General features: G+C 33.6%; 12 protein-coding genes and 1 long non-coding RNA gene across 17 annotated transcripts; 5 read left to right on the plus strand and 8 right to left on the minus strand.

The window, feature by feature from the left end:
• Positions 1 to 37,087: 37,087 nt before the first annotated feature.
• On the plus strand, positions 37,088 to 40,131 carry LOC107913044 (persulfide dioxygenase ETHE1 homolog, mitochondrial). The gene is made up of 6 exons (XM_016841480.2): positions 37,088 to 37,488; positions 38,173 to 38,307; positions 39,050 to 39,109; positions 39,189 to 39,242; positions 39,652 to 39,676; positions 39,798 to 40,131. The coding sequence occupies exons 2-6, from the start codon at positions 38,197 to 38,199 to the stop codon at positions 39,887 to 39,889; spliced, it is 342 nt and encodes a 113-aa protein (XP_016696969.1). The 5' UTR covers positions 37,088 to 37,488; positions 38,173 to 38,196; the 3' UTR covers positions 39,890 to 40,131.
• A 1,062-nt stretch (positions 40,132 to 41,193) lies between these two features.
• Positions 41,194 to 46,372, plus strand: LOC107913045 (uncharacterized). 2 transcript variants are annotated; one of them, XM_016841482.2, is made up of 7 exons: positions 41,194 to 41,799; positions 42,895 to 43,037; positions 43,218 to 43,489; positions 43,689 to 43,843; positions 44,494 to 44,756; positions 45,508 to 45,570; positions 45,720 to 46,372. In XM_016841482.2, the coding sequence occupies exons 1-7, from the start codon at positions 41,505 to 41,507 to the stop codon at positions 45,930 to 45,932; spliced, it is 1,404 nt and encodes a 467-aa protein (XP_016696971.1). In that variant the 5' UTR covers positions 41,194 to 41,504; the 3' UTR covers positions 45,933 to 46,372. The 2 variants fall into 2 exon arrangements, with proteins under 2 accessions (XP_016696971.1, XP_016696970.1); XM_016841481.2 differs by having other exon boundaries at positions 45,724 to 46,372.
• Positions 46,373 to 58,642: 12,270 nt separating this feature from the next.
• On the minus strand, positions 58,643 to 59,351 carry LOC107913046 (late embryogenesis abundant protein D-11-like). Its single transcript, XM_016841483.2, has 2 exons — positions 59,063 to 59,351; positions 58,643 to 58,973 (listed from the first exon to the last, which is right to left on the minus strand). Exons 1-2 carry the CDS (start codon positions 59,261 to 59,263, stop codon positions 58,767 to 58,769), a joined length of 408 nt encoding a protein of 135 aa, XP_016696972.2. The 5' UTR covers positions 59,264 to 59,351; the 3' UTR covers positions 58,643 to 58,766.
• A 2,712-nt stretch (positions 59,352 to 62,063) lies between these two features.
• LOC107913047 (uncharacterized) lies at positions 62,064 to 68,055 on the minus strand. The gene is made up of 2 exons (XR_001688397.2): positions 64,260 to 68,055; positions 62,064 to 63,346 (listed from the first exon to the last, which is right to left on the minus strand). It is a non-coding gene; the product is annotated as an uncharacterized lncRNA (long non-coding RNA).
• Positions 68,056 to 79,517: 11,462 nt separating this feature from the next.
• LOC107913048 (AAA-ATPase At1g43910) lies at positions 79,518 to 81,402 on the plus strand. Its single transcript, XM_016841484.2, has 2 exons — positions 79,518 to 80,679; positions 80,769 to 81,402. Exons 1-2 carry the CDS (start codon positions 79,675 to 79,677, stop codon positions 81,237 to 81,239), a joined length of 1,476 nt encoding a protein of 491 aa, XP_016696973.1. The 5' UTR covers positions 79,518 to 79,674; the 3' UTR covers positions 81,240 to 81,402.
• Positions 81,403 to 87,529: 6,127 nt separating this feature from the next.
• On the plus strand, positions 87,530 to 88,846 carry LOC107911065 (AAA-ATPase At1g43910). Its single transcript, XM_041106488.1, has one exon. The coding sequence runs from the start codon at positions 87,683 to 87,685 to the stop codon at positions 88,712 to 88,714; it is 1,032 nt and encodes a 343-aa protein (XP_040962422.1). The 5' UTR covers positions 87,530 to 87,682; the 3' UTR covers positions 88,715 to 88,846.
• A 1,937-nt stretch (positions 88,847 to 90,783) lies between these two features.
• LOC107913049 (uncharacterized protein At2g29880-like) lies at positions 90,784 to 95,483 on the minus strand. Of its 2 annotated transcripts, XM_041106489.1 has the most exons (6): positions 95,134 to 95,483; positions 93,797 to 93,859; positions 93,222 to 93,562; positions 91,665 to 93,136; positions 91,348 to 91,579; positions 90,784 to 91,238 (listed from the first exon to the last, which is right to left on the minus strand). In XM_041106489.1, the coding sequence occupies exons 4-6, from the start codon at positions 92,205 to 92,207 to the stop codon at positions 91,072 to 91,074; spliced, it is 942 nt and encodes a 313-aa protein (XP_040962423.1). In that variant the 5' UTR covers positions 92,208 to 93,136; positions 93,222 to 93,562; positions 93,797 to 93,859; positions 95,134 to 95,483; the 3' UTR covers positions 90,784 to 91,071. The 2 variants fall into 2 exon arrangements, with proteins under 2 accessions (XP_040962423.1, XP_016696975.1); XM_016841486.2 differs by lacking the exon at positions 90,784 to 91,238 and having other exon boundaries at positions 91,458 to 91,579; positions 95,134 to 95,479.
• Positions 95,484 to 107,932: 12,449 nt separating this feature from the next.
• Positions 107,933 to 109,921, plus strand: LOC107913051 (AAA-ATPase At1g43910). Its single transcript, XM_016841490.2, has 2 exons — positions 107,933 to 109,311; positions 109,397 to 109,921. The coding sequence occupies exons 1-2, from the start codon at positions 108,535 to 108,537 to the stop codon at positions 109,811 to 109,813; spliced, it is 1,194 nt and encodes a 397-aa protein (XP_016696979.2). The 5' UTR covers positions 107,933 to 108,534; the 3' UTR covers positions 109,814 to 109,921.
• Positions 109,922 to 109,954: 33 nt separating this feature from the next.
• Positions 109,955 to 113,130, minus strand: LOC107913050 (uncharacterized). Its single transcript, XM_016841489.2, has 5 exons — positions 112,683 to 113,130; positions 112,255 to 112,336; positions 111,350 to 112,126; positions 110,923 to 111,183; positions 109,955 to 110,333 (listed from the first exon to the last, which is right to left on the minus strand). Exons 1-5 carry the CDS (start codon positions 113,086 to 113,088, stop codon positions 110,174 to 110,176), a joined length of 1,686 nt encoding a protein of 561 aa, XP_016696978.1. The 5' UTR covers positions 113,089 to 113,130; the 3' UTR covers positions 109,955 to 110,173.
• A 2,360-nt stretch (positions 113,131 to 115,490) lies between these two features.
• LOC107913052 (bZIP transcription factor 11) lies at positions 115,491 to 116,588 on the minus strand. The gene has a single exon (XM_016841491.2). It carries the CDS (start codon positions 116,023 to 116,025, stop codon positions 115,522 to 115,524), a length of 504 nt encoding a protein of 167 aa, XP_016696980.1. The 5' UTR covers positions 116,026 to 116,588; the 3' UTR covers positions 115,491 to 115,521.
• Positions 116,589 to 119,508: 2,920 nt separating this feature from the next.
• Positions 119,509 to 123,668, minus strand: LOC107913054 (phosphatidylinositol/phosphatidylcholine transfer protein SFH12). Of its 2 annotated transcripts, none has more exons than XM_016841493.2 (15): positions 123,511 to 123,668; positions 123,309 to 123,419; positions 122,984 to 123,209; positions 122,753 to 122,852; positions 122,376 to 122,642; positions 122,166 to 122,243; positions 121,980 to 122,081; positions 121,850 to 121,899; positions 121,650 to 121,749; positions 121,460 to 121,555; positions 121,234 to 121,311; positions 120,880 to 120,976; positions 120,254 to 120,675; positions 120,093 to 120,173; positions 119,509 to 120,008 (listed from the first exon to the last, which is right to left on the minus strand). In XM_016841493.2, exons 2-15 carry the CDS (start codon positions 123,325 to 123,327, stop codon positions 119,970 to 119,972), a joined length of 1,755 nt encoding a protein of 584 aa, XP_016696982.1. In that variant the 5' UTR covers positions 123,328 to 123,419; positions 123,511 to 123,668; the 3' UTR covers positions 119,509 to 119,969. The 2 variants fall into 2 exon arrangements, with proteins under 2 accessions (XP_016696982.1, XP_016696985.1); XM_016841496.2 differs by having other exon boundaries at positions 119,764 to 119,985.
• Positions 123,669 to 124,301: 633 nt separating this feature from the next.
• LOC107913056 (thioredoxin domain-containing protein PLP3B) lies at positions 124,302 to 126,354 on the minus strand. Of its 2 annotated transcripts, none has more exons than XM_016841499.2 (8): positions 126,245 to 126,354; positions 126,069 to 126,162; positions 125,673 to 125,747; positions 125,525 to 125,572; positions 125,275 to 125,417; positions 125,084 to 125,156; positions 124,737 to 124,834; positions 124,302 to 124,664 (listed from the first exon to the last, which is right to left on the minus strand). In XM_016841499.2, the coding sequence occupies exons 2-7, from the start codon at positions 126,150 to 126,152 to the stop codon at positions 124,814 to 124,816; spliced, it is 444 nt and encodes a 147-aa protein (XP_016696988.1). In that variant the 5' UTR covers positions 126,153 to 126,162; positions 126,245 to 126,354; the 3' UTR covers positions 124,302 to 124,664; positions 124,737 to 124,813. The 2 variants fall into 2 exon arrangements, with proteins under 2 accessions (XP_016696988.1, XP_016696989.1); XM_016841500.2 differs by having other exon boundaries at positions 124,737 to 124,829; positions 126,245 to 126,332.
• A 1,829-nt stretch (positions 126,355 to 128,183) lies between these two features.
• LOC107913055 (AAA-ATPase At2g18193) lies at positions 128,184 to 130,000 on the minus strand. The gene is given in 3 exon segments (XM_016841497.2): positions 128,184 to 128,840; positions 128,943 to 129,347; positions 129,350 to 130,000. Coding segments are annotated over 3 exon segments (1,494 nt in total). The 5' UTR covers positions 129,935 to 130,000; the 3' UTR covers positions 128,184 to 128,336.
• Positions 130,001 to 144,179: the final 14,179 nt, after the last annotated feature.

Genomic DNA, 144,179 nt, shown 5'->3' on the forward strand with positions numbered 1-144,179 from the left:
ATCTCGTTAAACCATAAGAAAATAAGTCATTTTCGTATGGCTATTAATTATATATACAGTACATCAAAGTACGACTTCCAAAACATTATCTAGCCTATACATGCCATAAGTTAAAATTTAAACATTTCAATACCGAGACAATAGATAGAGTGATGATCTTTGCTGACGATCCCCGAGCCTGCAGCTTTGTTTTTATCTATAAAACAAATGGACGTAAACTAACAAAGTAAGCTTTTATCGCTTAATAAATCTTTAGCATATCTATAATACATATAAAAGAATCATATAATTCCTTAAGTAAATTTATTGAGATCACAAATACCAAATATAATTACTATTCAAACATTGCTATCTTAAGTCATTTTGTTGATATTTAAAAGAATGTATATTTAATTAATACATATAAACGAACATATGTATATTCATTATATGCATATAACCAAGTTATAAACATACTCACTAACTGCATATACTGATTGCTAGTGTACTTATCGGTTGCACTTCATCGAATGCATTTATATATATAATTATTCAAATACATATGCTAAAAGCATTTATTTATACTTATCAATTACATGCGCCAAATGCACATATATACTTATAATCCACATATGTCGAATGCATACATATATATATCCAACAATTTCATAACAACCAATATACGTACTTACTCACTAAACACAAAGACCCGAACATTTATATGCTCATCAAGTACATAGAAAAAAATGTTCATATATTTATCCATTACATGTAACCAAAATCATATATATACCCAATGCATATAATCACTTAATTTAAACAGATTCACCAGCACTTAGCCTGTTAGGCTTAAAGCCTGATTCAGATCACCGACACTTAGCCTACTAGGCTTATAACCTGATTTAGATCACCGGCACTTAGCTTGCTAGGCTTATAGCCTGATTCAGATCACCGACACTTAGCCTGCTAGGCTTATAGCCTGATTCAGATCACCGGCACTTAGCCTGCTAGGCTTATAACCTGGTTCAGATCATCGGCACTTAGCCTGCTAGGTTTTAAAACCTGATTCAGGACACCGGCTTTTAGCCTGCTAGACTTATAGTCCGAAATGTTCCACCGGCATCAAGCCTGCTAGACATAAAGTCTGAATTATCTCACTGGCAATAAACCTTCTAGACACTAAGCCTGAAATTTCATTTCACATAAGTTGTAACTCATATTCAAACTATATATGTATATAAAATCCATACATAAAAATTCAACCCAAAATTTATAACCTATATTCTTGAAACACATGGATATATATAAAGTTCAATCACCAAATCCAACATTAATATCTCAATGATTCAACCGAACACATTTATATATAACTTCATACTTTAGATACTACTACTAATATCATACTATTTAACTTATAACATACTATGTACATTTAACATTCGAATCTTACATATACCTATATAATTTCATACCCCATTTCAATACAAAAACTTATACATGTACATATATACACATTCGAATCTAACATATATACATATATAATTTTATACTTACATTTGAAACAAGTACTTATACTTGTATACACATACATTTTCGAATTTAACATATACATATATAGTTTCATACTTATACTCAATATAAGCAATTATACATATATATACATGCTTATTTGATCCAAACATATACAAATATATTATACATATATATATGTAACATCCATACTTTTAATAAAATACAAGAATTTATACTCATATATACATACCTATTAGAACCTCTTGTAAACATATATAACATTCAACATTAACTAAATTCAAAACTTATTCATGTATATACACATATATCCGAACTTTATATATATAAATATAACATACATACTTTTAACTAAATTCAAGAATTTATTCATGTATATACATATATATATCCGAATTTTATATATATAAATATCCGAACTTTATATATATAAATATAACATACATACTTTTAACTAAATTCAAGAATTTATTCATGTATATACATATATATCCGAATTTTATATATATAAATATAACATGCATACTTTTAACTAAATTCAAGAATTTATTCATGTATATACATATATATCCGAACTTTATATATATATATATATAACATACATACTTTTAACTAAATTCAAGAACTTATACATGTATATACATATATATAACATACATACATACTTTTAACTAAATTCAAGAACTTATACATGTATATACATATACATATATAACATACATACATACTTTTAACTAAATTCAAGAACTTATACATGTATGTACATATATTATCCACTATTAGTTCTATATTATTGAACTTTAAACAAACTTTAGCTAACATACATGTAATTTGCATCATTAATATCACCTACCAAAGTAAATTCTTGTATTCGGCTACCAATAATAAAATTTAAAGTTTCATTCAATTTGAATATATTAAGTTTCAGCTTATCATATGTAAAATAAATATAATAAGCATATATTTAATTTAGATAACGTTTAATTTCTAATTGACTTACCTCGGATATCGACGGACACGTTCGACTATTCGACTACTTTCGTTTTTCCCCAATCCAATTTCGTTTTCTTCGTTTCTTGATCTAAACATATTCAAATTTAGCCTTTTTATTCATCAAATCATTAAATTAAATCCAAAAAAACATAAATGGGAAAATTACCATTTTTCCCCTAACATTTTACACTTTTTGCAATTTAGTCCTTTTTTCACAAAACACAAAATACACAAAATTTAATCACACCATACTAGGGCCGAATATTCCTAGTGTTCATACAAGTCCAAACATTTCATTTATTTCACATTTTAGTCTCTGAAAAATTTATTTTCACAATTTAGCTCTAATTACTCAATTTCACCAAAAATTCAAACACAAAACATGTTAATCTTTCACATATCTTTCATTTTTCATCATCAACTATCACAAAGCTCAAGCATTCATCAATGGCACATTTCAAAATCATCAAAAATTCACAAAATTAAGACGTGAGTTTTGAAGTATTTAAAGCAACGATATCAAAAACGTAAAAATTATCAAAAACAGAACAAAAACTAACCTTGAATTAAGCTTCAAAAGATGGCCAAACCTAGCTTAGGTTTCTTTCTTTTTCTTTTCTCTAGTTTCGGTCAAAATAAGATGAAAATGTGGCTTTTAATTTGTTTGTCTTTTAATATATTAACTTTATAATATAATATATTATTATAACCTTTATACATAATATAAAAACTATAAATTATAAGCTTAATGCCGTCCACTATCTTGATTAATGGTCTAATTTCCTATTAAGGACTTCACATTATAAAGACATTAGCAAGTTAGTACTTTACACATTAATGAGTCAATTTCACATTTTACACGATTAAGTCCTTTTATTAAATTAAGCACACAAACAATAAAATTAATTCACGAAACTTTCACACATGTAAATTAACACATAATAAACATATAAAATAATATTAAAATATTTTTCAGACTTGAATTCATGGTCCCGAAACCACTATGTCTGATTAGGGTCGAAATCGGGCTGTGACTGTTGGCACCATTTTTTTATTGAAAACGGGGTCAACTTGGGTTTTGAAAAAAGAAACAGGAGTCGCCACCAATCCTTTTTAATGAGGTGTGATCGGATCACCTTAAAAAGTGGTTGTTTTTAATAAACAATTTGATTTTATTAAAACAATGGTTGTGGTCAACGAAATTCAGAAAACGGGTTCGGGAGTCGGTTACGCACGAGGAAGGATTAGCACCCTCGTAACGCCCAAAAATTGGCACCTAGTTGATTAGCAAATGTCTTGATGTCGAAAATTGAGAACTTTGAAGAATTTTAAAAATACGATCCTTGTATTAAAACGTTGAAAATTTTCAGGAAAAGGGGCATATTTTACGTTATTTGAGAAAGAAAATCATATCAGTAAGTTAGGACACAATGTCTCGAATTCCCTATACGTGAATGAATGCCAAAATTTTACTTATTTAAAAGATATTTTATTATCTCGGGTTTAGGAAAGGGATCATGCCAGTAAGTTAGGACACGATCTTTTCTTAATTCCCGAGATCGTTTAAAAACTTGAATTTAAAAAGATTCGTGTATTTAGATTTATTGTGAAGATCGAAACCCAGTAAGTTAGGGTACGATTTCTTGAATCTAAACACGAAATGCCATTTTTTTAAAAACAAATTTTGTTATATCGAGTGAAATAAAAACATGAAGTCGTAGTAAAAATGTGAAAGCAAATTACATTGTTATGCATGGCAAAACCATGATGAATACAAAAGTATACAAATAATTCGGGCAATAATACTAAAATAAAATAAAGAAAAAGAACAAATCGATAACATGTGAAATAATAAACTGTAAAATATAAATAAAACGCGCAAATCCGTATAAATATTATATAAATATATATATAAATGTACATGTGAGATATAAAAAAAAAGCAAAATTAGATAAATATATATACAGATATAAAAGAAACCATATAAAAAATATATAAATATCTATACATATATTCGTGAGAAAAAAAGAAAAAAAGATATATAGATATACATAAAAAGGTATTTATATAATATATTAAATAAGTCTTTAAAAAAGAGGAAATAATAATAATAATAATAATAATAATAATAATAATAATAATAATAATAATAATAATAATAATAATAATAATAATAATAATAATAATATAAATGTATGTATATTTAAACTATCATATAATAATATGATAAGTAACAATAATATAAGTAACAATAATAATAGTAATAATAAATAATAAATAATAAATAATAAAAGATGATAATACTTTAAAATAATGAAGAAAATAATAAAAATGCTAAATAGGGGACTAAATCGAAGTAAAAGCTAAAATACGGGGCGAAATCGAAATAAAAAAGGGACTAAATTGTATCGTGCGTCGAAAGAGAGGGACCAAAATGATAAATACCCCAAAGTGCTAAAACGCTGCGCTGCAATGGACCGAATTGAGAGAAAAATAAAACTTTGTGGCCAAATTAAAAATAAAAGAAAATAGCGAAAAGGGCCGAATTGCAACACGCTTCAAAGTTGGAAGGACTGCGCGTGCAAATATCCCATTTAAAGAAAACACGTGGATCCTCCCCTGGGTCGGGTCACCGCGCGGGTCGAAGGGGCCTAAAACGGTGCCGTTTTGTAACCTTTATTTCAAACAACTTTTTTTCTAAAAACTCATTCTTTCATTGTTTTAAAAAAAATTCAGAGAAAAAAAAGAAACCTTCAGCCCTTCTTTTCCCTTGGCCGAACGGGCCACCATTGAATCTGCCACATGCGGTGGTCGGAGGCTCCAAACGGTCTATTTTTAACCCCATTTCAGGGACCGACTGAAGATCGGGTTTCAGAGCCGTAGGGTCGAGGAGTAAATCCCCAAACGTCGCCTTCATGGTTCGATTTCGGTAGCCTGAAAATGAACTCCGGCGACGTCGCAAGCGAAACGGTTCAGGTACTCCGTTCTTTTTCTTTCCCTTTTAAACTGTTTCTTCGTTTGTAGACGTAGAGAAAAAAAGAAAAAAATAAAAAACAAATCTGAAACGGGAGAACGTAAATCACCTTTCAATATTTCTCTTGTTTTTATTTCTTTTTGTTTGCTAATCTGTTTCTTTGATTACAAAATAGGAAGTCCAGCGCTTCAAAATACATTTTCCTTGGCTTTTATAGCCGAATGCTACTGTTTCTATTTCCCTCCTTTCTTTGTTTTGTTTCTTCTTTGCAGGTGACGGCGCAAGTGGGGGGTGGCCGACGTGACCGTGGCGGTGGCGACGTGACGTTGGGCAGCGTCAGAATGCCAAAGGTTAAAAGGCTAGAGGGAGGCGGCGGCACTAGGGTTTCAGAAAAGCTGAAACCCTAGTTTGACCCTTAGCATTTTGGCTTGGGGTCTTGGTTTGGGCTGAAGGGTATTGGGCCATTCGGGTTTAGGCTCCGGGTTAGGCTAGTTGGGTTTGTTATGGGTTCTGGGTTTTGGGCTAGACTAGGTTTTGTTGGGCCTCGGGTTTAGGTTTTGTTTTGGTTAGTTGGGTCTTTTAATTTTGGTAATGGGTCCGGGCAAAAATTTGGGCTGTACAGCTGCCCCTCTTTGCTTTATTGTCGTGTAACGGGAATGAAGCATAGACTAAGAAAGACCAAATTTGCCCAGTCTCGTCGATTCTTGACTTGCTCTGGTGCTCCTCTTCTTCAAGTAGCTTCACTCCACTCCACTGTGCCTTGTAACTTTGATCCACTCTACTGCCATATCAGGGAGATCTGACTTGTAGCTTCAATCTTCTTCGCAGCAATTTCAGTGGGACGAGATTTGTGGTTTTAGTCTGCTCCACATCTTTGATCTGTAATCTTCAATCTATTCCACTGCTGCCTAGGGAGATAGAATTGCTGGCTTCAATGTACTCCACTGTAATCACAGGGAGGTAAAACCTGATACGATCTACTCTACTGTAACTTCAGAGAGATAAGATCCTTTATTTTAATCCGCTCCACTGTAATCTCAGGGAGATAGGATTACTAGCTTCAATCTGCTCCGCTGTAATCTTAGGGAGATAAGACCTGATACGATCTACTCTACTGTAACTTCAGAGAGATAAGATCTTTTATTTTAACCCGCTCCATTGTAATTTCAGGGAGATAGGATTACTATCTTCAATCTGCTCCACTGTAATCTCAGGGAGATAAGATCTAAAATTCTTCGGCCTATTCCCTGGGGAACACGACCTGTATAATGAACCTAATTATGCCTAATGATTAGGATGACATGATCAAAATGAATCAAATGATTCTAACTAGACATGTGTGAATGGTGTTTGCATGAATGCAGAATTTTATTTTTCGTGAATGATCTCGCTTAGGTTATCGTTACTCGGAGTTTATTAAGGCTTTGTGACTGATGTGTTACAGCACCTTCTTGCTTGACTGGCTTTTCTAAAAAAACATTTAGCCAGGTTGCCCCCTACTGTAAACCTCCAAGTTTAATCCATTGGGGCGTAAAATTTGTACCATCATCCTCCCACTGTAATCCAAGAAATATGTGGCTTTTTCTCAATCCTTTCCTATCACAATTCAAGGATACATGATCTAAATCATTCTAGTTCCTTACACCATTCTCAGGGTGTCGTACCAAAGACTCATGCGTAAATAAATGCTCTCTTTTCCGAGGTAACCTCTTCCTATTGCCTGATGATCATTGCTTGCTCATTTATTGAAACCTTATCGTTAATATGACATCTTTGTCATTTTGTTCAATCAACGCATTTGACAACAAAATCCAAAGAAAAAGTCCAAATTTAAACTTTTCCTTCTCAAATTTCCAACCTTTAGACCTGGTGTGTTCTAAACAATAGTCCTGTTTCAGGCTCCTATATTATTAAAACTTTTCAGAGTAATATGCAAAACTTCTTTTGTGAAAGTTTTATTAGTCCATTAATCATTACTCCAATGCAACACGTTTGCAAAAAGATCACAACAATGAATATGAACAAAGCTAGTTCTGAACATAACTCAAAAGAAATAAAATATCAAAGATAGCGGATGAAGAAAAACAAAGAAGTTGATTGAGAATGTATCTTAACAAGAAGAAAAGGTATTTTCAAGGATAATACATTCAATAATAGGAACTAGGTGCCCCAGTTATCGCAACTTGAATTTCTTTGTACAAACTTCATGAAGGCCTTTCTGAGTTTCATAAGTGTTTTAGGAGATCTGAAGTACTTTGTCAATGCTCCAAGATGTCGCATACCCTTTTTTGTTGGTCCAAGTAAAACAAGATCATCATATGCCCCGATCAAAATTTGGTCCACTGAAATCATCTCATGCCCCAATTTGATCAATACTTGAGCCGCCCTTTTTCGGGTTTTCGACTCAAGCCCCCTTTGGTCTCAAGGTGCCCTCTACGGGTCTTCATCCTGGTCTCTCCAAAAACTCCCCTTTTTTTTAAGGGAGTAAAGCGCCCTTTGCGGATTTTCACTTGGGTCTCCCTTCTTTTCAAGTGAACTATTTCTTGACGGAATCGGCGTTAACGGGATTTGGCAAACTTTTACCATCCATCTCACTTAGGATCAAAGCTCCACCGGAAAAGACCTCCTTTATAATATAAGGACCTTCCCAATTTGGCATCCATTTTCCTCTAAAGTCTTTTTTCATAGGGAGAATCTTTTTTAGCACCAAGTCTCCTTCGCGAAATTCTCTGGGGCGAACTTTTTTATTATAGGCTCGCATTATTCGTGTCTGGTACATTTGCCCTTGGCAAATGGCTCTTAACCTTTTTTCCTCTATTAGGTTCAACTGATCATACTGAGATTGGCCCCATTCAGCTTCGTCCAACTGTAGTTCAGATAACACCCTTAGAGAAGGGATCTCAACTTCAATGGGTAATACTGCCTCCATTCCATAAACTAGAGAAAAAGGTGTTGCCCTTGTAGAAGTCCTAACAGATGTTCGATATGCAAGGAAAGAAAACGATAACTTCTCATGCCAATCTTTGTAAGTTTTAGTCATTTTCCCCATAATTCTTTTAATGTTCTTATTGGCCGGCTCAACTGCACCATTCATTTTTGGACGATACGGTGATAAGTTATGATGTTTGATTTTAAATTGGCTGCAAACCTCAGCTATTGTGCTATTGTTCAAATTCAACGCATTGTCGGATATGATTTTCTCAGGCATTCCATATCGACAAATGATCTCTTTTTTTAAGAATTTGCTGACTGCTGATTTCGTGACATTTGCGTATGAAGCAGCTTCCACCCACTTGGTAAAGTAATCAATAGCCACGAAGATGAAGCGATGCCCATTAGAGGCTTTTGGTGATATTGGCCTAATAACATCCATACCCCACATGGAAAGCGACCAAGGAGAGGTCATGACGTGAAGAGGTGAAGGAGGCGCGTATATTTTGTCTCCGTAAATTTGGCATTTGTGGCACTTCTTGGCATAATCGATGCAATCTCCTTCCATGGTGGACCAATAGTACCCGAATCTCATGATCTGTCTGGCCATCGTGAAACCATTGGCGTGCATCCCACAGATACCCTCATGGACTTCCTCCAAAATTTTCTTGGCTTCCATGGCATCCACACATCTTAACAGTACTTGATCCTTCCTTCTTTTGTATAACACTTCCCCATCTAAGACATATTCAATGGCCATTCTTCTCAGAGTTCTTTTGTCATTCTCTGTCTCTTGATTATGGTACTCCTGATTCTTCACATACTGTAGGATATTCTGATACCAAGGACAATCATCTTTTCCCTCCCCCTCAATATTGTAGCAATGAGCTGGGGTCTCATAGATACTCATCTGAATAGGCTTCATTGCCTCAAGTCTGTTCACCTGAATCATCGAAGCTAGGGTAGCCAATGCATCAGCGATCTGGTTTTCCTCTCGTGGGAGATAATAGAAGGTGATATCGTCAAACTCATCAGCCAATTCGAGGACCAGTTTTCTATAACTGATTAACTTAGGGTCTCTAGTATCCCATTCCCCTTTGAGTTGGTATATCACCAATGCAGAATCCCCATATACTTTTAGCACTTTGATGTTTCGTTCAATGGCTGCACGAATACCCATAATACATGCTTCATATTCTGCCATATTATTTGTGCAATCGAAGTCCAACTTGCTAGCAACAGGATAATGATCTCCACTTGGGGATACCAAGACTGCCCCGATTCCATTACCCGTAGCATTTGAAGCTCCATCAAAATTTAACCTCCATATATGATCCATTTGAGGATTTTCTTCAATGTTTGCCACATACTTCAGGTCCTCATTTGGAAAATCGAAGTCCAAATACTCATAATCCTCCAAAGCTCTACTAGCTAAGAAGTCAGCTATCGCACTTCCCTTTACTTACATATACTATGTCAAACTCAGAGAGCAGAATCTGCTATCTAGCCATTCTCCCATTTAAAGCAGTTGATTCCATCATATACTTTAAAGGATCCAGTTTTGAAATCAGCCAAGTCGTATGATACAACATTTACTACCTTAGTCTTTGGGTTGCCCAGATTAAAGCATAACACAATTTCTCAATTGATACATATTTCATTTCACAATCAGTGAATTTCTTGCTGAGATAGTATATTCCTCTTTCTTTCTTTCCTGATTCATCATGTTGGTCCAATACGCATCCCATGGAATTCTCGAACACCGTTAGATACAGTATCAACGGCCTATCTGGACTGGGAGGTGATAGTACTAGAGTAGCCAAATATTGCTTTATCTTGTCAAAAGCCCTCTGACATTCATTGTCCCATTCACTCGGATTATGCTTCTTCAGAAGACGAAATACTGGATCACATTTCTCTGTCAGTTGTGAGATGAACCGAGCAATGTAATTCAATCTCCCAAGGAAACCTCGAACTTCCTTCTGAGTGCGCGGGGGAGGTAAATCTCGTATTGCTTTTACTTTGTCTGGGTCAACTTCAATCCCCTCTCTGCTAACTATGAAGCCTAATAACTTCCTTGATCTAGCTCCAAACGTGTATTTTGTCGGGTTAAGCTTGAGCTGAAATTTCCTCAATCTCAAAAATAACTTTTTCAAGACTTGAACATGCTCCTCTTCAGTTCTAGACTTTGCAATCATATCATCAACATAGACTTCGATCTCTTTATAAATCATGTCGTGAAACAAAGTCACCATAGCTCTTTGATACGTTGCTCCCGCATTCTTCAATCCAAAGGGCATTACTTTATAACAAAATGTTCCCCATAAGGTAATGAATGTGGTTTTCCCCATATCTTCGGGATGCATCTTTATTTGATTGTATCCAGAAAAGCCATCCATGAAAGAAAATAATGAGTAGCCTGCCGTATTATCTACCAAAGTATCGATGTGAGGCAATGGAAAATTGTCCTTTGGACTAGCCTTGTTATAGTCTCTGTAATCCACGCACATTCGTACCTTTCCATCCTTTCTGGGAACAGGGACGATGTTTGCTACCCAATTTGAATATTTGATTTCTCGTAAGAATCTAGCGTTGAACTGCCTTTTGACTTCTTCTTTTATCTTCAACGCAATATCAGGTCTCATTCTCCTGAGTTTCTGCTGAACGAGTTTACAATCTTCTTTTATGGGAAGACGATGTACCACAATACTAGTACTTAGCCCGGGCATATCTTGGTATGACCACGCAAAAACATCTTTGAACTCTTGGAGCAATTTAATGAGGTCTTGTTTTGTCTTTGCGGTGATTTCAGTTTCAATTTTCACCTCTTTTCCTTCCTCTAGGCTCACGATTTCCAAAGATTCCTTATAAGGTAGGATCTGCTTATCCTCTTGTTCCACCATCCTTAACAAGTCCGGGGATACACCACAGTCTTCGTCATTTTCAAAGTCACAAGATCCTTCCAAACACATTTCATGCTCAAAAATAGACTTCGTATTTGAAGCAGCATCACTCATGTCATTGATATCTGAGGACCTATGATGGAATGCATCAAAGAATATACAAAAAATATATAAATTTATAAATTTGTAAAATAAGGTTACAAATGAAAGAATTATTTGAAAGACAATTAATCAAATGGAAAATATTTACTTGCATGGAAAGAAAAAAGAATGATTGCTCAAAATGAATGTAAATGTGTATTTCATTAGAATAATGATGTTTAGGCTCAAGCCTCTTTCACAAAAGATTTCATATCGTTTCTAGGCAAAAAAATCAACAGGAATGTTCTGGGCATTACTCTGAATAAGCCCTAAAGACTACAGGGATTTCTTTCGCAGTCCAATTGTTTAGCTCACTCCCAGGTTCGTAAGGGCAGATCTCCAACAAGGCCCTTTCCTCCGTTGTTTCTATAGCGTTGATATGAACATTATCCCACATTTCTTCAATACCCTTGGTACTGGACATTCCACGCTCAGGATGAATAAATACACCCTACACAAAAGATATAGATAAGTGGGGAAAGGTCAAAGGTTCCCACTTAACTTCATATTCGTTCAAACGTGCCATTCTTTTCTCTTGTCTTTTCTCTGATTCTTTCTTCTTCTGCTTCATGTCTGACTTGTATCCTAAGCCAAAACTATCAAACTTTTCCTTCAACATCGGTACTTCAATCTTTCCTTGAAGATATTTTCCCAATCCTTTCCCTGGTGAAGCTCCTCTTCCTATCATCAATCGCAACCCCATTTCCGTGGTCTTGGATATTTTCAGTACCAAAATTTTGCTTCCTTCAGCAATAAACATCGCATTCACAAATTCTAATGACCAAAAAGAACATTCCAGTGCCTCATCGCTAATTTCCACATAAGGTGCATCACTAGTTACCGTTGCGATAATATCTTCCTCCGCATTTATTGTTACCAACCGACCCTCTGATACTAACTTCACCTTCTGATGTAATGATGAAGGTATTGCCCCGGCTGAGTGTATCCATGGTATTCCCAATAAACAGTTGTAGGAAGGCTTAATATCCATTACCAAGAAGTCCACCTCATAAGTAATTGGGCCAATCCTTAACGGTACCTCAATTCTTCTCATAACTCTCTTTTTCGTTCCATCAAATGCCCTCACTATGCTCTGGCAGGCTTTCATGTGCGAACTGTCCACCGGTAACCGACTAAGAGTGGATAAAGACAATACATTCAATGTAGATCTATTATCAACCAAGAACCCCGAGAGTGTGTACCCTTTGCATCGGGCAGTAACGTGCAGGGCTTTAGTAGAACCCCTTCCTTCAGATGGTATTTCGTCATCATTGAAGAAAATAAAATTGTCAGCACTTATATTGTTGACCAACCGATCCAACTTGTTTACCGAAACATCATCTGCCACATATGTTTCATTTAGTACTTTCAAAAGTGCATTCCGATATCCTTCTGAGCTTAAGAGCAAAGATAATATAGAAATACGGGCTGGCTGTTTGTGCAGTTGTTCTACAATTCTGTATTCGCTGTGTTTCAAAAACTTCAAAAATTCTTTTGCCTCCTCTTCTTTTATTGGTTCATTAACCAATGACTCAACTTCCACTACCTTCCCATTCCTCTGTTCTTCCTTCCAATTCTCTTCTCTTGACGATTCTGCTTGAGCGTTATATCATTTCCCATTGCACGTGTAAGAACCTATTTCCTGATTTCTCTCTGCTTCCTTTCCCAAGATTGTCACATTGCACCCATAATTCCACTGCACCATTTTGTCATCCTTGTATGGGAAATTTGATGGTTTCTGGATTACAATTTTTGGTGTTATCTGAACCCTAGACTCATTACTCCGAGGGCATGAAATGATGACCACAGGATGATTTGTTTCCGGAGTCTTCATCACCAGCTCTGATGCGCAAATATTTCTCTTACCCTCCATTTCTTCATAAAACTTTATCTCTTTGTTATCCATCATATGTTGGACCAGAGCTTTGAATCTCTCACATTCTTGAATCTCATGTCCTACTTCATGATGGAATTTACAATAGTTTTCAGCCTCATGCCTTTCTTTAGAATCTGAAATAACTAGTCCTCTCTTCGCCATTTCTCTCCAAACCCATTTTAATGGAGTTTATACTTTAGCAATATCGTTCTTGACTTCTTCTCCCGTACTTTCGCTCACTATGTTCACCCCCTTATCAGCGTGATTAGGTAACGAATTTTCTGCGTTAGGTGAGTCGTCAAGTTTGACAACACCCAATTTGATAAGTCCTTCCACTACATTCTTGAAAGCAGTACAATTTTCTATTGAGTGTCCTGAAATTCCCGCGTGATAATCACATTGCGCGTTCTTGTCATACCATTTTGGGTACGGGGGTTGTAGAGGACTCAAGTATGAGGAGCAACAACATGTGCATTGAATAAAGTCTGATACAACTCCTTGTATGACATCGGGATTGGTGTGAACTGGGGTTTTTCAGTAGTTTGCCTAACTCCTAACTCTTGTCTTGATGATCCCTGTTGATTAGCAACCACTTTCTTTGGTTGATTCACAGTAATTGACCTACCATAGGCATTCACATTATTCACTTCATTTTCTCTTTTCTTCGGGGTTGCCCTTCTATTATTCTCCCCTCCATCTATTCTTCCACTTTTAATGGCATGCTCAATCATTTCCCCATTCATGATTATATCCGAAAAATTCTTTGAAGCACTTCCGAACATGTGAGTAATGAATGGTACCTTCAATGTATTAATAAAAAGCGGTGGTTGCACCTGAACTGCCACCTCTCTCCACCTCTACGCATACTGTCTGAAACTTTCATTCGATTTCTTCTCCAAATTCTGCAGAGTTATCCTGTTAGACATCATTTCTGAGACATGATTGTACTGTCTCATGAATGCCTGCCCCAAATGTAATAGCCCGATTTTAGGCCTAGTCGGAACAGTGGTTTCGGGACCACAAATCCGACGAGAAAAAAAATGTAATGGCCTGAATTTTCAGAGGTGTCGGAACGGTGATTTGAGATCACTAAATTCGACAAATGGGTAGAAAATATTATTAATTTAGTAAGTATAAGTTAAATGTGAAGTTAGGAAAATTTTTGAAATAGTGAATAGTGCACTAGAAATAAATATTAAAATAATTAAAATCGAAATGAGGTATCAAGACCTCAGGGATTTTAAACCGAGCCATAAATATTTTTATAAATATTTATGGAGTGTTAAAAAGTTAGTATTAAAGTTTCGTTAAGAAATTTTAAAGTTCCGATAATTAATTGAACAAAAAGGACTAAATTGTAACAAATGCAAAATTTTGGGAATTGATTAAATAGCTTAAATGATAAAAGGAAGATTGCTTAAAAGGCAAATAGACCCAAGGTCTATTTGGGCTGGACGGCAAAGGCATGAAATCAGCAAGAAAGTAAGAAGAATTAAGGGTAAAATCGGAATATTGCAAAATTTGCTTAATAAAGTTAGGACCAAAGTGGAATTATCTAGATTTCTCTTCATTTTTCTGAATTCTCATCAGCTAAAACACCATGGAAGGGCTTATTCAAGCTGTTTCTTCATATTTTTATTACAAGTAAGTTCAATTCTTGACTATTTCTTGAAATTTTTGTATTTTTGTGACTTTTACAACTAGGCCCACTTGTTGAATTCAATAGTTTTTGATTCTATGAAAGAAGTTTAAAGTTGATATGAATATGTGCTGGAATTATATGATGATTTATCATGAAATTAGAGCTTTAAATTGTTCATATGCTGATTTTATTGAAAGAATTGAATAGAAAGTGAATGTTTGGGACCTAATAGTAAAAGAGTTTGAAGATGGAGTTATATGTGGAAATTCTGAATTTCAATAGTTGTGTAACAACTTATAATTTCTAGGTAAATTATTAATTGAGAAAAATAGATTAATTTAGGGGTTAATTGAGAAAGGACCGAATTGTATAAACTATGAAATTTGGGGCAAAATGGAAATAAACATTTTGCACTAAAGCAGTTTTGGACAGCAGCAGTAGTGTAACTTTGAAAAATCACCAAAAATTATATATATTTAATTAGAGGATGAATAAAATATGAAACTAAAGCTTATTAAGTCTAGTTTCTTATAAAAGAAACGATGTGAGCAATGGAGTTGTAAATCATGAGATATAATAGATTTTGTGAGACAAGGTTAGAATGAATTCGGGTTCCCCTGTTCTGACTTTGCAAAATCATTAAAAATTTTAAAAAAAATGATTATGAGTTATAATTTATATGGTTATAATCCTTAATGAGTCTATTTTTATAAGAAACAAACAAAAACATCATCCGAATTCTGTACAATGAGATAATTAATTTTTAGTGAAGAGTGGTCGGAACTGTCAGACAGCGAAACAGGGGAAAATTTAAAGAATAAACTGTACTATTTGGCTGAACCAAAAATTCTAAAACTTTTATGGTATGAAGATATGTGAATCTAGTTTCATGGAAAATTAACGTATCTTAATTTTGAGCTCTGTAGCTCCGGATAAAAATAATTTAGTGACTCTGACTCAGATAAACAGTTTTGAATATACATGTGAGTGAATAGTGAAATTATAGCTAATGTTGTTTAAGTGTGTTATACACATTAAGGATGTGGAATGGAGAGGAGGAGGAGGAAAATTGGGAAATATATGAATGATTTATGTATAATTGGTCATATGCTTGATTTTAATTGATAAACGATGAAATAGAAATGATGCTTATATTTGTGCATTATTGGTCATGATTTAAGCTCATGTGTGAAAATAAAAGTTTCATAGTATGTGTGTATGGTATATTCGGTATATGATTTGGCATGAAATAATGTCATGAATGGTTTATGAATTAACACATGTTGGTAAGCCTGATACATGAATAAATGTTGTGCTCATCCATACTTATAATGCTTATGATATACGTGTATTTGGCTAACATATTTGGTGTATATGCTTAGACTTTGGCCAAGTAGTGGCTAGATTATGCCACGTTAAATTTATAAGTTATGCATTGAAATGGTTTATCGTGTGGTTAGTTCCAAAAAGAGTCATGTTTAAATACACTAGCTTGCAACTATGATTGAATGATATGCTTATATCTTGTGTGATGTGCATAGAAACAAGTGTGGAAAGATAATGAAATAATAAGTTCATATGGCTGAAATTTAATGATTAAATGTTAATTTCATGAATTATACAATGTATGATGAAATGTATTCATTTTTGAAATGAGAATACAATAAAAATGTGAAAAAAATCGAATAAATGATCAAATTAAGCGGAACGCCGGATTTGAGTACTTCTGATCAAGAGATAAAGTGATAAGTGGTAGCTTTAGCTACACTTATCTGATCAAGTGAAAAAGTGATAAGTGCTACACTTATCTGATCAAGAGACAAAGTGATAAGTGGTAGCTTTAACTACACTTATCTGATCAAGAGACAAAGTGATAAGTGGTAGCTTTAGCTACACTTATCTGATCAAGTGACAAAGTGATAAGTGGTAGCTTTAGCTACACTTATCTGATCAAGTGAAAAAGTGATAAGTGCTATACTTATCTGATCAAGTGAAAAAGTGATAAGTGCTACACTTATCTGATCAAGAGACAAATTGATAAGTGGTAGCTTTAGCTACACTTATCTGATCAAGTGAAAAAGTGATAAGTATTATACTTATCTAATCAAGTGAAAAAGTGATAAGTGATATACTTATCTGATCAAGTGACAAAGTGATAAGTGTTAGCCTTAGCTACACTTATCTGATCAAGTGAGAAAGTGATAAGTGGTAGCCTTAGCTACACTTATCTGATCAAGTGACAAAGTGATAAGTGGTAGCCTAGCTACACTTATCTGATCAGGGACAAGTGATAAGTGATCATACGTAAGACCATAGTTATACTATGGCAAAGTGAAAGTGAAGTACTCAATTTTCCGGTAACCGTTCCCTAATTTGATTAAGGATGGTAAGTGACAAATGGACCCAAAAGAATTAAAGTAAATGGATAAGTGGTAGTGTATTTATATCAGGACGATGTTGTTATTCAAGCTAAAGTGATATTTTCATTGCAAAATTGAGAATTTCATAAATGTGTTATTGAATGGTATAATCAATAAACATTGAGTTAAATGGTAAATACGTATTAGTGTTGAACTTGATGTCATTGAATTGTACGTGAATTAAATGGAAATTGCTAGTGATATGATCTAAATCGTGAGCATGAGAAATTACGAATTGAAGGAAATAGAAATGAAGCATTGAATTGCATGAGTATGTATCGGGTCTCGTAAACCCTAATTATTATGATTATAACATTTTGAGGATATATTATGAAAAGTTATAGGAGCATGTTAATTATTTTGAAAGTTTTAATCTAGATGAAATTTTATAACTCGGTTAAATACGTTTACAAGTGCATGTCTTTTGGTAATGTCTCGTACCCTATTCCTGTATTGAATACGGGTAAGGGGTGTTACATATGTTTACAAGTGCATGTGTTTTGGTAATGCCTCGTACCCTATTCCAGTATTGAATACGGGTAAGGGGTGTTACACCAAATCTCTCCAAGTAGCAATTTTGGTTCGGCTTAGCTGATTGTACCATTTTGACGCCGCTCCTGTAAGACTATCTTGAAAGCAGTGTATTAATAATTGATCATTATTAATATACCCCGTCATTCTCCTACAGAACATAGTGATATGGGCTTCTGGGCAACTGGTCCCATTATATTTCTCGAATTCCGACATCTTAAATTTGTAAAGAAGCACCAAGTCCGGGACCAAGCTCAGATCTTTTGCATCTATTCCATGATAGCTGTCAATGCTTTCTATCGCCCTAAACTTCTCTTCAATCCATTTCCATTTCTCCTCAAATTGCTTTGGAAACTCTTCCTTCACCTTGTCCTTCTCAGCTACTTCATCGAAATCCGGGACAGCAATATTAATCAGATTATGACCAGGATTAGAGCCTGATCTGACCTGAAGGTTCTTTGGCATTGAAACATCACCTTGAAAATGCTGAGGCCTAATAGAAATAGAAGGTCTCCGTGGATGTGGTTCAGTCTGAACTTGCGCATGCGGAGGCGTAAAACCTAAAGGAAAAAGTGGTTCATCATTGTTTTCTTCATCATCACAAATCAGAGGACCTTTCCCTTTATCTACTCATTTGGTTATTAATTGTGTCAACTTAGTCATTAGGTCATCTTGAGACTCCTGCATCTTTTGTACCATGTCATGCTGAATCTTTTCCATATGTTCTTTCATTTGCACCTGCAACTGGTCTTGCATTTCCTTTTGAAGTCGCTCTAGCTTTTCCAACCTTTGGTCCATAATTTTTGACTTAGCACAGGTGCCGTAACAGTGTCGGTTTTCCTGGTTAACCGAAATAATTTTATTCAATTAGGGTTCATTAATGGTCATTAATGCATATGATGCGATGCAATGCATGAAATGAATGCAAAAAAAAGGCACTGATTCTAATTCAACTTCATTAGAAAAATTTACTAGAGAAGAAGTTTCTTTACATAAAATAGATTACATATACGACTTTACCCTTATACTCAAAGCCTTAACCTTTCTAAGAAGCCAAGCTAATTCTCGGCCCCGGTCTGTTTTTGACTCATACTTCAAACTTAACAGATCAGCCTGAACCGCTAGGGTTTGCAGATGATCAGCTACTTCGTGTACTTGAGCCACTGCCTCGCCCATAATATAATCTCTTTCTCTAATATGATCTTGAGACCGATGGAATTGCCCTTGCCACTGCTCATTACTTTTTTCTAGAAGCTCTATTCGGAGTTCTCTATTTTACAATGTATCCTCAAGCTCTCCTACTTGTCCCTTTAATTCTTCAATTTTGTCCAAGCTTGCCTTTAATTCAACCATAGAATTACGACTACGGTGCTGGTGAAGAAACCTTTCTAGTTCAGTTACTCGGACCTTCACCTCCGTCTTCTCTTTTTGGCAGACTAGTAGACTCTTTTCCAAAGTAACTTCTCGAGCTCGAATATCCTGAAATTTCTTTTCCCATTGATTGGCTTTCGTCTTTTCCTTCTGAATTTCCTGTCGCCATTGTTCTTATGTTTTACCTAAGCCAGCCGTTCTTATTGACCTACGAAACTTCTTGTAATCCGTCTTCAGGCTGTCTAAATCTTCTTCTGCCTTGTTCTTTCCTTTTCTCAATTTGTCGGCCTCTAATCTTTGAATGTCCACATGCAGTCCTAATTGCATTTTTTCTTCTTCTAGTTGCTCTATTTTCTTTCCTAACTCCGAACTCCTCTTTTCAAATTCTTGTTTGATAATTTCTATCTCGGAGGGCAATACTTGTAGGTGTTCCTCTAAAGATCGAGCAATTTTTGGATTTGATGCCGGGATATTATCGTTGACCCTTTGATCACGCCATTGACTGTACTCGGGGGTTATTACCGGACCCACAGCTAAGATCTTCATTCGATGAGTTTGGTTCCATGCATTAGACATCTCTCGAACTTTTTTCTTGTAATTGTCCTCCCTGTAGGAAAATTTGCATTGGGCCAGTCCCTGCGTTGCTGGTATGAATTGTCGTGATCTAAACTATTTTGATACGAGTAGAGGAGCATATTTGACAGCTCCTCATATTCTGAGCAAAGGAACCCAGTCAAAATTTCCGCACCGGTATAAAATCTCATCAGGAATCAACCAAGGAGCCCTCCATTCAACATCTTCATCTTGAAGATTTTGGAGTATCGCCATCCATTTTTCTTCTGAGACGTCATCCCGCCTTGGCGTAGCTACCAATTCTTCTAGAGGGGAATAGATATCAGAGAATATCCGATAAGAGACTTTTTCCACTTTCCAGAAATGGCTATGAAACCATGCCAATAAGAGCTGCGCGCATCCTATAAACCTTCCCTCACCTGCTCTCCGACACGCATTCAAGGATCTGAAAGTTTCATCCAGTATTGCCGAGACGGGAGTAACCCCTTTACCAAGCCGATCAAATAAATCAGAAATGGCCTCATCTATGTGTCCTAATGCTTTGGGGAAGACCACTAGTCCGTAGATACCTAAAGCGAAGACATCGACCCTTTTTTCTTTACATCAGGATGTACTAGCACCAAATCTCGCAAGCTTTTCCAAGGAACGCATTTACTGTCGCCTTTCTGCTGGATTCGGGCAGCAACCCACTGCTCGCTCATCCCAGTGATGTTCATTAATTTCTTTAACAACGGAGGGGCACCAGCAGCTCTAGAATAAGCCTTGTCAACTTGAGTCTTTGGGCACCAAAGCAAGGTCGTATACTCCTCCACAGTAGGCGTCAAGTCCACTTTTCCAAAAAGTGGAACAACTGTAGGTAGGATGAAGACCACTAGTCCGTAGATACCTAAAGCGAAGACATCGACCCTTTTTCTTTACATCAGGATGTACTAGCACCAAATCTCGCAAGCTTTTCCAAGGAACGCATTTACTGTCGCCTTTCTGCTGGATTCGGGCAGCAACCCACTGCTCGCTCATCCCAGTGATGTTCATTAATTTCTTTAACAACGGAGGGGCACCAGCAGCTCTAGAATAAGCCTTGTCAACTTGAGTCTTTGGGCACCGAAGCAAGGTCGTATACTCCTCCACAGTAGGCGTCAAGTCCACTTTTCCAAAAAGTGAAACAACTGTAGGTAGGATGAAAACCACTAGTCCGTAGATACCTTAAGCGAAGACATCGACCCTTTTTCTTTACATCAGGATGTACTAGACCAAATCTCGCAAGCTTTTCCAAGGAACGCATTTACTGTCGCCTTTCTGTTGGATTCGGGCAGCAACCCACTGCTTGCTCATCCCAGTGATGTTCATTAATTTCTTTAACAACGGAGGGGCACCAGCAGCTCTAGAATAAGCCTTGTCAACTTGAGTCTTTGGGCACCGAAGCAAGGTCGTATACTCCTCCACAGTAGGCGTCAAGTCCACTTTTCCAAAAAGTGAAACAACTGTAGGTAGGATTCCAAAATTGAGCAAGGGCACGAAATAAATACTTGTCCACTTTGATAATGAACAGATAAGCCAGGTCACCGTAGTTACAATAGAACAACTGCTTGGTCTCGTTACCCTATTGATCCCAAATTTCTTTCATTTCTCGAAGATCATTCTAGATTACACTGATACGGGTGAAATCCCACAATTCTGACATGTGCCCCTCGGTAAGATTATCGCCTTTCTCTCGTTGTGTCGTCTCAGCCCATATTCACACAGCCGCATTATATTCTACTTTATCAAAAAACCCCTTTTCCATGATAAGCTTTCTATCTTGATACTGAACGTGAATCCACACCTCTTTTAAAATGAAAATGTCATGCGATCACAAACAAACAAATTATTATTAAACACATAACAAGATCTAAAGTAAATGACAATAAATAAAGCATCCATTTGGGTAAGCACTAAGGTTTGGCATAGTTCCATCTAGGTGGGTTCCTATGGCTCACTATATGTGGTTTGGTTCTAAAGTAAAGGTACCTGAACCAGCAGATTCCTCGATCCTCACCCATTATAGGCTCATATTGACCGAGTTCAGTACAAGGGAATACATTTCCCTATGGCCATACGGAGATGAAAATCTCACGAAGACATAGGTACGGATGTATTCCGAAAGCGATTCACTATCCCATGCGGAGGTGAAAACCTCACGAAGGCGTAGCTTCTCACTCCTACTTAAGAGGGTGTGACCAACAGTCATGCAATGCAATGCACAGAAATAAATCCGAACTTAAACACAGCGATTATGAATCACAATGATGAAGATCATAATAAAGATGAATAAAAATGCAACGAAAGGATCGTATATTTAAACTAAGTTTTTGATTTTTGACAAAAAGACAAAAAGTAATCAACTCGTGGCTTAACTCTCGTGTTTGTCCCCAGCGGAGTCGTCAAGCTGTTGACACCATTTTTTGATTGAAAACGGGGTCAACTTGAGTTTTGAAAAAAGAAACGGGAGTCGCCACCAATCCTTTTTAATGAGGTGTGATCGGATCACCTTAAAAAGTGGTTGTTTTTAATAAACAATTTAATTTTATTAAAACAATGGTTGTGGTCCACGAAATTCAGAAAACGGGTTCGGGAGTCGGTTATGCATGACGAAGGATTAGCACCCTCGTAACGCCCAAAAATTGGCACCTAGTTGATTAGCAAATGTCTTGATGTCGAAAATTGAGAACTTTGAAGAATTTTAAAAATACGATCCTTGTATTAAAACGTTGAAAATTTTCAGGAAAAGTGGCATATTTTACGTTATTCGAGAAAGAGAATCATATCCAGTAAGTTAGGACACAATGTCTCGAATTCCCAATACGCGAATGAATGCCAAAATTTTACTTATTTAAAAGATATTTTATTATCTCGGGTTTAGGAAAGGGATCATGCCCAGTAAGTTAGGACACGATCTTTTCTTAATTCCCGAGATCGTTTAAAAATTTGAATTTGAAAAGATTCGTGTATTTAGATTTATTGTGAAGATCGAAACCAGTAAGTTAGGGTACGATCTTCTCGAATCTAAACACGAAATGCCATTTTTTTAAAAACAAATTTTGTTATATCGAGTGAAATAAAAACACGAAGTCGTAGTAAAAATGTGAAAGCAAATTACATTGTTATGCATGGCAAAACCATGATGAATACAAAAGTATAAAAATAATACGGGTAATAATACTAAAATAAAATAAAGAAAAAGAACAAATCGATAACATGCGAAATAATAAACCGTAACATATAAATAAAATGAGCAAATACGTATAAATATTATATAAAAAATATAAAAAATATATATAAAAATGTACATGTGAGATATAAAAAAAGCAATATAAGATAAATATATATATAGATATAAAAGAAACTATATAAAATATATATAAATATGTATACATATATTCGTGATAAAAAAAGAAAAAAAGTTATATAGATATACATAAAAAGGTATTTATATATATTAAATAAGCCTTTAAAAAAGAGGAAATAATAATAATAATATAAATGTATGTATATTTAAACTATCATATAATAATATGATAAGTAACAATAATATAAGTAACAATAATAATAATAGTAATAATAAATAATAAATAATAAAAGATGATAATACTTTAAAATAATGAAGAAAATAATAAAAATGCTAAATAGGGGACTAAATCAAAGTAAAAGCTAAAATATGGGGTGAAATCGAAATAAAAAAAATAAAAGGGACTAAATTATATCACGCACCGAAAGGGAGGGACCAAAATGATAAATACCCCAAAGTCAGTGACAATATTACTGGCATGTCTACTAAGTCTCATAATGAATATAAAGAAGTGATGTGGATGACATGTACTTAGGGCATCAAGGATTTTAAATATGCTTATTCCATATGTCAAATAGTACTTGAAACTTGAATTATGGCGTAGTGGTTAAAGGCTTAAGAAATTAGTTAAAGTTCAAGAATGTGCAAAATTGTAAATAGTTTTAGTACTGCCTGAGTGATGGCTTGAGCTGCCTGAACAGCTCTTTGGCTACAAAAAAACTAATAACACTAATACCGTCTAAGCAGGAGTTGTTGCCTCCTAGGTGTCAACTTAGAACACTTTTACTTTTTTTGTTTTTTTGCTTAATTTCTATAAAACCCTTAAGGATTTGAGTAATCTTTAACAAATTAAATAACTTTCCTACAATTTACAAATTACTTAGTTCTTTTGTTTTAATTGGCACTATAAGATTTTTTATTTTTGTTTTGAAAGCATAAAAATCATTTTTGAATAGAATTTAAATATGTTTCCATAATTTTATTAAAATGTTTTATCACTTTATTTTCTTAAATAAAGTATTGGTTTTGCTGAAAAAATGTCTCATTAGCGTCTCATGTTCATACCGGCCATCAAGACAAGCTAGGGGCGTTACAAGGCCAAATTAAAGAAACGTACATCTCTAAAGCCTAAGCTTTCCTTTTGCGCGTTGAATCTAATGCCAACATAGTATACCCTTTGTCCTCCCTCCTACCTGCCTACCCAAACTTGTGCAGTGCCAACATAATTGCATTAATAACATATTAAGGAAACAAATATACACCCATACCTTAAAGTGGGAAGTGATTAAAGTATAAACTTGAAAAAAACTTCCTTCCTCTATATGCCAATAATCTTTTTGACCAATTCTAAATATGATAATATAGTTTATCAACTAGTGTCCTGAAAGCAATTATTTTATTTCCCCCCACGACTAATGGCAACCCAAATAATTGTTGAATCATCAACCACCCAAACTCCTAGAATAGCAACCATGGGGTCTTTCAGATTAATCGATTTAGCAAAACTAAGGCAATTGTTTTCAAAAACTATAACAAATCCCTGGCCCTTACCACTTTTGTTTCTTTATTTAATGAAAAGAAGACTATCATCAATGAAGAAAATATGATTGACTCTAAGGTCACCCCGATTGAATCAAATACCCTTTATAGTCTTTTTAAATTGCGTGTAAGCTAAAAAAACCAATAAACCCTCTATACATATGGAAAATAAATAAGGTGAGAGTAGGTCACCCTATCTTAATACCTTCTTAAGCTTGAAAAAAAATCAAAATACCATTGTAAAGGATTTAGTAAGAAATCGAAGTAACACAACTCATTACTTGTGCATCCCATCTATCATCAAAGCCCAATAACCCTGTCATAGACTTTGCTCATGTATAAATTTAAAGCAAAACTACTGTTTAAACCATTCCTATGGCTCTTTATTTAATGCATAAGTTCATGTGCTACTATGGCATTATCATTTATCATTCTAATAGGGACAAAAACACTTTGGTTAGACTAATACAATAATACCACCTTAACTTGTTAGCTAAAACCTTAGACACAATTTTATAAACCACATTGTACAAGTTAATTGGCCTAAATTGTATCATAGTCTTTGGTTATAAATTTTTGGAATTAGTACAATTATGATTTGGTTAACAAACGCAATATAAACCCGATCATTCAACAAACCAAGACACAATGTCACTAAACCAAAGGTAACAATACCCCAAAAGCATTTATAGAAAATACCAAACATACTATCAGTCCCTGATGCCTTATAAGGGTTCATCTGATTAAAATTTGTTGTAACCTCTTTAATCATGAACTCTACACCTAGAACATTGTTCATGGTTTTCGTAACACATGATTGAATGGCCTTTATAATCTTGTTATCGGCTCCATTACTTTTTGAAATAAAGAGATCCACAAAATAACTCATTATAATATCACTAATCCCTTTTTCATTCTCAATTAGTCACCTATTTGAATTCTCTAGCCCCCTATCTAGTTGTATTTGCATTGTTTATTTGCTTGTGCATAGAAAATTGAGTATGCATTTTTCCCTCTTATAATCACATTACCTTCACAGATGTCGCTACTATTTTTCTTGTAACACCCTAAACCCAGCTTGGATGTTATGGCTGAATCTGGTGATGTCACAAGGAAGTACGTTTGAAAACTGTATCATTGCTAAAATTATTTTCCGTTTAGAACTTATCATTATCTTTCATTAATTCTCGAATCGTGATTCATTTCTAAAATGCTATACTTTGTGGAAGCTTTTTTTAAAAATAATTTGCGTGTACATTGTATCTTGATAAAACATCCATCTCTTTTGAAAACCTGAATTTTACCTACTTCTAGCAGATATAAACAAAAAATAGTATAAAATCTAAATTTTAGGTAAAAATATAGAGAGGCCATTATTATAGAAAAATACCCCAAAATAAAACTTAAAATCATAAATAAGTATCGAATAGCAAAAAAGAGTCGTATGGCCATCGCTGAGTCCTCCGTCGCACCGATCCGCCAAAGTCTAGGGATTACCTATACAGATTAAACAGAAGGGGCGAGTTTATGTAAACTTAGTGTGTAATCCCCATGCAAACAAACAAACAATAACAGATAATCTCAATTTGGGCCTAAGCCCTTTTCAGTATCAATATCAGTAAGCATTAGGGCCTTAGTGTAATGACCCAAATTCAAGGTTATCGGAATAGTGGTTTCGTAACCACAAATCCAATTTAAAGAGAAATTTATTTTAATATTTTTTGCATGAATATTGATATGATAGGAAAATCGTATGAAAATATAGATAGAAGAATTTTACCGATTTAGTGGTTAGTTAGAAAAAGAAATTATTGAAGAAATTGGGTAAAAACAAGGTATCGAGACCTCGATCTCATAAAATTGAGTCAAAAATATTTTTATAAATATTTATGAAGTGTTAGTAATATGGTATTAAAATTTTGTTAGAAAATTTTAATGTTTGGATAGTCAATTAAGTGAAAAGGACTAAATTGAAAAAGGTGTAAAAGTTACTAGAAGGATTAAATAGCTCAATTGTTAAATGAAGAGGGACATAAATTGAAAATAAGCCCAAAAGAAGATATTTTGGGCGGCATACGCTGAGAAAAATCAGGAGAGTTGAAGAATTAAGGGTAAAATTGGAATATTACAAAATTTACTTTAAAAATTAGGACTAAAGTGGAATATGTAGAATTCTCTTTATTTTTCTGCATTCTCATCAGCCAAAAAAAACGTCCTAAGGGTTTCTTCAAGCTGGTTTTTCATAATTTTTGCACCAAGTGAGTTAATCCTTGTCTTTTTCTTGTGATTTTTGTGTTCCTAAGACTTTTACAACTAGGTCCTATTACTAAATTCATTAGTTCTTGATTTTATGAATGAATTTGAAAGTTTCTATGAATATGTGCTAGAAGTTTATGATGAAATAGGGTGAAATTTAAGTTTTAATTTGTTTATGAGATGATTTTATTAGGTAATTTCAATAGAAATTGATTCGTAGGACTTAATTGTGAAAAAGTTTGGAATTAAAGTCTAGTGCTAAAATTATGATTTCCAAAGCTTATAAAGTAGTTTAAAGTGATGGGATAAAGTGTTAATTGAGAAAAATCAGCTCAATTGAGAGGTTAATTGAGCAGGGATGAAATTATCATTTATTGAAAGTTTAGGGAAAAATGGTAATTAACATCATATACTAAAACAATTTTGGACAGCAGCAGTACTCTAACTTTGAAAAATCACCAAAAATTTTATAGATCGAATTATAGGATGAATAAAATATGAAATTAAAGCTTATTAAGTATAGTTTCTTATAAAATAAACAGTGTAAGCAATGGAATTGTAAATCATGAGATATAATAGATTTTGTTAGACAATGTTAGAATGAATTCGGGTTCCCCTATTCTGACTTTAGAAAATCATTAAAATTTGTAAAAAAATGATTATGAGTTATAATTTATATGGTTAGAATCCTTAATGAGTCTATTTTTATAAGAAACAAACAAAAACATCATCCAAATTCTGTACAATGAGATAATTAATTTTTAGTGAAGAGGGGTCGGAACTATCAAACAATGAAACAGGGGAAACTTTAAAGAATAAACTGTACTTGTTGGCTAAACCAAAAATTCTGAAAATTTTATGATAAGAAGATATATGAGCCTAGTTTTAGGGAAACTTAATGGATCTTAATTTGGAGTCCCGTAGCTCAATATATAAATAATTTAGTGACTGTGACTCAGTGAGACAGCTTTGAATGTACTATAAATAAGAATGGAATTGTAGAGAATGTTACATATGAACATGAAATGCATTAGATTAATGATTAAATTTATTTATTTAGATCCGAAAAATTCAAATACGAAGCAAGATCGAGGAAAAGAAAAAGTTCGGGATTAGTAGATTTTTGGTTACGAACAAGTGTCAAGGTAAGTTCATGTAACTTGAATTATATTCTTAAATGCCTGAAATGTTTGTTATTGGTGTGAATATGATTTAGATGTTTATTGTATAATAATTGATGAATTATTGATATTCTTGATGAAAAGAGAAAATAAATCACAGTTGAATGAAAGGAAAGTTCGATGGATCTCTGAAAAGGAATTGACGGTAAAAAGGATCTAGCCCGGACGGGTGATCCTATCCTGATATAGCCCTCCCGAAGAATATGTGAAAAATGGATTTAGCCCGGACGGGTAATCCGAATTTGGGTCTGAATTTAGCCTAGACTGGTAATTCAGATCCAAGCTCATTAGAGTAATTATCGTTGTAGGGGATTTAGCCTGGACTGGTAATCCCGACAATACTCTATGAGTTTATATTACAGGGGATTTAGCCTGGACTGGTAATCCCGCTGTAAGGATGAGGTTCGCGGGAGTGTGCTCTCTGAAATGGAAATGTGCGCACATGAATATGAATTGACGGACCCGGATTTGTACACTTAGGTGTACCCCTGAAAATCCATCGAAATTCCAAGTAGTTCAACGAGATAAATATGGAAAAATAACAAGGAAATGGAAATCATGGAATTTTTGAGCTCATCAATCATGGTATAAATTATTGATACATGGAAATTATTGGACTAATTTGAATGTTGAGTTTGTGCATGACAGTGGAATAATGCATTGAATGGATGTATGAATGTTTATTGCATTGTATTGAAAATATTAGGTAAGCATAATTCTTGTTACATGAGCTTACTAAGCACAAAGTGCTTACCTCGTGTTCCTTTTTCCCTGTTTTGTAGTGTTAAGAGCTCAGAGGTCGGATTTGGTCGGAGACGCATCACACTATCAACCTCAAGATCTCGGTATATAAAGAAACTTTATTTTGGAAATCAATGGCATGTATAAGCTAGTAAAGTAGATGTTAATGTGAAATGAATGTATAGTTAGCCATTGGTATGGCTAACAAATTTTAGTTTTGGTATGTGATGAGATTATTTTATGAATATGATAAATCTATCTTGAAAATATATTGAAATGGATTATTGGTTGTGCCGGATTGGTCTCGGTTTAAAATTTTCAAGGAAGATTAGAGATTTATAAAGGGGTTATATTGAATTTAAAAATATATATATTTATTCGATAAAATCTGGTAATGCCTCATACTTTATTTCGGCGACGAATACGGGTAGGGGGTATTACACTTAGCCCATCACAGTACAGTAACAATGATAGTTATGTAGTTATAAAATCCTACCCAACCAGCCTCTACACTCCATCTTCATCCAACCCTACACTCTATGTGGGGATATAATCAACCTACTCATCCCTACACTCCAAATAGTACCGAATGAGGCACTAGATAGTAGTTGCAGCTGTACTGCCAGTGAGTTAGGCTTGAAGCCTTTTAGTACACTTCCTCCAATCAATATCAGTCCCCAACCTAATGCAATGCATCATACAAACATGTCAAGGTATCATGTATAAACAGTATAGTGTATATAGCATGCTCAACATACAGATATACATTTCTATCTCATATAGGCATATAAGAGTCTTTCAATCATTTCAGTCAATTGGGGGTCTAGGTAAACTTACCGACCCTTCAGTAGGTTCACAGTCGACTTGGGTGACCCATGCAACTTTAGCAGTCAAACAGTGAAAATAGGTCACGGCCCATGTTGCATGCCCATGTGGGTTCACACGCCCGTGTGGCCCACACGGACCAAAATGGCCTTGGCCGTGTAGATCTCACGGCCTGGCCCAATATTCCCACACGCCCGTGTGGTTCACCCGTGTGGGGCCCACGTGCCCATGTGGCCCACACGACCTAATTCGGCCCGGCCCATGAATCGTACATGGCTAGCCTTGTTGATCACACGCTCATGTTCGATCATACGACCTACCACACGAGCGGCTGCACGCCCGTGTGGCGTCGGTAATCACATTCTTTGGCATTTCACCGATTTTTGTTTTCAAAGTTATGGTTACACACCTGATACAATTTCACTGCTAACTCCACCACGAGTACTCTAGAACCTAATATCAATAAACCAAAACCCGATTAATTGATACTAATAGACCTTAAACAAAATTACCACGAGTTATTCAACAAATAGCCGTCAGAAACCATACCCTCAAACAAGCACAGGAATTTCACACGCCTAGAACGTCGATGGACGATCAACAACCCCTTGATTAGTTCCTAGCACCAAACGCAAAACCCCTCTTTAACCATTTAACCAGAAAACGTTTAAAATAATAAGGTCAAAACTTACCAACTTATCGATAACACACGAACGATATAGGAGAGACAGAACTACGGAGTTGGTATTCAACACAGAAGCAAAAAGAAGAAGACGGAAGGCAAAACAAAAGAAATCGACAGAGAATGGAGTAGGAAGAGATAGATTTCGACACGATAAGAAGAGGAAAAATGAATGGAAAGTTGGCAGCAACAGAGGAGAAATGGTAGAGCAAAAAGAAAAGAGGAAAAAAACTATGCCAAATGACCGAAATTAGGAGAAAGAGAGGTAAGAGTCGAAATTATCTGTCCACCAAATCGGGATAACTCCACAATCCCATATTTTCCTTCTAAAGTCACTCCAACACTTCAATCCCATATTTTCCTCCTAAAATCACTCTAACACTCCCCCACCACGCCACTACTACTCAGAAACCTAGTCAAAACAACATCTTGCCGAAACAAAGAGCAAAAATTATCCCCTTTGCCCATGCAGGAACTCAAACTCCAGACCTCTTGCAACATTAGCACTCCACTTAACCACTAGACCAGCAGGCCCATTCTGACATATTTCACCAATATTTATTTATAAGCCTACTGGTTAAAGATAGAGGTTTATTCAATTAAAACAAAAATTTTACCCAAGCTAAGGCTTAAACTTGGGACCTCCCAAACACTCCCAGAACACATAATCACTAAAGCTGACAGATATTTGTATCACAATCATACAAAAATAAATATATAAGAGATTTTTGGGGTGTTACATTTCTTTCTTATTTAGAAGCTCTCACAACTCTTTTCTAGTAGTCAAAACTTCTATCGCATTCTTTGTAGAATAAGGAGAATTCACGATTTGTCCAAGCTTTGAAGAGAGCCTTGTTATGTGGTTCATAAAAGCGTGGTCCCTCTTATTTGCCAAACACACACTGATTTTGAAGTACCCTCTTTTATCTCCCAAATCCTTCTAAACATATTTGTATCACATAGAACTACAAAATGATCAGAAGCAACTTGAGGTGTAACCTTGACCCAAAGGCTTGCTTGCACCATTAAGCAAATCCATAGTTTAATTTGGATGAGAGTGTTTTCTATAGTCATTGCAAATGTTATATCCTAAGAAATATATGGTAATGTATTCATTAAGAGCTTTTCGCTAGGTTCACTAAGGTTATCACTTCATGAGAACATATATACCTTATTTTCTTCTAAAGGATGTTCTCGAATATAGAATTCATAAAATATTTTGTGTGGCGGGCGTCAAAGAAACCTTTCCTCGTTATTAAAAATATTTACAAAACATGTAATTGAAAATGAGTTATCAAATAAGGACAATTGAAGATAGCTATCTCCATTGGTAAATTATATGGATTCAAAATAAACAATACAATTTAGTCTATGTATTGTTCAAAATTGAACAAATGAGAACAATTGAAAAAGGATGTTAATTGTTTTTGTTAGGCATAATAATAATTTAGCTCTTAAAGTTTACCCATTTTATCAATTTGGTTCTGATTCTTATTTTTAATCATTTTGACCCTTAACCTCCAAAATCTAATCAAATTTCTCTCTTAGATGGAAAATTGAAAGAATTGTTACAATTTTAACAGTATTGATGTGGCAGCCTACATGGTAATCCATATGTACTTCATTGTTGACATGAATAACTTTTCAAAACTTTATTAAAAATTTTAATAATTTTAATGTATTTTTTAAAATTTTTTATGAAGTACACATTGAGTGTCACAAGAGTTGCCATGTTCGTGTCATTCAAATTTTAACAGTTTAATAAAATTTTTCGTCCCAAAAAAGTAATTTGACTAAATTCTAAAAGTTTATGGCCAAAGCAATCTTGAAAAATAAATTAAGACCAAAGCGACAAAATGACTAAATGTTTGGGAGCTAAATCTATCATTATGCTTTTTTGTATGATACCTTAAATTAATAATGGGTTGAATTATTAAAAAAATCAAGAAAATTATATAACATTAAAAATTTTATATAATATTCTAAAATTTTCAATATAAAATTCCATAAAATAAAAAAATAAAAAACTTCTAAATTTTAAAAAAAATTACAAAAAACTGAAAAGAAAAAATTTAAAGGTTTAAAAAATATAAAATATTTAAAACTCAAAAAATTGGGAATGAATATGTTTGTATTTATCTTTTTTTAAGATGGCAAATTCTATTAACGTAAATAATCAACGCTCCTTTTTACTCGTTTTTGAATAATATAAGAACTGAATTACCCCTATTTATTTAAAAAAAACTTAAATTTGTTATGAATATCTTAATATACTTTAAATTTTAATAGTTATTAGAATTAGATCTCTACTTCTTTTATACTTCTTATGCCTATAAATAGAGACTCTAATGAAGCATTGTAATGGTCCATTTTGATCAATAAAGTACATTCTCTATTGCTTTTATATTTTCTTTGTTCTTTATTCTCTCAATCTCTCTTTATTTTATAACACGTTATTAGCATGATGATTCTCTATTTTTTCAAAATCTTTCAAAGTCGTCTCACAAATCAAATTCCTTTTCACCTTAAACTTTCTCCCTTACAACTTCATCTTCAGGATGTTGAAAGATTCAATCTCAAAATGGATTGTGGTTCTTATTCTCGATCTTTGATTTATAATTGTACAAGCATGGGTAAAGAATAGATTTGTCAAGGTAATGACGATGATGTTAAAGATCTTCAGGTATATTTTACTATATTTTATTTATTATATCATGTTTATTATAATTGGAGACTAATCATGACAACATTAATAGATAGATTCTGATTTAAAATCCACGCATGTTTGCGATGGTGATTATGAAATAAAGAATCTATTGGGACAATTATAAGTTCGTTCTAGTAAATCTATTACATTTCCTGAAGTGAACGCAAATATAAAGAAAATTAAAGATATAATCATGGACCACTAAAAGTGATAACATAGTAATAAATAAGAGAACAATGAGAGTTCTCAAGATAACTCTTCAAAGGGTAAAAATTACTTATGTTATCAATGTGATATGAAAGATTATTGGTCACATATGTGGCATATGCCTAAATATTGTGTTTCCGTTAATATTCTTTGAGGAAGGACGTGAGAATGTAGTAATAAATTCTATCATTATAGATATAAAATATTTATCTTATTTGGTTCTAAAACAAATAAATATTAGTCTAATATTTGATAGTGCAAAATTAGTCGAAAGCTCCAGAAGAGCTAATATAATAATATCTAAAAAAACATAAAATTTGTTATTCCCTGAAGCGAATATTGCATGTAATCATTTGAAATTATATTTATTGACTTAGTGGCATTATAGAGTTCATATTGATTTAGACATTTCCAGAAGTAAATGTCACAATATTGCTTATATGTGAATACAAAATAAAAAGAATGACGATAAATTTATTAATTGTCAAATTTTATATTTACATTATTAACACAATTGAAAAACATGATTAAGTAAACCAGAAGTTTACTGATACAAATACATTTACTATTTGGCGTGACCAGTTAGACCATCCTGGATTATATATGATGCGAAAATTAATTGAGAATTCATAGAGACATTTATTAAAGAACCAGAAGATTCTTTAATTTAAAGAATTCTAAAATGTTACTTGTTCTCAATGATAATTGATCATTACAAACTCACTAGATAAAGTTGAGATTTAATGTTTTGCATTTTTGAAATGAATATGGGCTCATTCATCCACCATGTGAATGATTTTGACATTATATGATTTTGGTAGATACATATACAAAATAATCGCATGCGTTATCAACTCGCAACCTGTCGTTTACGAGATTGCTTGTTTAAATAATTAATATCAGATCATGCAATTAAGACAATTAATCTTGCTAATACTGATGGGTTTATATCTCAATATTTTATTGGTTGAGTTTGAAAAACTTTTGTAAAAGTTTGTGCATAATGATTTAGAGAAATTATTGATAAACCATTACTTATGAGAACTAAACTTCCTATTTCAACATGAGATTATGTTGATTTACGTGTTTTACGTATCAAGCCAATAAGTTATAAATACTCACCAACACGATTGGTTTTGATCAAGAGCTAAATATTTCTCATCTTTGAATTTTTGTATGTGCGTATATGTTCCAATTGCTCCACCACAACGCACAAAGATGAGTGAATCCTCAAAGAAAGTTGGGAGTATATATATTAATTACAAGTTTCTTTATATTATTAGATATTTTGAATGTATTTGAGATTCAATTATAACATGATTTGTGATTACAATTTTGATTCGATAGTTTTCCCGACATTAGGGGGAGAGAAATAATAACTTGTAATGAGTTAAGGGGAGAGTAATTTGAACCAGAAGTTCAATAAGGATAACTTATTACAAGTTAACTGTTAAATGTATTTGCAAAATTAATGAGAATAACCAAGTTAATATTTTAATTTGAATCAAAGTCCCAGTAGGACAATCAATTAGAATAAATAATAGATTGATCGGTTCCAAAGATGAAAATTCTTCTAGATGGTCATATAGTGGAGGCGAGTGCTCCAGAAGAGACCCAAGACATAACTAATAAGTAAAACTCCAGAAGAGATTCTGGTACCTGAAACTGAATTTTAAAATAATGAAAATAAGAGGTCTCAATAAGTTATGTCAATTCGAGAAAATGTAGAACTAAATAATAAAAGTGGTCAACAATGATTTTTCATGCAATATTATTATTGAAATAATGAAATAAAAGGAGGGTCTTGAATAAATCTATTGAGAAATATATATGAAATAAATTGATCAAAATAGAAAGACACAACTCAAGTACAATTAAATTCGTGGAGTTTTTGGACCAGTAGTCCAAATATTTAAAAATATAAAGCCAGTGAGGGTGCAAATGAAGTAGTTTTGCAAAAGCGGAATAAAAATATGAAGTTTTTCGCTAAGTACTAGTATTGATTATGAAAAGATATAATATTCTTTTGTGGTGGATATAATAACCTTTAGATATATTATTTTGACAATTCATAAAAGATTTAACTTATGTCTAATGGTTGTTGTTACAACCTTTTATGAACCAACATATAGTAAAGTTTATATTAAAATCGTTGAAGGATTTAGAATGCCAGAAGCATATTAAAATTATCGAGAAATTGTTTATTTATATGAATTGAAATAATTGAACATATGTGGTAAGTTTGACTTAGTCAATAGTAATTGAAAGAGGATTATAAAATTATCTAAAATACCTATTTGTGTTTTTATAAAAGAATCATGATTAAAGTTTGTTATGATTATTTTTGAATCTCCTAAAGAGATCAAAATATATTTCCCCAAATTTCTCTCACTTATTACTTTTAAATGGTAATATAAATGTTTAGCAAATACATTCAAATAGTCATTTGAAAAACTAGTATTCAGGATTGAATATGTAGAATATGAGAAAATATGTGATGTTTTCATGAGGAGGAGTAAATACGTATTGCACTCTTTTTCCCTTAATCGAGGTTTGGTCCCATTGAGTTTTCCTGGTAAGATTTTTAATAAGGCAGCATATTATGTGTATTATAGATTGTGTAATCTTTTTCCTTCATTAGGTTTTTATCCCCCAGGGTTTTTCCTAATAAGGTTTTAACGAGGCACATTATCTACCAATGGGCATTCAATAGGGAGTGTTATGAATCTCTTATTAAGTGGATGTCCATCATGATCAAGAGAAAGTTTTAATATAGTTTAAATTCTAATAGTTATTAGAATTAGATCTCTACTTCTTTTACACTTTTTATGCCTATAAATAAAAACTCTGATAAAGCATTTTAATGATCCCTTTTTATCAATAAAGTATATTCTATTTTTCTTTGATCTTTATTCTCTTCATCTCTCTTTATTTTATAATAAAATTACAAATAACTCAATAAATTATTTTACGAAAATAATTAGACTGCTTTAAATTACCTTTATGGGCTCATTTGAGTATAAGGACTTCTTAGATATTAATTCCAAAATAAAAATATTTATATATATATATTCATATAAATTATTAAAAACAATCATTTTTAAATGAAAATAATATAAAAATTATTAAATAATAATTTGAGACGAATCGGATGAACCCAAGCTAAGGGTGAGTTTGGATGGGCGGTGCGTTTACCTGCGGTTAGTGTAAAAATAGCGGTGGCTGTGAGATTAGATATTGTAGCGATACTATAGCGTGAGACAAAAAGTGAATTAAATAGCACCGCACTGCACCCAATCGCCCATCCAAACCCACCCTAAAAAGGAAATGTCCAAAATCTTGGTAACTCAACCTTAGATAGTATTTTTTTTATTAGAATAATTGATAGGTTGATGGTTGGGTTTAAGTAATATATTAACACTTTAAATTTATTTAAATTTGACCCAACTTATAATATGGGTATAGAATTTTGTTTAAGTCTATTCATAATCGTATGTAATTAAATTCAAATTCATTTTAAAGTTGTTTATATTATTTTTATTTTTTTTTAAATTTTATATTATTTTTAATTAAATATTTCTAGTTTTATAAAAACATTGAAAATTGAGGGATTGGGCACTTTATTTTAAACCGGCTAATAATCACGTTTAGATAAATCTAATAAAAAGGAAATGGACCTTATGCATAAATATATATGAATATTAAAAAATTGCATTTCCAAAAATATTGAAGACGATGAAGCGCAGTGCGCAAAAAGGAAACTAATAAGCATGTTTGATTGGGTGTATTGGATTAGTCAATACACCCCTAATCCGTGGCCCCACTAGTTACCCTGTTTGGTTGGCTGTATTGCCCTAATACGGGCCTATTACGCAGCGCACCAATTCCCCCATTTTTCCTTATCCAGCGCCGATTTGTAATCCCTTCCAAAAGAAAGGATTAGCTAATCGGTCCTCTTCTACCCTCCAAGCCGTTGCAGCATCTTCTTCTTTTTTTCATTTTTCTTCCCATTTCCTTCCAACCTTCTCCCTCCTTTTCATGCTTCTATCCTGACCAGCCCTTTAACAAACCCTAACAATCCTCAACAACCCTCAACAAGGCCTTCAATTACGAATCGTATGAGGTAACAGAGTAACAGAGAGTAGCAGCAATGGTTCCCAAGTACGCTTTTCCCTTCTTCTATTCCTTTGATTTCAATTAAATTTCTTTATATATACCATGAATTTAATAATCTGTTCTTGAAATATTGTTTCTTTATTTTTGTTTTTTTGGGGAAAAAATGGATTTGCCTTTCATTTCATTCCATTTCAGCCTGAAATCTGAAAATATGATAAAATTTTTGGTTTTTTAGGTTATATTTACATGTAATTTCAATGTTAACCAGTTTTGTGTTTAAATTTCATCTTTGAAATGTTACACTTTCAATCGATCAACTGTACATAGGATTTGATTAATGAAGCTAATAGTTGTGAATTAACGAAAGGGAAAGATTTTAATGCCAGATTTCCATCATGGATCTTTTTAAACAATTCGGGAGAATATAGCTATGATGTTGCAGTGATTTACGTATTGCTGGCTTATTATGAATTCTTTGTTTTGTTTTTTTTTTCTGAAGAAAAGCTCGTTATGAATTCTAAAAGATGAAAAAGAAAATAGAGTTACAGATGTGAGTATACTGTGTAGGTAACCATGATCAGCATTCTAATGGTTTTGTTATTTAATTGGTAATTTGGTTTTGTTGTTTTGATTACACTCTAACTTCCAATGTGGTTTAACGGGCATTATTGAATGATGACCATTAGGTCTACTGCAGTACTATCTTCTATAATATGGTAATAATTGCAGGTTCGTGCTACTCCTGGTCATACAATGGGTTGTGTTACCTATGTCACGGGAGATGGACCTGATCAACCTCAGCCAAGGATGGCTTTCACAGGAGATGCTCTGTTGATAAGGGGATGTGGGAGGACAGATTTTCAGGTATAATTTCTTGAAAATGTTATTGCAGCTAATCGCAAAAAAATGGAACGAATTAATATTAATGTCATTAATACAAAAGAAGCAGTCTAAATTAAAATGTTAAGCATGTAAACCAATCTTGGCTTTTCTTATGCATTTTAAAATTTTTGTATGTCCCCATGTGATGTTTGGATTAGGAATGTATATTTATCCGCTGATATTTGTCCCAGGAAGGGATTCTTGAACCAATAATTGATTGTTTTTGCATTTAATTTGCATGCCCTATTTGTATTTCAAACAATAGGACCGATGCGTAGATATCTAACTCTTGGTTACCTATTTGTCTAGTCTTCTACTTATTGGTGCTTACCTTGTTAATGTGGTTGCACATAAAGTGTTTGTCATTCACAAGCCTCATGGTAAACTAATCAGTAATTAGATCATCCTTGAAGTAAAAGTTTGAACTATCAGGGTATACTTTTTGCAAAGGATTTTCAGTCGTGAGTACATAAATGCTGGTCTTATATGCTGGCAATTTCTTTCCATCTGGATGTCATTGTCTAATTTTGTTATACTTAAGTTTTTAAGATAATTTTCTCTAATGCTCCCACATTCAGTAACCATTCAGTAACTCTACAAGTCAGTGCATTCACAGGTAAGGACAGGGAACTTTTTATGGTCCCATTCTTTGAGTTCTCAAAATTTTATTGTAATTGTCAAAATTTGAATAAAAATTATGGACTTATTTGTTTCATGGATCCAGATTTTTACATTACCGAAAGAGACATTGCTATATCCAGCTCATGACTACAAAGGATTCTCAGTAAGATATAAAACTTTATTCCTATCATTTCTTACATATATAAATGATTGCTTGATTTTATAAACCTCATTGATTATAGGTAACCACTGTGGGAGAGGAGATGCTATATAATCCACGCTTGACAAAGGATAAGGTATTCTTTCTGGAACCATCCATCTTCCCTTTTCTTTGGAAAATGGCTTGGTACTTTTGACAAATAGAAAATTAAGAGTGCCTATTTTCATTTCAGTGATAAGAAAGGGTTTCCTTTTGTCCATGAAGTCTTTTATGATCTTGAACTCATATAAGCTGCATATAACTTCTGTAATTAAAATTACATATGCATTGAACATTTCTTGCTGAGCATTGGTTTGATTCTCTTGGATGGGACTATTCCAATGAACATCGCCATGTTAAAACAGGAAATCATGAAAAAGCATGACATCTCAATACCTTCACGCATTTGATTGAAGATTACTCTTTATTATGATCATGGAATACTAGTTTCAATTTGTCCTCTCAATATGTCTGATTATCTTATTTGTTGAATACCCTTTTTGCAGGAGACTTTCAAAAACATCATGGAAAGTAAGTTGATGCTCAATATATCCAGTCTATAAAGATTATAAAAAAAGAAAAAGAAAAAGCATCCTTGGGTTTTTTCGGATCGCCTGTTCTAATTTCTCCTCTGTTTTTGTTGGTGCAACAGATCTTAACTTGGCATATCCTAAGATGATTGATGTTGCAGTGCCAGCAAATATGGTTTGTGGGTTGCAAGATTTGGAACCTAAAGCCAACTGAGGCTTTGCTGGATCATCCATAAGTGTGCACAGATTTTAGTTGTATTATAATTCTGGATCTTAATATCACTGGATATGCTAAATAAAATGGCTAGAGAAGCCACGTGATTGCAAGGAATCCATAAATTATATATATACTATATCATATTGTAATCATGTAATATTGTCGTCTTTCTATCTGCATAGAAATAATCTTTACGTTGTAATCATGCTAAATAACATCGGAAACTGATTTGTCTTTGATTCTTTACATTGCATAAATAATCTTTATAGTGGGGTGGGGTTTAGAGGGTTGGAAAAAGAAGAAAGATTTGAGTTTGAGGTGGAGGTGGAGGTGTTAGAGCAGAACTTAGATCTTTACCACAAATTTTGACAAATGGAAAATACATTATTATTTTGAATACATATTAGTAATTACAAACACAGATTTGCTGCTTGATAACATATAGATCTTTTTTTTTCATAGTTTACCATGGTTGCTTTATGTCTATATGATTGTTCATAGAAAATTTTTTTTGGAAGAAGCCTATGCATGACATTTGTTTAATCCATGTTTTCTTAGCAAGTATCTACATTATTAATCTATATTATATAGTATTATATATTATGATTTTATTAAATTCATATAAGAATATTTAATATTAAGAATTTTATTAAATTATATATTTTTATTAAATTATATTTAATAATAATTATTTTAAATTATATTATATATTATTATATATTATGATTTTATTAAATTCATATAAGAATATTTAATATTAAAAATTTTATTAAATTATATATTTTTATTAAATTATATTTAATAATAATTATGTTAAATTATATTTTATAGTATTATATATTATGATTTTAGAAAATTCATATAAGAATATTTAATATTAAGAATTTTATTAAATTATATATTTTTATTAAATTATATTTAATAATAATTATGTTAAAATATATTTTATAGTATCATATATTATTATTTTAGTAAATTCAGATAAAAATATTGATTATTGAGAATTTTATTAAATTATATATTTTAATTAAAATATATTTAATAATAATTATGTTTAAATATGATTAAATTATTTATTATTGATAATAATAATCTTATTAAAATTTAAATAACAATAACAATAATCATTTACCAAAATAAATTTATGCTAAGGGTATTCTAGTCATTTTAGTTTTTTCCATTATGCTATTACACCTCTATTCCATTCAACCAAACACAAGATTACTATTACGTCTTTATTCCATTACATTCAACCAAACAGTTGATTTGTTATTACACTTCTATTCCATTACATCTCTAATCCAATACACCTCTAATCCAATACAGCAAACCAAACTTGCCGTAAATTGCTAGTTTCAATTTAGCTGTTTGAATGGTTGCCGATTTGAACACAACTCAGCGCAGGGCAGAGCAAATCCCAAATCAAATTCTTCCAACACGAAAACCAGTAAATCCAAAACCAACTTTCTTCCAATGTGTGCCGTCTCACTCTACCAAATGCAAACCATCAGCTGCTCAAGTTCCCCAACGAGCAAAGCCCTAAAATGCCAAAGCTAGCATCGCATGCTCCTTCACTCTCTAATCCTAACCCTAGATCCTAAAGAAGAAGACAATGGCCAAGCACGCCTCCGCCGCCGTTGGCTGGGGCCACCACCACTTGCAGAAGCGCTGGCTCTTGGCTCTTCTCCTCATGCTCACTGTTTCAACGGTTATTGCCTTCTTCATGAGAGCCGCCTTCGATTCGTGCGATCGGAATGTTTCTGTTGATAATGTTATCAGCTCAGCTCGGGATTCCGTCCAAGTCGCCGATAAGCGAGCCCCGCAGATCGCTGCTGCAAAGCCGAGTCCACTCAGTTTCATGAAGTCCAAGATTGTTCTACTGGTGTCGCACGAGCTCTCGCTTTCTGGTACGCTATATTTTCTGTTAGTAGTTATCTTTATCGAGTTTCAGTATTGGAGTTTGTTTTAATTGCCTAGGTTTCCTACGAAGCGACTTGTTAGGGTTAATTTTACTATATGATTGTTTCCATTGAAGTAGCATTGCAATTGAATCGAATTTATGTGGGCATAGCTTTGAGCTGGCCTTTTTGCATTGTCTATAGGCATTCATTAAAGAATTCTAGACCGATCCATCGACATATATAACTGAGTTTCGATGTACTATATAGGAACCAGCAGAGAATTTACTTGGATTTTTACAGTTAGTTAGCATGTTGTAGAAGCCATGCAAATTTCAAAAAGCCATTACTGTTAAAAAAAGCCCCATTTGCATAATCATTAATTACTATTTGCAGACTTTAAAAAAAAATACTATTTGCAGAATGGAAAGATTTAATATCATGGTCAACCAATTGTTGCTATAAGTTCCTTAAATATTGAGTGCGGTAAAGCACGTTAGAATTTTTGTACAGTATCTTATAATGTTGAATTTCATCATAAAATTTGGAAAAAAGAAAAATCATAATGTGCATTAGGGCCTTCTGTGTCTTAATCCTTTAAGTTCCATTAAGGCTCAGGAAAAGCACTCCACCAATGTGCTATTATCTTCAGGCTTAATCGGTTTTGAGGTTCTGTCAATGTTTTATAACAGCTTCTGCCTTTGCCGCTATGGATGAGAATAATTCTGATATTTAATTATAAATTTTTTTTTGGCATTTTGCTGATATTTGCTATAAATGGTTTGTGCATATAAATGGTCTGTCCTTTTACAATGCATGGTTGCCCTTGTAGTTATCCTTTGTGAAAAACTGTCATGTAAAAGATCATCAAACTTTTCAGTTGTAATGTCTATTACTTCCAGCTGTCGGTGGATGTTCACTCATGTTGCTGCATTATGTGATCTCCAAAATATGGTTTTGCTACTCTATTTTGAGCAAATGGATGTCCTTTTCCTGGATAAACTTTGCTGGTTGTTTTTATCATATTTCCTTGTAAAGATGCTATTTAGAGTTCAATTCTGTCATAATTATTTCTTTTTATTATGTTTCCTTTTCTTTTTACAGGTGGACCATTGTTGTTGATGGAGCTAGCATTTCTATTAAGAAGTGTTGGTGCTGAAGTTAATTGGGTTACATTTATGAAACCATCTGAAACTGATGAAGTAATATATAGTTTAGAACATAAGATGTTGGACAGAGGAGTGCAGGTAGAAACTTCTCTGGAGTACTGAAATTTATTTGTATTTTCATTTATGGTTCCTTTCCCATGTAGTGGTGCAATTTTATATTACTTAATAGGATTGATTGTATTGTATTTGTGAAGGCTTGGATGATTCAACTGTAAATATGTAGTTTCCTTCTAATTAGGCTTTTACCTGTCTTTTCAGGTTTTCTCCGCGTTTGGAAAAGAAGCTATAGATACTGCTCTAAGAGCTGATTTGGTTGTTTTGAACACAGCGGTTGCTGGGAAATGGGTAGATTATGTTCTTAAGGAAGATATTCACCGTGTTCTGCCTAAGGTGTTGTGGTGGATCCATGAAATGCGAGGCCATTACTTCAAATTAGAGTATGTAAAGCATCTTCCCTCTGTAGCTGGTGCAATGATTGATTCACACGTCACAGCGGAATATTGGAAGAATAGGACTCAAGAGCGGTTGAAGTAAACTTCCAAAATCCTCATGTCTACTATAGTTATGTTTTTGGATAAAACATGTCTACTTTCTCTCTGTGCTTTTGTTGCTTTAAAATATTTAAGGTCATTCCATATGCATTGAAACAGAAACATGCTTTTTCACATTTAGTTTCTCAATAGATAAATTTGAGACTTAGTTTTTACCCTTTGATTGACCATTTTGCAGGATTAAAATGCCTGAGACCTATGTTGTTCACCTTGGAAATAGCAATGAACTGATGCAAGTTGCAGAAGACAGTGTGGCTAAAAGGGTTTTGCGTGAACATGTTCGTGAATCGCTTGGAGTGCGCAATGACGATTTACTCTTTGCCTTAATAAATAGTATGCTTTTGATATTTCATCTTGAATAAAATTTTCTTGTCTTTTTCATTTTCCCCAATCAGTGCACCAATTTTTATTCGTTTTAACTTCATTATTACACACACACACAAAAAAAAAAATCCTTATTTTAGTTTTGATAAAAGTAGGATTGTTAGAATCAGGTTTTCCATATAACTATTTTATCTGGGAAAGTAATTGGTGAATTTCATTTGATGCCATTTATGCTGTTTCATTGTGTGCTTAATTTTGTTGTTTGGTGAGATTGTCTTTTTGAGAAAAAAATGAAAATCATTTAGCTTATTCAATTGCTATGGATTGACACTCCTGTACTCTATCCAACAGAAGATTCTGGTAACAACTGTAGTCTGGTTCTGTGGATAACCTTTTACGTGATTTCTTCGTTTCCCCCTTAGTTATTATTATTCCCCGTCCCAATAAACTTTTTACATTTTGACGTTAAGTGATCAAAATTTAATTGGTATAGAGGGAGTATTATTTTCCATTAACCACCTCTCCAATCTACCCCTTGATTTTTTCAGTTCTCTAAGGCAAATCGAAGATTGTATAATGGATGGGGAAACATCTAACTAAAAGGCACATGGTTTTCTGCTATTCATCAATAATGGTACTTGATTACCTTTACACTGCAGGTGTTTCACGAGGAAAAGGGCAGGATCTCTTTCTACGCGCTTTCTACGAGGCCTTACAACTGATCAAGCAAAAGAAAATGCAGGTGCCACCATTGCATGCAGTAATTGTGGGAAGTGACATGAGTGCTCATACGAAACTTGAAATGGAATTACGAGATTATGTAACACAGAAGAAAATTCAAGATCGTGTTCACTTTGTGAACAAAACTCTAACAGTAGCTCCATATTTAGCTGCCGTAGATGTTCTTGTTCAGAATTCTCAGGTACTATTTCGTTGAAAGAGTTCTCTATTTCAAATATAGTTTCCCTAACCAATGAAAATCATCTAGTTTGTCAGCTTGCTGATATAAAATTTTCTCCCTCAATGTTTGGGGGCAAATAATTTTACAGACACTAATATTAGATGCTAACTCGTACATATCATTACCTCCTGTTGCTATTATAAAATGCAGAGGTAGAACAGAAGAAATATATTTGAATATCCTTCTTTTACCATATCATGTCTTAGTCTTTGTTGACTTGACAAAATTTGATAATTGACTTAATGACATTGGTTATCTGGTGGTTAGAGGGCTAGCATTTCTTATATGGTAATAATCGTTCATACGTTTTTTACTCTTTTTATGTTCATTTTCCAGTTGTTTTTGTAGACTAGTCAGATAATGTCACTGAGAATAACAAAAATTCCGAGGCACAACATTGAGCAATTAGATGCTCTAAACATGCTTCTCATGGAAACTTGTAAACAACTCCTTGGAGTCAAAAGTACTGTTTTTTTTTCTTCATCTAATGGATTTGAGATTCCATATTAATTTGAGTAGGTTCAAGGGATTGATATGAAGGTTTTGAATTGTTCGGACCTCTGTGTAGCTGATGAACTTTTACAATTTTTCTTCTTTCAATTCTTTTGCACATGATTAGCATTGCATTATACACACTAAGAACACCTTGTTACTCGGGAAAAAGTTGCTTTAAACAGAAAAGGAATCACAAGAAGGTTAATCTTACATGTAGGGACGGGGAGAATGCTTTGGACGGATAACAATCGAAGCAATGGCATTTCAGTTGCCTGTGCTGGTAATCTGTTAACTTTACCTGATTCTTTTTATGTGTTTATTACCTTTTAGTGAGGCTTATGAGCTTATGGCAAATAAAATACTTGGAACACACTCACTGCTCATGTTCTCTGGCCACTAGCCAGTATTCACTTTTATTTATAATGCAAGACAGGGAACAGCTGCCGGGGGCACAACGGAAATAGTAGTGAACGGCACAACAGGTTTATTGCACCCTGCTGGGAAAGAAGGGGTGACAACTCTGGCGAAACATATTGTGAAACTAGCTACGCATGTAGAGAGGAGGCTTACAATAGGAAAGAGAGGGTACGAAAGGGTGAAAGAAAGATTTCTAGAACATCACATGGCAGAGAGAATTGGTGAAGTACTTAAAGAAGCGTTGAGGAAGTCTAAAATCAGATCAAGTAAACACCTTTGACAGTGAAAACCCCCGCCCACCATAAAATTACAATGAGGTATATCCAGTTTTCAATCAATATAATGGAGTGACATCTTTAATTCTGGCCTTTTTCTTTTCTTCTTCTGTCTTATTTTCAACTAGTTCGCCGTATGTAAATTATTTTACATTGTTATAACACAATGTTCAGTAGCTGTTTATCTGGTCGACAAGTCTTTTAATTTTTACTTGTTTATGGGCATAATACAATTCGATTAGTAAAGAATTCAGCTCAAGAGTGTCTGAGAAGTTCTGGAATGTTACAAGTTTAACGAGTACAGTCTCTTTGCCAGCGGCAATTCTGTTTGAACTTGATACATAAGCAATTATTTATAAATAATGCTAGTGCATCACTCTTTTTATTTAAGAGTTTGGAGGTTAGATTTCAGTATCTTGAACTGTGTAAATGGCACATCTACCGGGTAAATTAATGAAATATGCTGAATAGGTTGGTTTTTGGAGGATGCGTTTGGAACATTTTCACTTTGTTAAATTTTTTTTTCGGTTGGAAATTTGAAGTTTATAGATTTTTTTTTTTTTTTTGTGTTTGAGATAAACATTGTTATAATTTTAAGGTATGTTTGAATTTACGACGATGCTGTAGAGCGTAGTGACTTACAAATTTCATCTACCATTTGAGGATGAACCCATCATCTAAGAAGTCAGGATTGCATTGCAACTTAAGGTTCCAGTTCACGCTAATTCTATAGTCACAAGTTGAAGTGTAATTAGGGCTTCTAGTTTACAAAGGTTACGCTGTCAAGGGACAGAGTATAACTGGGGCCTTAGTTGACAGTGGTTATGTGGGCAAAACAATGAGTTTCACCTTATTCGAAATTCATACAAAAGTCTATGATCATAATCAAGTAATTTGTTTTATTTGTCTTCACCAAAGGCGGTGAGCTCGTTATTATAACCTGTGACAGAGTTGGGAGTAACAAGATTTTAGCGGGGAGGAGTTACTGTGCGGTGCAGACAAGATGAAACACGAATTGGGTTGGCAATGGTTGCTTGGTGAAACGTGAATAGGGCCAACATCGGTTGCTTGGAAACCTTGTTGTTGCCAATTTTGTCACAGGTTAATGTAATGGGTTCGACGTCTTTGGTGGGGAAAACGAGTAAGTTGAGTATACTGAAAGGCCTCAGTGCTTTTCGCTATGATTATGATTTTAGATTTCTGTATGGGTTTTATAAAACAACCTCCTTTGATGGGGTGAAGCTCATTGTCGTGCCCGCATAACCATTGTCAACTAGTGCCCCAGTTATACTCCATCGCTTGACAGCATAACCTTTGTAAACTTGAAGCCTTAGTTACACTTCAACCCGTGATCGTATAATCACCGTCAACTAGGACCTCGAGTTATAATGCGATCTCGGCTTCTCAGGCCATGGCTTCATCCTCACATGGCAGGTGAAATTTTTAGGTCATCGAGTTACCGTGAACCAAAACGCAACTTAAAACTATGATTATGTCTCCCTCAAAGAAAGAAATAAATCTTTAAACCTGGAAATTTCAACACGCAAGAAAAAGGAAAAAACAAATTATAGGAGATTGTGGGCGAGAGAGATGAAGGGGATGGAAACTCCTATTTATTTAGGCGAGGGGGTAGGGAGAAAAAAAAATCATGTTTTCAATTTTATCTTGGGATTTGGAGGTTGCAGTGTTTGAAAATTATCCCAAGAATCTCAAGTTCAGAGGCAAAAAGTTAGGGTTGGGGTTATGGCTGAAAATTGTCAGATAGAAAATGTCCTCTGCAGGATGAGTTTTCAGTTGACATGACAATGAAAACGCTTCTTACAAGTTTCGTTTTCTTTTGACAATTTAGCTAAAAATGCGTCTTGCAGGGTGCATTTTCTATCTAACCATTTCCAACCCCAACCTTAACCTTGACTTTCTGCCTCTGAACCCGAGATTCTCGGGATAATTTTCGGACACTATAACCTGGGATGAATTTGGAAGACATGATTTTTTTTCCTTGATGAAAATGCCCCCTACGTGGAACGTTTTCTCCCCCACTATTTTAACTCTAATTGTGTACCTCAAACCCCGTTATGCCCGGGCAACATGTGTTAAACATGGAATCGTTTGATGTGCCTCGGGGTATTGTTCTTTATAAAATAAAATCAATACATTCTGTTGGTTTTTCATTCCGACTTTTCAAGTAGATTGTTTCCATAAAAATACTTGGCATTAGGAGAAGAGGGTTATCGTTAAAAACCTGAATTTTGACCTAGTTGTCCAAACAAAGATAATTTGTCAAATTACGTCTACGTCTTTTAATTTGGGTGATGAGAACTATACTTTTTACTATTTTCTCAGTTTTAAACATATGAAACAGACTATTTGGTTCAAGATGAGTAGACGAGTCAAAGTCGTTATCCATGATGACAGTCAAATTTGTGAGGCCAAAATTGAGCCCGTTTTTGTATTAGCCCAATCTAAATATTTGACTTTCAGCCGAAGCATAACGTTAAAAGAGCTTTGGTCAAAAATTAGACGGAAAGTGGGGATCTGGAGAAGAATTTCAAACTTAAATGAAAAAGTAACAGAAATGAAAAAAATGATTGGAACTAACCATACGATATGGTACAAAACAAACCAATTTAATAAATTTATTGCGTAAATTGTAAATAAGTGTACATTTGGGACGTAAAATAAAGTATACAATTTGGTGTCAATAAAAGTGAAACAAGTGCATTTATGAGTGAAAACATTTATTACAACACAGATTAAAATTTAAAAAACTAAAGAATGAAATATTTGAGAAAAATTAAAAATAACATAATCATCGGCGTGCCGAATGTATGCCACAACTGGGTATGCATCGGGTACGCTTAAGGTTCTGTCAAACAAGTTGGGGTAGCAGTTTCTCATCATCTTCGTCTTCATCTTCACTTGAAACTCGATGCTGGTCTTTATCTTCATTTCCTTCCTCCGTGGTTGACTACATTTAGGTCTTAGCCACCCATCGTACATCCCCTTTGTATGAATAGGTTGTTGCGAGGATGACCCATCTTAGTTGAACAACGATACTGGGGGTGTTTGCGACACTATCGACGAATAACTGTATGGTTTCGTATAACTCGATTGCGGACAAAATGTGGGAATTATCGATGATATTGGATACGTCGGTATTGTTGGCAGCACCGGTGTGTAATATGGTGCGATTGATGGCAGTGATGCGAAATATACACATGGAGAAGGTGTTGTTGTAGTGAATGATGATGCGTGTTATGGTGCTTGGGGAAAATAAATTGGGTTAGCACCAAAAAAATATGAATCATACTAACCAGAAGGTTGCACAACAATCGGGTCTTTGTGTGGAGTTAGAGTAGATGTTGATCCCCCCACGGCATGTTCTCCCGACCTAAGATTGTTAGGTCCTCGTCTTGGCCTCCTACGACAACATTGCCTACTTCTTTCCACATTCGACAGTAGATACAACTTACAGTTATACTTGAACCAATCCATGTAATCTGGAGATGTCGCTAACTCCGATGTGAGAAATGGTTCACGCATTGGCAAGTATGTAACACCCCATACCCAACCCAATCGTCGGATCTGGAGTATAGGGTGCTGCACTCAATTATCCAGAATTAATTAACTAATTCTCATTGCAATCTGAAATTCATATTCATTGGGAACAAGTATTACTGAAAACACAATCATCTATTTAACCTTGCAATATTCATAAATTTACGTCCAATTATTTACTTTAATCTAATATACAAAATATTCGACAAAGTAGTTTTTAACATGATGGATATTTGCTTCGGTTTGAAAATAACATTTTGAACATAACTAACTACATCTACGACTCTGACCCTGAGACTCCGCCTCTGGGTCACCCTATTGTATGTATATTACAACTTCCTAAACACGGCGAATTTTGGCCTAGTCATTCTTTGAATCCTTGCAATTCCCTTTTTACCTGCAATACATAATGATGCATACATAAGTTCATATGAACTTAGTGAGTTATCCATACCTTGCATCAACAAAATACTATTAAGCTGGCGCTTCATGATTTAGAATTAAAGTTTGATTGTCTATACTAGGACGGTTCGCTAATCTCTTTGGCGTAGTATCTACATCACACAGTCTGACTCACTTGTACTTGGTACATTATCCTCAAAAACACCATCGCTTATTTATTTGCGCATCCTGGAGGACAATTCATCTTACTCGATTGTCTTTGGTTTATTACGGACGATTGAAAACAGAAAATTTTGTATTCGAAAATCATAGCCTTGCACATAAAATTCTCTTACTAATGAGACTTCGCAAATGTAATATCAGAGTAAAGATAAACTTTTGACCTCTTAGCGGATTATCCCTATGCTATCTTCATTAGCTGTCTTTGCGGACTCGTATGCATCACTTCCTTGAGAGGAAATCCTTACAGATTCTTACTTGCAAACTAAAGAAAACCCATAAATGATACTTATAGTGTGTCTTGTACCAATAAACATATATAACCAAGTAAGACAATCTCGACGAATAGTCCCTGCTGCAGATTGTTATTAGCGGCTAATCCTAACGAACTCAGATTCGTATTACGATCCTGACAGATTCCTATTTTAGACCCAAGTCTGCTAATTCATGCTTTACAAAACATACTGATAGATTCATAAGGAAAACCCCATTTACGGTTTAAGAAAGAAAATCAACTCATCTCAATCAAACAGACAAATCTAGCGGGTCATTGTATCTTGCCTCAGTCTCACAATAACAGATAACCTCTTTCACAGTAGTCCACTTTTAGAAACAGATAACATGTAGGTGAATTCTTAAGAACGAATCCCCTATTGTAGAATCATACACGTAAGATAGTCTTGACGGACTGTCATATCATGCACATATGAACTCGTATTAACATATAGATTATTCTTGGTGGACCCTTTCAAGTGGATCCCATATTTGCGGAGACATAAATGTGAATACACATACACAGATTCTCATACGTGATTTTATCTCGCAAACCTCCACTAGAATATGCCACCTCAGCAAGTCAGGCGAATTCATATGCGAACTGCATCGTGGATCTCCTTGGATCTTACTATGAACATGGACATGCATTTATTTAAACGTCCCATAAAGGGTTCTATATTGGTGCGCACATTTCTTCATATAATTTGACCAAACCTCCACAAAGCTACATATCGTTTATATTCAATTTCGATATAGTTCGCCCGAACCTCCACAAACCCTCTGTGTTAATTCAAATACTTATGTGTTCCCCATAAGATCGGGGCATTCACCAATCACAATTTGCATATTTATGTCATATTGAAGGCAAATCTCGTATCATATTCCTTTCTCCGTCTTCTATTTCAATCACATTTCGACAACCCTCCACAATTCCGTATAATTTATACACATGCATTTTACCAACACTATTGTTCATGCACAACACACATCATGTCAAATGTTTCACACATTTTCATATCAACACATCAGGCCTCACGATACATCAATATTCAGTTACGAAATACCTCATCATTTACACAATATTCAGCCACAAAATTCATCATCTTAGGACAGAAGTTATAGACCCAACAAACAATACCAAAATGTAAACATCTATTTAAGGTTTGAGTTCTGGAACTCACTTGAAGGTTGACGCTAAAACCATTTACTTACTTTCCTTTGCTACCCGAGCCTCCAGCTTACAAATTATAATAACCATTTTAGAATCTCCAACGAAGATATTTCATTATCATAAAAATTAGAATTTTTTGCAAGCAGAGGTCATTAAAATAATTATGCACCACTTAATCCAAAACAAAATCGATGGATAGCTGAAATCCTTAACGTCCATTCCCTTTCTTAAATCTGGGAGCATAGAAAGGTTAGGAAGCTTATCAGCTTGAGAAATCATCAGTTACTTATGCACAAACTTTAGCTACCTTTTTCCATACAAACTTGTAACACCCTATACTCGGTCCAATCGTCGGACCCAAGCTATAGGATGTTGCAATAGTAAACTGAAACATTCACAAACAGTTTATTCAATAATACTCAATAATCAATTAATACAAGTTAATTCCATGTTAAACATGCATTACAATCAAAACCAAATCTTAATTGGGATTACGAAAGCTTTTGAGCAAGTTTGGAACAAAATTAGGACCAATTTGAAACATTTACAAAATAATATGCATAAATGAAAAATAGGGGTCACATGGTCGTGTAACTCACTGTGGCTGTGTAAACTAAAAATCACCTTGAACGTATAGCACACATGACCGTGTGGTAGCCCGTATGCAACGTAAATGACCTATTTGAGCAAGCTTTCATACCATTTCCTCAAGTAACCCATAATGTCATTTCATGCTATTCAAACCAACACAAAAAAAATGCATATTTCAAAGCCCAAAATACCAATTCACCTAATCATTTTATCAAACAACTAATATGCCCTCATTGGCACCAACAAATCAATAATTCAAATCAAACACCATTCAAACCAAGTCTTTCACCATTTCATACCACAATTCAATTGACATGCATATTACTAATTAAACTTTGTCATTTCTTTAACATTTAAACATACTTAACTTAGAAAATACCATGTATCCAATATCAAACCACAACCATATATTTACATATACAAGGTTATTATAGTAAACAGACTTTAACTAGCTTAAGTTCATTCAACCTATGTACATGCCACAAGTAGTCAATTTCAAACATAAAAAATCTACCAAATTGAAAGATGGTGGATGTGAGCTTGTTACTGATCTGATCGACACATTCCGAACGTCTAAAATTTACAGAAAAATAGTAACACGATAAGTATTATAAAATAATTAGTAAGCTCATAGAATATAAATGAATTGTTTACCTTAATCATTTAACAAATACATGAATTAATATGAAATAATTTCACCTATCATGGCATCCAAAAATAACATCAATCAAGTAAGGTTTAAACCAAATCCTCATACATAAACTCAAAAGGTGAAACACCACATTCAACTTAAAATACAACATGAATTCACATTCTAATTTATCACCTTGTTCCCTTTCACCATTTAATTTGCATCATATATCCTTATCAAGTTTCAAACAACATTATTAAACATATAAGGTTTTGAGTTCAATCACATATACACCCATAGTTGTTTACATCTTCATTTCAAATCATCTTATATCTTATATCCAAATCATATACATTACTTTGCCAACACTTGATATGTCATCACCTTTTCATTTACAATTTTATTCGATGAATCTCTGTAAAAGAACTCGATACAAAGGTGCAAATAATGTCTGATGCTTATCCGAGCTAATCATATACATCAGTGTCAGGTTATCTATCCGGGCTAAACCTTTAACGATACAATAAATAGACTAGCCAGGACTGTATATACATGTAAGATTACCAGTCAAGGCTAAACCTTTAAAATGACAACATATTACTAGTCCAAGCTAAATCTGTGTCACAAGTATCTTCGAGTCTGCAACAAATGCTGGAGCTCAGTACCATTGGAAATCAACTTGTACCCTCGAGTACGAGACTTTTACTAAGTTCATCGGGATTTAACCTTAACATTTTCATTTCATATCAATCTATTTTAATTAAATTAAATCCTTGATTTATGTAACAATTCATATACAATTCAAACTATTAATAAAACATTAATATACATTCAGATAATATTTAAGATTCAAAATATCAATATCAATCTCATAATACTACTCAAATTCATTCTTAAAATCTTTAAATTTTATTTTACACAATTTCCTAAAATTTTACATTTTATTCAATTTAGTCCCTAAGATTGAAACAAACATAATTTTCACAATTGAACTTTATTTTTCATTCCAATTTCAATTATGTCCTTCTATAACCGTAAAAAAATCTAATTTTACAGAAATTTAATGTCACTTTTGATAATTTCACAAGTCCCTAAATGCAAAATTAACAAAACTTACTTTATCAAATAGTCCTTAAACATTACATAGCTTCCAAATCTATCGTTTTCTATCAAAAACATTTAAGATTCATCAATGGGAAGTTTTGAAATCAAAGTTACGGGTTAGCTGAACCTAGGTGCAACGATCTAAAAAATATAAAAATTACAAGAAACAGATTAAAACTGGCTTACCAAATTTGAATAACAAGCTTCGACGAAAGCTTGGCTTACTCATCCATGGAGAATCGGTAGTGAAAGGGAAAATAAAGATGATAAGGTCTTTTCCTTTTCTTTTTTTTTGTCTTTTTATGTTTTATAATATTTACTTAACTATTTAATTTAATTTAACATTAAAATAACATATAATTTAACAAATAATAAGCACTGACCATCCCCCACATTCAAAAGGTGGTAAATTGTCACTTTAGACCTTAAACAAACATTAATTATACATTTTAGCTAATAAAAATCAATAGCGATAAACTTTTACGTCTTTTATAATTTAGTTCTTTTTCCTTAATTAACTATACAAACGTTAAAATTTTCGGGCCAAAATTAAATACACCTAATATAACAACTTTGTAAATATTTAGGGGACAACCCATTTGTACTTCACGAGGTCCACTTGTACTTAACTAATTATCCAAAACAACTTGACTTTAGGGACAACCCACTTGTACTTAACTAATTATCTAGATAAATAAAATTATCAAATAAAAATTCACCATATCATAATAATTAACTCATAAATATTAATTAATAATATTTATAGACTCACTCGTCGGAATTGTGATTTTGAAATCACTATTTCTGACACCACTGAAAAATGGGTTGTTACAAGACTGTTCCTTAAACTTTCTTTCTTTCAATCTAGACCAATGAAGAAGATGAAGAAAGAACAGAAAAATGAGAGAATCACACCGGAAAATAACGTCTCTCCATTATATACTACTCACGCACTTACTTCATCGATCTCGAATTCAACAGCCAAGTGTACTCATCCATAATCATCATGTCTCCCACTAAGAAACTTTCAAATTCAAACTTAACAAACCAAGGTTGAAATCCAACCTTTCCACAACCAACCCGCCAAATTTTCTTATTTCCTTTAATATCCGCTCAATTTGTAAACTTTTCAAATTAATCCCCAAGGTCACTATTCTAATTAGAACTTAACATTTCGGGTGAGTAATCGTACATATGCTACTACATCTCGATATACTTATTGTGGAATGTTGGCCAATCTTCCTCGAGCCTCCTTTGCAAGTTGATTTCCTGTGTAGGTCATCGAGCTCCTAGGGTGGCAGCGAAATACGTTGCGTACACTTGAACTGCCACATCACTCGGTCGAATTTGTGCATCTCGATCGTTGTAAAGATTATCAATGACACTGTGACGTGTCAGATGTTGCAATTGGCCAAAAATTTAGTCAGGTCGTATTCTTGAATTCTCGAATCCGTATATGACATCCATACAAATTGCAGAACAAATTTATAAACTTTAGCACATGCCTAATATTTAATTTCAAATGTTGGAATAAATATTATATAACTTTAAATGTCATAAACTAACCTCTTCTTTGAATTGTTGATCTAAAGCTAATCGGATATCCTCGAGCTTGGTCCTATACCTATGTGTCTCGCGTGATTGTTCCACCTATTCAAATAATATGTTTTTTCAAAATTACATATGAAAAAAATATTAGGATAATGATATTACCAAAAGAATTTTACCATATTACGAGTGGAAATTATAAGGGGGTCCACTCGGGGTCATAAAAATGGTAGTCGATACCATACCCACAATTTAAAAAGGAGCATGCAACTGCCGATTTTAACTTTTTTTGGTTTCGTCGCTCGACACATTTCTCGGTACAATGTTACCAATACCGCTGATCCCCAACTAAGTCATCTCGCTTATTTCAAGTCAACTAGTAGTAGTAGCCACCTTAAATGTACCAGATTTCAAGATTTATCTGGCATAAGTAGATCCTCGATCAACCTCAAGATGAATGTGCACGCGAATTGTTTTTTTTCAACATCACTTGTAGAAGCCTCGATATGTTTGAAGTTGTCCTCCAACCATCCCATCTAGATCTGGCTACCCCTAAACTTGTTCAGCACCTTCCCTAATAGTTGCTTGCATCTTGCACTCCAATCAACACTCGCCACTGGCCCCGTAACGACTTCCCCATCGACTGGTAGACTGAATTGTAAACCAACGTCCTCGAGTGTAATAGTACACTCACCACAGGGAAGATGAAATGTGTGTGTCTCCGACCTCCATCTTTCCACCAAAGCACTAATAAGTGGGGGATCAAATTTAGTCCCTCGAGCATAGGGGTGAGCATTCGTTCGAATCGAATCAAATGAAAAAATTTTGAGTTAATCGAGTTGACAAATCATATTTTATCATCCTAATTTGATTTGAAATTTTCTTGAATCGAGTTGAGTGAGATGGATTTTGAATCGAATCGAATATATTTGTTCGAGTTAAATTTAAAAAAAATGACTTTGGGTCATTGTAACCACTGTCACCCACTGTAATTAAATTTGTCTACTGTAATCAAATTATTTATTAAATTTCATCCCCTCATAATTTATTTATTAATCTTTTATATACGAGTTAGTTTTTTTACTTGCTTAGTTACTTCAATTATCTTATGATTCTTGTCACTATGTATTTTGAAATTTAAAAATATATTAAAAGTAAAAAATGTGATTTTTTTAGTAAAATTTATCTTAAAGATAAAATGTGAAATTGATACCAACATCAAATTTTAACACAAATATTTTATGGCATCATCAATAATTCAATTTTAACAAAAAAATTATAAAGATTCAATATGATTAAACAATTCAATAATATAAATAGTACAACATATGAAATTTAATTTGATAATATAAATAGTATATATAAATAAAATTATTATTTAGGTTTAGATTTTTTTGGATAATTTTAATTTTTGATTTAGGGGTAAATGGTGAAAAGTAAAAGCTTAAAGAGGGAAATAAAAAGTTTTGAGGGTTTGGGGGAGTAAAATTTGGGGGAGGGAAATTGGTTTGGAGTAGACCCAAGAAGTAAAAGTCTTGGGGAAAAATAAAAAGGTTTAGGGATTTGGGATAAAAATGTAAAATATTATAGTTTGGTATTCGATTTATTCAAATTTGAAAACTTAACTCGATTCAAACAAATTCGAGTTGACTCGAATAACTTGATTTGTTTAACTCAAAATTTAAATTTTTTTTGAGTTAAATCGAGTTTTGCTCACCCTTACCCGAGCATACGAGCCACGTTCATAGGTCATGCCGGCCTAAGCATGATATTAATATATTTTATGCTTGCCCAAGCCTAGCCCAACCCAAAATTCGGGCCTAAAATTTTGTCCAAATCCACCCATATTTGCAAAAGACTAAGCCTAGCTCATTTTAGGCCCGCTCATATTATTTTTAATTTTTTAAAATATTTATATTGTTTTATTTTAATATTTAATAATTTTATACATTTTTTATTTATTAAATTTTTTTATATAATCATCTTAATATTTTTTTAATTTACATTAGAGTAGTATTATATATTTAATATAGATTTATTTTTTTAATGTTTCTAAATTACGTAATATATAAAATAGCATTGAACTATTACAAACTTAAAATAGTTCGGACTTGAATATTCAAGCTCAAGCCCGACCTATATTTTAAATGGGTTTAATTTTTTGTCCAAGCCCATTTTTCTAGTCTAATATTTTTGCCCAAGCCCTCTCAAATTTCGGGCGACTTTCGGGTCTGTGCGGATGGCCCGACCCATGACCAGGTCTAACCACGTATAAGAATCTTGCATTTCACAAGTGTCCATAAATGACAACCGATGCACTACGTTTCCAAAATCCAATCTTCGATCTAGGTATATAAAACAATATAATTAACTAATTAAAATTAAATAATTTAAAAATATTCTTTACAATTTATAATTGAACAACGTGGGAGATGTATTCATCATCCAAACTTGTCATTTTATAAATTATAATAAATAAAATAAAATTGAAGAGAATAGGATTAACGGAAAGATTTAAAACGAAATTATGGAAAGAATAAAGTTTTGGAAGGATTTATATTAAAAAAATAAAAAGACTGTTGTAGATATTAGGAGAAGAAAACACGCTTTTGACAAATACAAAAAAGCAACCTATTTACATAAATATTAAAACTTCAGCATGTTTAATTAATTTATCCCTCCAACACAAACTGTCTTTCAGGATATCAGCTCATTTCCGTTCTTGCACAGTGCTGCTATATCCTCACCCAAAACCCCAATGGAACAGGTCCCCATGTTTTTAACCAGGTTAAATACCCTTTGGAATTCGTGGATAATGTTCACAAAGTACCATAAGGAATCAGTTGTGGACTTAGGCTTGGTAGCCTACTTAGTTTTACTCTCAACGAGAAACGAAAAAAAAAATTCTAGGATTTCGCTTTGAAACCATTAAGTTCAGCAAAAAACATATTACGAAAGCAGCTTTGGGGGAACCCCAGAGCTTAAAAACTCCCAAGCCGAACAGAATTCGTAGCATGTTACAGGTCAAACCTTGCTATTGCATGTATATTATATCATATATAATATATTCCATATGATCGTTACTCCTTTTTTATTCACCTTTTGTTCTATGAAAAACGAATTGTAAGCTGAAGGCAAATGAGAAATCAGAAGTTCGAGATACGATGGAAGTCAAATATCTCCTTTTAAGTATAGTCTTAAGAGATACAAGAGTCTTCATTGCTGCAAGTTATTTAATTAACGCTTATATAACTAGTAGGAAATAGCCGACCAAAGGCAGCTAATCAAGGGTTGTGGTGACCAGGGAGCTTCTCCTTGATCTTATCCATCACTCCTTTCTTCTCGTGGTGCTGCTGGTGATACGTAGCCCCCTGCCCTGGGGTTGTAGTTGAGGTGGCCTGAGATTGATGCTCTTTGTTACCTGGTATCTTCTCCTTTAGCCTCTGTTTCAGTCCCTTCTTCTTCTTCCCCGTTCCTTCGTCTTCCGAAGACTGCATGGTGCATGCAATGCATTATAATCTTTTATTTCGTTATTTATTAAAAGTTGCTACACATGATATCATCCATTTATTTGACTTACTGAGCTCGAGCTAGAGGAACTTCCAGTACGATGGAGTCCATGATGGCCTCCGTGATGATGTCCACCGATCCCTAGAATTCCACGGCCAGTCTCCTGAGTCGGGATTGGGTTGCCGTACTCGTCTGTCCGGCGAGTTGGGTTGCCATATGCGTCAGTTTGCGTAACTTCGGGAGCAGAATATTGATTCTGAAAGTGTGCCATGATTTTTTCTTTTCAAGTTTGAATATAAAACCTAAGACAAGAACAATGACAACTGCTTGAAAAAGAAAAGAGCTCTCGGTGGAAAGGTGATATGGGTGAAGTAGGGTTTTATAGGAGAGAAAATATAAAGTGTAGTAGCAAGTCGCCATGCCACCAAGTGTTTATGCGATTGCCACGTTAATGTTGGAAGCTAAGTGTCACGAAATAGCTAAAGACAAGTGTTGGAGATGTTGGCTTGCATTTAGATAAGATCCCCCATTTATACGCATTCTACGCACTTAGACATTGTAAAACGAGTTTTTCTTTTTAACCAAAATTTATCTTTTAAAATTCTTTATGTCCTATACTAAAAGTTTTAAGATATTTAAGTTTAATCAAACATCAATTCTATTGTAAAATTAAAAAAAAAATTGTAAATTTTTTAAAATAACGAATATTTATATTTTCAATAATTTTTTAATTTTATTAAACTATAAATTTTAAAATAATAATTAAGTTAAGAGATTTAAAATCCTTGGGACATGGGTTTCATCCCGTCTGTATTGATTTTGTATATTTTATATTTTTTTTCTTTCAACAACAACATGAGTTAAGGGGCAGGCAGGACAACCATTAAATTAAAATAGAAATTTTCTCGTTTAAGTTTTTTTAATTTTTTTAAAGTTTAATTTAATAAATATAAAATTGTATTTTTAGTCCCCTAAAAAAATAAAATTTTAATTTAATATTTTAAAAACTATAAAGATATATACTATTAAAATAATGAAGTTATATTTAAACTATTATAAAAATTTTAATTTAATTTCGGTCTTCTTAAAAAAAATTTCTAACTTTATCCCTATACGTATCACAATGATAATTCAATTCTTGCTAATACATTTTTCTAGTTTAGTCTTTTTCAAATTCCTAACTAAATCTATTCCACTAAATTTATAACTTACACTCAATCTATAACAGCATCAAATTGTGTTCATTAAAATATGTCACTACCAAAAATAAAATTGTGATTACTTATATACAAAAATATCAAAATTTTCATAAAAAGATAATGAATTATTATGTATATACAAAATTATATGCAGTTATAATATTTTTTAAGAAAATGAAAACATGATACAATCATTTTAATTTTTTAAAAAAGATGAATTATTATTATAAATATACAAAATATGTTTTGAATTAAAACACAAAATCAACATGATATTAATAAAAGAATTATTTTCTAAATTCTATTACTATAAATAATTATACAAAATATGATATGATGTGAAAAATAGCATAGATACAATATACATGCTAAATCTATATAAAATAAATAATAAATTCATAAATACGAATATAATATTGTTACTGTTACTGTTACATGTCTTGTGACTCGGTCTAAATGGCGACCCGACTAGGGAAACCCGAACAGCTCGCCATCCCCCTGATGTCCACAACTCGCCATTCCCTAGTCCACCTTATGTCCACAGCTCGCCTTCTCCCACATCCATAACTCACCATCCTCCTGTCCGCATAATGTCCACAGCTCGACTTCTCCCTGTCCGTCTGATGTCCACAGCTCGCCTTCTCCCGTGTCCACAGTTCGCCATCCTCTCTCCGTCAAATGGCCACAGCTTGCCATCTCCCACGTCCACAACTCGCCATCCCCATATTCGCTTGATGTCCACAGCTTGCCATCCCCCTGTCCGCCTGATGTCCACAGCTTGCCTTCTCTTGCATCCATAGCTCACCATTCCCCTGTTCGTCTGATGTCCACAACTCGCCATCCTCTCGTCCGCCAGGTGGCCACAACTTGCCATCTCCTTATTCATACACCCACAAGGATACCTCTTCGAGGAACCCCTCGGAGGGTACGTGTCAAGTCTAAGGGGATAACATGTCCTTGTGCATGGCACCTAGTTATCTCCTAACACGTCCCATCAAAGAACCATGCCTTATAAATACGAGTAATCCCATAAGAGGGGAAGGAAAAAAGAACCATCAACAAATATAAAAACCACTTGCATGGCAAGCAATGGTAAGAAGAGAGAGTCAAATCTATAAATTAGGTGCCTATGACTTGAGATTTCAAAATGATATTATAAGAGAGAAGGAAGCATTAACTAAACATCAAATTTAAAATTAAATAGTAAAAGTGTTTTATTACTATACCATAAACTCATTTTTAAATAAAATGTTAAAGTTAATGGCAGTAACTATCACCTTTATTTTAAATTAAGATTTTAATTTTAAATTATTTTAACTACATCTCGAGGTTATATTAATTAGTTTTTTTTGTTATTAAAATCATTGATGTAACTATTAAATAATACAACAAATCTTATATGATATAATTTAAAATGAAAATTTTAAAAAAACTTAATTTTGAGGTTTTCAAAATTTTTATAGAAAATTTTACCGTTCACTCTTTTTCTTTTTAATTGTATTTTATTTGTGACAACGTTCTATTTTTTAATATTTTATTTTAAATTTAATTACACATGTAATGTAATGATTAAGTTAATGGCTTTAATAACATTAATAGTTTAAAATTTTAATTAAAATATTTTGCGGTTTGCATCCAATAAATTATTTATTTATTAGAGTCCCCATAACTTAATTTTATTGAAGCCGAAGAATTGCTTTGTTGTAGACTTCGAAAGTACATCGGTTAGGTCACTTTGGATACATTGCACCTGTGGTGCCTTTAAAAACTTTTTAATCTCACCATACCGTCAGTTAGAGTTGTTTGGGTGAGTCACTCAACAATAAATTTTCTTACAATATTTCAAAATTTTAACCCAAATATAAACATTGATTTTAATCTAATCGCTTCTTTTATTACCATAAAATTCTTAGCCTCCAAGAAAAATACAAGTTAGGATTGGCTAGCTTAGCCTGAGCCCACTAATCAAACTGCCGTCTATACTCAAAAAGGTTTTGTCAAAAGCAAAGTTATAGGATGGAATGAGAATTTCAGATTAACTGAAAATATAAAAGATTAAATCGTTGTTTTGGTCATGATTTTTTAATTTTAGTTTTAACTCACTCATCCAAATAGCTTTGGCTCTAATGGTCAAACATTTTTTTTTTTGCGAATACAATAACAATCAACCCGTTATACTTGCAATCCTATCAACATGCAAAGCTCCTTGTAATGAAATAGGCGGTTCCATAAATAACAAAAGCTTTGATACTTCATCATTTGTCGACTTAGTCATAAGATCAACATCCGAATCAACCAACTTTACTTGAATCAGCTCCAGCACCTATCAAGGTCTCCACTAAAAGTGCATTATCACATTCAAGCTCTACTTGTCTGAATCCCTTTTCCCATGCTATACTTAGGCCTTCATAAATGGCACATGCTTCAATCTAAAAAATTGATTCCTTGCTCACCACCATGGAAAACCCGCATAACCATTTTGCATTCACATCTCTGAATACACCCCCTGCCGACGCCCAATTATTAATATCAGAAAAACTCCGTCAGTGTTAAGCTTAACCCAGCCAATCTCAGGCGATGACTAGTAAGTCTTTGATGCCGAAGGATTCGATTGCAGTCAGCCAATCTCATACAACACTTGTATCAACAATTTTTTCCACACAGTTATAGCCATTAGCAAAGATAAAAAAAATTACGATCTTTCCACAAAAGCCAACTTAAAATCGAGTATAAGGAATGCCACTCAAAATTCTTAGACCCCCATCATCTTGTGCTTTTTAAGTTCCACTTCAACCAATCATTAAGTAACATAGAAAAGAACGATAAATTAGCACTTGCTGGAATTATAGATAACCAAACCATTCTTGAAAAAGGACAATCTCTAATTGCATGAAGACCTGATTCCAACACTGCTCCACATCTTGGACAGTGTCCTTCATTAGACATTTGTCTCCTTGTTCTCTTGCCATTAGTCAATAATCTGTCCTGGCAAAAGGTCCAAAGGAATACACGAACTCTTTGAGGCACTTTAGCTTTCCAAATTAATTTCCAACAAGAAGAACCAACGCCACAAACAGGATGATACAAATTCCTGTAGGTTACAACACTTGAGAACTTGTCCATAGACATCCATTTCCAAGCCAGTCTATCTGTTCCTGCAGCAACAGAAGGAGAAATCATAGAAAAAATGATCTTTACAATGTTTTCAGGAAGGAAACTATATAACCGATGCCAATCCCATCCCCCATTTTTAGTCACAAAATCACAGACACCTAAAGTATAATTAGGATTCCCAGTACAAACATAAAGATCCCTAAGTTTGCCAACATGTTGAACCCATGCATCATTCTAGAAATTTGTGAGTCGACCATCACCTATAGTCCAAAACACATTACCTACAACATTCGCCTAAACCTTCATCAGAGATCGCCAAATATACAAACAATTACTCATTTTTATGGACAACGGAAGGACCCCTTGAACTTTATATTTACTTTTCAATAATTGAACCCACATTACTTCCGTACTAGAAAGAATCTGGAAACCCAATATCAATAAGAAAATCTTATTCTAAACAAATAAGTTCTGAAGTCCAAGGCCTCCATTCTCAAGAGGACGACATCAATTTTCCCAATAAACTAAAGCTGCTTTCTTGGACTGAGATGTCGAACCCCAAATGAAGTTACGAGCTAACTTCTCAATTTCACTACAGATAGAGAGAGGAATGTGAATGGTACTCATAAAATGATTGGGTATACTTAACAACATTGATTTAACCAACGTGATTCTACCCGCTAAAGAAAGCTTACTAGCTTCCCAACCATTCAACTTACTTCAAACTCTATTAAGCACAAAATCAAAAGTATTATACGTAACACAGGAATCTAACAAAGGCATGCTAAGATAGTTCCCAAGGTCATCCACACAAGTAAATCCAATTTCTCTACAAATCCCTATAACGACTGTACTCGGACTATTCGGAGAGAAAAAAACCTGCAACTTTCCTCTATTCACTTTCTAGCCCGAAAAATGACAAAATGTACGGAGGATATCATTCACCTAACTTACTTGAGTCAAGTTGGCTTCATAGAAGAGAATGAGATCGTCAGCGAAAAATAGGCGAGAAAGTACAGGAACCCCTCTTGAAAGAAAGATCGGAGACCAACATCCACATCCTACAGCCTCATCAATTAAATGCCTCAGTCTTTCCATGCAAAGAACAAACAAGTATGGAGATAGTGGGTCACCTTGTCTCAAACCGCACATTGGGCAAAAACTTTCCGTGATACTACCATTCCATAGAATCTGGAAAGATGCAGACGAAACATAGTTCATAATCACTGATACCAGAAATCTAGGTAGGCCCCACCTCCAAAAATGTGTCTTCCAGAAAATCCCACATGATCCTATCATAAGTCTGCTCTAAATCGATCTTCAAAGCCATCCCATAATTCTGACCTTTGGAACACATCATAGAGTGAACGACTTCCTAAGCAACCACAACATTATCTGTAATATACCTTCCTGCAACAAAGCTAGCTTTGTTCTGATCAGTGAGCTTCATCATCAAATGCCTCAGTCTGTTAACTATTGTTTTCTTTAAAATCTTATAAACCACCGTACATAGGCTAAACAGCCTAAACTAACAAATCCTCTTCGACCCTTGAAATTTTGGCAATAAAATAATCAACATCTTATTAATCGTATGATCAACAAGCACCTCCCATGATGTGCCTAACCATATAACAAATGGAGGCACCAACAATGTCCTAGTTTGCCTAATAGAATTTAGCATGGAAACCGTTAATTCCTGGAGCCTTTAAGGGTACCATGCTAAAAATAGCTTTATGAATTTCATCATCATTTATAGTAAGCTTTAAACATTACATATCAGCCATGGGTATCGATGGGAACTTACCTTGGCTAGGAAGAGAACCATTGATCGAGTATTCAGTTGCAAACAAGTCTTTGAAGTATTGCACAACACGATGTTTCAAGGAAACATCATCAAAACACCATTCATCATTTTTAATCGTCAAACCTTTAATCTTATTTCTCCTCAGTCTTGCTAGAGTACGACCATGGAAATAGCTTGTATTTCTGTCGCCATGTGAAAGCCAATTCGATCTAGATTTCTAGAACCATAGTAATTCCTCAGGGTAAAAAATTTCTTCAACGTCAAGTCTTAATTGTAATTCACATTCTCGGAGGTGCACGATGACCGTAAATTAAAAATTTTTTGCACCATGTTCAGTTCCGAGATAAGGTTCCGCTTGCGAATAAAGATATTTCTATAAACCCATTTGTTTCAATCTTGTACCACATTCTGAAAACATTTTAAATTCCTCACAATACCATCATCAGATCTCCAAGTTTTCTTCACAAGGTCATTTAACTTTAGCTAGACACCAAAATAGGATAATGATCTGATTTTAGTCTATGAAGATTACGGACAACATAATTGGGCAGAAAGAAGTCTCATTCAAAGTTACAAATTTCCTACTCAAGACGCTGAGATAGATTCCCTCAACTCTAAGTGAATTGCCGGCCACTATAGCTCAAATCCCAAATCTTATAGTCAAACAAGAATGACTGAAACCACTTGCAACCAAGCCGTGTCTAAGAAGCACTTCCAACCCTTTTCGACCCATTTAACACCGAGTTAAAATCACCAGCAATTAGCCACGATTCAGAAATCGAGTTCGCCATAACACCTAAAATATACCAGAAATCTTTCTTTTGCCTTTACTGTGGACTAGCATAAACCGTAGTGCAAAGGAAACCATAAGAGTCATTCTCGCTACAAACCTTTATATGAACCATTTGAGGGTGAATAGCTAGAATATCAATTGAAACTGCCTCATTCCAAAGGATCCAAATACAACCGTTAAAAACATTAGCTTCAATCCTACATGATCGGGCCATTCTGATTTGAGAAATAATTCTGTCAGCACATGCACCATCCGTTCAGGTTTCAAATAGACAAATAATCTCTGGTTAAATCTCCCTTCGATACTCAAAAATAAAGTTACAGAAGCGTGGATGACCCTCACCTTGACAATTCCAAAAAATGATTTTTGTATCTATATATAAAATAACAAAAGAGAAACCTAGCAGCAACAAAACTGTTAGCAGCTAACCTTGGCGTTAGTCGAATCTAATTGACCCATCGGTTCATCATTTTTTGGGTTTTCAGTTAAAATCTCCATGGTTACATGACCATGCTTCAACCCAAAAATTATGCCCTCCATAGCTGCCACTAAATCCACAGTATCTACTGGCGATTTACTAACTCATTAGGCGGTTTGCGACGTTGTGAATCCCCTTTGGCTGGTAATAAAACTGACAGTCCTTGGAACTCATCGTTAGAAGCTACTCCAAACCGAAAAACCCTATTTTCAATACCCGAATCCATGCCCAAACTTTCCTTGCACAAACCCCTATTTTCTTTGTCACTGCGGACTGCCCGAAACGTTTGATACCTCGATTTATCAAGCTTGGCTATTAAGGATACTGGGTGAAATCCCACAATTCGGCCTCCCCCAGTAGATTTGGGGTTAACTGGTCCAATAACCTCTGCAGGTCGCAATCCATTCTATTTGAAGCCCCCCACATTATCACTAATGGGTCTCAAAACTTTCAAGCCCACTTTGGAACCATTTCCATGAATAACACCCTTACCTTTAGCATTCGGTTTATTCTTCCTTGGGCCAGCAATTCGTTTTATGGAATCCACCAGATTTCCACTCTCATGGCCATTTAATTCCTCTGTCGGTTTGTCAACAATATTCAAAGATTCATCATCAATCACCAGATTTTTCTCCAAAACAGCAAAGCGTGATTAATCTAGAATCACTCCTTGACCTACGCTCCTTGTCTCCCCACTACTCCGGCCTCTCCCTTTGCCGACGCTCTACCAACATCCATGGACCAAAGTCCTCATCATCAACTCTTTTTTGAAGCTCTGATTTTTCATCAACCACAGAAGCACTACTGTTACTAACACTGGACGAAGGAGAATTCATACGCGTACAACTTTCAGTACTGTAACTATAGAGACCACAATTGAAACAAACATTGGCTAAAGATTCATATTCCACACGCTGTGTTTAGCCATTTATCTTCTTTTTGGGAACAAACGATTTCTTAAAATCAACACAAACAGCTAAGCATGCAAACTTCCTCCTCCTGGAAAAGCCTGTGTGCATGTCAAATTTTACGACCAGGCTAATAACTTATCCGATAGCATGCAGTAAGAAGTCAGAATAACAGCCTTCTGGAAGACTAGGCAGTATTATCCAAACTACCTGAACATCGATTCCAGTTTCAGTGGTAAAGAAGTCTGATGACCAAGGGCGCACCGTTAAATACTAACCATAGACAACGCACGACCCTCCTACCAGTACTCGATTATAGTCCTCCTTATTGTTAAAACGAACCAAGTAAAAATCATTCTTCAAGTCCATCAACTGGATAGGATTCATCGGTTTCCATAAAATATTAGTCTTATTAAGCAAAGCATGAAAGCCAATTCTACGACCCAAGAGTTTAACAATCAGAGTTGTCGACATCTTCCATTCTATAAACTTATGAACTCGATCGAAAAAGTGATTGACAGTATTCCATCCACCATCTCCGTTATCACATCCCCCTTTGGCAATTCAAAAACCTCTTCCATCCTATTTATCTGATCCGGATTCTGAGCCATACCCAACAACGTGGCCTTGTATGAAGCCTTTGCCAAACCAAGATCTGAAATCTGCCATCCATTCTCATCAATCGTGGGATCGTCTGGCTCCGTATAAACCTCTGATCTCCTACGAACTTTCTTTGTTGCCTTTCTGACATCGTTGTTTAAACTATCAAGTTTTCTGGCCACTGTGACCTCTATTAAGAGAAAATTAGCTATCTATTATCAATACCACTATACTACAAATTATTATTGGCATAAATAAATATTTTGACTACCACGGGTATACAGAAACATGAGGTATCCATTCGTCCTAGGTCATAGTTGTTGCAAATGATTTTGGTACTCACTCAGTCGATGTTTCCCATCTATATAATATATATTTATCAACATTAAATAAACCTATTACTGGTAACTAGACTTGAGTATAGGTTTAAGCAAAAATGAGATGATTTGAGTAAAAATATAGGTTCAAAAAATAAGTTTGGATAAAAAAAATAAAACCCATTTTCTAAACAATCTGGGCCTCAGATAATATTTTTTGACTTGGCTGGGCTCAAATTTGCCTAAAATTTTATCTCCTGATGTTGTTTTGCTATTATATTGCTACTATTTTATTATTATTGTTTGGATATTGTATAACTCTTATTTTATTATTAATTTTGCTACTAGTTTAAAGGCATTTGTTTGCTAATTTGCAATTATCTTAGTATTATTTAAGTATAAATATTTTTTAATATATTTTCAATTTGTTAGGAAACATTTATTTTATTAATTTTAGTGTATTTGATGTATTATATTTTATAAATTTATTTTTACATAAAAAGTAATATAAAACTTTTAATACGGACGAGCTGATCTCGGGTTTAGTATTTTTTATCTGAGTCGAGTTTAGACAAAATTTTTAACCCATTTTTTAGGTCTAGTCAAACTCAAACCTAGAAAACGAGCTTGAAAATTTACATTAATTTGACACGAACCTGATTCCATCCGGCCAATGATTAATTTTACTTGTAGCTGCTCACCTTTACAAATTAAAAATGACTTCCAAGCCTAATTTGAATACGTAGTGTTTTTTTTATGTCAATCATTTTAATACACAGTCTATTATATTTATTTCTTGCACTCATGGAACATAACTGCTTGCATTTCAAGTTAACTCGTCGGCATCCTATCCACTCTTACTACCATTAAACGTTTTCCAACTTTTCTTTTTCTTTTTTTAGAAGGTTCATTTCATTTTTACGGATTTAAATACTTTTATTATAATTTTTTTAATAAAAAAATTCATTAATAGATTAAACAGGTAAAAGTGAATAAGGATATAATAAAGAGAACATCTAAACTCCAGCCATCAGATTTATTCAATACACTCAAATCTAGTTTCCTTCCTTAGCTTTCAAGTTAGACAATTTCTCAACATTTACAATACGAGCAATAGGAGGAGTACAAACAGTGCAACCCTTATGCATTGGAATGCTACTTAATAAACTTATGCTCAAACTTAAGCACGCCACTTAACGTCCTCTGTATGCATAATTTCCCGATCCGTCACTCCTTGATGTAGCCCTAGCATCGTCCCTCGACGCATACTCTTTTAAAACCTAAAATAGTGAATAACTGTAATTATTTTTTTCTATTTTGACATTTGTCCTCCTTTAAGTGTCTTTAAGGACTTATCATCCTTTCATATTCATTAAGCATTCACTCTACTAGTGTAATAGCCCGATTTTTAGTGCTATCAGAAATAGTGGTTCGAGACCACCAAATCCAAAAAGTGAGCTTGTATATTTTATTATTTAGTGTTTATGAGTCAAATGTGATTTTAGGAAGACATTTGAATTAGTGAATTGTGTTTTAGAAGAATTTATTAAGTTAAGTGGTTTCAAAAACGAGGTATCAAGACCTCAATTTCATAAATCGAGCCGTAAATATTTTTATAAATATTGCAGAGTATCATTAAGTTAGCATTAAAGTTTCATTAGAAAATTTTAACGTTTTGATAGTCAAATAATTAAAAAAGACTAAATTGAAAAAGGTACAAAACTTGTTAATTAAAGAAATAATGATTAAATAGCTCAAGTGATAATTAAGGGAGGACTAAATGGGCAAAATAGCCCAAATATGATGGCTGAGGCGGCATTAGCAGGGAAAAATCAGGAAATTAGGTGAAACAAAGGTAAGATTGGAAATTTTGTAAAAATTAAACAAATAAACAAGTAATTAAAAGAGTTTCTAGCAATTTCTTCATAATTCTCAGCCAAAAACACCATAGGAGAGTCTCCAAAATCTGGTTTTTCATATTTTTACATCATATGAGTTCAATTCTTTCTCTTTTCTTGAAATTTTTGTGTTTTTTAAATTTTTACAATTAGGTTCAACTATCTATGTCATTAGTTTTTGATTTTATGAGTAATTTTGAAAGTTACCATTAATGAGTGCTGGATGTTTGTGATGAATTAACATGAATTTAGAACTTTAATTTTATTATATGATGATTTTATCAAGTGATTTCCATAGAAATTGATTTTAGGACCAAATTGTGAAAAGATTAAATATTAGGGTTTGGAATTAAATTATGTTTATCAAGAGCTTCATAATAGCCTAGAATATTTAGATAAATTGTTAATTGAGAAAATTTAGCTCATTTGATGGATTAATTGGTGAGGGACTAAATTGTAAAAACTATAAAAATTAGGGTAATTGTGTAATTTCAAAAATTGAAGGGTACTAATTATGAAATGAATTGGAACTGAAAGTATGCTAATGAATAAATAATTTTATATTTTAGATCGAGAGCCCGTAGACCAATAAGAAAATATTTATATTAAATTGATGAATGATGTTATGTATTTAATATTTTGTTGAAAAATGGAACGTTGTTAAATTTATTATGTATTTAGTATATTATTGAATAAAAATAAAATATTGAAATATTATGATTTGAAATGAGCATCCGGCTAAAGTGAGACGCAGGATTGAGTACGATCATTCTGTGGCAAAGGAAGAATTGACGGCAATTTACCCAAGTAAACCGAGGTTCAGCATTTTTTGTGAACTTTCGTGTTTACTTTCCGTTTAGCTCTCATGAGCTCTAGTTAACTCATATGAGTTTCTGTTTAACCTTAATAGGTTTCAATTCAGCTCTTTTGAGCTTCAGTTTAACCCCTATGGGTTTCCGTTCAGCTTTTATGAGCTTCCATTCAACCCTTATGGGTTTCCGTTTAGCACTTGTATGCTTCTGTGCAGCCTTCGGCTTTTGAATACGATGTACTCACATCTGTAAGTCGTTCTCCAATTTGGTAAAGGATAGTAGGTGACATATGAAATTAATATAAGAAGATATAAATTTATTCACAGAATTGATATGAAATAAGTGAATTCATAAATCTAAGTTGTGATTGACAGGAAATGTAATTTGAATGATTTATTTACTTGATTTGATTATAGTATGTTCAATGTTCAGTAAGATTTATGTTTAAAACCATCGAACTTACTGAGCTTCATTAAGCTTACTTGTTTTATTTAATGTCTTTGTAGATTATTGTGAGGTCAGGGGAAATCGAATCAACGCGTCAAGCCACACCATCTAACTCACTCCGGTAGCTTTTGCAACATGTATTAAGGTTTATATGGCATGTATAGGGTTAGATTGATTTTTAAGTAAAGTTGGTTTGTACACATATTATAAACTATGTTTTGTTTATATTTCAAATCAACTTATATGAGTATAAATTAATTATACATAAGGCATGCTAGAAATGGTTAGATAATGGTTAATTGATAGGTATATTGAAGTATGGTTTGAATTAGTAAATTTAGTAAAGTATGCATATAAGTGTATGTGGTTAATTTGGTAGGTTAGGTTATTTGAATATATGTGATGATTTGTTATATATAAAACTTGGTTTGGCTTGAATTGAAGGTGTTGTTATGGTTTGTGAATGTGCAAATGGTTGTGTCTAGGTATACCAAATTTTGGGTGAGGAAAGTGGCCATAAAATGGCCTATTTTTCATCCACACAAGCAGAGACACAGGCATGTGTCTCAGTCGTGTGTGACACACGACCATGCGCACAGGTGTGTGGTTTGGCCGTGTGTCCCCTGCACCTAATTTTTGAAAAAAATAAATTGTCCACACGGTCTAGCACACGGGTGTGTGGCTAGCCGTGTGAATCAAGTCAGAGAGTTACACGGGTATGGGCACGGGCTGGGACACGACCATGTGCCTCACATCGAATGCCCATACGGCCTAAGACATGGGCATGTCATTGGACGTGTGAGCCACACGGCCTGGCCATACGGGCATGTGTCCTCTGTACTTAAGAAAATTTTTGAAATTTCGCAAAAAATTCTCCGAGTTTCCAATTTAGTCTTGATTTGTTTCTAACACATAAATTGGGCCTCGATGATCCAGTTATGTGACAATTTGATTGAGTATGATTGGTTTTAGATATAAATAGTAAATGTTATGAATTAACTGTATTTGTTGTATAAACTCTGATAATGTTTCGTAACCCTGTTCTGGCGACGGATATGGGTTAAGGGTGTTACAATTAGGCTCCAGATTCGAGGTCTAAACTCAAATGACCATTTTTTTTCTTTTAGCATGTTATACTTTGTAAGGCCCAATTTTTTACCCGGGCCCAGACAAAATTAAACCAACAAATAAATAAAACAGTCCAAATTACTAGTCATTTACAACAAACCCAAATCAAAACAGCCCAAAAAAATTAAAAGCCCAATTAGCCCAACACCTAAAACATTTTCAGAAAAAAACCCTAGCCCATAACCTACGCGTCGCACGTCTCTTCAGCCACCTGCCCTCTGTGCGCCGCTGCCACCTGCTCCACCCGCCACTATCACGTCGGCCACTTGCACCTGTAAGGAGAGAAACCAACACGCAACAACAAACAGTAGACATAGATAAAAAAATGTCAAAATCGGCTATAAAAGCCGAAACCAAAGGAATGTAAGGGGTTCGGCCCCTCTTTCACGACTTGAAGAAATAAAAAAGCAAAAAGCAGATTCAAAAAACCCTTTTCGGTATATCTATTTTCCTTTTCTATTTTTATTTTTTTCGAAACTTTTTTTTTTGTATTTGATCTTGTTTCTTTTATGTTTTTTTTTAAAACTATACATATATAACGTATAAAAAAAGCAAAAAACAAAAAAATACCTTTTTTGGATTTTCTGGCCACCGGGCGCGACGGCGGCTCCCCATGCTGGAGTCCAGGCCGGACATTTGAGAGGGGAGGGGTTTTTTGAGAGAAAATCAGTTTTTTTTAAGAGAGAAGGCAAAAAATGAAGTTTTAAGAAGAAATTTTGATTTATATAGGTATTTAAAACGGCGTCGTTTTGGGCATGCCTCTCAGGCACCAAAACGACGCCGTTTTGGGCATGCCTCTCAGGCACCAAAATGACGCCGTTTTGGCTTTAAACCCGATCCAACCGACCCGACCCACTCCAGGATCCGTGCGTTTCCGTTTAAGGGTCTATTTGCGTAATTAGTCCCTTTGACTTTGTGGCGCTTTCATGGAAGTTTTTCACATATTTGCAATTTGGCCACAAAATTTTATTTTTGATTCATTTTAGTCCCCATCGAAGTGCAGCGTTTTGGGGCTTTGGGGTATTTACTATTTTGGTCCCCCCTCTTTTGGCGCATGTCACAATCTAGTCCTTTCTGTTTTTATTTATTTCGAAATCGCCCAGTATTTTTACTTTTACTTTAATTTAAGCCCTTTGTAGCATTTTTATTATTTTGTTCATTATTATTATTATCATTATTATTATTATTTTTATTTTTATTTTTATTTTTATTTTTATTATCATCGTATTTCCATTTATACTTATTTATGTAAATTTTTTTAATATGTTTATCTTATTATAGTATTATTATTTTAATTATTTATATTTATATACATACATGTGATTTTATAATATACATATGTAATATGCATATTTTTTTATAATCTATCTATATATACATATACGTACCTATATATATATATTTATATTTCACAATTTTTATACATATCTATATACTTTACTTTCATAAATATATATATGTACTTACATATTCTTCATATTTTAAATACGTATTTTATATATGTTCTTTATATTTTTATGATTCATAAATATACCTACATATATACTTTTTATATTTTATATATATATACTTTTTTATGATAGTTACATATGTATAGATGTACATGCTTACTTATATATATTTTATATAATAATTTTAAAATACATATATACATATATTTTTCATATTTCCGTAATTTTATGTATATACATACATGTATATTTCCCTTATATGCACATACATATTTTTTTTATATTTTATAATTTTCATGTATTTTCATTTTTTTATGTTCATTTATGTACTTATTCACATGTCCATGTTTATGCTTTAGTTTTATTTATTTATTTATTTATTTGCTATGGAATATGTATGATTGATTTATTTTATTATTCGTTTTTGTTTATTATTTTTATTCACATTATTATGTTTATTATTCCATCATGCATATAAATGCCATATTTCAAAAAAGGAAAATATTTTAAAATAAGGCAATGTTTTGCGTTTGGAAATTCGAGAAAACATGCCCTAAGTGCTGGGTGTCGATTTTTCTCGTTCAACCAAAGGGCTTAATATCCTTTTAAAATTTTTAAAATAAGGCAATGTTTTGCGTTTGGAAATTCGAGAAAACATGCCCTAAGGTGCTGGGTGTCGATTTTTCTCGTTCAACCAAATGGCTTAATATCCTTTTAAAAAAAATCAAAATAAGGCAATGTTTTGCGTTTGGAAATTCGAGAAAACATGTCCTAAGGTGCTGGGTGTCGATTTTTCTCATTTAAACAAATTGCCAAAATATTCTCTTGAATTTTAATCCATGCCATTCGAGTTTTTTAAGGATTGTATTTTAAATTTCTTTAAAGTTTTCAGCTTTTCGACATTAAGACATTAAATAATCAACTAGGTACCAATTTTTGGGTGTATCGAGGGTGCTAATCCTTCCTCATGCGTAACCGACTCCTGAACTTGTTTTTCTGAATTTCGTGGACCAAAATCGTTGTTTTAATAAAATTAAATCGTTTATTAAAAACAATCACTTTTCAAGGTGATCCAATCACACCTCAAAAAGGATTGGTGGCGACTCCCGTTTTCATTTTCAAAATCCAAGTCGACCCCGTTTTCATCAAAAAAATGGTGTCAACATACTTAACATCTCTTCACTTTCAATGTCTCTTCTTAAATCTTATCTTTACATAGTCCTTAACCATTTCGTTCACCTTAATAACAGACTTAAAATCTTATCTCATACTTATTGATTTTACCACTACCTTCGAGCTAGGTAGACGACTCCCATTACTTAACACAGAGTTTGCTCATATCTTCCTTACTTCAGAGTACTATCTATACATGCCTATAACACATACCCCGAATTTGTCACCTATTCTGACATGCTCTAGCTTTACTATTCATTTTTTGTTACTATTTGGGATTCAACAATTCATTTACATATAGAGCCTTTCTTTCAGAGTTCGTTGGATACTTGGTTTTTTCTACTTGTCCATACATTATCTCTTACTTACCAAATCTTCAAGTCTTATCTTTACTTTGCCTTCAAAGGCCATTTATACCATTCTTTCCTAAACCCTTACACGCCATTCATCCAAAATTTTGTCTTGAAGACATTCCTTTATTTAAATAGCCGCAAAGGCTTCCTTTGTATTTGCCACAAGAGTTTTCTTTCATAGAGTTGTCGCCAAGGCATCCTGTTCTTACGTTGCACCACGAAGGTGTTCCTTTTCAGATATAGCCACGAAGGCTTCTTTTACGAAAATTACCACAGAAACTTTCCTTTAACAGAGATTGCCACAAAGGTGTTTCGTTTCAAAGATTTGTCACAAATGCGTTCTTAAACAAAGGTTGTCACAAGGACTTACATTTCTAGAGTTTTGCCATAAAGGCATCCCTTACATCCAGTACTCACCACAAAGACTTTTCTTTAACATAGATCATCATAGAGATGTTTCTTTTCAGAGATTTTCCACAAAGACGTTCTTAAATAGACATTGTCATAAGGGCTTACCTTTCTAGAGTTTTGCCACAAAGGCATCCCTTACATCCAGTACTCGCCACAGAGGCTTTCCTGTCTAGAGTAGTGCCACAATGGCTGTCCTTTACATCCAATACTCGTCACAAAGGCTTTCCTGTCTAGAGATATGCCACAAAGGTTATCCTTTACATCTAGTACTCACCTCAAAGGCTATCCTATCTCGAGTTATGCCACAAAGGTTGTCATTTACATCCACTGCTCGCCACAAAGGCTTTCTTGTCCAAAGTTATGTCACAAAGACGTCCTTTAACTAATATTTTAAACGATAATGATTTGCCTAAACTCACACTTAGTGAGGTTTGCCCCTCATCATTTTGAAACACACAGAGAACTATATTAGGTAATAACATTTATTGTTATTTTCCATATGATGTCATAACCCACCAGTTACGGTCTTACACAATATAGTCTTATTCCCACATGATGCCATAACCCACCAGTTACGATCTTACACTATATGGTCTTCTTCCCATATGAAGTCATGACCCACCAGTTACGGTCTTACACGATATGGTCATTTAATGCCATGTCCATGAACTTGTCGTTTCAGAGATTCGTGTTTTTAGTCCTGACGGACCCCTTTGACGACTTTAGAAACAGATACAAACTCTTCATACTTAGACACATCTTTCATGAACTCATCATATCTTGACTTACTCGTAATAGACACACCCAAACCTTTCAGACACATTAACACATTTCCATTATCCAGACACAAGCATACTTTAACCTCAAGATTTAGGTTTCATACTTTGACCATGAAATTTCATGTTATCCATACATACAAGTTCATAAACCTTATATTCCTCATCAATGTCATCACATCTCATTTCACTAGTTCTATTTCACAATTTGGTTACTTAGCATAGAAGTTCCTAGGAGGCATACTATACATGCATGAATCGATTCAGAAACTCACCTGATAACCTCAAAAAGTAGCTTAGCCTTCAGATCCATCATTCAATAAGATGCTACAATCCTCTCTACCTTGCAGAACAGAAACACTTCGTTAAAACCCATCCGGGTAACCATTATCATCATTTTAAATCCAGGCATCTCTCAAAGCCATGTTTCTTCAATCATACTTACAGATATATGTTTGACAGACAGAGTCACAAAATGTACCCTGTAGTGAAGAAAATCACTAGAGATATCCAAGATTCCTAACTCAGCTTAGAGCAATGTTTTTATCTCTCTTTAGTCCTAAATCCTTTTTGTTTTTCAGAGGGAAAAAAAAAAGATAACCTTTTTCCTAACCCAATCGGAGTGTCCTTTTAACTTAACCCAAGTCTCTATGGGAACTTGGTAAACGTCACATCAAGACTGAGTGGCCTTATCAAAATTTCCCACCTCTAAAAACTTACTCAATTACTCATTTAGCTCTTAACCTTAGTTCACGTTCGGTTAATTCCTAACCAATGGACCACATTGGTCACTGGATGTACTATATCACTGGTGGACTCATACCTTATAACCATTCCTTTTGTATTACCACTTATATTTCACTTATCATCATAATCTGACGGGGAGTCCTTGTCTATTTATTTTCATGTCGGAGTCTGCCCGTTCTATACACTGAAAAGGGCTTTTGGGTGAACACTACTTCGCCAATAGTACTTCTTTATACTATGCGCCTTACTCAAATATATTATTACCAGCACTCCTTGATTCGTTATACTTACCTTTCTTCAAAGTTAGTCATAAGCTTTGTTCTTTCAGAATATCCTATACGCTGTAAATACCAGAGTTTGCCATGGGTTCCTTTCTTCCAGACCAGGGCATCACTGGTGCATTCAGATGTTCTTTCATAATATCCTATACGTTGTACACTTAATTGAGTCCTAACATTGGACACTTGAAACTTACCCTTAAGCTTTACTTTTATAAACAACACTTAAATAGTTAGGACTTCGTCGGGCGGGATGTTACAATAGAGGCAATAGTAAAACAATCTTTAAGTAATAATCTTGAGTCCAAGGCATCTTCATAACCATGATGGAAAGCTTGTCAAAGACATTGACTATCAGTCTCAATTATAAAATCGTTCAAATGTAAAAACCTTAGCTAGGAAAAACCTCTCGAACAACAAGAATTTTAGACAAAAAATTATCACAAGTGCTATTCATAAAACCCAAAATAAAAAAATATTTTTTTTACATTTATTAAAAATAAAATAAGAAAAATATAATATTTGTCCAATTATAATAAAAAAATTGGACAAATGTATATGCTACATTACTATATGTTTTTTAAAATATAGGACATAATAAATTATTTAATAGTAACCAATGAATGTTGGGTGTAGGGGTAAGACACATTACGCTTCTAATAAAAGATAAGAGTTCAAACCTTAGAGATAAGATCATTAAAATTAGTGGTCATGAATCTTAAATATAGACCATAAAATTAGATTAAATTGTGAATAACAAATTTTGAAGTTTTGGATCAGGATAATTTTAAAGTTTAATTAATATTTTTTATGAGTTTAATGGTAAATTATCTTATTAAATTAAATTTATTAAACTTAAAATAAGGTTATGATTAAATTATTTTTAGATGTAAAGGGGAAAAAAATTCCTTTGTTTTTCAATTAGTTTAAGCGTCGTTCTAAAATAGAAAAATTTTATTTAAAATTTTTAAAATTTTAAATTAATAAAGGTAAAATTGCATTTTGACTCCCTTTAAAAATAATAAAAACATTGATTTGATCCTTTAAAAATTATAAATATATAGGCTATCAAAATGGTGAAGTTACATTTTTAATATCATAAAAATTACAATTTAATTTCGATCACTTAAAAGAATTTTTTGACTTCATCCCTGTATGAAATATTATATTTTATATTTTAAACATAACAAGAATTTAAATTTGTCAAGATTATTGATATTTCTTTCCCTTTTACATCGTAAAAGATTGGTTAGACTAATTATTTTAGTTATTGAATTGTAAGGAATTTAAAGGAGCATGGAGTCAAAATCATTCATGGCCGGTTAATCATCTTTGAATTTTCTTCTTCGTTAATTTCTAATTGTTTGTTTTGAATTTTTTTCAAATTTTTTTATGGAGTCAAAATCATTCATGGCCGGTTGATCTTTTCATACTGTTTTTATTCTGATACAGGATTTCAGATGCTTGTTTAATAAGTTTATATATTAGTTATATTATATCGTGTACCACATATGTATGCAGACATACCCTGACTAATTTTTATAGCTCGGAGGGGCAATAGTTCTTTAAGTGCCAGGAAGTATATTAATTTATCCAATGAGTTAGCAAAGCATGCATATGAACATTCACTCAATGTCAAACAACTTTTAATTTCTTAATGTTTAAAGTTTGCAATACAGTCCAATATTACAACTTTCTGCACAAATATTATATGATTAAAAATCATGTTTAAAACATAAAATATGGTTCCACTAGATGAATTTCACCTTTTTAATGGCTTCCTAGAAGCTGATGATTTAAAATCCTCCTATACATTATAGAGTGCTGAAGTGGGTCCATTAGCCTGTTCACACTGTTCATGTTTATTTCCAGGAGATTTCCACAGTTTCGCATACTAATCTTATGAGATATACAAGGGAATGCAAATGTACTAATCTCCATTGATTTTTTTCTCAAACAGAACAAGCAACACAGAAGGATATAGGATTGGGTACAATGTTGAAGGAGTTACCTTCTTTGTCTACTATTCTCTCCGCTTATGCCTCTTTTTCAGCCATGGCTATGTTATTCCGTACCATCTTAAATGAAATGCTCCCTGAAAGGATGCAAAACTACATTGCCTCTAAGATTTACGACTTCACAGCTGCTTACTTCTCATCAGACTTCACCTTCATAATTGAAGACCGATGGCGCGCCGGCGATAACCAAATGTTTCGAGCTGCGGAGATATACTTGCCCACCATAATTGGACCCTCCAGCGACAGTATTCTCGTAGGTTCCGATGACTCCAGTGATCCCACCGCACCACCAAAACGAAGCATCCCTGTAGATTGCAGGATCAAGGATAATTATGATGGCATGCGCTTGGAATGGACTTTATCTTCCATTGACCCAAAAAAGTTTTACGTCCCCCCTAAGAGATTCTTCAGCTTGACCTGCAAGAAAAGAGATAGAGAAAGAGTTGAGCAAAGGTACTTCCCTTTTATTAACAAGACTGCACAAGAAATTATAAACAAGAGTGAGAGCCTCAGTATTTACACATACGATCAAGAGTGCTCCATGTGGGATCCCACAGTTTTCAAGCACCCTGCAACATTTGAGACCCTGGCAATGGAGCCCCACCTTAAGGAGTTCATAATGAAGGATCTTGACTCATTCGTGGAACGCAAGGAGTTCTTCGAGAACGTTGGCAGGGCTTGGAAACGAGGGTACCTTTTGTATGGTCCACCTGGGACAGGAAAATCATCACTGGTTGCTGCAATTGCGAATTACATGAGATATGATGTATATGATCTTCAGTTTCAAAGCGTTAGAAACGATTCCGATCTCAGACGCATACTCACATCCACCACGAACCGCTCCATTCTGCTTATTGAAGACATAGATTGTAGCACAAAAGTGTCACATAATCGAACCAAGGTCAAGGAAAAAAGTGAAGAAGAAGAAGATGATGATGAAGATAGAGATGAAACCAAACGTCCCTTCTCTATCGATCCAGGGGTAATTCATTTGTTTCTTTACTTTACCTTGGTTTCATTAAAGTCCAAAAAAAACAAATTTCTAAAGACTAATTTAACATGATTCTGTAGGTAACACTGTCAGGCTTACTCAACTTCATTGATGGATTGTGGTCGACCTGTGGGAACGAAAGAATCATAATCTTCACCACAAATCATAAAGAAAAGTTAGATCCGGCGCTGCTACGGCCAGGGCGAATGGACGTGCATATTTACATGGGATATTGTAGTCCAGCAGGATTCAGAAAACTTGCAGCTTCATATCTTGGGATCAAAGACGACAAACTGTTTGGCCGCATTGATGATCTGATTAAAAGTGTGGAGGTTACTCCAGCTGAAGTGGCACAACAACTAATGATCAGTAATGAACCAAAAGTTGCACTCGAAAGTCTCATCGAATTTCTTAACGCGAAGAAGGATATAGAGGAAGCAGCAGAGAAGGAAAATAGTATTGAAGAAGAGGAAGTAACAGAAGAAATGGAGGTTGAAAGACAAAATTCAATGCTTGCTGAGTCCGAAACAAGATGCATATATTTGACTTAGTTTAGCTATCTGTCAAGTCATGGAATAAGAAGTGATGGGAAGACGACGGTGTCTCGTTGAAATTTCATCGGTGATCAGTATTTTTTTTTTTTTTGTGATGGCTATTTGTAAACTTTTTAATCTGTTTTTATATGGTATTTCAGAATAATAAATGATTTCTTGAGTTGATTTGGACTATGCTGTCTTAAGTTATATATTTATTTATTTCATTATTTAATAAGTCTAAGAAGTTTTTGTCTATCATTATAGCACATTTTTTAGTTTTACTTATGCATGTAGTTTTTCTTTTGCAAGTGATTTTAGGGAAGATTTTGTTGTCGTCCTCTCTAATTTAGTAGATGCTCGATTCTTTTGTCGCTTTTTGCTCACCACTTTGGATAATTCGGAATTGATTTTCTTATCGTATTAAATTATTGCAATCACGCCAAATATGTCATACTTGAGTTGTAACAAAGTCAATTGTCAACGTGTTGTATTGTTCATTTGGTTTTGAAGCAAAAGCTATTGTTGTGTTAGAGTTTGTCCTTTACTGCCTACGACAAGTATTTATTGTTTTTTTTCCCGGATTGTAGGGAAGCATTCATGTAATGAATTAATGAATTTCCCTTTCCAAAAAAAAATGATCATGTAATTTTTTTTACTCAAGTTGGGTGTAGAGGTGCTCATGGGCCGGGCGGCCCGGTCCGGCCTGGCCCGGCCCGACGGCCCACCCAAAATATGGGAGGGTTTGGGTAAAAATATAGGCCCGAAATATGGGCTTGGGCAAAAAAATAAGGCCCTATTAAAAAAGGGCCGGGCCTCGGGCACCACTTTTTTGGCCCGGGCTCGGCCCGGCCCAACTCGAATATAATAAATATTTTTATTTTTTAAATTTTTTAAATTTTTTTTAATTTTAAAATACTTTTAAAATACTTTTTTTAAATTTTTAAATTTTTTAAAATACTTTTAAATTTTTTTAATTTTAAAATATTTTTAAAATATTTTTTTAATTTTTGTTTTAATTTTTAAAATAAATTTTTTGTATTTATTTAAAAAACCTGGCCCGGGCTTATGAATTTTTTCTCGGGCCAGGCCTAGGCAAAATTCTAGGCCCATATTTTGGGCCGGGCCGGGCTCGGGCCTAGGACTCGGGCCGAAATTTTTCTGGGCCCGGCCCATGAGCAGCTCTAGTTGGGCGATAACTTTCACCTATTTCAAGGAATCTTTTAAATATCAATAATTTTTACTCAATTCTAATTATTCTAGTTCCATTTTTATCCTCATCCAACAACCATAGATTACAAGTAGAGTTATTCATGAGTTGGGTGACTCTCTCGACCTAGTAGACCCAGCCCGTCTTAGCTCAAACTTGGACAAGAATTTTTTGTGCTTGGGTTGACCTAGTTTGTCCCAAATTTAAATTAAAATTTTAAAAATATATTTTTTAAAATTTTTAATTATAAATTTATGAAAATTAATATAAAATTATATATTTGAATTTTTTATAATTATAAATATATAAATATTTTTATTATTTTAATAAAATTATATATTTATTATTTTATAAAAAATAATAATATTAACCTATTGTTTTTAAATAGTAATATTTTTATTTTATTGTTTTAATTTTAATATAAATTTAAATATTTAAATATTTTGTTATATTTTAATATTTTTAAAATTATAAAAAAAAATATAAAGATGTTAAGGGTAAGACGGTACATTAACAAATAACACTTATCTTTTTTTTCAACATTAATCTAATTATATGTACTTTATCATATCTGCTCCTTTTGATCTTTTTGATATAATATCTAGAACTACCCATAGCCCCTCCTCAATCCTTGAGGATAATGTACTTTAGCACACTCGAACCTATGTCCTCTTGCATTTAGGGCCGAGCGTTTGATCGAATCGAATGAAAAAATTTCGTATTGGTGAATCATATTTTATCATATCCTAACTCTATTTGAAATTTTCTCGAATCGAATCAAGTGGGGTGAAATTGAAATCAAATATATATGTTCGAGTTAAATTAAAAAAATAACTTTAGTGATGTTTCAAAATAAATTAAGGATGAAACATGTTAAAGTCTTCAATTAATTATTTTAAGCATAATTCCAAAATTTATTTAAACAAGATCCAAATCCAAAGTTGTTATTCCAACTTAAATAATAAGCAAAAAGTAGGGACATTGATGCTTATCAGCAAACTGCAATAGCAAAAAAATTATGGGGTTACCTTTCATTCTGAAAGCTGAGAAGACATCCACAAGATGGAGATTTCCTCAATTCAACGGCGGTCCTCGAACTTACATAAATTGACTAGCAAAAACAATAGATCGAACTAGTAAATTAAAAAAATTACTAAACTTCAAGTCCTTATTCCCATAATAAAATACAATAAAAAAAACACACCAAATTAGTGCAATGACCAAAGATTTCAATTATTGCTCTTCGTCTCTGGGCTGACCAAATTTGCAATTTGTTAGGTACCTACAGCAATCCCACAAATCTAAAATAAAAGCGAAAGTGTTTCATAGACAAACCTGGACTGTTGGGTCTGGAGTCAAGGAGAAGCAGAAAAGTCGAGGTGAAGAGTGGAGACTGAGAGAACGGAGCAGCCAAAAGGAACACCAGTTTCGAAGATCCAAGAGCAGTTTGTATATTATAACTATAATAAAACTTGTACATGTTATATTATAAAATAATGCATAACATGTTTGTATAACTATATGTGTCCTCGTTGAGTATAATCGTGTTTGGGTTGAGGGTGGTATTCAGTTAGAGTCGTTTCAATAATGTTGAACTTGATCTAAATACTTTCGCTTCTTAATTCTTCTAAAATATTTATTGGTAAATTAACATTTTAAATGTACTTGAAAAAGCTTAATGAAAACAATGAATAAAAATGAAAGTTGACATTTTGAAATTTTTATTCTAAGCAGAAGAAAGAAGAGATATTAATTTAAAAATTACATTAAAAAGAATAAAGTAATTAATGATCATTTTGACAACAACAATTCTTTTCATTCCTATAAAATTAAACCTAATTTATTATTTTAATATTATTAATTCCAATGACTAAAAGAGCACTGTGTTTATTGCCATACCTTTTTGTATTGTTTTTTTCTTTTTTGCTTAGAAAAAATTAATATTATTTCATAAAAAATTTAAGGGTGAGCATTCGATCGAATTGAATCGAATCGAAAATTTTCGAGTTAATCGAGTTTTCGAATCTCATTTTATCATCCTAACTTTATTTGAAGTTTTCTCGAATCGAGTCGAGTGAGATGGAATTCAAATCGAATCAAATCGAATATATTTGTTCGAGTTAAATTTTAAAAAATAATTTTGGGTCCTTATAACCACTGTCACCCATCGTAATAAAATTTGTCCGCCTTAATCAAATTTTTATTAACTTTCATCGCCTCATAATTTATTTATTAATTTTTTATATATTAGTTAGCTTCTTTGCTTGCTCAGTTGTTTTAATTATCTTCAGATTCTTGTCACTATGTTTCGAATTAAAAAATATATTAAATGTAAAAATATGATTTTTTAATAAAAGTTATTTTAAAAATAAAATGTGAAATTTTGATACCTATATAAAATTTTAACACGAATATTTTATGGCATAATTAATAATTCAATTTTAATATAAATATTCAATATGACTAAACAATTCAATAATATAAATAATATAAAATGTGAAATTTAATTTAATAATATAAATAGTAGATATAAATAAAATTATTACTATTTATGTTTAGTGATTTTTTATTGGATAATTTTGATTTTTTATTTGAGAGTACAGGGTGAGAAGTAAAAGTTTAGGGGGAAAATAAAAAAGTTTTGAGGAATAAAAGTTTGAGGGAAAGTGAATAGGAGGAGTAAAATTTTGGAGGGAAAATATTAAAAAAAAAATTGGAGGGGTGAGGGTTTGGGGTAGATGGGAGGTGAGATGAGAAGTGAATAAAAGTTTTAAGGGAAAAGTAGGAGGGAGTAAAAATTTTGGGAGAAAATAAAAGGTTTTGAGGGTTTTGGAGAGTAAAATCTTAAGAAAAAGTAAATGGGAGAGTAAAATTTTGGTAGGAAATGGATTTTGGGTAGATTGGGGGGTTGGGATGGGAGGGGAGTAAAAGTTTTGAGGGAAAAGTGGGAATGAGTAAAAGTTTTGAGGTAAAGGTAAAAAGGTTTGGGAGTTTGGGGTAAAAATGTAAAATATTATAGTTTGATATTCGAATTATTCAAATTATTCGAGTTATTCGAATTCGAAAACTCAACTCGATTCGAACTCGAAATTTGAAAAAAAAAATCGAGTTAACTCGAATAACTCGATTCGTTTAACTCGAAATTCGAATTTTTTTTCGATTTTTTCGAGTCGAATCGAGTTTTGCTCACCCCTAAAAAAATTAAAGAAGCTACAAAGAAGAAACATTGTAAATTTACAATACACCTAGTTTAGCTCAAACTATATAAACAATATACAATTAAAGTTCATATAACAATCAACAAAATAAATCCATGTAGTAGCATAGCCTCAAACATCATCCACACACCCTTGGCTTCGAGGCATACCTCTATTTATTTTACCTTAATTGTCAATTTAATAGTGTTGATTTTATCAGATTTTCTCATATTTTCTTCTCATCAAACATTTTTTACCAAATTTTCTTACATTTTCTAATCAACCAAACAACAAAATAAAAATATCAATTACTTCCTTGTACAAAGCTTCTACCATTTTATCATCTTCAAGCTATTCCAGTCTTCTTCTTTCTTCACCTGATTCTTTCCTTATACAATGATGTGGAAAACTCAAAAAATCTTTAATTAAAGAGAATGCATAAAAAAAAGGACAAATCTTTACTTCCATACAATGATAAAAAGATTCCTAAATCACAAAATAATAATAATAAAACACTTTTATAAAAATGAAAAGGTAATTGAGATCATATTGTAGATTTGTTCAATTGAAAATTTTTTGGCTGGTTTTCTTTTACTCTCTCTTTTCTTTGCTTAAGCGCCAAAAGCATTGTTGTTTCTTTTGAATCGATAGCTTGTTGTCTTAAATCAGTAAGAAAACTGTATAAAAATTGTTTAATGAGAAGAAAATATAAGAAAATCTGGTAAAATCAACACTATTATATTGACGGTTGGGATAAAATAAATAGATGGCTACGTGGTAAGTTGTGTTTGGCTGAAAAAAAAATTTAACAGGTCTAACAGTTGGGGTAAAATGGGTAACAGTTTAATAGTTTAGGTACCAATTTTAAACCAAAAAAAGTTTTAAGTGCTAATTTAGAAAAACTAATATAGTTTAGATACCATTTTGTTGTTTAAGCCTAGAAAAAATGGTTTTGAAAAGTGTTATTTGTTAATTTTTTGTGTTCTCCATTACTATGAAAAATTGTGGTTAAAGGTCAAAATGTCTTTTTTGGACATGATAATGGAAAATTACAAATTAATTATGTTATATGATATTTAAATAATTTAATATAATAGTATATAAAGTATAAATTTTAAATATCTTTTAAGTAATTAATATAAATTATTTATAAAATGAATGATACATAAAAAATTTCAAAAACTTATATATAATAATAAATTATATTTAAATAATTGAATATAATGATATATAAAATATAAATTAATTTAATTTTTATATACTTTTAAAATAGTTAATATAAATAAGCATATAATGTTGTTGTTGATTGACTTAAAAAAAAAAATTCAAAGTAGCATAGGAGATCATCTTCAGCATTAGATCCATCCTTAGATTTTGTTCTTTCCTTGTTTTCTTTCTTCATTATATTTCTTAGTAAATATCTAATTTTCTTCGATTCTTTATTGAGTAAAATCATTCAATTTTCATTAAAAATTCCATTTTCTATACTGTTTTTTTTATTATTATTTCAATACATAAAGACAGCACTTCGGTTTTTTTTTAATAAAATATTTCAGTTGAACATTATTTGTTTAATAAATTTATATATGAATTACATTATGTTCATATTATGTTATATTTTTATATCCTATCATATTTTTAAATTGTGTACCTAAAATTAGCCTCTTGTACATATTGATATTATTGAGGGACAATCTACACCCCATGCACACTACCACTACTAAACTACCATAAAGAGCTAGCCGTCCCCTGTTTTGGGATGGGGTGTGAACCCTTGGCCAATCAACGCAGTGTTATACTGAGAAGCTAGTGTTGTAGGGTACTGGGGTGGGACCATTAGCCTGTTCCGTTCAAACAGTTCACGCTGTTAATGTTTATCTCCAGGAGACTTCCACAGTTTCGCACACTGATCTTATGATATATATGTATATAAGGGAATGCAAATGTACTGAGTGTTCCTCACCCTTCACTCAACTGCTCCATTGATTTTGTTTTCTTTCTGTGTTTTCCACACAGAAGAAGCAAAACAAAGGAAGAATATAAAATTGGGTACAATGTTGAAAGAGTTACCTTCTTTGTCTACTATTCTCTCCGCTTATGCTTCTATTTCAGCCATGGCTATGTTAATCCGAACCATCTTAAATGAAATGCTCCCTGAAAGAATGACAAACTACATCTTCTCTATGATTTACGACTTCACTTCTGCTTACTTCTCATCCGACTTCACCTTCATAATCGAAGACCGATGGCACGCTGGCGATAACCAATTGTTTCGAGCTGCGGAGATCTACTTTCCCACCATAATTGGACCCTCCAGCGATAGCCTTCTCGTAGGTTTCGATAAGTCCAGTGATCCCACCGCACCACCAAAACCTAGCATCCCTGTTGATTGCAGGTTCAAGGATGATTTTGATGGCATACGCTTGGAATGGACTTTATCTTCTATTGAACCCAAAAAGTATTACGTCCCTACTAAGAGATTCTTCAGCTTGACCTGCAACAAAAGGGATAGAGAAAGAGTTGAGCAAAGGTACTTTCCTTATATTAACAGAACTGCACAAGAAATTCTGAACAAGAGTGACAGCCTCAGCATTTACACTTATGATAAAAAATGTTCTATGTGGGAGCCGACTGCTTTCAAGCACCCTTCAACATTTGAGACCCTGGCAATGGAGCCCCAGCTTAAGGAATTTATAATGAAGGATCTTGATTCATTCATGGAACGCGAGGAGTTCTTCGAGAACGTTGGCAGGGCTTGGAAACGAGGGTACCTTTTTTATGGTCCACCCGGAACAGGAAAATCATCATTGGTTGCTGCAATTGCGAATTACATGAGATCCAATGTATATGATCTTCAGTTTCAAGGCGTTAGAAACGATTACGATCTCAGCCGCATACTCACATCCACCACAAACCGCTCCATTCTTCTCATTGAAGACATAGATTGCATCACAACAGCATCACATGATCGAACCAAGGTCATAGAAAAACGTGAAGTAGAAGAAGATGAAGATGAGAACAAACGTCCCTTCTCTATCAACTATGGGATAATTCATTCGTTTCTCTCCTTATCTTGGTTTGATTGACGTTGAAACAAGTTTCTGAAGTCACTAATTTAACATAACTTTGTAGGTAACACTATCAGGCTTACTCAACTTCATTGATGGATTGTGGTTGAGCTGTGGGAATGAAAGAATCATAATCATTACCACAAATCAGAAAGTAAAGTTGGATCCAGCGCTGCTACGGCCGGGGCGAATGGATGTGCATATTTACATGGGATATTGTAGTCCAGCAGGATTCAGAAAACTTGCAGCTTCATATCTTGGGATCAAAGATGACAAACTGTTTGGATGCATTGATGATGTGATTAAAAGTATTGAAGCGACTCCAGCTGAAGTGGCACAACAACTGATGATCAGTGATGAACCCAAAGTTGCACTCCAAGGTCTCATCGAATTTCTTAACAGCAAGAAGAAGGGTATAGAGGAAGCTGCAGTTGAAGAGAAGAAGACAAAATTCAATGCTTTCTGGGTCTGAGACACTGAAATATTTTTGACTTAATTTAGCTATCTGTCTTAAAAGCGGGTAAACTTGTTGTGGCATTTACAAAAGAGTTTTGACTCCATATCATCAAAAGAGTGTGCTTCATGACAATCTTCATGGTTGCATTTCTTTCCTAAATCAATTTAGGATCCTGGTGCATTGATATTGACATTTTAAATGTGAAGGCGGAAATAACATCAACGCAAAATTCTTCCAGGTGTCCAAACATTTAAACTTTCCCCCCTGAATCTAACAGCTATTTTCTCCTCCTATAATCTATATCAATTTTTGCAATAACCCAATATATACGTGGGCCCAATCTGGGGCTAGCTGCTTCTTTTAGCATTAAGAAAAGTAAAAGTCAGCTTGGGTTAACCTTCCAAACCTAAGCCCACTAATCACAATGTCTACCCAAAATCATTCCTTCGTTAATTGTTACTCATCTAAACCTCTTTCATAGTTTTAGGAATGGTCTAATTATGAATTTTTTAAATTTAGTCTTTTTTTACTTTTAAATTTTAAAAAATAAAAATTAATCTTTGAACTTAGCAATTTTTTTATCTAAGTCGTTAAACTTTTTTATTCACATTATTCTATGACATTGGCAATTTTTCCCAATTTAATCCATAATTTTGGATACCATTAAGATATAATGATGTTGCAGTCTAAAATTGTTTTATATATTTTCTTTAGTTTTTTTTTAAATTTTATATTATTTTTTAAAAAAAAAATTCAAGTGATGATATAAAAAAATTCAAGTTCTATGACAATTTAGAAAAAGTTATCACGTTTCAAAAGTAATGTGAACAAAAAATTTTAAGAGAACAAGTTGAGAAATTTTATCAAGTTTAAGGACTAAATGTTTCATTATTCCTTTCAATAATTTAGTTATTTTCTTGTCTGATTTAAAAATTGAAGTTCATCAATAACATCTTAACCGAGTTCTATTAAATTTAAGGGAATAACTTACTTAGGGCCAGTTTTTTATTGTTTTTGAGAAGTGCTTTTGAAAAGTGCTTTTCAGAAGTGCTTTTGAGAAATTTGTGTGTTTGGCATTGCTGTTAAAAAGTGCTTTTGAAGAATAAAATGTCTATTTTAGACATCAGATTATAAAGTAACAAATATGTATTTAAATAATGTTCAAATTAGTTAATATTATGATATTTTAGCAAAAATATAAAAAAATAATTTATTATAACTTATTGTTAATATTTTAATATATAATATTAATTTTAAAAATTTCTAAGTAATTAATATTAATTATTTATAAAAATTAATTAGAATATATAAACTATATTTAAATATTTAAATATAAAAATTAAATATTGTAATTAGATATTGACACGATTATATTATTATAAAAAGTATTTTTTATTTTTAATTAATGCTTTTAACACATTTTATTATTTTATTTTAAAATGTATTTGAATATATAACTCATATATTTACTAACATAACATAGAAAACATAAACCTAACGAATTAAAATATTACATATATTTGGATAAAAGTTTTAAAAAGGGATAATATTTATATATCAAATATAAATACTAAAAATTTTACAATATCATTACAATTTAAAGTGAATTCATTAAACTAGAAGTTATAGCATCTCTTGTTAATTTCATTTCAAAACCACTTGAATTGTTTGATTCAGTGTCATCATCACCGTCATCATCACCGTCATCATCGTCGTCGTCATCATCACTTTCTCGACCATGCGCATTTTCTGAATCAATATCTTCGTATTCCATAAAATCTGCATCATTTCTACCGACATGTTTTCGGATAAAATTGTGTATCGTCATTGTAGCAACAACGATCATCGTTTGCTTCTCAAAACTATAACTTGGCATATCCCTTAAAATGACCCATTTTTTTTTCAAAACACCAAAAGTTCATTCAATCACGCTACGTAATGATGAATGTGAATGATTGAATATCTCTTCTTTACCAGATACCGGTCTACCTCTACGAAAGTCAGGTAAATGATATCGCTGACCTCTATATGGTCCAAGATAACCTTTCATTTGAGGATATCCAGAATCAACAAGATAATATTTTCCTACAAGTCATAACATAATAAACAATTAATCATATTACTTTATTAAAATTATGAATTAAAGAACTTATAATTTATTATTTAAAAAATCACATATAAAAAAATATCTAACCATTTGGTGGGTGCGGAAATTTGTATTTCGGATCTCGAATTGCATCAAGAAATATTCTAGTGTCATGTGCCGATTCTTCCCATCCAGCCATGACAAAGGTGAAACACATATTAAAATCACATACTGCCATAACATTTTGAGTCGGGATACCTTTTCTTCCAATATAGGGAATTTGTTCATTTGGTGGAAGAATAGCGGCAATGTGAGTACCATCAATTGCACCAATGCAATCCTGAACAAATAATCATATTACTCTCGTGCATATTTTTAATCAACCAAAAATATTAAAATATAATAATATAAAATTAAATTTTAACCTTAAAATGCGGCATATATCTAGAATCATTACGTATTTGTTCGGGTATTGAGCTAAAAAAAGGATCTTCGGGTGCAATTAGATCAGTGGCCATCCTTGAAACTTTTTCAAGCACAGTTGCAAAGTGTCGACTTATTGTTGATCCAGACCTCTGAAATCTTTCTCGACATTGGAAAACTTTTGCGCCGGTGCCCAAGATGTATAAAAAAATTCCCAACATTTCAGTAGAAGATATGTTTCTTGAAGTTTGCAAGTTGTATCTTGTCTCCAAAACTCTCAACAAACTTGTGAATACCGTTTTAGACATCCTAAAATTAATCATACAACGTGATTCATGACCGTCGAGTATCTCTCGTATCCATGTCTCACCTGACTGTTTTGAATCCATGTATGGTTGCCTCGATATATACTTCTCGTAATATAAATGTATGGAAGAAGATGCAGCAACGAATAATCGATTAAAACATTCCATGCGTTGTAAAATCTCTTTCTTTTCTCTTTCATCATCATTTTCATCACCGCTGTAATCCTCAACTATACTCATCACCTGTGAAAAAATTTTATATCCAAAATCATATTTAAACAACTATTGATAAAACTAATTTAGTATAAATAAGTAGAACATAAAATCAATATCCAAAGACCAAACATAAACAACTATTAATAAAACTAGATTACACATAAATAAATAGAATATAAATTCAATATCCAAAGACCAAACATAAACAACTATTAATAAAACTAGATTACACTTAAATAAATAGAACATAAATTCAATATCCAAAAACCAAACATAAATAAATATTGATAAAACTAGTTTAACGTTGTTGTTTAGTCACATAATAGATATCTCTTAATCCACATTGAAGATCAGAAAATGTTCAACTATCCTCCATTTCCGACTTAAGCCACAAAGCTCTAATCTTGGGATTAATTGATAAAAACATAATTCGCTTGTCCTTATTGAGCAATAATTTAAGTGCGAAAAAGTATAGCGAACTAGCTTCTGGAACTTCCTCCGACATGCTGTCAAGCTACTTTGACTGCTTGCGGAATACCATATGGATCCATAACAGGAGTCAAACTAGATGTGGCTTGACTCATATTGTCAGCTGCATTGCATAATTTTTCTATTTGACTGGACAATCTAGCAGCCCCTCCAATTTGCTTTGACGATTTCTTTCTTCCAGTTTTAAAATGTGAACTTGATGTCTCCGGGTTTTTTCTTTTTTGACCGTTCCCATCAATTTGAACATCATTTGAAATGTGAACATCATTTCTCATATTCTCTTCTTCATTCTCTTCAGGTATTTCGTTGGTAACATCCTCAAAAAAATCACTCCGGAGTGTACCAGAAGAAGGTGCCCATGCTTTATCTCCTGTTGCAACTATCCCCATGAACATTTGATCTAACTTCCCTTCAAATTCGGGATCAATGCCCGAAGTTCGAAATTTTTGAGCTTCAGGCACAACCTACATATAAAATGATAGTTTAATAACAGTAATTATCAATAAGCTCATAAATAAGAAAAAAAAATATTCAGAATTATTAATGTACCTGTAGCCTACTCTCCCACCAATCATCCGATGCATCAACCGTTCTTTTTATAGGATTCCACCCTAAACCAGTATCTTCGCCTTTAAGTTTCTTCCAAGCTTTCCATTCTTTTTTTAGGGCATCCCACCTATTTTTAAGTTGTCTTTGTGAAAAACCCTTTCCCGTTTCTTTCTCAAAGTTGGTCATTATTTTCAACCATCCTTCTCTCGTAAAATGTGAGTACCAGGCCTATTGCCTTTCAATATCTCTTTAATACAAATATCACAAAATATTTCTGTCAATCTCTTATCCCACATTGCTTTCACCTTGTCACCACTAACTTCAACCGCCGAAGTACTCATCTATTGTGTATACGAACATATTCGTTGAAGCCAGTAAAGCAATCAAGAAAATCAAACATTCCATAAGTATATTTGTTTACATGTATATGAAAATACATATTCTAATATGAAAATACATATTCTAATATTAATTTTACCAAAGAATTTTGCAAAATGATACATCAATGTTAACTGCATCCAACTATTCAAAATCCAAGGCAAAAGCAATAAAAGAAACGTAATAAGCTCACAAACCTGGGATTTACTTTGTCAAGTCCAAGAACCAAGGAATTCCAGAATAGGTTTATTGAGAATAAGCTGAAAATAGTAAAGGGGAAATAAATTAAAAAATAATATATTGTAAATCAATCATATTAAACTTAAATATATTGTAAATCATTTACAAAATATATTGTAAACCATATTAAACTTTTTTAACCTTAGTAATAAGAGAAAACTTTGATAAAACTTTAACTTACTGCATAATAAACCAAGAATTCAAGAGAAGATAAATAAACAAACTTTTTTAACTATGCAATTAAAAACAGATGAAATTAACTATGAAATTAACCTTTTTTAACTATGTTTGATCCTAAAAGGGATGTATAAACGGATGAAATTAACCTTTTTTTAACTATGGAAACAACAATGCCAAATAATGAAGCTTTTCATGCTACAATAATTTACTGTGAAAAAGAGAAGATAAATAAATAAACTTAAAACAAGCATGTGAGTGTCAGAGTATAAAAGGCTAAATATTTCAAAATATCTAGAAATAATCCAACAAGCCACCTAAAGCTTGTCTGCATAATCACTGCTTGCTTAAAAGACAGCTTAGAACAAAATCTGACCAGCAACATTAACATAATTCTCTTCCAATCATTCCAATAAACAAACAAGAGGTTCAATTTATACATCCCTTTTAGGATCAAACATGCCAACCTTATCAAACAGTTTAGCTAGTAAGTTATTCAATAGTTCTTCATTATCCAATACAAGGAATCACAGGTGTCCAAAATACTTAGACAACACAGTATAATAAATACTTTCAGTTTATCGCATTCGGCATTAGCTATATGATCAATGGCAGAGCAAAAATTCAATAAAGCCTTCAAATTTAAAATGCCATTTCTCAAACCAGTCGACTGTGAAACATATCAGTCTTTGACCTTAGTTTCAGAGTAATACATCTTAAAAGCTTTAGGTAGATAAACAGGCAACCAGAACCCAAACAGATTGAAGCACCAAAACCCCATATTAGCCAAAGCCAGCACTCTTCCTACGTAAACTCTCTTACCAGACCCCGCATACTCGTTATCCACCATTGTAAACTCACACCTCAACCAGTCTACCAGGCTAAAAATCCTCGTATTGTAAACCAAAACATGCACGTCAATTGAATATTGCTAGAGTGCGATTCAGCAAGAGAAGTCGATTATTCTTTTTCATCTCTTAACAGCAAAAGCAGTATAAAGAAATACCAGCAAATCAACAGCTTCAAACTCTTAATGAAAAGCAAATCAACAGCTTCAAAATATTAAACAGAAGAAGAACTAATAAAACAGAAGAATAAATATAAAAGAAACTCTCACCTGCTGCGGAAGAGGAACAAAGAACAGAAAATAGAGCTTTGAAAGCTGAAAATGGGGAAAAGAAATCGGGTATAAAGCCTGGAGATAAAAGGAGAAATTTTCGGGTATAAAGAAATCGGGTATAAAGCTTGGAGAAATTTGTGTGTTTGGCAGAGGGGAAAGAACAGGGAACCAGCAGAGGGGAAAGGGGAGAAGACAGGGGTATTTGGTAAATTTTCGTCCAAAAGCAGCTACAGCAGAAGAAAAGGAGAATTCTTTGGCTTCTCCGTCTAAAGAGAAGCATTTTTGGGATGGAGAAATTTTAAGCTAAAAGGAGGTTGTTCTTTGCTCCTTTTAAGATAAAAGTGCTTTTGGGTGAAAAAGTCAGTTTGAAACGGAATAAAGAACGGGGCCTTAGAATATCCTAAAAATTAAGGTTTATAGGCACCAATAAAATTTACCACATCATCAAATTTTAAAGACATGAAATTATTATTATACACTCATCTATAAAAATTTTATTTTATGGACCTTTCTCATCATATTATTCATGGTCCCTTTCTAATTATTTAATAACATCTCAACAATTTTTTTCATATCATTGATAAATAATTTTGGAATTTTTTTTACCTTGAATCTCAAACCTAAAACCTTGAACCCTAAATTTAGGAACCCGAACCCTAAACCCAAAAAAACCTAGAATCACAAACTCTTGAACTTTGAATCCTAAACCCTGAGCCCAAACCCTAAAATTTAAATCCTGAATCCAAACCCTGAACCTCGAGATTCAAGGCAAAATAATTACCAAAATTATGTGTCAATGACATGAAAAAATTGCACAAAAATTACTATTTTTTTAAAAAAATTGGTTGCACAAAAATAAAAAAATATTAACTTATGAAAAAAATGATTAAAATTTGTAAAAGAAAAAAAGATGTTTGTTTATAATTTAAAAAATTAATTATTTTAAGTAATTTAATTAAAGTTAAATTAAGTTAGAGAAGATATTAGATATAGATGAGTGTATAATAATATTTTATTATCTTTAAAATTTAATGATATGACATTATTTTATTGGTGCCTAAAAATTATACTTTTTAGGATGACCTTAATATAATTTATTCTATAAATTTAAATATGTATTATCGATTATACTTTAATTTTTAAACTAAATATTTGATTAATAAAACACTTCTTATTCAAATTTAACGAAAACTCATTAACAATATTATTAAATGAAGTGTAAATTTACACATCAAATGTGTGAAAATAAAAGTAGATGGGTAAAATTGAAAAGTTCAAGGAGTGAGGCATAATTAAAGCTTTACATGTCTGCCATGTATGGGCAATTTACCTAAAAAAGCCGTTTTTTTTTAAATTTACCGAAATGGGCCGATTCTTTGATTATTTACCAGAATGGTCCATTTTTCGGGAAATCGCATCCACGTCAGCGAGATGTCAGGGTACGTGTCAGGACATCGAGTCCACGTCAACAGGTCGTGCTGGCGTGGACGCGATGTCCTGCCACGTAGCGCGTTCTAGGGGACGCGATTTTGATGTTGATTTCACGTTTGGTTTTTTTGGCTTTTAGGGTTTAGGGTGCAGGCTTTTTAGGGTTTAGGGGTCCCGGAATAAATTATTTCGAGTTGACGTTTCTGGTCAAATAGTATAAAATCGCGCCCTCGAGGATGCTAATTGAGAAGAAATTGTGAAATCGTGCCCTCGTGGACGCGATTTTGCTATAGTTGGTCATGTAAGAAATAATTTTTTTTTGACGTTTCTGAGTAAATAGTATAAAATCGCGCCCTCGTGGACGCGATTTTGCTATAGTAGCAAGTTTGGGCTGAGGCTATAAATTAGGCAGAAAATGTTCTTAATGCATAAGTCATAGCAGAAACATTTTAGAGAGGCTAAGAAAGTAAGAGTTTCAAAATGAGTGAACGTATTAGTGCTGTTATTTACTACGATGGTGAGGTTTGCCACACCAAGAATGCTGTTGTTTTTTTGTCGGAGAATACGGTGCGACTGTCATTTAACCAGAACATAGATTTGATAGAACTTCGTAAAAGAATTAGGCGTAAAATCTTCGGAACAACGCCAATGAAAGTTCTGTCAATCACGTATCGATTTTGTTCTTGTGTTGATTCGGTGACATACGACTCGTTCGACATAAAATGTGCTCGTAGCTTGGAGGTAATGGTGCAGACTCATCTTGGTAGCGGAGCAACTTATATTGAGTTATATGTACAATTTACGTCGCCAACTGATGTACTTCCGTCTGATGTTCGAGATGTATACACGACCCCTGACCGACACTCGGTTAGCGGGTTACAAAATACGAAATAGCCCATGTTCGGTAGCGGTGTCGAATCCACATCCCCCGTAAGGCACTCTGTCGGTGGATGGGACATGTACGTTGGTGGCTCGACGTTTGACGCTGGAAATACGTACTGGGGAACTGTATCAAGTTCTAGTGGATGGCAATCTACATCCAATTGGGGACGTTATCAAATGCCAAGAAGAAGGGATGATGTACTACCTACGACATCAACCGGTGAGGGGACGTCGTACGCTGCAAATGATTGTGGGTTAGAAGATGACTCCGATATGGATCCACCTTGAGAGCCCGGGTCGGATGGTGCAGAGGTGGGATTATTTTCTGAACCGGAGCCTATTCCAACAGAAGGTGAAGATGGTGAAAGGAGTTCAGATGATGAAGAAAATCCACGATTCAGAGCATACTCACCTCCAGCCCACATGCATAATGTCGATCTGGCAGCAGATGATGCGTTAGAGTTTCCAGATCTACCACACCGGTTGCGCGATCGTACAAGTTCGGGGGTAGATTTCAGTGAACTTGAAGTTGGTAATCAGTTTACCAATAATGATTGTTTTATTGGTGCTTTGAAATAGCATAGCATCAAAAACGGCGTTAATTACCACGTCGTTAAATCAAAATCTGTTAAGTTTGATGTGAAGTATGCGGTGCAAGACGGCACATGTTCATGGAAAATCATCTCCTCGTTAAGGAAAGAACAGGGTTGTGGGAGATAAAAAGTACAAAGGTCCACATACATGCGCTGCAGGTACAACATTGAATGTATCTGAATAATAATTTTATTTTGCCATGTTGCATTATTTAATGTACTCCCTCTGTAGGTGTTTCACAAGATCATCCCAAAATGGATTCAGTGCCGGTGATAATTGCCAATATCCGTAGCCAAATGGGGTACACGCCCTCTTACCGCAAGGCGTGGATAGCTAAGCAAAAGGCGTTGGAGAAGATGCATAGTGGGTAGGATGCCACATATAATGAAATATGGCAGTGGTGTCAGGTGCTAGAGAGATACGTCTCAGGTGCCATCACAGACCTTGAAACGAAAAATGCGTACTACAACGACCGATTGCTACGTGGATGCCAAGTGTTCAAACGCCTATTTTGGACCTTTAAGCAATGTCGAGACGCATTTCCATACTGCAAGCCGTTGGTACAAATTGACGGTACCTTCATGTTCGGTATGTATACTCATCGGCTATTGGTTGCAGTTGCACAGGACGGCGGTGGGAGAATTCTTCCAATTGCATTTGCAATAACACCGGGGGAGTCGTCTGATGACTGGGATTTCTTCCTCTCTAGGTTAAGGAGGCATGTGTGCCCCCAACCTGATATTTGCATTATTTCAGATCGGGGTACCAGTATACTAGCTGCATTTGATCGAGAGGGAAGCTTGTGGCAGCGCACACACCATAGATATTGCCTAAGACACGTTGCTTCGAACTACTACAGGCAATATCCATCTAAGAGCGAACGACGACAAGTGACCAACATGGGTATTTACTCTATAACTGTATTATTTCGTTTGTCAATTTACCTTAGTTTTATTGGTAGAAGTGGTATAAAATATTCACTATGAACTTATATTGCTAGGGTATGAAATAAATAAAGATCGTTTTCACGATATGTTGGCAATTTTACGATTCCAAAATGAAGAAGGGGCGGACTACCTTTCTAACATACGTTTCGAACAGTGGGCACAAGCATACAATGGAGGCCTACGATATGGCCATATGACGTCGAACCTGGCAGAATGCATAAATTCTGTTCTTAAAGGAACGCGCCATCTACCGATAACATCGGTTGTGCGTGAGACATATTTCCGTTTGGCGACGCTATTTCCAAAGCGAGCAGCAACTTATGCAGGCCAGATGCAATGTGGCCATGTATGGTGCAGTAAGGTAGTTCAAGAAATTAACAAAGCGAAGGCGAGGGCAAACATCATGCACACAGTGTTGCACGATCGAGACAATTTATGGTTTCGCGTGACGGAGTTTGACAAACCGCACCAAGGTGTTGTTGGGGGCAATATCGTGTACACTTGCGAAACAGGACGTGTGACTGTGGGAAGTTTGATGCACTTCGTTATCCATGCGCTCATGTTATTGCAGCTTGTCAAAAATTCCGTCTGGATCCGCTGAGTTATGTGGACGAAGTGTACAAATTAGAAAACATGTACAACGTATGGAGACACGTTTTCCCATCGGTCCCAGATGAACGTAAGTGGCCGCCCGTATCTCTTACTCATTTTAAGCTGTTACCGGATAGAGAATTGCGTCGCAAGCCGAAGGGTCGACCTTGCTCCACTAGAATACGGAACAATATGGATGTCCGTGAGCGAACCAGCCAACAGAAGTTGTGCGGATGGTGTAGGAACCCAGGCCATACAAGTCGATCATGCCCTAATCGCAATAGTTGAATGTAATTGTAGAAAAATTATATTTTTATTCAATTATTAATTGATAATTGTCATAATTGTTAGTAAAATTATCAAATTACTTTAATTTCTTAATTGTTATTACCAGTCAAAACATTTTACCAAATCTAACATTATGTAAAACTATGTAAAATTATTAAGCCCGATAACTTTTGTTAATGGTTAGTAAATTTTTCAAATTATGTAAAATTATTAAGCCCAAAAAAGTGTGTTAATGGTTAGTAAGATTATCAAATTAGGTAAAATTATGTTATGGTTTTTAAATAAATTAGGTTAGGGTTTTTAATTAAATTAGGGTAGGGTTAAGGTTTTTAATTAAATTAGGTTAAGGTTAGGGTTTTTAATTAAATTAGGTTAGGGTTAGAGTTTTTAAATAAATTAGGTTAAGGTTAAGGTTTTTAATTAAATTAGGTTAAGGTTAGGGTTTCAATTAAATTAGGTTAGGGTTAGGGTTAAATTAGGTTAAGGTTAGGGTTTTTAATTAAATTAGGGTAAGGTTAGGGTTTTTAATTAAATTAGGGTAGGGTTAGGGTTTTTAATTAAATTAGGTTAAGGTTAGGGTTTTAATTAAATTAGGTTAGGGTTAGGGTTAGGGTTAAATTAGGCTAAGGTTAGGGTTTTTAATTAAATTAGGGTAAGGTTAGGGTTTTTAATTAAATTAGGATAGAGTTAGGGTTTTAAATTAAAGTAGGTTAAGGTTAGGGTTTTAATTAAATTAGGTTAGGGTTAGGGTTAAATTAGGTTAGGGTTAGGGTTTTTAAATAAATTAGGTTAAGGTTAGGGTTTTTAATTAAATTAGGGTAGGGTTAGGGTTTTTAATTAAATTAGGTTAGGGTTAGGGTTTTTAAATAAATTAGGTTAAGGTTAGGGTTTTTAATTAAATTAGGTTAGGGTTAGGGTTTTAATTAAATTAGGTTAGGGTTAGGGTTAAATTAGGTTAGGGTTAGAGTTTTTAATTAAATTAGGGTAAGGTTAGGGTTTTTAATTAAATTAGGATAGGGTTAGGGCTTTTAATTAAATTAGGTTAAGGTTAGGGTTTTAATTAAATTAGGTTAGGGTTAGGGTTAAATTAGGTTAGGGTTAGGGTTTTTAAATAAATTAGGTTAAGGTTAGGGTTTTTAATTAAATTAGGGTAGGGTTAGGGTTTTAATTAAATTAGGTTAGGGTTAGGATTTTTAATTAAATTAGGTTAGGGTTAGGGTTTTTAAATAAATTAGGTTAAGGTTAGGGTTTTTAATTAAATTAGGTTAGGGTTAGGGTTTTTAATTAAATTAGGTTAGGGTTTTTAATTAAATTAGGGTAAGATTAGGGTTTTTAATTAAATTAGGGTAGGGTTAGGGTTTTTAATTAAATTAGGTTAAGGTTAGGGTTTTAATTAAATTAAGTTAGGGTTAAGGTTAGGGTTAAATTAGGTTAGGGTTAGGGTTTTTAAATAAATTAGGTTAAGGTTAGGGTTTTTAATTAAATTAGGGTAGGGTTAGGGTTTTTAATTAAATTAGGGTAGGGTTAGGGTTTTTAATTAAATTAGGTTAGGGTTAGGGTTTTTAATTAAATTAGATTAGGGTTAGGGGTTTTAAATAAATTAGGTTAGGGTTAGGGTTTTTAATTAAATTAGAGTAGGGTTAGGGTTTTTAATTAAATTAGGGTAGGGTTAGGGTTTTTAAATAAATTAGGTTAAGGTTAGGGTTTTTAAATAAATTAGGTTAGGGTTAGGGTTTGGGTTTGAAATAAATTACGATTTTTATTACATCAAATAGAACTTCTATTTTATTATATCAAATAATATCAAAATAACTCGGGAAAATTTCTATGCGTATTACATCAAATAAACTTCTATTTCATTACATCAAATAATAAATTTTAATACGGTAATTAATGTCTATGACCGGGGGATTCGGTTCCACATGGCGGCGGTCGACGGTTACGCGCTGGATTCCTCCTTCCTCTAGCTTCTGGCGGCGGTTGTTCTTCCTCCGGTGGTGATTGTTGTTCTTCCGGTTCGGCGTCTGGTTGTCGGACTTGGGACGATGATCCACCTTCAAAGAATAGTGTATGTGGAGGTGTTTGCATCATGAACGGCGACGGTGTTTGAAAGCCATGCGTTGCTGGCGATTGGTAAAAAGGAGAGCTCCCCGACGGCCCCCCTTGCGACCCCTCCTGCGCCGTTGCCCTAGTTATCGGTGGTCCGCTTGGCATAACAGGAAATGGAGTTGATCCGGGCATTTGGCTCCAACCTGCCATAGGATTCGGAAAAGGATACATGTACGGGTTTGGGTACATATAAGGGCTAGGAAACACACCTAGCATTATAGGGAAAGGCGATTGCGTCGGTATCATCTGTTGAATTACTGCGTCAGGTGACTGCGTCGGTGCTCTCATTGGGGCCGGTGATTGCATGCCCGCTAATGATGCGTCGGGTGACTGTATGGGCCTCGTTGAGGGGCTGCCTTCGAATTCTTCTCGTCTTGGATTTAGAGGCCCGCACCTTCCCCTTCCGAGACGTAATTGCCATTGCCTCTCCTCTGGCGTAAGTAAATACGGCTTCCTATGGATCCTAAACCATGGCATGTATTCTAGAACGCACGCTAACTCCGGAACGATGATTTCTTCCCGAGTAGGTAGATATTCATGCCGATTTTCCCACATTTCCGTGTACTCTGACCAGTATCTAGGTCAATCCATACCTAATAGCCGAAGGTCGATTTTGTGGTGATCGTCAAACACCTCAGAATTCGCAGGAATCGGTTGTCTACATCCAAACTGTCGTAGGACTCTGTCTGTCTGGTGGGGCTCCACAGTTGCATAGTTGATCAACACCACTTTCGCGTGCCAAGCGTTTGGATTTTGTAAAAACTCTTCCGGGATTACTGCCCGGATTACCGGATCCTCGTATGGTGTCCATTGAAACTACATGAACATGATAGAAATATCAGTTATATACATAATACATAATACTAAATACTATATACCGGTCCCACTAGCGAATGTATGGAAATATCTATTTGCAATAATACTTACTTCTGCTTCCGACCGTTGCTCTAATAGAAGCCGTATATCTTCAAGTTCAGATGGTAATCCACGATAACTTGCCAGATGGTTCCACCTAATTAAATAAATTTTTAGCATACTTTTATTCTTACAAAATCTACATAACAATTCCAAAATGTAATATAAAATTTACCTCGTTACGAATGGGAATGTATGTGGGTGGTTCACTCGAGGACATAGAAATGGAAAGTGAAACCATGCCCATGATTGCAGTAGTGACAGGCAACCTCTAATGTTTGCTCTCCTCGGTCGTGTCGCCCCGCACATCTCCCGATATAATGTTCCAAGACGGCAGACCCCCAACTAAATTCACCGGCTCCTCTAAAATCAACGAGTTTTAGCAGCCACCTTAGATGTACACGGCTCCGTGACGTGTCGGGCATCAGATAACCTCCAATTATTTGAAGAATGTATGATCGAGCATATCGAATTCTTTCAATTTCGGTTGAATTTGCATTCAGATCGGGGAAGGTGGCACGTAACTAGCCCGTCTCCACCTTACCTCCATCCATTTTATCCGGAAGCCCAAAAGCTCGTAGCACACCGCCTCCCAATTGCTAGATTGGGCAGACCCGGTGACTGGGTGCCCGTCCACTGGCAATCCCAATTGCAGATGGACACCTTCTAGAGTGATAGTGCACTCACCACATGGAAGATGAAATGTGTGCATCTCGGGTCTCCACCTCTCGATCAACGCACTGATCAGTTTCGGCTCCAACTTGCATCCCCGGCCTACCGTCGCCACGTGCCAAAAACTCGCTTCCCGCAAGTAGTTCTCTACTAACGGTGATGGAGGACCATGCATATTCCGGATAGTGCATTCCAATACCCGATCTTCAGACTTTTATAACAAATAATAAATTAATAATTTTCTAAAAATACATAAATAAAAATATCTTAAATAATATTTAAAATTTAAATTTAATACTTACCATTTTCATTTGCTCCACCGATATGTGATTCCTATCAAGACGAATCAATGTTCCAGCCATTGATGAAAATATAAAAAAATTTTAAAATTATTTTTAAAAAATATAAAAAAATTTTGAAATTATTTAAAAAATGAAATTGATGGGAAATTGAAATTTAATATGGATTTGAGAGATTTTTGGAATGAAATTGAGAGGATTTTGGAAGGAAATTGAGAGTTTAAGAGAATTTTGGAAGGAAATTGAGAGGATTTGGAATGAAATTGAGATAAGATTTGTTTGTGAAAAAAAAGGGGTGGGGGGTTTTATAGTTTTTTTTACCGTTGGGGGGCAACGGTCAAATTTTTGACCGTTGGGGTACTATTCATGCGCGGGGGACATCGCGTCCTTGAGGGCACGATTTTCTTCCACGTCAGCAGGTCGCGTTGACGTGGACGCAATGTCCTGACACGTACCCTGACATCGCGCTGACGTGGACGCGATTTCCCTAAAAGTGGACCATTCCGGTAAATAATCAAAAAATCGGCCCATTTCGATAAATTTTGAAAAAAAACGGCTTTTTTAAGTAAATTGCCTGCCATGTACATCACATCATCAACCTATAAAATATTTTCAACGACTTCACAAATTAAAATTGACCACCACAATCAATTTTTATATTTTAATACACTGTCTATTTTACTTTTTCTTAATTTAATCCTTTTATTTTAATTTTGGTTTGAGACATCAGTCTTTGTATTTTTTTTAAATTAAAATTTACTTCCACAATCAATTATGTATAAAAATTATTAAATACAAAAAAAAAACTTAAAAATTATATATAACTGTTATATATTTATGATTATCAACCCAAAACCCAAATAAAATCTGGGTTGTTTGCCTGCAACCTAGATGAACCCTACCAGATGGATGCGTGCAGGTCTTATAGTGGGGGATCGCAAGGGGAGTTCGCAGCCCCAGTTCGCATATACCAATGAGGGCTCGCAAGGCGAATTCGCAGTTTTAGTTCGCATATACCCAAGTAGTTTGTATGTGGGGGGCTACGAAGTCTAACAGGCAGAATGGAACAGTACATGTGTCCAACATGCATAGAGTTTACTAAGAATGTCAATTTCATGAACAATAACCAATTATTTTCTTCAATGAGACACGACAAAAAAATACTCAATAATAACAAAAGTGATTCCTAGAATTTTGAAATCATGAAATTATCTTATAAGTTGAATTTTAATATTAATTTTTTTTAAAAAAATAGTTGTGATTTTTAACTTCATATAACCAAAAATAAATAAATAAATGATTCCGGCCAATTAAACTTCAAAGATATTTCATGTCGGCTTCCTCCATATTTCGTGTTTCACAAGAAGGTGCAATTTGCTCCCTCCCTTCCCCCATATTATTCTATACATTGTTTTATTTAAATAATAATAATAATAGCAATTTCTTTCAGAAATAAATCTACTATTAGTCCCTGTACTTTGCAAAAATTATGGATTTAGTTATTATACTTTAATTTGATCAATTTTAATCCCTATATTTTTTGAATTGGTCAATTTTAGTCCATGTACCTTTTGAATTTTGAAATTTTAGTGTTGACCAAAACAATACCAGTTAAATTCATTTGGTTAAATTCGATTACTAGTCTCGTATTATGGGTACAGTTATAAATTTAGCCCATATTCTCCAATTAGATCATCCTGAGACCCTATACTTTGTGAATTCTGAAATTTCAATCTAACAGAAACGACAATTGCTAATCCATTAACTAGATTTTTAGTGAGTAATATGTGAAAATAACATGTTGATATGACATTACACATTTGATATGATATGGTTACCCCATTAGATATCGGAAATAACATAATTTAATGAATTTAACAAATATCGTTTGATGATGATTGAAATTTTAAAATTCAAAAAATATAGGAGCTAACATTTTGACATAATTAGACCGACTTGTTCATTGGACAACAAATCATAAATAAAAGTTATTTAAAATTTTGATATCTCAAAATTAAAGTTTAAAATTTAAAAGTACAAATCGATTGATTCTTAACTCGATTGGTATGTTGCCAATGTAGGAGGATGTGAGTTTAAGTGCACAAAAATATATTATTCTCTTATTTATGGGTTAGGGACGATCTATGAGTAATTCTAATCCTTGTGTAAAAAAAATAGAAATTATAATAAAATTATTCAATAATAGTAATAAAATAAAAGTACAGACATCTCTAACGTGGGATACCATATATGGACCGCGTCGATATAGTGTCTCTGACCAAAGCTGCTTGCGCTGCAAGCTGAAAGAGTGGGCGTCCCACCATTCTATTATACGGTCAAATTTTGTTATTAGCTATTGTAGTATGCATAAGTTATAAATTTAATTTATAAATTTTAATTTTTATACTTTTTAAATTTAAAATTTTAATCTCGAAGTAATTAAATTTATTAATTTAAATCATATTATTAGTTTCAGATTATGTGCAAGTTGTTAATTTGGTCCATTTTTTTAATTTAATTATTTTTAATTCTTACATTTTTTGAATTTTGAAGTTTTAATGTTAACCTTAAATCCATTAAATTGAATAATTTTGATTATTTTATGTAAAAATAATAAATTAACGCGACATTACACAAACATGTGAAGAACAAAAAATTAAAAAAGGGATCACAAATGAAAATAAGAGGATAGAGAGAGACTAATCTAGAATTTACCCATAATAGTAGAATTGGACCCTACTGCTCTAAAACGAGGAGAAGCAGCACCCTTGCCTTTCTGACCTTTCTTTATTGGAAAAGCGGAAGATGTTTGACTTCAGTCATCGGACGATAAATTTAATTATGTTAATTATTTGATTAGTTAAATTATAGACTACACATTCGAAAATTAAAATATACTTTAAATTTTATTTTTAAGAATTTAATTTCTCTTTTTTTCGAATTTAAAAATTTAAATTCAATTGTTAACCAAATTAAATTCTTCTATTAAATTCACTGGTGTAATATTGATACTCACTTAGCTTCCATATGATAAAAATACATTACGATGAACTTAAATTTAATAAATAATTTTAACAAGGTTTACAATTCTTAAAAATTATATTAATATTTTTAATAAAATAAAATGTTTAGACTAATCAATGATATTGTAAAAGGTATGATTTTAATATTATAAAATTTATATATATTTAAATATATTCATATTATGATATATAAAATATAAATTTTAAATAATAAAAATATTAAAAATAATTTATTAAGTAATTAGTATATGATATGAAATATATAAACTTAAATTATAATACAAATATAATAAAATAATTTATTATAATTTATTGTTAATTTTATGATATATATTATATAAATTTTAAATATTTTTCAAGTAATTAATATAAATTGTTTATAAAATTTAATTGGACCATTTAGAATTTACAATTAATATTAAAATGAGAGATAAATTTATAATTTGAAAAACTAAAATTTAGATCTTTCAGTTTTTTTTCTTTTATTATTTGGCTTGAAAAATCAATTTGAAAAGCTATTTATTTGGTAAAAGTACCATGAAGGTTTTTGTACGAAGAGCAAGGGAGAAACTAGAAATTTTTTTTAGAAGGGTCGAAATGAAATTTTAATTTTTAATAGTCTATATCTTTATAATTTTTAAAAAATTAAATCAAATTTTTATAATTTTAGAGGGGGCAAAGTACAATTTTACCTTTACTAATTTAAATTTTTAAAAATTTCTAAAAGGCCTAAATAGCAACTTTCCATTTTAAGGGGCGCTGGCCACCTGGTTTGGCCTCTGACTAAGAGTCGGGTTACATTTTGTCCCCTTTATTTAAAAAATTAGTAAATTAGTGCATGTAAGTTAGAACAAATAACAAATTAATCCTTCGGTTAAATATTTCATTCAATTCTACTGTTAAGAATCAGTTCTTGTACATCTGCATGAAGTATATGTGACACGCTATGTGTAACTATCTAATTATTTAATCAATCATGTCAGTTTTTAACAATAGAAATAAATAAAATTTTTAATAAAAAAGACCAATATGCTCTTTAATCTAACGTATAAAGATTAATTTGACTATTTTTTATTAAATAGAGAAAAGTGTAATATAATTCCTAATACAGGGGCTCCATGGTACTTTTACCCATTTTGTTTTCTACTTCGGAAAAACACTTGGAAATAAAGTGACCATTAAAATGCATTTACATAAGGTAGAGGGGCCACGAGCCTGTTTCAGTCAAACTTTACACAGATGATGTCTATTTCCAGGAGCTTTCCTCCCATACGGAAAGAGTCATGACTCATCAACACGTCGTCTCTTGAGATGGATATAAGCCAATGCCTGCCTCCTATCCTATGTACCGAGTGTTCCTCAGCCTTCTGTTCAATTTTTTTTTTTGCTTTCCCTGTTTTCCTCTGTTTCCAGACAGGGGAATAGAAAATGGCTACGGTGTGGAATGAGTTACCTTCTTTCTCCACTCTTCTCTCCGCTTATGCCTCTATTTCAGCCATGTCTATGCTGATCCGTACCATCTTAAATGAATTGGTCCCAGAAAGGATGAGAAACTAAATCACCTCCAAAATTTATGACTTGACAGCTGCTTACTTTTCATCAGAGTTCACCTTCGTAATTGAAGACCGATGGCACGCAAGCGATAACCAAATGTTTCGAGCTCCTGAGCTCTACTTGCCAACCATAATTGGACCCTCCAGCGACAGTATTCTTGTAGGTTTCGATGAGTCAAGAGACCCCACGGAACCACCAAAACGAAGCATCCCTGTAGATTGCACGATCACGGATGATTTCCAAGGCATACGCTTGAAATGGACTTTATCTTCAATTGAAACAAAAAAGTACTATGTCCCTAATAAGAGATTCTTTAGCTTGACCTGCAAGAAAAGTGATAGAGAAAGAGTTGAGCAAAGATATTTCCCTTATATCAACAAAACTGCACAAGCGATTCTGAGCAAGAGTGAGAGCCTCAATATTTACACATACGAGCAAGACTGTTCTAAGTGGGAGCCCGCAGTTTTCAAGCACCCAGCAACATTTGATACCCTGGCAATGGAGCCCGACCTTAAGGGGTTCATAATGAAGGATCTTGACTCATTCGTGGAACGCAAGGAGTTTTTCGAGAATGTTGGCAGGGCGTGGAAACGAGGGTACCTTTTGTATGGTCCACCAGGGACAGGAAAATCATCACTGGTTGCTGCAATTGCAAATTACATGAGATATAATGTATATGATCTTCAGTTTCAAAGCGTAAGAAACGATTCTGATCTCAGACGTGTACTCACATCCACCACAAACCGCTCCATTCTGCTCATTGAAGACATAGATTGTAGCACGAAAGTCACAAATGATCGAACCAAGGTCAAGGAAAATTGTGAAGAAGAAGAAAATGATGAACTCAAACATCCCTATGGTACCGATCCTGGGGTAATTCATTTGTTTCTCTACTTATCTTGGTTTGGTTGAAGTTGAAACAGGTTTTTCAAGTCTCTAATCTAACATAATTTTGCAGGTAACACTGTCAGGTTTACTCAACTTCATTGATGGATTGTGGTCGAGCTGTGGGAACGAAAGAATCATAATCTTCACCACAAATCATAAAGAAAAGTTAGATCCGGCGCTGCTACGGCCAGGGCGAATGGACGTGCACATTTACATGGGATATTGTAGTCCAGCAGGATTCAGAAAACTTGCAGCTTCATATCTTGGGATCAAAGATGACAAACTGTTTGGCCGCATTGATGATATGATTAAAAGTGTGGAGGTTACTCCAGCTGAAGTGGCACAACAACTAATGATCAGTAATGAACCAAAAGTGGCACTCGAAAGTCTCATCAAATTTCTTAACACGAAGAAGGATATAGAGGAAGCAGCAGTTGAAGAGAAGGAAAAGAGTGATAACGAAGAGCAAGAATCAGAAGAAAAGTAAATTGAAAGACAAAATTCAGAGTTTGTAGAGTCTGAAACAAGATGCATATATTTGACTTAGTTTAGCTAAGTTACGAATTAATAAAAGCTTTTGTTTGTTTATACTTAATTACTTGTCAGTTCTTGAAAGTGATAAACAGCATGAAGAAGACTCAATCATTTGCATACGAATAGTGGTCAAATTCAAACCAACCGCAATTTTTAGCTAGTTAACTAAAAGTCCCCTGATAAGGTTAATTTTTGTTGTGGCATTTACAATAACTTGACTGTATATCATCACAGCTTCATGGTTGAATTTCTTTTAAATCAGGTGTCAAGTTTAGGATCTTGCCGATCAAAGCTATTACACAACCAATCATCTCTACCGCTGCAATGATGAAAGAGGTAAACCCTGGAGAAAGTTATATGAAGGGGGAAGTATATCTTTTGCCGATGATAGAGATTGAATCAATTCATCTACTTGCCGTGCAAACATGCAAACTACATCTGCTACATTCCTGGTTATCCAATCTTCATGTACCCTGCAGAATTGGGAAAACAATTATAGTGCATTAAAACAAAAATTGATATTGACAAGTTAAATATGAATGGGAAATAACATGAATGCAAAAATTAATACTCGAGGAAATTGACAACTTAGCTATCTCAACCATGGAAATGAATTAGATATTGAATATGAGAGATTACAGCAATGAAACCAATGAATTCTTCCAGGTGTCCAAATATATATTTTTTTTACTGAATCTTGCAAAAGCTGACAATCCAATTCTAACAGCAATTTCTGTTCTATCCTTCAAGCATGTGAGTATTATAAATGCCAAGTCAGGCATATTATTCATTTATAACTATCATTCAAGAGTATCAATGTGCTTTGGCTTTGCTTTTCTTTCTTGTTTCAATTTCCTAGTTTACATATGTATGTGCTACAGGACTTGTTAAGTGAAGAATGAGAACCAATTTTTTGTCAATGACTGCAGGACATAAGACCAAGAGCATCAAAAGTTTCCAAACATGAAACAACTAATCTATTAAGCAAGTCAGAAAATCAACGAGCTTATTGTTTTAGCTAACAGTGGAACAAGGAGACAATTGAGATCAATTGAGACTAACCTCGGCTGAGATGCAGAAGTTTCATGACAATCAGAAAAGATCACCTTGATAATAGGGAGTAAATCTAACTTCAGAATAGATTCAGCTGCACTAGTTGTGTCCAAACAATAACCAGAACAGCACCAAGAGTTTGGATTTAGCAGAACAATTTGCAACAATGGAGACTTGGTTTTAAAATCTCTAACCAAAGTTCGAAATGATAATTCATCTTTTGCATTCTCCACTAGCTGATTAGTGAACATTCTTTCCAAGCTATATTTCCTGTTCACAATGAGAAAACTTAAGGATGCAGTACGATCTACATCAATCAGAATAAAGTAACACTTCTAAAGCTATCTAATCACTAAAATGATCCATATGTAAGAAAAAATCCAAACAAAATAATTTATTGTAATTGTGGTCAATTGCCAAATGGGTTTCTGCTCACCTGAATAAGTCCCCTGATCCACCAGCAGATAAAGAAGTGGAAACGTAGCATTTAAAGAGTCGAACTCCACCATCAATGGGTGCAGCACCATTATGAAATGGATAAGCTCCAAGAAGCGATAAACAGTTAGGGCATACAAATTCCATCCAATCAATATCCATCGAGAGATTGTAAGATTTAGCCATAAAAACATTTCCAAGAAAACCATTAAGAAACAGTTTCTGATTAGCCAAAAGCTGTGAAGTGTTTTGGTCCACTGGACAAGTTTCAGGAACACTGTGTTGGCTACCTTCGTCAAAATGATTTTGTATATGATCTGCTGTATGAACACAACATCCTCGCACAGATGTCTCAGTTTCAGAGAAATCTGATAGAGGTAATGCAGAAAAAAATTCATTACCACTGGCTTTCTCCTTAGTAACTAGCGCACTTGTACTAACACTATTATCCTTGAGATGAATAGAGCTCAACTTCTCGCATAAGTCATTTGTTCCCTCTTGAGAACTTAACATATCTTCACTCAAACCAGAGTCACTAGAAAAATCTGGTCGAGGCTGGTATTCATGAGTTCCATTATAAAGTTTAAATGCCGCGAGGTCATCCTTGAAAAGAAGAATGGTCGTAAAGTTTAAAAGACACACACCCTTAGCACATCTATAGGAATTTGCAAATCTAGTCACCAGCTTCTCACTTATACCCCCGAATGAACAACAGCAGCCTCCAAACCAATTATCAGCAACCTCTCGCCAGTCAATTGATGGCATTTCCACAAAATTTCTACATAAATAAATCAAAATTCCCAAAATAAATAGGAATGAAAAGACAACAAGCAAAGGGATATCAAACAGCACATATATTTGAAACTGACATTAATGAGCACACCGAAATGAAAACATATGACCTACCTAAGAGGACTTTTAGTCAGCCTAGTGGAGCATTTTCTGCAATAGAAGTGCACTCCTTCCATTGATGACAGACTCTTCAAATCTAACACACACACGCACACAAAAGAAGAAGAAGAAGAAGAAGAAGAAGAAGAAGAAGAAGAAGACGAATGAGCCAAGCGTAGAATAAGCTAATTTAAGCCTCCATTCAGTTGCCATGAGAAATGATAATAAAAAAAAAAGGTCATGCCCAAATATAGCTTTTGCATATAAATCATAGAAGTAAAATCCGCATCAATTTTTGCATTTTTCTATTAAAAACGCCTTCTTCTCCACCCCACCCCCACCCCCCCCCAAAAAAAGAATACTAGCATTTGCATTTTCACTTCGGGAGTAAAACATTAAATACTGAAAAATAACAAGTAAATGAAACTTAAATTTGAACTAACCAGTATCCATCACCAGCGGCTTTGCAGCATCCAATGAGGGGGCATTATAGCCATTTTCAGACGAATCCAACATCAAATCAAAGCTGGAAACGATGGGATGATCAACAGGAAGAAGCAAAACAAGCTTAACCTCAATGTGATCATCCAAAGCTCTAAAACTCACCGGAGCTTCAGAATCTATCAGAACTCTTGGAACCGGAACCCTAAGCGACACCTCTTCCTTCTCCCCCTCTTTTAGCCACGAGACGAGAAGATGAGAGTGAGAAAGATTGAGTTGAACTTCGAGGTTTCTGCATTGAACCGAAGGCTTTGCTTGAGAATCGAAGAGGAACAAACGGAGATTTGGAGAATGAGATTGCGCTTCCCATGTGAACCGCCAGTTTTTAGGGTTTTCAAGGTTTGACATTTTTTCCCCTTCCTTCCGGGTTCCTCAAGTTAAGTCAGTGCTCGTTACGCGCTTAAATTTAAAACCATATAGTTTTTCTTTTTCTGTTTATTTCCTGAAATACCCTTGTGGTTCAAAAGCGGCCCAATGGGTATTTCGGATCAACGCCCGTTTACTTTGCTAGAAAAGCCGATCCATTGGCACATTTTTGGCTAAATTATAAAGTAAAAAACTAAAGATTACAAATTTAAAATATGCTTGAAGATTTTATCATTTTATATATTTAGAATTTAAACCACACATTTTTATTTTTAAGAATTTAATTTTTTTTATTTTTTAAATTTAAAAATTCAATTCTAGTTATTAACGTTAAAATTGTTTTGTTAAATTGACATTTTAAAATTAAAAAAAAAACTACTCACTTAATAGTCAAGTGACAAAAAATATGACATTGTAATGCACCAAAATTTAACAAAGAATTTTAATGATTTTGATAATTTTTAAATTCGCATAAATATTTTTATTACAATAAAGTATTTTGACTAACTAATGACATTGTAAAAGTTAAGACATCAAATCATGTCATTAATTAAAGTATATAAATTAAATCTCAAGTTTGAGCGTAGTATAGAAACCAAAATCGAAGTTTGATCATTATCAATAAGAATTGAAATTTAATCATTATCTTATAAACTAAAAATAGATCAGAGGTATGTCATCGTCATGTAAGAAAGGCCTTAAAATATAAAAGTGGAGGTATCAAATTATATAAAAATTTAAAATATAAAGATTAATATGGGCCAAAACTGAAATTTAACCATTGTTATATAATTTGACTTATGAGAATTTTTGTGTTAGAAAAAACAATTTATATAAATATTTTAGTAATTAATGCCATTATAAAAGATTAAATTATAATATAGGGATCAAAACTAAAACTTCAAAAAAAAAATGCCAAGAAAACACATGTCATGTAAGGAACGCCTTTTATATATAGTTTATAGATATTAAATTTAATTATTCTACCAAATTTTATTAAAAAAAATTAGTATAACAGCGTTCCAAAAGTTATGATTTAAATTTAAAATTACATTTCCCAAATTCTTAATTTGCTCCTCCAGTTTCAACTTTACTTCATAAAGAAATAAAATGAATACAAAAATTTTGTTTAAGAAAAAGTCATTGCAGCCACATATGATCACTATTATCATATTCATTAGATGTGGCATGCGACGATTAATTAATTTGCTAATCGTAATTAGTCTATTAAAAACATGAATATATTTGCTTTACATTTCATTAGTACGTATTAAGATCCAAAGAATAAGCATAAAGCTTTGCATGGTTTTCAACGCAGTCATAGAAAAGGTAATGTTAAAAATGTTATATTTTGATAAAATTCGAGATTTAATATTTAAGAATTAAGTTTTTTTTATTTTTTTATTTAAAATTTTAATTTAATCATTAAAATCGTAAATATTTTTCGTCAAAACTTGTTTGTTTGGCATGTTGATTAGGGATGTGAAAAATAAACATGTTAAGTTGATAAATTTCAGTGAAAATTACCAATGAGATAATGATTGAACAAAGATTTTTAAATTGAAAAGCACAAGGTCTAAATCTTAAATTTTATAAAAGTACAAGGACTGGTAGTATATTTGAGCCAAAAGGTAACCATCAAGTTACAGTAATTAATTACATTTATAATTAAGTCAGATCATTAGGTTGGTTTGTTGTGGTGGAAAAATGACATAGATTTTGTCTTGAAGTGGTACCTAACTTTGTTTGGTTTACACACTCCTTTGCAAATATTTTTTTTAATTATTTAATTTAATTTAAAATACCAATATATCCCTATAAAATTATTTTCTAAATTAATATACCCAAAATGCCTTAGCAGGAGTTGGAGATATTTGTCTTTTTAAAACTTAATCTCGGGTTAAGATTAATTTATTAGTTAATTAAATATTGTGCACCTAATTAGTGTTTTGTGAGTTTGACTATATAAACAAGTTTGAGATGGGTTAAGAAATCGTAATCACAAGACATCATTAAACCAAAAGAAGTGTCTATAAAATTAATCAATGTATTATTTTTTATAATTAATGTATTAAATAAAAAAAATTATAATTGAAACCTACAAGAACGGATTATCTTAGCTTTTTTGTATGAAACCAAACCTGAGCATCAGAAATGAGTTAAAGAGATAGAGAGCGACATTAGGACAACTTCTTTAAGTTTACTATATTCTATTTAGTTTATGTCATGTTTTAATTATTTTAATTTTATATTTAATAATTAATTATATCAATAAGTTGATTAAAAAACCAGAGAGAGCAATGGCAACTTTTTTTCAGCAATTTTTAGCCAAAATTTTGACCGGTTCATACCATAACATGTTTAAAGGAAACGACATTAAAAGAGCAAGTAAACTACCAGAAAGCTAGGATTAAATCAGTACATAATCATATCAGCAGAAGCAATGAGGGGCTGGTTGCCGTAGAAACAACCCCATGGATTATTCATGAAGGTATCATCATTGACCTGATGATGATGGTGATCATGGGCGGCTTCATAGTTGTTGGGATGATCATATCCGAAAACCCCATTGTTTGAGTTTATGAAATCATTGATTTCATTGAGAGATTGAAGCCTGGTACTGAGCTCAGCCATCTGAGCTCTAAGGACCGCGTTCTCGGCCTCGATGTTCAAGTAGATTTGTGTGGTTATGTTGATGTTGACAAGGATCTGGTTGTTTTCATGTGCGAGCTGAGAAACTTGGCCCATCAGATCATCCAACTGCTTTTGTTTACGCATCCGAGACCGGCAAGCGGCTTCCCTGTTGGACGCCATTCTTTTACGCTTCCTTTCATTTAAAACCTGCTGAAACTCCTCCACCGAGCTTGAGCTCCTCGGCGTGGTTGAAGATGAAGATGATCCAGTTCTTGAAGTAGCCATAACAATAACAATTATAACAAAAACAAAAAACAAAAAAAACAAACAAATACGGGATTATATATGAAAATTGGTTTTAAAAATATGTATATGTATGGGGGATGGATTATAGAAAGAGATAGTTCATGAAAACACGTAGAACCAGTAAAGGAAAACAACGGAAAAAGATTGAACAAGATGGGTCCTGCGCCTAAGAGTAGAGTTTATCATCAAACCAGAAAGGAGGATTTCACTGACTACAGGAGACATGAGTCTCGAAGATCAAGAACAAGGTGTTAATAATAAGCATCAAAAAAGGATATTAAAGCTAATTTTGCTAGCTTGTTGACACGAGAGAAATGAAGAGACTCTGGAAGGGATCTTTGAGAATATATATGTAAAGATGAACCTGAGAAATTAAGAAGGCTTTGAAGAAAATTAGAGGGAAAAGGAGATGATAAAGGAAAGAGGTTGATCTAGGGATTCTACGGTGGGCTTTATAAACAAAGAAATGCCCATTGGAAACTGATAAACTAATGGCCAAATCACATTGCTGTCTTGCATTAAAAAATATTGGGGAGAATTAGGGAATGGCGTCTAGAATGTCGAAAGTGGGGGCCATTTAAGAAGTAGCACGCCTAAAACTGATAATGGTAAGCTTGCAGTAATAGTTATCTACGACAATGTCATGTCAGTTTTCTCTGCTTCTATAGGTTTTAAGACAGTCGTCTTCTTGCTAGTCTGGCAGCTTTCAGTAAATCTTCATGCAAGATTTGCATGGTGTTCATGTACGATGCAATTACATGTTACCCTACTTACATATGTCTACATGTTCTGCTCTTTGGTACTTCAAATATTGAGGGCCCCGTCCCGTGAGGTTGAGATATGAGATTAAAATCAGCAACATGTATTAGATTCAGTAAAGTAAAAATAGAAAATAATATTTAATGATTTAATATTAAAATACATAATAATAATAACTATCAAATCTGGGCTACATTAAATAATAAAATTAAAATTATAGTTAAAAGTTATTAAAATTATATACATACTGATTAATGAAATTTTAATATTAAATAACAATTAATGTTATATTTAATTAAAAATGATACTCCAGCAGAGAATTTGGGGTTCAATGAGATGTTTGGGTACATTCCATCCAAAAAGTCCTCAGTAAATTTTTGGTTGGTTAAATTTTAAATTTTAAATTCTTGAATTAGTTTTATTACCTGAAATGATTGCTAGGCTTGATATTGTAAACATGCTTTTGTTTTCTTATATAATGTTATTGGTTCTTTTCAATTTAGAAGTTGTAGGAAGCCTCTTGGCTTTGGCTTCACAGTTGAATGAATATCTTCTCCAACCCATCCAACAAAGATTTGTGAGGATTTGTCGCGTCATAGTAGAGGTTTCTTTTGTTAAGGTGAAGGGATGTTACAATCTCATCGGTTATGACTTATGACAGTCCATCCTCAGTAAAGTTTTTCGAGCTCGTTCTCTTAATTTTTTAACCAACCCCTACAATCACCTTATCTATCTTATCTATGATATTCTCGTCCTCTTGAAACTACGTTGTTTCACGGATTCTTCAAACAAGTTCTACAATCTCAATGATTAAAACGGCCACCATATGAAACTTACCCTCAACTTTATCAAAACCAGTTTGGTTCCATGCTCCCTTTCACTCTTCGGTTCATCCATGCGCGACTTCCAATCAAGCTTGCTTGGTAATATCCAAGAAGGTTTAGATTGATTTTATCATTTGTTTTATTTTATTCGTCAAAAAATAAAAGAGAAGGAAATGAATAATTTACACAATTATGTAAAAGTTTGGAAACAAAAATAAATTGTTTTGAATATAAAAAAATTCAATTTATGTTTAGATTTGGTTAAGGATATGGTTTTTTATATTGATCAGTTAGATACAATTTTAGTTTCAAAATTAGATTATATTCAAATTGAGATTTGATTAAGAATGATTGATATTCGATTTTGAGTGAAATTCAATTTAGGAATCACGTGAAAGAAACAAGAACTTGATTTATTTAGTGGGAAAAAAATATGCTTTTGCATCAAAGAATATGATAAGAGAGAAAAATAAAGGGGAAGGAGAAAAGAAAAAGAAAAAGAAAAAGATTAAATAGTTCAAAAAAATAAAAATATAGGAACTAGTTTTAACGTATGAAAATCATAGAAAAATTGTGTTAAAATAAATGGAGAAAGGAAGAAAATAGATAGAGAAGAAGAGGATGGAAAAAAAATTCAAAGAACATAAAATAAAAAAAAATTTAATTGCTCAAAATGAAAAAAATATAGGGATCAAATGTATAATTTAACGTAAAATTTTTATTTGAAATGACGATTTAACATACGTCAGCTTATTGTTACACCATTAATAAAAATTAACGCTCAGTGACTAAAATGTTATAATACGATAACAGAAGTAGCTAAAATGTAACATTTCAAACATAAGTGACTAAAATGTAACTTGAGATAAATAAAAGTGATTATTTTGATAGTTTACCCACAAATAAATAACAATATATTTCTAATATTTTTTTTTAACCAAGTCTCCTAAGAAACTATACAAACATATAAAAAGCCACAAACGTGGCTTTTTATTATTGGGCCAATCGTCTTTTTAGACCTCCGTTTACATTTGAACAAAAAAAAATAACGTTTTCAAACTTTAGGTATTTAATTAAAAAATTTTATATATTTTAAGAGTGAAATTGTGAATATATTAAAGAAGTGAAATTGTAAAAAAAATTATAATAAGACAATTTAATAAAATATTTTTTTTTGTACGACAATCAACTGATAGTGTAACGTTTGAAATATTGCATCTAAATTATTATATTTTTATAATTAAATGTATTTTTTTAACAATTTCATTATATGTTTTGATTATATCTGTTATTTTTAATACAATATTTAGAACTACTTATAATCCCTAACCTATAAATAGTAATATCCATACTGTCTAAAATAAAGATTGATTTGTGAGATTGCAAATTGATAAAATATCTTAGCAATTAATTAACATAAAAAGCATGTGACTCTTAAAAACCGCGAGAAGCTGATTATGGTTAATGGTTACCTTATCAATTTTTATATTTAAAGGATCCCTAAACTAATGACTGCTTTAATATATATATATATATAAGGTACCAAGTTTCCAATAATTCATCATCATTTCCGACTTACCTTTTTAAAATTATTTTTTTCCTTTCATGCTAAGAAATGGTTTTTATATATCACCATGGAACTCGACGATGGTTTGAACAACGTTGAAATTGTTGCCTGATTTTGACCAACCAATTTATCTATTTCATTCCGTCGGTGGAAATTTAAAGTGATATTATAAAAATGAAAAGTTGATCAGACATGAGAAAAATGTAGGCGTCCAAGTTGATTAAAGCGGCTAAAGTCAGAAAGTTTACTGCTAAAAAGGTATGTATGCCATGGAAGATTCTCCGTTGCTGCAAAAGTGAAAACATTAACATATGACCAAAAATCACATGTTATTAGATGTCAACTTTAGGCTCTCAAAGGTGATCCCAATCATCTACTTTTTAATTTAACAGATTTAATAGTATTCAGCTTGTGAGTTACATATATAAAATTATAACAGAGACTAGGAATTAAGAATGAAGATTACAGCTCACCTGCATTCATCCAGGGGACTTTTAATTTCTTCCTTTTGTAGTCCCTGGACTTAAACAGGGGATATAAAGATTAAATAAAAAATACATACATACATACATAAGGGAAATGTGGCTGCCAACAGCTTATATGTACATTGACCGGTACGGGCCGAATCAAATAAAAGTAAATCTGGTCAAAAATTTACATTTTCGTCATATGAATGGAATGAAGACTAGAGTTGCATTTTTGGGGGCGGCCCTATAAAAACGATTTTGCCCCGCCACCGGTTTCCCGAGCATCTTCGTCACCATCCAGCTTTTTCATTGTTTACCAGAACTGGGATACCAGCAAATCAATTTCTACTTCACGTCAATTATAATGTTGATAACCAAAATAAATTTTAAAAAAAGGGAAAAAAAAATACTATGGTCTTAATTGCTTACCAAGGTCTTCTTCTTCTTTTTCTTCTTTTTGTCTATGTAAGCCGCCAGCTCCTGCTGTTGAGCAAATGAGTCTTCTAGAGCCTGAAAAGAAAGACAATGGCAATCACTTTACATGTATTTGATGTTTCTACATGTCTTGTAAAAAACAGCAATGTTTTTACCTTCTTGGTAGCCATAAGCTCTTGCTCCAAGGCATCGGCTCGTGTCAGTGCAGTATTCAACAATTCCTCCTTCTCAGGGGGCATTGTTGTAGGTTTCTGGTTGATAACACTTAATCTCTCTTCCAACTCCGCCATACGTTTCATGACAGACATCAACTCGGCAGTGGAGAGGCCTACTGGTTGGGTTAACTGGGCTGAAGGGTCCTGGCTCTTAGCCACTGTGCCAACACTCTCAACTTGACTCACGTAGTTGGCGGGATCAGTTGGTTTCCTGGGCATGTTGCGTGTCACTTTCATCATCGCGCCGATGCCCATAACAAAGGTCATGACACCGGTGAAAAGATGAGAGCTAAGTCCGTCAGGAACCCTTAAAACTTCTTGCCTATTAGCATCTACCTTTGGAACAATAGCCAGCTCTGTACCTATTATAAATTAGTTTACACACATCAATAGCGAAAGACAAACTTCATGTGCTTATATGTAACATATAAGATTGTCTTGTAACAATATGAATAATCAGCCTTTTAAACTACATCGGTGAACATTCAGCGAAAACTGCCTCATTAAACTGCATTAGTGTGTATGCGTGTGAATACTGGATGTAACATTCTTCAGTAGGCATGTACCTTTCGGAACAACTACAGCATTTTCGTCCGGTGTAGCTATAACCACAGGTTTGTCAAGAATCACCGGGGTAACTATCTTAGGTGTGATAATTTCGACCTGTGAGATATATTTATTAGAAGTAAAGATATTTTCAGAATACAACAGCAATGAAACGAATTTCCATAGTCGCAAAAGAAGAAAAGGAAGAAGGGAAAGCAAATAAGTTGAATCAGGTTCAATATATCTACAAACTCGAGTACTCTTCCGGTATTGGACATCGCAATCTCTAAGGGTTCGCCGTTCTCACAACTTGGTTCAATTTTGTGGCCTATGTTGGTACCACTAAATGCTAATTCAAAGCCTGAAAAACTTACCTCTTCTTTAACAGGAGGAGGTTCTGGTTGTTTCTTTGCTGCCTCTGGAACAGGCTCAGCATCCACGGAGTCACTAGCCTGCATAGAATGTGAAACAAACTACTCGGTCAATTAAACAAATAGACGACAAGCATGCAAGACCATTATAATTCAGAGACAGATAAAGCATATAGTGGGAAAAGAGGAAGAGGTGGCCATTGCTAGCTCATAAAGCAAGTGGGGGAACCTTTGGGGCTGGAGTCTCTTCCTTGGTTGTCGTTTTCTCTTCACTGCTTTGAGCCCGAGATTTGTTTCCAGCTTTGTATTGACCACTTTGAACCATCTGCAAGTCAAGGAAATAGTTAGGGACTGCCTATGACTGCAACTGAGATTAAAATACTAGGAAGAATGGGAAAAAGAAGATGGTTGTGATCCACCTTCAAAATCTCCGGGTCCTTCCATGGGCCCTTATCAGAAAGCATGCAGCCTCCATGTTCAGCACAAGTGCAAGTACCTCCCAAGAAATCTGGCAATTGGCTGATAAGAGAGTAACAACAGGGAATGTGAATGTTCAATGACAATGTATCTCAAAATTCTTTTTTGTTCTTCTACGTTCTAAGCTAGGATTGTGACTTACTCGGCATCAATTATTTCAAGCAACTTGCTCTGAAATTTGTTACCAAGAACCTGGTACATAATAGATTATACCGATTAGATTTCTATTGGTCAAACTTGCAAATTCAGTGACAGGAAGCGTGTATGCTTACATTGATCTTGGCTGTGGTCTTAGGATCAAGGAAGGACTTAACAGTATTCCACAACATTCTAAATCCAGAACCAGCATTGAGGATGAACATGCGGTTCAAAGTCTGCAAGAACAGCAAAAAGTTGCACATCTCGAATCCATCATCTACTGTTAAAAGTCAAAACTTGGCAATCAAGAAAATTGGTACCTCTGGATAATTGTCACCATCAACCTTCTGAAGAAGAGTGATGAGTTCTCTAGCAGCTTTGGTGAAGCTCTTAAGACCCTGTGTCATTAAGCCAGAGGACATTCTCATATACAACGATGTATACATACATATATATAGTCAGAATACATGAGTTATAATTTTGAAATTTAAGATTTGGATGATTAGACATAGTGTTATTATTCCAGTTACCACTCCTTGCACGTCCAAGAGGGTTGTGCTTTGGTCAATGTGCTTCTTGGCAGCAATAGAGCAAGATGGAAACTTAATTTTGAAGGTCTTCTCAAACTCCCCTACATGGTATTTGAGATAGCGATCCATGGTGGTGACTTGCATGAGCTTGGTGGCATCTACTAGGCCTATTCTCTCTATATACACCGGTCGTCCATCCTTATCTACTCCATGGTACCCTTGGGGATAATATTTCAAAACCTCTTCTCTCTCCTTGAATTCAAAGTCCTTCAACAAAATAGCAAGAAAATGGAATGGAACTCAGCCAGAGAGACATTTTGAGGGGCAGTTTCCATAAACAAATAGCAGAATGATATGTTCTCTAGAGATGATTATACCTCTAAAATCGTGTCAGTACCAAATTCCTTCCTCCATTTGAGCATATCACCCCACATTTGCTTTGTTTTCTCAATGTCAAATCTTCTAGCCTTCAAGAATCTGCATTATCAAAGGGGGTTTACGTTTAGAGGTTAACAAGTATATGACAAATCCAAACTCAGCAGCAGCTATATGCATATATATAATATATATATGTACAATGCCAAAGATGAAACAGGATAGAACCTTACCTGAGCAACGTGTGATAATCATCTTGTTTTTCAGGCAGCATATCCTCGGCTATAAGTGCCTGACGCAGGGTCTCGACGGACTGCATCTCCTCCGTGTCACGCTCATCGTCGATTTCAACAGATATTACTTTACTGCTCCTCCTTTTCCTTGAATTCCTGAATCTATTGGAGGCTGTTTTCTTGAATGAACCCCTTCTGTTTTTTTCTTCCTCCGAAGCATCCATTTCTGCATTAAATATAGTGATAATCATACAAAGCCAGAAAAATTCATGCAAATGAAACATCCAACACTACAACAATAACAGGCATAGAATAAGAAGAGGACCTGGGTTAACGTCAGCCATGATGAGGGGCTATGGATTCCTTATAGGTGAGAAAACAGTAAAAGGCAGGCGAATCAAGCACACGTATATATATTTATGGTTCCTCCAAATGCCTGCACATAATATAGTGGTTTAATATGGCCGCCACAGGTTTGGAAGATTAAAAGAGAAACACTGCAACTTAAAGCTAGAGAAAGAATATACCTCTGCAAACTGGGAAGGAGGATTGGAGGGATGTAAGAGAAACAGATCTAATTTTCTTTCTTTCTATAGGTATTTTTAGAGTCCTTCGAAAATGGCGGGGAGACAGACAATGAGGCAGACAAGCCATTACCAATCAAAACCCGATATTTTTTTATTGTATTTTTATGTTAATGTTTGTAGGAAAAGAAGAAATGGGTCAGATTTCTTTCTTTATTTGGCATTTGCTTTTTCTTTGACCAAGTCTCAACGTACCAATGGCTTTGAATACGAAATGCAAGGCCTATCCATTCAAATTTATTGTGAAGTATCTTTTTCCTTTTCCCACTTGATAACAAAAACAAACGGTCGATCCTTATACCAGGCTTTGCCTGTATCGAATTTTGGTTTTGGCTTTGAATGTTATGGTCATTGATTAATGAGGACCAAACCTGTTATTTCATCATGGTCTTGTTGAATCATTGAAACCCCATGTCCGCTTGCTTTTTAACAACCATTGTTAATGGCAATTCAAGGAAGGTGGTAGGGTACAACGCATCGATAAAGGTAGGTCAAATAAGTATCATAAATCATGATGATCACATGATAATCAAGATATAACTAAAGATTAATGCTGACGAAGGGTGGAGCTCTCCTTAAAACTTGTACAAGTACTAAGATTTAATCGATTCATGTAGCTTATTTAATTGAATTGCCTCGCAGGCAAAATCATTCACAAATGAATGCTAAAAACTAGCTGCTAATTACTGTAATATTGTGATACATGAAACCACCTTCATATGACCTTGAATGTATAACCAGGCAAATACTACAACCATACATTAATAACCATTATGATGATAAAAGTGAAAGATAACTGCTTAAGGAGTATCATATAGTGAATAGTCCGTCCCTCAAGCTTCCATATCTTTTATAATCTGATTCGAACTTCAAACTCACAAAACCATGCCATGAAAGACGAGTTTCAGCGCTACATCAAGATACTTTGTAAACTTACTAGTGCGCTTGCATTAACATGTTCATATTTAATTCTGGGTTGCCATTTCTTTAGTCAGAATCGCAGTCATGATTCAAAGAAAATCTCACTGTCTTGCGCTTACTCTCATCGTAAACATCGCCTTCGTCATCTTCATCATTTTTCTTCTCACTAACTATACCTGTGAAATGATATGTGGTTTAAGAAGCTGCTACATGATATATAAAAGTGCAACTTCAATAAGAATCATTACCTTTCTTTATCAGTACAACCTCAAGTGTCCTAATAACAAAATCATCTTTCCCTCCAAGATCTTGAAACCCGACCAACCTATCTACTGCAACCCCTTTTCTGCCCAAAAATTGCAACTCTTTAAGTTAGATGCTTATGATGAAAGGGAAATTGTTGTTTTCTAACTTTAATTGAAAATTAAAACACAAGGCAAAGTTTTGACTGCAAGTTTGGTAACAAAGAAAGGCGCATTCTGCCACAAAGGGGAAAATAAAATCAGAATTTTAAGTTGGCAATAAAGAAAACTGAAATGAAATATAAAGAATCCCTCTCAAGATTTAGAAACAGAAAAGGCTTGTCAATGCTCACCTCAGCATCCAGCTTGATGAACTTCGTATCCAGATGCTTTGAAGCAAGGGCTTTCAAATGCTTATCCATTATCCTGGATTGTCCCCATATATATAAAAATTAGTTATTACCCAATATATGATTGAGCATGTATGTTACTTCACATCTACATAAGCATGCATGTCTTAAAGAGAGAAGAGTAAAGACCTCACTTGCATCGATAGAACTCCTTATGATAGAAGTGACAAACCACTTTCTCGCTTCCAGTGACTTCACCCAAGAAATCTCCTTCACTAATCTCCCTGTACTCTCCATGCCCTTGCCTCTTTAGTGCTTCTCGCTTCTCGGCTTCTTTCTATTCAAACAAATCCTAGTGTGATTACCAAGTTCAGACTGCCCATCTCCAGATGCATATGCCATATTGCATCATATAGAGCAAATAGTTACTATTAAATTTCAAACCTTCAGAGCTGTAATCCTGTCAGCATGCAGTTTTTCCAGCTCAGGATGCTGCATACAAGAATAGCACATGATCTACGTAAACGGCAACTAACATAGAATGGAACAAAGGCGTTCCACCATAGAATACAGAAATCTTCACAATACTTACATCCATTAGCTCATCAAGGTCAACCTCTTGGTTGACTGAAGTCGATGACTGTGCCTTCTCTTGGGCAAGCATCTCCTGCACGATCATCACATTGACACATTAAACACATACCACTTGGCATGACTATTTTACCAGCTGACTTGGACAATCATCACCCCATTTTCATCAAAACAATGAAAACCATCAATTCACAGTTCTCAACCAATCCTTCAAAACCCACCTTTTTCTTTTTAATCCAAAATAGAATCTTACAGTTATAAGATATAAAAGAAAATAGACCTTCAACAACCATGAATTCAATTACATATCTTTGTACTAACTACAAGTCGAAGCACAGGTTATTATTCTCTTCAATTCTCTAACAAATTGGAGAGAAAATATGGGAAAAAGAAAAACCTTTTTATAGTCACGAGCAGCGGCTGCCATCACATTCTCAAATGCTAAATTAGACAAAGTGGATTTAACTGAATTCGGATCCATTTCTCTACCACTGAAAGATTAAAAGAAAAAACGAGGCTTTAGCGGATATAATAATGAAACAAGCAGATGGAGGGAGAAGGGTAGAATCTTACCTGCTGAATGTTTTGGTGAAGACTGAAGAATAAAAAGAAAAGGGAAATTAGGATCTTGAAAATGGCCCCAGATGGAAGCGCAGCAGTTTGAACGGTGAAGCTACTGTGGGCTAATAGCTCAAAATTAGAGAATTAGGCTTAAATCTTGGCATAATCATTTATTTGGCCCTCCAACTTTATAAAAAAGTTATTTTAACCCTCTAATTAGTTTTTTGCCTTTTTTTAATTCTTAAACTTATTTTTTTTATCAAATCACCCCAAAATATATGAAAAAGTTAACGTTTTCTAATTTTACCGACGCGGCATACATATGGATGAGACATCCGCATTTACTTTATTTTTAAAATTTTAAAAATTCAAAAAATTATTTTTACAAATAAAAAATCATTTCAATTATTAAAAAAGTATAAAAATATATAAAAAAAAAGTGCTAACATGTCATCCATGTGGCAATTCATGTGTATGTTATGTCAATAAAGTTAACAAACGTAAACTTTTTCATCCATTTTGAGGTGATTTGATAAAAAATACAAATTCAAAAATATAAATAAAAAGAAAAATTAAATAAAAAACTAAAATAAATTTTTTCATAAAATTGGAGGACCAAATAAATCATCATGCCTTATATCTTCCCTCCTTTATATTGTGATGCGATAATATAAATTTTTACCGCTAGTTTTATTTTAGTATTTATATTTTTTATTCATTTTTATAGTTGAATTCGAGAATTAAATCTATTTTAATTTTTTATTTGGATATTTTTAGAATATAACTTACAAATTTTACTATATTATGATTTTATCATATTATTATTTAAAATTTTAAAATTAAATAATTGAATAATAATTGACACATTTAAAATATCACATCATTTAATTTTTATATTTTAAAATTTTAAAATTAAAATAAATTTAATGAAAAAAAGTACATGAAGATTACATTAATTCATGTTTAAATTTGGAATAAAATAACTAAAATCATATTGATTTTCACTTTTTTACTTTAAAATTTATCACTATAATTGCCGGTGTGATAACAATGAACAAAAATTGTTGTCCATTTATCTGTTCCTCCGATCTTGACGCACGTAATAATTCGACATTGTAAGGTAATTTCATTTTCCTCTACAAATAACCAGGAAAATCTGAACTAATGGAATTCCAAGCTTTTCTTAAATCTTTATATTTTGGTCCCTGATAAACATCTAGACGGCTACAAACATGGAAACGAGCAAATCCCATAAACCCAGTATCGACCAACTTTATCTTGTTAAGTAAATAAGCAGTGTGACGACCATCAAAGTTCCACTACTGATGAAGATGAAGAATCTGTCGAAAAGAAACAGCCATTTGGGCTTCCTCCTTTTCATCAAATTGATCAGTTTCAAATCCCGGAACACTTGATATTAGGACACCGGGACACCAGTGCCTAGTGCAATTAGATATAAATTCCCATCTGGTTTGTATGGGAAGCAGATCCATGGCATGGTGGTGGTGGCAAGTGGCAACTATTAACTTCGGCTCACCAAGCTTGGCCCAATGAGCTCATGCCTCCTCAAATCGTGAAACCACGAAAGTACTACCTGTCGACCATGGACATGGGGCACATGATAAACCCAAGAAAGGAGGTAGATTTCAGCATTTCTTCTGTTCTTCTAAAGAGATGAAAACAATTTAATACATGTGTCAATAAATTGTCGGAGGACCACATAAAATAAAGGTTGAGGATTTTTGTCCTTTTTTATTCAACTTTTTATACCTGAAAATTATTGTTTATCAAAAAGAGTAAAGTTGTAGCTGTAATAGTTGAAATTTTATGATATTATAATCAAGTAGTTTATTATAATTGAACCTGTGTGGACCTACAATCTTTACCAGGACAAAACAATTCGTGGAGATTTCATTCAGAACAGAGTTTGACAGATATAAGAAGGATAAAAAACATAACCATTTAACTAATAAATTTTCCTTCTTCACTTGTCTAAAGTTCGTAAAAATAGGATTAAATCTTCAATAGAGTTGCAGAGATGATTTTATTAACAAGAAGGTTCCTACAAAAATGAAAAAAGAAATCACATTTTTTTCTCTTCATGCTATTTTCTTTTCCTCATCATAATTTTCCTTTGATCAACATTGGTTTTCAATCTCTTAACTCTTGATACTATCGCATTCAATCTTCTGACGGAGGAGCCAACTTCACCACAACCTGTTGCTTTGTTCTCGGTTTCATTATCGGCTTCATCTCTCTTGCGTTTGAGGAAGTTAACAAGACCTTGAAGAGCAATATTAGGATCATCACTCTTCATCAATTCCTCAGCTACCTCTGCTGGGGTCGCCTCTGTACTATTTAGCAAGCTATCTATTTCTGCGAAGGAAGGGTTGTGTTTGCTGCTGATTCCTAGATAATTAGAAGCTAAAAGCCTGAATCCATCCGTGGTGCAATAGGACATGTTGATGTGCAAGTCCATTCGACCAGGCCGTAACAGAGCAGGGTCTATCCGATCCTTATAGTTGGTTGTAAACACAATGATTCTCTCATCCCCACAGCTTGACCACAGGCCATCGATGCAGTTCAATATACCAGATAGTGTCAACTGCTGCAAGTAGCAATTGTTAAAATCAAGGATATTTAACACTTTAGTCCACAAACAGAATGTCTAAATTGCATTAAAAAAAAGTAATTAGTACTTAGTACTTACCCCAGTTCTATCTGGTAGCTTTTTGTTTTTGTTTCTCATTTGTCGTTCAAGAACCTCAGAACTGCAATCTATGTCTTCAATCAACAGTATAGAGCGATTGGTAGTGGATAGCAGTGTCCGCCTTAACTCAGCATCAGAGCGTACACTGGTGAGCCCCAAATCATATATATCAAATTTGAGATAATTAGCCATGGCGGCAACCAAACTGGATTTACCAGTTCCAGGAGGACCATATAGCAAGTACCCTCTTTTCCAAGCCTTCCCCACTTTGTTATAATACGCTTTCCTCCTAAGGAACATCTCCAAATCATCGATGATCATCTTTTTCAGAGCTGGGTCCATAGCCAATGTATCAAAAGTAGCAGGGTGTTCCAGAATTATGGAACCCCAAGAACCCCCCTTCTTTCGTTGTCATCTTCACAGCTGAATGGACATTGACGGCTATAAAGCTTTATCACCTTGTCTTGCTTCTTTATCTCCTCGGCTTTGTGCAAAACGTAGGGCAAGTAAAAATCCAGAACTTTGTCTTTGTGTTTCTTGTTGAAGCTAAGCTCGAAGTGTTTCTTCTCCCCACCGTGAGGTTTCTGGCCTTCCGTACAAACAAACCTCCACGTCAATCGAACATCTTCGAAACCATCGACGATCAATTCCCCCTTCTCGAGGCCGATGGTGAAATGCTTCTGTTTCCTGGTTTTGCTGAGCTTGAGGCGCTCCGTTTTGGGGCTGATCCTGGTGCTGAGGTAGACCTCGGCTGCTTCGTAAACCTGGTTCTTGCTCATCCCACACCGCTCGTCGATGGCGAGGGTGAGGTCGGGGGAGAGAGGAGTGAAGAAGTAGCGAAATGCAGAGTAAAGGTAAGATCTGAGCTGGTGGGGAATAAGTTCATTGGCCATGGACCGGACCAGCATCATGGACCCTGCAAAGGAGGCATAAGCAGAGAGTAAGGAAGATGCTGTTTTAGAAATTTCGGAAGAAGAAAACATGGCAGCCATTTTTATGGAATCAAAAGCTATTCCAGAGGAGAAGCAAGTGTTCACGGATAAAGACGGACTCTGTTTTTATAGGCCATCGCAGGACCCTCCGAGTCAAAATCATTTGTCCTTTTCTCCTCGCTTGGGAGTTAAGTAATGCTAGTACTGGAATACGTTTATTATAGATTAAATAAATTATAAATTCAAATTTTGAGTGAATTTTCGTGCAAATAATTACAATGATGTACCAAATCAATAGAAAAGTAGAGGCAAATAATATGAACAAAATTCAAAGATAAAATAGTAGATGGCAATAAAGCATGAAGGAAGTCAAAATAAAATGATAAAAGACCCAAAACCCCTACAGCTTGCATTATGATCAAGTAAGATTTGAATTTGCACACTTAAATTCTATTATTATTGTTGTTTGAGAAAACATGGCAGTCTGTTTGTGAAATCAAAACAATTAAAAAAAGTTAAGATCTGTGGGGTGCGTTTAATTGAGGATCCCCAAACCTGGCGCTTTTCATTTCTCTCCTCAAAATCCTTCTCATTTTAGTTTTTCTATATAAATAACCTAAAAATAAAAAATTTATTTAAGAAAATGACTTGTTTGCTATTTTGATAATCGGTGCCGTCCGATGACATACTACCCACTTTTCCAGCCTAATCCAGTTTTTTTTACAGAATTTTTAGTACTGTCACTGTGTTAGGCGACACTTATATGTATTTTTTGAAATACTCGTGAAAAATACGGATATTCATGGTGGGAAAAACAAGAAAAAAAATATTTTTTTAATTGGTGTTATCGGTCTATCAGGCAGCACAAGTCAATCTTTTTTTTTTTAAATTCATGTCAGTGATAAAAAAAATTAGTGGTGCTACCATATCAAGAGGGTAAAGATTTTAAATACCCCGATCTGGATGAAGTCTTAGATGTTATAGACGATGAAGGCACGGACGAGGGTGAAAATGTACACACCCCTTCAGTTGGGAACTTGAGTCGTGACATTGTCATACACAATGACCTTGGGGCCCACATGTTGAACGTATATCCTAATGGGGCACATGAATTCGAGTTCCCTGAGTACCCAGATATAATACTTTCTTACCAATTGGTGGCAAATTTTGAATCGAAAAAGTTGTTCGTAGGCCAACAATTCGCGAATAAGGAGGACTGCGTATTTGTCATCAAACAGTATAGCATGAAGGTGTCAGTGAACTACAAAGTTATTAAATCTAGCTTCACCATTACCAGGCGAGTGCCCAAGGAGGTGGTAGTAAAGTGCTACAGGTTCGAACACTTTATTTGAACTCATGACAACATCATCGTCAATTGGGAGCCCAAGTTGCATTGTCACGTCTTTCAAGGTGATGGTGCACTCCTCACACGACAAATGAAATGTATGGATCGGACACCACCTTAACTCAAACATCCGGATCAATGTCGTTGTTCCAAATCTAGCTACATCCAAGTATAGCATAATACGTTCATCCACCCGGTAGCTAGGATCATGGACACGAGTCCTCGACACGCGGTACTCACCTTATCCATATTAAATTACCGCATTAGTTAAATGATTCCAATAAAAAAACCACATGCAACTTTATAAATATACTCGTGAATAACAAATAATAAATATTTTTACTGACACATTAATCATCATTGCTATGTGGTCGGTTGCTCTAATCAAAAACATATTTCGGTATCAATGCAAAAAAAAATCACCGACTAAACAAAAAAAAACATTTAAAATCATTTACCATAACTCGTATATTTTCAACTAAAATTTAAGTATTTTTATTAAAAATATATAAATATAAACACAAATGTACTATAACAAATAACTCATTCCCGTAATTAAAAATTTCCCCATCCCAATTTCATAATTATTTAATTATTTTTATTATCTTAAACTCCATCTAAAAATTATATGTGAATATTATAATATTGAAATTATTATTAAAAAATAAAAAAATAAACATACACTAAAATTGTCTTAATCTATCCATATACCTTAAACACAAATCTAAATTTTAAAAAAAATATAATCTTAAAAGTTATTTCTAAAAATTAAAATAATCTAAAATATAAATATGTATATTTTATAAAAAAAATATTATAACAAAAGAAACCATAAATTACAATTATTACACTTTTTTTTTCTTGAAACTCCAACACAATAAGCTTCCTCGAAAACAACAAATAAAAATAAAACGTGATGTTTTATTTTATTTTTCTAAATTTGGTTGTGGTTGATGGGTAGGGGACCAAACTCTCCCTTTATAAAGTGGAGCCGGAAAAAAAATTCTAAAAAAAACGGATTTAATTTTGTTTAGATTCTTTTTTTCGGTTGCTTTTTTTTCCCAATTTTCTTTTTTACCCTCTTTTAGCTTTTTTCTTAAACTGAATTTTCCAATCGTGAATACCCGTTAAAATATTTTTCACCTATTAAATTATTTTTTTCACCTATTAAAACAATTTCAACTTGATAGTAATGATTGTGAAAAAAGTTTTTAACTTGACAATAGTGATGATAGTGAAAATAAAAAATTTCACTAGATGGTCAGGATTGTTATTCCATATATTTTGATAGTGAAAATAAATTTTTTGAGCTTAACAATGATCATTCTTTTTTAAGTGAACTGGAAAGTTTTTTTTATATTTATCGTAATTCTAGTTACATAAACAATGAATCGAGATATGATCCGCACTATCATTTTAACTTGTATGATAATGATACTAACTGTAATTGAAACAATCACATGACATAGCGATAGTCATGGGCTCTCTATGTTTTTCTTTTTTTTTTCTTAGTGTTTTTTTCAATTTTTTCTCACTCTACCCTATTCCATCTTCTCTCTAGCCTTGTAGGATGCGCTTTCAGCCTCTCTATTGCCACCTTAGCCGAAAACTCTTCCAATAGGACGTGTTTTATTCATTCCAAAAGTTTTTTTTATGTTTGGTGCTGAAAATTTGGGGAAAAAGATTTATTTGTGTTGGTGTTTAGGAAGAAATTGTGATAGTTTTAACTTATGTTTGAGTTCACGGTGATGCGATGATGCTCGGAGACCCACATATTTTATTTGTCGTGTGGAGAGTGTACCATCACTCTGGAATACGTGGCATTGCAACTCGAGTCCTCAGTTGACGGTGGTTATACGACCACGGGTTCAAGTATAACTAGGGCTACCAGTTGGCGATGGTTATGCGATCACGGAGTCAAGTATAACTTGGCCCCCAATTGATAGTGGTGATGCGGTAATGGGTTCAAGTTTCATGCCACTAGAAAAGGATACTTTATAAACCCCATCCATAAGTTTGAGATCATAATCATAGGGAGAAATGGACTTTCTAGTAGGAACAACTTATTCTTTTTCTCCATCTCTATCAAAGTAGTATCACTAACATCATTGTCCGAAACCTGTAACAGAGTTGGGGGCAAGAGGACTTTTAGTGAGGGAGTGACTATGATGATAGAGAAAAAGCTGAAACACGAGTCAGGACGACAACAATTATAGTTATTAATGAGCTCTTTAATCACAGCAATCACTGCCGCCCCAAGTCACGTTTCAGCTTTTCTCCACCGTCACAGTCACTTTTCCCAAATTTGTCACAGGTTATGGACAATGAGATTAAGGATACTACTTTGGTGAAGATGAAGAAAAATAATAAGTTAATTATACTAGAAATTCCTTTTGTTTTTCCCTATGATTATGATCTCAAACTATCTTCTTTTGGTGGCATGGAACTTGAACTCGTGATCGCAAAACCACTATCAATTGGGGCCCCGAGTTATACTTGAACTTGTGGTCGCATAACCACCATCAACTGGGAGCCTGAGTTGTAATGCCAGGTCTGCCAGGGTGATGGTATACTTCCCACACAACAAATGAAATGTGTAGGTCTACGAACACCATCGTATCACTGTGAACTCAAATATATTTTAAAACTATCACAATTTCTTCCTAAAACACCAACATAAACACCAATTTTGAACACCGAACAAAAAAAATAATTTTTTTTTCTATTTTCTCACCTTTTATTGAAAACTAGTTTTTTTTCCATTACTACTAACCACAAATCTTTCTTCCTTTTTTATTCACTTCAACAAAAAAAATTTAAAAAAATCAAATACTTCACCATATAAAGATTTTGCACTGGAATGGGGGTATATATAGTGGGTGGTGCCGCCTAAAAATGTGGCGACACAAATATTTAAAAAGAAAATTAGAGATGCCGCCTGACAGACCGGTGGCACCTATTAAAAATTTTTTCCTTGACAACTATCGGTGTTGCCTGACATGACGACAACACCAAAAAAATTTTTTATCGCTGACATGAATTTTTTTCAAATAAAATTTGACCAGTGACATTTGACAAATCGGCGACACCCATTAAAATATATTTTCCTTTTTTTCCACCATGAATACTCGTACTTTTCACGAATATTTTGAAAAATACATACGAGTGTCACTTGACATAGTGGTGGCACCAAATTTTAAAAAATGATTATGGGTAATGATTAAGCCAGAAAAGTGAGTGGTGTCATCCGTTGGTCAGGCGACATTGATTGTCACTGTAGCAAACAAGTCATTGCTAAATAATTTTCATCCAGGTCATTTTCATAAGTAATTAATATTTTAGGTTATTTATATAAAAAAACTGAAAAATACAATTACAAAGCTAGTTTCCCATATAAACAAATGCCATAAAAACTACAAAAAACTGAAGAAAGATGGAAATTTCATATAAGTGATAAAAAGGGGAAATTAGACATATATCCAAATTTTAAAAAATAATTAAGAAAGTAGGCCACATAGGACACGTTTTCTTCTCTCTCCTGTCACATTAGCAAAAAATACTACTTCGAAATAAAATAATCATGGATTAAAACTTGAAAGAAAAATAAAAGAATAATTAGCAGTTGGATTGAAATTGAGAAATCGAGAAAAGTTTAATAATTTTATTACAAGAATACGAATCTTAGGACAGAAAACAAATTTTAGAAAAATGGTTCTTGTTAGAAGCATTTTTTTTATTTGCAAGTCATGTTCGATCTTTTTCAACATTTTGAAAATGTTTTATATTTGATGGTAAAATTTCCTATAAAATGAATATTGATACGGGGAGATTTTCATAGTTAAATTTGAGCAGAAGATTTGCATGTTGAGGAGAAGATTGATGACGTTAAAAACCTGAAGTTGGAAAATCAATCCAACAAGTAAATTAGTTTAAGTAAGTAAATTTGGTGTCATTATTTAAATTTGGTTAATGAGTATTTATTTTTCTGTATAATATTTTTGTTTTAATTTTATATTAAACATGTGAACCAAATTTTTTTGGTGAAGATGAGCAAACGAATTAAAGTCGTTATTTATTATGACAATCAAATTTGTGACACCAAAATAGAGGCCATTTTTATATCAACCCAATCTACAGAACTACCTTTCAACCGAAGCATCAAATTGAACGAGTTTCTGTTAAGAATTAGAAGGAAAGTATCGACTTCAAGCTGGAGAAAAATTTTAAGCTTAAAATATAGATATTCTGTCGAGATAGGTGAGACCGAGAGGGTATCTTGTCGAGTAAAACTTGTGTCAAGCGGTGAGACCGAAAGGGTATCCGTTTGCCTAGAAGGAGAATGAAAGGGGGTGACTTAGGAGGTATTCCTTAGAGAAGATGAGACTGAAAGGGTATTCCTATCTAAGAGTGGTAAATAACTCAGTTGAGGGTATTTAGAAATTTAATTGATAATTAAGGATTTAATTGATCATAAGCCGGAAACTCGCATCGTTGACATTAAGAATAGTAATTCCATTAGGTTACTTAATTTAATTAGTTTAATTAATTTCTAATTTTGCACCAAGACTACTAATTCGTGACTCAGTTATATTATAATTATTTCTATATTATTTATAATAATCTCCACCGCTCCCTTGGCCGATCCCAAAATTTCCGGTTTCGTTGCAACACTTACCATATTACGTTTTACTTATATTGTGGATCTACTGCTTAATTTTATATTTTTTGCTATATATTTCCATCTAGACGTTCTCACATCTGATGCATCATTAGTAAATGCACCATAAATATAACCATATGACGAGAGTGCACCACGATATATGATTCGAGTTGGAGCGATGATGAGAATCGATGTATGTACTCTCGATTGCGGCCTCATATGGTCGTGTGGCCTCTACGATGAATTTCTACTTCTTTCCTTTTTGACAATAAATATGGCTTACCATTAAGTCTAAACCATGTCATGTAATCTGAAGACGTCACCAAATCCGATCTAACAATTTGTTCGCGTATAGGTAAAAAATCATACCTATGTTCCACAAGTTACTATACTTGACATGGAATTTAGGCCAATCTTCATCAGTTCTCCTCTGCAAGTCATCTTGTGAAGTTCATCGAGGTTCGAGGTGAGGGCAGAATATTTTCATAAAGCAAATTAGCACATCACTCGATCAGATTCATGCATCTCAACTATTGTAAAAACTATCAATGGCATTTGACATTCCAAATATTACGATTCATCAAAAATTCAGATGAGATGAATACTTTAATTCTCGAATTAGAGTAGACATCTATTAAACTACAGTACGAAATTAAAAATTTCATTACGTACCTAATGTAACACCTCTAACCCGAATCCATCCTAGAACAAGGTTACAGAGCATTACTGGAGTTACAAATTAAATAAACAGACATTTCAAACATTTATATATATAATATCATGTCAGGAACCAATCGAAATCAAACATATTGTCCCTTATACGAGCCCTCTACACCCAACATATGCATTAGAAATAAGTCGGGACTAAATGGATACTTAAAGAATTTTTTGAAAATGTTAAAATTCAAAGCTGCAGAGGTCACACGGTCGTGTGACTCACACGACCAAGAGACACGCCCGTGTCTTAGGCGTGTAGACATTCGAATAGGACACATGTCGGTTCGGTCCGTTCCGGTAACTCCTTAACTTGGTCACATGCAAGCACTCCCGGCGTTACTTTGAGCCGACGCACTACACCCACCCTTCCCACCAGACAGGGTACAAGCATTACCAACTTTCGGATTAATATGCATTTCATAAATTTAATATACATTAGACCATCATAAAATACTCTATGTCCCTGTATGATTCTCGAGGCTCAAAATACGCATTAAAAGTAAATCGGACTAATCAGAAACTCAAAATTTTTCCCAAAATTTAAGTTTCCTTGGTGCAAGGGACACACGCCCGTGTGACCAGCTGGTGGCTCACACAGCCAAACACATGCCCAGTCTAGGCCATGTGGGCATTGATGTGACCATACGTTGTGCCCGAGCCGTGTACTCTTTGACTTGGGTCACACGGCCAAGCCATGCGCCTGTGTACTAGGCTGTGTGCAAAACCTGGCATTCTGTTTCTCAATTTAAGATGCAGGGATCATAGCCAACAAACGTCCATTGTTAGCCGTGTGTCACCACGCTGAACCACGCCCGTGTCTGTGCCCGTGTGGCGAAATAGCCATTTCAAGGCCACTTTTCTCACCCATTTTGACGTCAACCTATACACACATTTTAATACATCAATACATCTCAAACAAGCAATCAACAAGCCAAAATCATTTTTAAGCATGACATAACTTCACAAATACTCAAATACTTAACTTACCTATTTAATCTATCTCATTTATTCATCAAAATCTACTATTATTACATACATACAGCATAATCACTCCCAACATATCTCAAATTATTTCATTCCAAATCAACCCTATACATGCCATATAAACCAAAGTATACATTGCAAAAGCTACCAGATTAAGTTGGATAGTGTGGTTGATGTGTTGATCCATCTCCCGACCTCATGTTAATTATAAAACATTAAACAACACAAGTAAGCTTTATGAAGTAGTAAGTTGATAGGTTAAATATAAATCTTACCAAACTAATATAACAATTGAATTGTAAATTAACATCACTCTCCCTGTCATACACAACATAAATCGATGAACACACTTTCAATCAATATCAATAAAACGATAAATCTTTCAATTCAATCACATAAGTCATTTACCAAATCTTACCGATTGGAGAACGGCTTACAATGATAATACATCGTTTTCAAAAGCCCGAAGACTAAAGAAGCACATAAGTACTAAACAAAACCCGTAAGGGTTGAACAGAAGCACATAAGAGCTGAACGAAACCCATAGGGTTAAACAAAAGCTCAAAGGAGCTGAACGAAAACCATTAGGGTTAAACGAAACTCATTATAGTTAAACAGGAGCTCGTGAGAGCTAAACGGAAAGTAAACACAAAAGTTCGCAACAAATATTGAATTCGGTCTACTTTGAATATGCCATCATTCTTCCTTTGCTATCTTTCGCCATAGAATGATTGTACTCAATCCCGCGTTCCACTTGTTTGAGTATCCAATTCAAAATTCATAATTTTAACAATATTTAATTTCATCAATAGATTAAATAAATACATAATACCATTCATCAATTAATATATAAACATTAAAGTTTAACCATACGAACTACTGATTAATTTGTAAGATTTGTAGTAGTTTAGGGACTATTCTGCTAATTTCCCTTTTTACACGATTGTCTACTGGCTCTTATCTAAAATATAAAATTATCCATTCTTAGCATATATATTCATTTTGATTTAATTCACTAATACCCCTCAATTTTCAAAATTACACAATTACCCTAACTTTATAAATTTTTACAATTAGTCCATTACTAGTTAGTCTATTAATGAGCTAATTTTTTCAATTGACATTTATCTAAGTATTCTAGACTATCTTACAACACTTGATACATAAAAATTAATAGCAAACCCTAATTCTTTAATTCTTCATAATTAGTCCTAAAACAATATCTATCAAACACTTTACAAAATCATCATAGAAAATTAAAGCCTAAAATCCATTTATTTCACAAAACAATCCAGCATTCATCAATGTAACTTCAAAATTTCCATAAACAAAAACTAATAAATAGAGTTGACCTAATGTAAAGTTTAAAACAAGGATTCAATTGAAATAAAATATGAAAAACCAGCGGAAAGGTCCTCCTATGGCGCTTTAGAACTGAAAATTGATGAAGAATTGTCTAGAATTCATTTGGTCATTTGTTTTATTTTTAATTTCAACTAATTTACCATTTTGCCCTTAGTTCACACTAATTTCATGATTTTCTTCTGTTTATGCCACCTCAACTATCCCCTTTGGGCTATTTGCTCTTTAACTCCTCCCCATTTATCATTTAAGCCATATAATCACTATTTCTTAATTAGCAAGTTTGTACCTTTTTCAATTTAGTTCTTTTTAATTAATTAACTATCAAAATGTTAAAATTTTCTAACGAAACTTTAATACTAACTTAATGACACTCTATAAATATTTATAAAAATAATTACGACTCGGTTTATAGAACTGAGGCCTCGATACCCTCGTTTTCAAAACCAATTAACATAATAAATCCTTCTAAAACACAAATCACTAATTCAAAAATCTTTCTAAAATCACATTTGACTCGTAAATACTAAATAATAAAATTTACGAGCTCACTCGTCGAATTTGGTGGTCTCGAACCACGGTTTCTGACACCACTAAAGATCGAGTTGTTACATGCACCCTTAAGAAGATACAGGGGACACACGACTGTGTCACCTGGCCTTGTGTCACACACGACTGAGACACACGCCTGTGTAGACGAAAATAGGCTATTTTCCAAACTACATTTCTCACCCAATTTGACACCAACCTAACTCAACATTTTTGCACATCAACAAGCCATAACAAGGCATTCAAAACAAGCCAAAATCAAGTCTTAAACATGAAATATCACCACATACAACCAATATGCCCTTAAGCACCTCAAATGACAACTTAAAAACATGTCAACCAAGTATCCAAACTTACCTAAATGACCAAATACATATATGCATATTCAAACCACATTTTACTTTCTTTCATTCTACCATATCAAACACACATCAAATATGATAATGCCACATATATACACATCAAAATATACCAAACACAAGCCATATAAATGGCTAGTCTCAACAAAACACTTATATGCCAACATTGGCTAAATTAACCTATACATGCCATTATAATCGATATTAATTTACTGAAGTACCAAAAGAGCTGATGGATAGTGTGAAATAGCTCCGACAAGTTTCCAACCCGAATGAGCTTCTGAATTACTATAAAACACGAAAAATAACACGGAGTAAGCATTTAAGCTTAGTAAGTTCGTATAACAAAGTAATTAACTTACCATTTAATCACATTTAAGGTAAGCATACAAAACATATCCAAACCAATTTGGCCAAAAGCCTAAACACATATCCTCAACAACCATGTTAGTCATGTAATTCAACTACTATTCAAAATCCATATACATGTAACATCTATACCATGTATCCATATATCATATATGAATCATTTCCATGTAATTCATGTAAATACCTGTACTAGTTCGTATTGAACTCTTATAAACTTGTAACAAAACTATGCCTTTTGAACCATTTAGAATATCATTGGATACGCGGGTAGTACACACGAGGTGTACTAAACTGTAATTCGTCAATTCATATACATGTATGCTCATACAAGCTATGAATCGATATGCTCTCACGAGCTGTGAATCGGTAAGCTCATACGAGCTGAGAATCAGTAAGCTCTCACGAGTTGCAAATCAGTAAGATCATACGAGCTGTAGTGTGTCCACAACACATGCAAAACCTTAACCAAATCAATAACTCTAACGACATGTCATTTGTATCCTACGAATTCCTATGGTTCAAACGGGACTCGGTAATCGCCGTATGTCATCGGATATGCGGTCGGTACTCTATATATGATAATAAAGCAAATAGCATGCATCTAATTCAATCAAGGCATATAATTACACAATTTAATTACACGAACTTACCTCGACGAGTGTACGTAGATATGGAGGCGACTAATCTGATATTTTCTCTTACCTCGATCTAACTCTGTACGAGGTCTAACAGGATCTATACGAACGAATTTAACTCATTTCAATATAATTCTCATTTAATTTAATCCATCATGGAATTTTTTGGCAAAATTTCCATTTTTCCCTATACTTTTAATGCTTTTGTAATTTAGTCCCTAGGCTCGAAAAATGAAATTCATGCAATTTAATCCTTACTCAAGCCTAACCGATTTTATACATATTATAGCAACCCATATATTTTACAAAATTCACAAATTTTACCATAAATTTATCACCTTTTTCAATTTAGTCCTAATTGATGATTTCACCAAAAATCTCTTTACAAAAGTTGTTTATCTAACTACAACCTTTCATTTTCTATCATCAAACTTCAAAATTCAAGCATGTTCATTAATGGCAAAACCCTAATACTGTAACAATTTACAAATTAATCCCCGGCTAGCTAGATTAAGCTACAATGATCCTGGAAACATAGAATCATAAAAAAAAGGACAAAAATGCATGCCTAATTGAGCAAAATAAGCTTGCCTAAATTTCAAGCTTCTATGGCTAGGTTTTCTTTTTTTTCTTTTTGGTGGAAGATGATTGATAATGGATGATAATAGTTTATTTAATTTAATTAATTATAACTTTAATCACTAATTTCCAAAATTAACCTTAATAATTCATTCAAATTTCAATAATGGCAAATCTGTGCTTACCCACTAACAACCTTAATGGCTAATTTGATAAAAGGACTAAATTGCGTAAAGTGCAAAGGTTGTTTTAATAGCTAAGGTATTAAATAACTATAGAATTTAATAGGAAGTCCTTATATGTAATTAGCCATTAAGGTTGTTAGTGGGTAAGCACAGATTGCCATTATTGAAATTTGAATGAATTATTAAGGTTAATTTTGGAAATTAGTGATTAAAGTTATAATTAATTAAATTAAATAAACTATTATCATCCATTATCAATCATCTTCCACCAAAAAGAAAAAAAAGAAACCTAGCCATAGAAGCTTGAAATTTAGGCAAGCTTATTTTGCTCAATTAGGCATGCATTTTTGTCCTTTTTTTATGATTTCTATGTTTCCAGGATCATTGTAGCTTAATCTAGCTAGCCCGGGGATTAATTGTAAATTGTTACAGTATTAGGGTTTTGCCATTAATGAACATGCTTGAATTTGAAGTTGATGATAGAAAATGAAAGGTTGTAGTTAGATAAACAACTTTTGTAAAGAGATTTTTGGTGAAATCATCAATTAGGGACTAAATTGAAAAAGGTGATAAATTTATGGTAAAATTTGTGAATTTTGTAAAATATATGGGTTGCTATAATATGTATAAAATCGGTTAGGCTTGAGTAAGGATTAAATTGCATGAATTTCATTTTTCGAGCCTAGGGACTAAATTACAAAAGCATTAAAAGTATAGGGAAAATGGAAATTTTGCCAAAAAAATTCCATGATGGATTAAATTAATGAGAATTATATTGAAATGAGTTAAATTCGTTCGTATAGATCCTGTTAGACCTCGTACAGAGTTAGATCGAGGTAAAGAGAAAATATCAGATTAGTCGCCTCCATATCTACGTACACTCGTCGAGGTAAGTTCGTGTAATTAAATTGTGTAATTATATGCCTTGATTGAATTAGATGCATGCTATTTGCTTTATTATCATATATAGAGTACCGACCGCATATCCGATGACATACGGCGATTACCGAGTCCCGTTTGAACCATAGGAATTCGTAGGATACAAATGACATGTCGTTAGAGTTATTGATTTGGTTAAGGTTTTGCATGTGTTGTGGACACACTACAGCTCGTATGATCTTACTGATTTGCAACTCGTGAGAGCTTACTGATTCTCAGCTCGTATGAGCTTACCGATTCACAGCTCGTGAGAGCATATCGATTCATAGCTTGTATGAGCATACATGTATATGAATTGACGAATTACAGTTTAGTACACCTCGTGTGTACTACCCGCGTATCCAATGATATTCTAAATGGTTCAAAAGGCATAGTTTGTTACAAGTTTATAAGAGTTCAATACGAACTAGTACAGGTATTTACATGAATTACATGGAAATGATTCATATATGATATATGGATACATGGTATAGATGTTACATGTATATGGATTTGAATAGTAGTTGAATTACATGACTAACATGGTTGTTGAGGATATGTGTTTAGGCTTTTGGCCAAATTGGTTTGGATATGTTTTGTATGCTTACCTTAAATGTGATTAAATGGTAAGTTAATTACTTTGTTATACGAACTTACTAAGCTTAAATGCTTACTCCGTGTTATTTTTCGTGTTTTATAGTAATTCAGAAGCTCATTCGGGTTGGAAACTTGTCGGAGCTATTTCACACTATCCATCAGCTCTTTTGGTACTTTCAGTAAATTAATATCGATTATAATGGCATGTATAGGTTAATTTAGCCAATGTTGGCATATAAGTGTTTTGTTGAGACTAGCCATTTATATGGCTTGTGTTTGGTATATTTTGATGTGTATATATGTGGCATTATCATATTTGATGTGTGTTGATATGGTAGAATGAAAGAAAGTAAAATGTGGTTTGAATATGCATATATGTATTTGGTCATTTAGGTAAGTTTGGATACTTGGTTGACATGTTTTTAAGTTGTCATTTGAGGTGCTTAAGGGCATATTGGTTGTATGTGGTGATATTTCATGTTTAAGACTTGATTTTGGCTTGTTTGAATGCCTGTTATGGCTTGTTGATGTGCAAAAATGTTGAGTTAGGTTGGTGTCAAATTGGGTGAGAAATGTAGTTTGGAAAATAGCCTATTTTCGTCTACACAGGCGTGTGTCTCAGTCGTGTGTGACACAAGGCCAGGTGACACAGTCGTGTGTCCCCTGTATCTTCTTAAGGGTGCATGTAACAACTCGATCTTTAGTGGTGTCAGAAACCGTGGTTCGAGACCACCAAATTCGACGAGTGAGCTCGTAATTTTATTATTTAGTATTACGAGTCAAATGTGATTTAGAAAGATTTTTGATTAGTGATTTGTGTTTTAGAAGGATTTATTATGTTAATTGGTTTTGAAAACGAGGTATCGAGGCCTCAGTTCTATAAACCGAGTCGTAATTATTTTATAAATATTTATAGAGTGTCATTAAGTTAGTATTAAAGTTTCGTTAGAAAATTTTAACATTTTGATAGTTAATTAATTAAAAAGAACTAAATTGAAAAAGGTACAAAACTTGCTAATTAAAGAAATAGTGATTATATGGCTTAA

Source organism: Gossypium hirsutum, chromosome D11 (assembly GCF_007990345.1).
Source record: "Gossypium hirsutum isolate 1008001.06 chromosome D11, Gossypium_hirsutum_v2.1, whole genome shotgun sequence".
Lineage (NCBI taxonomy): Eukaryota > Viridiplantae > Streptophyta > Magnoliopsida > Malvales > Malvaceae > Gossypium > Gossypium hirsutum.

Excerpts from the sequence above, each read along its gene's own strand:
- LOC107913046 (XM_016841483.2), bottom strand. The coding sequence starts at position 59,263 with ATGGCACACTTTCAGAATCAATATTCTGCTCCCGAAGTTACGCAAACT. Across the intron at positions 58,974-59,062 it reads GTTCCTCTAGCTCGAGCTCA|TCTTCGGAAGACGAAGGAAC; the intron begins GTAAGTCAAATA and ends TGCACCATGCAG.
- LOC107913052 (XM_016841491.2), bottom strand. The coding sequence starts at position 116,025 with ATGGCTACTTCAAGAACTGGATCATCTTCATCTTCAACCACGCCGAGG.
- LOC107913050 (XM_016841489.2), bottom strand. The coding sequence starts at position 113,088 with ATGTCAAACCTTGAAAACCCTAAAAACTGGCGGTTCACATGGGAAGCG. Across the intron at positions 112,337-112,682 it reads GCCGCTGGTGATGGATACTG|ATTTGAAGAGTCTGTCATCA; the intron begins GTTAGTTCAAAT and ends TGTGTGTGTTAG. Across the intron at positions 111,184-111,349 it reads GGATCAGGGGACTTATTCAG|GAAATATAGCTTGGAAAGAA; the intron begins GTGAGCAGAAAC and ends CATTGTGAACAG.
- LOC107913051 (XM_016841490.2), top strand. The coding sequence starts at position 108,535 with ATGTTTCGAGCTCCTGAGCTCTACTTGCCAACCATAATTGGACCCTCC. Across the intron at positions 109,312-109,396 it reads CCTATGGTACCGATCCTGGG|GTAACACTGTCAGGTTTACT; the intron begins GTAATTCATTTG and ends ATAATTTTGCAG.
- LOC107913049 (XM_041106489.1), bottom strand. The coding sequence starts at position 92,207 with ATGAGTATAGTTGAGGATTACAGCGGTGATGAAAATGATGATGAAAGA. Across the intron at positions 91,580-91,664 it reads GATATATGCCGCATTTTAAG|GATTGCATTGGTGCAATTGA; the intron begins GTTAAAATTTAA and ends TTATTTGTTCAG. Across the intron at positions 91,239-91,347 it reads ATTTCCGCACCCACCAAATG|GAAAATATTATCTTGTTGAT; the intron begins GTTAGATATTTT and ends TATGACTTGTAG.
- LOC107913056 (XM_016841499.2), bottom strand. The coding sequence starts at position 126,152 with ATGGATCCGAATTCAGTTAAATCCACTTTGTCTAATTTAGCATTTGAG. Across the intron at positions 125,748-126,068 it reads CTGCTCGTGACTATAAAAAG|GAGATGCTTGCCCAAGAGAA; the intron begins GTTTTTCTTTTT and ends ATGATCGTGCAG. Across the intron at positions 125,573-125,672 it reads ACCTTGATGAGCTAATGGAT|CATCCTGAGCTGGAAAAACT; the intron begins GTAAGTATTGTG and ends TCTTGTATGCAG.
- LOC107913044 (XM_016841480.2), top strand. The coding sequence starts at position 38,197 with ATGGGTTGTGTTACCTATGTCACGGGAGATGGACCTGATCAACCTCAG. Across the intron at positions 38,308-39,049 it reads GTGGGAGGACAGATTTTCAG|ATTTTTACATTACCGAAAGA; the intron begins GTATAATTTCTT and ends TCATGGATCCAG. Across the intron at positions 39,243-39,651 it reads CACGCTTGACAAAGGATAAG|GAGACTTTCAAAAACATCAT; the intron begins GTATTCTTTCTG and ends CCCTTTTTGCAG.
- LOC107913045 (XM_016841481.2), top strand. The coding sequence starts at position 41,505 with ATGGCCAAGCACGCCTCCGCCGCCGTTGGCTGGGGCCACCACCACTTG. Across the intron at positions 43,038-43,217 it reads TGTTGGACAGAGGAGTGCAG|GTTTTCTCCGCGTTTGGAAA; the intron begins GTAGAAACTTCT and ends CTGTCTTTTCAG. Across the intron at positions 43,490-43,688 it reads AGGACTCAAGAGCGGTTGAA|GATTAAAATGCCTGAGACCT; the intron begins GTAAACTTCCAA and ends ACCATTTTGCAG.
- LOC107913054 (XM_016841493.2), bottom strand. Across the intron at positions 122,643-122,752 it reads GTACTGACACGATTTTAGAG|GACTTTGAATTCAAGGAGAG; the intron begins GTATAATCATCT and ends ATTTTGTTGAAG. Across the intron at positions 122,082-122,165 it reads ATGGTGACAATTATCCAGAG|ACTTTGAACCGCATGTTCAT; the intron begins GTACCAATTTTC and ends CTGTTCTTGCAG.
- LOC107911065 (XM_041106488.1), top strand. The coding sequence starts at position 87,683 with ATGTTGAAAGAGTTACCTTCTTTGTCTACTATTCTCTCCGCTTATGCT.
- LOC107913048 (XM_016841484.2), top strand. The coding sequence starts at position 79,675 with ATGTTGAAGGAGTTACCTTCTTTGTCTACTATTCTCTCCGCTTATGCC. Across the intron at positions 80,680-80,768 it reads CCTTCTCTATCGATCCAGGG|GTAACACTGTCAGGCTTACT; the intron begins GTAATTCATTTG and ends ATGATTCTGTAG.